At 42.6% G+C, this 121,926-nt stretch overlaps 4 protein-coding genes across 9 annotated transcripts in view; 3 read left to right on the top strand and 1 right to left on the bottom strand.

Annotated features, from left to right (window-relative positions):
• The first annotated feature begins 271 nt into the window (after nucleotides 1-271).
• Nucleotides 272-10,662, top strand: LOC103362051 (formin-like protein 3). 4 transcript variants are annotated; one of them, XM_008288306.1, is made up of 17 exons: nucleotides 272-353; nucleotides 590-700; nucleotides 817-966; nucleotides 1,575-1,676; nucleotides 1,883-2,252; nucleotides 2,531-2,623; nucleotides 2,744-2,868; nucleotides 3,305-3,507; nucleotides 3,588-3,891; nucleotides 3,978-4,058; nucleotides 4,155-4,284; nucleotides 4,400-4,560; nucleotides 4,728-4,829; nucleotides 6,101-6,193; nucleotides 6,319-6,442; nucleotides 7,919-7,962; nucleotides 9,174-10,662. In XM_008288306.1, exons 1-16 carry the CDS (start codon nucleotides 312-314, stop codon nucleotides 7,954-7,956), a joined length of 2,229 nt encoding a protein of 742 aa, XP_008286528.1. In that variant the 5' UTR covers nucleotides 272-311; the 3' UTR covers nucleotides 7,957-7,962; nucleotides 9,174-10,662. The 4 variants fall into 4 exon arrangements, with proteins under 4 accessions (XP_008286528.1, XP_008286526.1, XP_008286527.1 ...); XM_008288304.1 differs by lacking the exon at nucleotides 7,919-7,962 and adding an exon at nucleotides 7,291-7,403; XM_008288305.1 differs by lacking the exon at nucleotides 7,919-7,962 and adding an exon at nucleotides 7,291-7,412.
• Nucleotides 10,663-10,888: 226 nt separating this feature from the next.
• Nucleotides 10,889-101,993, bottom strand: LOC103362052 (low-density lipoprotein receptor-related protein 1-like). Its single transcript, XM_008288307.1, has 89 exons — nucleotides 101,357-101,993; nucleotides 89,208-89,348; nucleotides 76,624-76,761; nucleotides 65,555-65,674; nucleotides 65,111-65,239; nucleotides 64,613-64,873; nucleotides 57,978-58,140; nucleotides 57,286-57,508; nucleotides 56,210-56,399; nucleotides 55,940-56,083; nucleotides 55,551-55,787; nucleotides 55,165-55,345; nucleotides 54,562-54,784; nucleotides 54,257-54,446; nucleotides 54,031-54,153; nucleotides 53,581-53,721; nucleotides 53,089-53,214; nucleotides 52,116-52,232; nucleotides 51,931-52,011; nucleotides 51,675-51,842; nucleotides 50,325-50,507; nucleotides 49,238-49,435; nucleotides 48,829-49,074; nucleotides 48,294-48,491; nucleotides 46,956-47,160; nucleotides 46,606-46,770; nucleotides 46,099-46,343; nucleotides 45,193-45,324; nucleotides 43,912-44,139; nucleotides 43,616-43,790; nucleotides 43,221-43,315; nucleotides 42,919-43,068; nucleotides 42,604-42,744; nucleotides 42,314-42,442; nucleotides 42,097-42,228; nucleotides 41,882-42,016; nucleotides 41,634-41,763; nucleotides 41,356-41,482; nucleotides 40,648-40,799; nucleotides 40,432-40,556; nucleotides 39,880-40,254; nucleotides 35,352-35,541; nucleotides 34,959-35,163; nucleotides 34,672-34,864; nucleotides 33,273-33,398; nucleotides 33,049-33,177; nucleotides 32,606-32,725; nucleotides 32,209-32,322; nucleotides 31,886-32,035; nucleotides 31,675-31,797; nucleotides 31,397-31,513; nucleotides 31,153-31,281; nucleotides 30,914-31,042; nucleotides 30,635-30,775; nucleotides 30,296-30,483; nucleotides 29,122-29,305; nucleotides 28,940-29,025; nucleotides 28,730-28,849; nucleotides 28,413-28,600; nucleotides 28,076-28,281; nucleotides 25,907-26,095; nucleotides 24,658-24,806; nucleotides 24,311-24,404; nucleotides 24,015-24,131; nucleotides 23,715-23,834; nucleotides 23,513-23,635; nucleotides 23,292-23,417; nucleotides 23,066-23,182; nucleotides 22,251-22,357; nucleotides 22,027-22,159; nucleotides 21,675-21,797; nucleotides 21,452-21,574; nucleotides 21,208-21,345; nucleotides 20,970-21,107; nucleotides 20,711-20,830; nucleotides 20,309-20,592; nucleotides 20,030-20,208; nucleotides 19,837-19,943; nucleotides 19,529-19,648; nucleotides 19,249-19,425; nucleotides 19,010-19,150; nucleotides 18,728-18,901; nucleotides 16,832-16,993; nucleotides 16,358-16,529; nucleotides 15,657-15,758; nucleotides 15,485-15,558; nucleotides 15,305-15,398; nucleotides 14,254-14,398; nucleotides 10,889-12,832 (listed from the first exon to the last, which is right to left on the bottom strand). Exons 1-89 carry the CDS (start codon nucleotides 101,427-101,429, stop codon nucleotides 12,695-12,697), a joined length of 13,659 nt encoding a protein of 4,552 aa, XP_008286529.1. The 5' UTR covers nucleotides 101,430-101,993; the 3' UTR covers nucleotides 10,889-12,694.
• LOC103362054 (galanin receptor type 1) lies at nucleotides 37,787-38,779 on the top strand. Its single transcript, XM_008288308.1, has one exon. The coding sequence runs from the start codon at nucleotides 37,787-37,789 to the stop codon at nucleotides 38,777-38,779; it is 993 nt and encodes a 330-aa protein (XP_008286530.1).
• A 7,052-nt stretch (nucleotides 101,994-109,045) lies between the features above and the next one.
• Nucleotides 109,046-121,926, top strand: part of LOC103362050 (RNA-binding motif, single-stranded-interacting protein 2-like) — a 19,337-nt gene continuing 6,456 nt past the window's right edge. The window contains exons 1-4 of one of the 3 annotated variants that reach the window (XM_008288301.1): nucleotides 109,046-109,438; nucleotides 116,452-116,651; nucleotides 120,387-120,445; nucleotides 121,574-121,665. In XM_008288301.1, the coding sequence (XP_008286523.1) occupies nucleotides 109,367-109,438; nucleotides 116,452-116,651; nucleotides 120,387-120,445; nucleotides 121,574-121,665 (423 nt within the window). In that variant the 5' untranslated portion in view covers nucleotides 109,046-109,366. Of the gene's footprint in view, nucleotides 109,439-110,927; nucleotides 110,992-116,451; nucleotides 116,652-120,386; nucleotides 120,446-121,573; nucleotides 121,666-121,926 lie in introns of those variants that run through there. The other 2 variants (XM_008288300.1, XM_008288302.1) reach the window with 2 other exon arrangements.

Below are 121,926 nucleotides of genomic sequence, written 5' to 3'. Positions count from 1 at the left end.
ACATGGCAATTTTGGTGAGTTTTCGAGTATGTTTAGGGCCTCAAAAACGCGTGTCTTTGGCACGAATAATAATAATAATCCGAGCAGCTCCAATAGGGTCTTCGCACCCTTTTGGGTGCTCGGACCCTAAATATCACTTCCTGACCTTTCTTTTAAATTCTGTCAGTGTTTCAAATGTTTATGTGCACATTTCACCTAAAATGGTCACACAACATTTTTCTATACTTTTGTAAGCTGCTGCCGTAGATGACAAGAAAAACCTCTGTATTGTATTTTAGGTTTGCAAAGAAAAGCATCGCTTTGAGAGACTGATGGATCACTTCCGCAGTGAGGAGGGAAACATTGACTTCATGGTGAGAAAGCTTCGTGTTGTGTGTAGATGTGTAAAAGTGTCTCCATCTGTCCATGTAAATAAATATATTTGCCCTATTCTCACCATCTTAACACAATGTCTACAGTCCAACACCATGTGTGAATGCAAAGACCCATGGATTGAATGTCTTTAGACAAATAATGTATACAGCTATGATATATGTAAGTGGATCCAAGGTATAAATGGGGCCTCAATCTATTTGTATTTGTGCTCCAGGTTGCTTGCATGCAGTTCATCAACATTGTAGTCCACTCAGTTGAGGACATGAACTTCAGAGTCCATCTGCAGTATGAATTCACCAAGCTGGGCCTGGATGACTACCTGGAAGTAAGAAAACAACATCCTGGTTAAAGTCGCTCAAATATTTCCAAGTGGAGACTACTCATACAGTCCAGTGTGTGCGTACTGTGTCACTGATGCTCAGTCATTCTCCCTGTTGTCAGAAATCCAAACATACAGAGAGTGACAAGCTGTCAGTGCAGATCCAGGCCTACCTGGATAACGTATTTGATGTGGGTGGCCTGCTGGAAGATGCAGAGACCAAGAATGCAGCGCTGGAGAAGGTGGATGAACTGGAGGAGCACCTGTCACATGTAAGTGCACCACCCAGTCTGGACCACCAACGCTGCTCTCTGCGCCCGTTTATGAGATTGTTGTGGTTCACTAGCTATGTACTTAACTTGGCTGTTTCTACGTGGTAATTAGAAATCTTCAGCCGTGTTTGCATTTCACAAGTGTTTCAGGATAATAATTGGGTGGGGGATGCTGGAAAATGCTGTGTGTGAAACAAGCTTATTATTGTTCGTGTTGGCTCGTTCTCTTTGGGCAGTTGCCTTTGTGTCCCACGCTGCTTTGCAAAGACCTTCTTCACATGGAAAGGTCGTAGGCAGCCCTGACATCATTCTAGGAATTTCATAACAAACTCTGCTCTCAGGGGTCAGGAATGATGGGGGAGGATGAGGGTGAGGATTCTCGGTAAATTCCAGTGCAACATGTGTAATGTTGTCAAAATCAAAACCAAAAGCTGTGTCATGATTTTGCTGCATCATGCTGCTGGGTATATCTTATTTCCTATTGATGATGCAGTGCATAGGAGTCAGCGGGAGGGAGGGGAACTGGGAAAGATGCCCGCTGTGCATCAGTTCTTGAATTCACCTCCCCTTATCTCTCTGTTGGTCTCTCCGTCTTCTATCTTTCCCAGGTGACGGAGAAGCTGCTGGAGGTTGAGAATGAAACGATGATGAAAGTAGCTGATCTGGAGAAGCTGCTCCTTCAGAAAGATAAGGACCTGCAAGCAGTCCGGGTAAGCTGCAGCTACAATGATGTAATATTACTCGCCTTTCTCACATCAGAGAGGCTTCACTCACTCTGAGTGTTAGCAAAGATCACTTTCAGATGCTTGTGCATAAATTGCTGTGATAGCAATTTAGGTCACAGGGAAACAGGATGTTTCTTTAGCTTGCGGAGTCATTGTGTTGTGCTCTTTATCGCCCCCTGGTGACTGCTCAGGAGACATACGAGTCAACCAACACCCAGGTCAACACCCTGAGGAGGATGATCAAGGAGAAGGACGCGGCATTCCAGAGACACTTCAACATCGAGAGGCGGCTGCTGGAGCTGGAACAGCAAGGCACCATCCGTCTGCACAAGAAACCTGACGGAGACATTGCCATTGAGCCACTGGCTGTCGGCGGTGCGGGTGGTGTTGGGAGCGGCGGTCTTGGGATCCCTTTGGGGGACATTGGGCAGCTGTCTTTGGGTTCAACAGCTGGGCTGACAGAACCAGGAGGTCCAGACACCAGTTTACCACCAGCCAGTGAAGCTCCTCCTCCTCCTCCGCCGCCTCCACCGCCTCCCCCTCCTCTGCCCTCTGCCTCAGGTAATAGACGATGACTCAGAGTGATTATGTCTGATGACACATATGTGTGAAAGTTCACTTGTTCTGCTATAGACCCTCAGAGTAGGTCTATTTTCTCTGTATGTTCGTGCCAAGCCAGGTGCTAGGTCACATCAGTGCTCTTCTAACCCAGACAGGAAAGGGAAGCGCAAAGCTTGTTTCCTTTGAGTGCATGTGTGCAGAAAAACCGCACTGGCTGTTAGAGTATTTTTCAGTTCGCTATATTAACTCACTTATATTGTTGTCTTCATAAATCGCAGGTCCAACTGTACCAGTCCCACCACCACCGCCACCTCTTGCTCCTCCTCTGCCAGATGCTTCACCCTCCGTTATCTTGAGTTTGGGTCTGTCAGGTGAGACCTCACACAAAGTGATAGCCATGTTCACACATGAGCGTTTTTGCTTTCAGTTCTGCAGAAGGCAGGAGAGCATTTTGTAAGCAATTTTTTTTTTTTTATTTTTTTTGCCTACAGCTATCAGAATCAAGAAGCCCATCAAGACTAAGTTCCGCTTGCCTGTATTTAACTGGACTGCATTGAAGCCCAATCAGATCAATGGCACAGTCTTCAATGAAATTGACGATGAACGTGTGCTGGAGGTAAATCAAACAGATAGAACTTACTCTGTAGGTAGCTTTGATGAAGACCTTGGTTTCAAATGTCTGTTTGTACAAAAAAATGCACGACAAATTAGCAACAATTCAAGTAAAATCCAACATTCATGCTTATCCACATTATTTACTAAGCGTTTAGTATGTTAAAGTCGAGGTAAACTGCTTCACCAGGACTGTGATCATGGGGTCAGGAATAATGTAGATTTGCTAGGGAATATAAAGTAGCATACAGGCAAATCACATTTTTATGTAATACAGTAATAGATATCAAAACATAACCAACAGCACAAACTAGTATGTCAAAGCACAAGCCTGCTTTTCATAGTAACAAGCTGCTTGATTAAAAAAAAAAAAAAAAAAGTGTTTTTAAAGCCCTCAATATAAGTTAATAAAGTGTAACTAAAGTGTGATTTATTTGTAGGAGCTGGATTTGGAGAGGTTTGAGGAGCTGTTTAAGACCAGAGCTCAGGGTCCAGTTGTGGATCTGTCCTGCACAAAGAGCAAAGTCACTCAGAAGGCGGTAAACAAAGTCACACTTCTGGATGCCAACCGCTCCAAGAACTTAGCCATCACACTGAGGAAGGCTAACAAGACCACCGAGGAGATCTGCAAAGCGATAGAGAAGTATGCACCATTCATGCACTGAAACAAAATGCCTTTAGAGTCCGTAGAACGAGTTACTAATCTAAGTTCTCTTGACTCAGGTTTGATCTCAAGGCCTTGCCTGTGGACTTTGTGGAGTGCCTGATGCGTTTCCTGCCCACGGAGGGGGAGGTGAAGCTGCTGCGTCAGTACGAGCGTGAGCGACGTCCGCTGGACCAGTTGGCCGAGGAGGATCGCTTTATGTTGTTTTTCAGCAAGATCGAGAGGCTCACGCAGAGAATGAACATCATCACCTTTGTTGGCAACTTTGCCGACAACGTCAACATGCTCACGCCGCAGCTCAATGCCATCATCGCTGCTTCCGGCTCAGTCAAATCCTCACCAAAGCTGAAAAAAATGCTCGAGGTTAAGAAGGGTTCATTTGTTATCGTAACAGCAGCATTTCGTCATTATTTTGTGGATATTCATTCGTTCTTCTGCTTTACTTGTAGATCATCTTGGCCTTGGGCAACTACATGAACAGCAGCAAACGAGGCTGCGTTTATGGCTTCAAGTTACAAAGTCTTGACCTGGTGAGCGTTAAATCTGTTTGTTTTTTGCAATACTAATCAACACAAAAACTGTGTTGTGTTTTGCTGATAATACTATTCACATTTTTTGTTCCGCAGCTGCTAGACACTAAATCTACAGACAGAAAAATGACATTGCTCCACTACATAGCTCTCATTGTGAAGGAGAAGTACCCTGAACTGGCAAACTTTCACAATGAATTGCACTTTGTGGATAAAGCTGCAGCAGGTAGGTTTGCACCAAACTGTCATTCTTTCAGTAACCACATGAAGACAGTGTGTTCTGTACAAATTTTTTAAAAGTCTACAAACAAGACTCTATTCTCTTCTGACTGCGTGAACAGTATCTCTGGAAAATGTGCTGCTGGATGTGCGAGAGCTGGGCAAAGGCATGGACCTCATCCGGAGAGAGTGCAGTCTCCACGACCACTCTGTCCTGAAAGGCTTCGTCCATTCGAGTGACGCACAGCTGGACAAGCTGCAGAAAGACGCCAAAGCAGCAGAGGTATCCAACACTGTCCTCACCTCCTAAACCTCAGCATCCACGCATAAAAGCAGACACGAGGCAAACCTCTGTCACACACTCCTCTGACCTCTGGTACACAACACATCATGATTCAACAGTGCTGACAAACACTGCTTCCACTCTGGCACTGTCCTCCACAATTCTAGGAAGCCTTCGGCAGTGTGGTCAACTACTTCGGAGAGAGCGTCAAGACGACTCCACCCTCCGTGTTCTTCCCCGTGTTTGTGCGCTTCATCAAGGCCTACAAGGTGAGGACAGAGGCTGCGTCTATCTCCTGGCTTTCTCTGCCGGTCGTTGGGGAAGTTCCCTGGTTTGTTGTCAGCTTCGCTCAGAGGAGTCGAGCAGGGCAGAGCTTTGGCTGCTTCTGTGCCACAGGACGTGGCGTGTAGTCCGAGGCCAAATAACAGGAAAGGCCAGCTGGGTCTGACTTTAGAGCTGCAGCTGTGGTGTTTAGACTGGTTCTTCCCCCCCCTCTCCTCTTCTTCCCCTCCTTCCCTCCTCCCCTTTACCTCCGGACAGCCTCGCCCTGCCCCGCCACACAGCACACTTCCTGAGATTGTTCTCCGTCTAGATTTATGGGATCTGCTCAAGGAAACGTGCGACACAAGGATCTCTGGATGCATGTGTCTGTCTGAGTGTATGACTCAAAGGAATACTTTGACATACACTTGTTGCAGCTCGGAGCGGCGTTAAATTAGTTTGTTCAGTTTTTCAGTCTTTAATTGCCAGATATAGAAGCCTAAATTTAACTCCAGCGAGAGCTATGGCCACAATAACAGACACACCAGCAACGAGTAGAAATAAAACCACAAAGCCAAACAAACTACCCAAAACGAGAATTGTAAACCTCAATGCAAAAAAAAAACAGGAGAAAATAAGATTGGAACAAATATATCCTATCCCCTGCAGAGCTTCGTGGCTGTGAGTTAAATGCAGTAATTATAGTGTGATTCTAAAGAAACAGCAACCTAAAATAATTAATTGGTAGCTGTAAAATCACTACTTTTCTGACATTACATATAATACAGATCTAATTTGTGTTCTTGCTGAGAACTATACAATTTTTAACCACTCCATCCAGCAGCTTAGCTTTGGTTTGAAGAAAAAAGAGCTTCAGAGGTTGTGCTAGGCAGAGATTTTGTTCACTTTGGTCAGAGCCAGGCTCGCTGTTTCCCTCTATTTCCAGTATGTATTCTAAGCTGAGCTAAAAGAATGTTGGCTGTAGCTACATATTTAAGATACAAACATGAAATCGATATCTAACTTTCTGAAATGTCGAATTATTCCTGCAAAGTGTGTGCATTTAAAAGCTTTACAGGCCAGGCAGAAGGACAAAGAATACATTTGTAATGACTGCTTATGTTTATCAAAGCATGCCTTTCCTGTTTATGTTCAACTTTTGACCTGTTTTCTCTGAGCTTTAAAGGGCCACACAAGTGTGTTGACTTGGATTTATTTGAGCTGCAGTTTCTTGTCAAAAACCGGTTACCTTTTTTTCCTCTCTCTCTCTCCTCAACAGGATGCAGTGGAAGAAAACGCACAGAGGAAAAAGCAAGAGGAAGCAATGAGAGAAAAGTTACTGGCTCAGGAGGCTAAACAGCATGACCCCAAGGTACAGTCCAAGTGCATGCAACTGAGCTGAATGAATGATCACATGTTTATTCAGTGCTAAATAAAGCTTTGTGGTGTGCCAGAAAAGCACAGCGAACAGTACAAATATCCTCTCTGCTGCTTCAGGTCCAGGCTCAAAAGAAGAGGCAGCAGCAGCACGAGCTGATCGCAGAGCTACGGAGGCGGCAAGCCAAAGACCACCGGCCTGTGTACGAGGGCAAGGATGGTACTATTGAGGACATCATCACAGGTGGGCCAGACAGAACCATAAAAACGCCCCACGTGGGTGCCAGCAGCACCAGTGTTCCCAGGCTGAGGATGACTGTGGTCATTCACTGCTCAGCTCCTTTGAAGTGCACCTTGTGCTACGTGGTTCAGACACCGGCACATCTGGAGCACAGCACATAGCAGCACGGCAGTCGCTGGTTAATCCACGACGTACTGTTTAGTCAGTTCTGAAATTTGCAAAGCTGTTGAGCCTCAATGTGCAGAATATCAGACGAGCAGTTTGATCCCAAGAATACAAGAAATTAAGAATCCTAATTTAAAGCCACTATGTGGGATTTTTTAAATTTGATAATTGTACTGTTTAAGTTATTTTGTTTGCGTGCAGAAAAATCAGACAATTCTAGTGAAAACTGACTGGAACTATGCACATGTCTTTTTTAAATCTAACTTGAGGGGTCATCAAAGTAAAGCATTTTAAAATCCTTCATAAACGGCTTTAATGGAAAAAAAAGCGGTATCTACAGCCTCAGCAAAGCACATAAGCTAATTGATGTTTTTTGTTATTAATCATGTAAATAATATAAATGTTGCATCAGGATACTTCTCAGTAATGTTAATAATGCTTCTGTGTCACTACTATCAGAGCCGTAACAGTGTTTTACACAAGTGACGCCTTTCAAGACACGCTCACTGTGTCCTAATCCTATTAAAACCCTGAGGGCTTGCTTCCATAGATGTGTGCTGCATACAGCAGGTCCATCGCAGGCTCCTGAATAAAACATAATCCAATGCAGCCCCCTCCCCCTCAACACACACAAGGGCAGTGTCTCAGGTGTGACGTGTTTTCTCTTCCTCCCCCTCCTCCCCCAGTACTGAAGAGCGTGCCCTTCACAGCCCGCACTGCTAAACGCGGCTCACGGTTCTTCTGTGAAGCCAACCTCTGCGACGACGCCAACTGCTAGCCCTTCCCCCCTAATGCCAAGGTTGTCCAGGTGTCTCTCGAACGCCTCTTGACCTCACTGTGCATGCAGCATGACCCCCTGTCACCCAAACCCCAACGCATCCCGACCACAACTAACCTGGGCCGTCCACTGGTTGTTTGTGTTCTACTTGAGAAGACTCCTATCAGGCGTCTGTTGATAGGAGTCAGCCAAACCTCTTTGCCTGGCACAGGTCTCCATGGAAATACAGTTGTACAGAGTGCCGACATGTTTTTTTTTTGTGTGTGTAAAAAAAAAAAAAACATGTCGAAAGGCTCACAGTACAATCGTGATTCCGATTTGACATGCACAGAACATTATGCATGATACAAAAAGGCTGTGCATTACTCAGATTATTCTGAATCCAACAACCTTAACAAAAAGAGGTTTGGCTCATTTTACTGATTTTTTATTGATAGTGCCTTGTTCCATGAGACTAACTTGTTTGGTGTTGGTTTTTCCGGCTAACATGTGACTCTTCTTTCCTCAACCACCACTCTTTATTCTACCCCCTCCAGCTGAAAAGAAGATTAATGACAGTATTTCCCACTCCTAAGAGAGGGTAAGGAAGGTAGCCTGGCTGAAACTTGGCCCGCTTGGCCCTCCAGCTCCTGTGTGCTGCTACAGTGATGTCAGCTGCTTCAGCTAGTGCTTCAGATGCAAAGAAAGAAAGAAAAATAAAGCTTCACAACACTGAGAATTGCTTTACCTCGCAAGAGAAAATTCAATTTAAGCCTAGTGTGGTAAAAAAAAAAAAAAAGCCCCAACTTTAAAACAGCAATTGAATCAGTTATTTCAATCCGTGCTTCAGAGAGGAAGCTCATGTGGTGTTTTCAGGACGTAATTATTCAGTTTTAATGCATAACTGTAATACCCTTAAAGATCATCATCCTCACCCCTTCTCATTAAGTGTTGCATGTTGTCTAGCGTTTATTTACATCTCACCTGTCAAAAACGTCCGCCATGTTTGTGTCTGCTAACTGTCATCCGCGGTGTGCTCAACAGCTATTTGGTCAACAGGCTCTAGGAAAACAACAGTACACCAATACACAGTCTGTATCTACAACTGATGCACAGATTTTCTTCTACTCTCACCAGCATATCTTATTCCACAAACCGAAGAGCTTGTTGACCATTGTACTGTAACTACGATGGCTACTGTTTTGTGTTTTTTTAACTGCTGCATTACGAGTGGCACAGAGTTGCCATAAGTGCATTCCCAAAGTCTTGAATTTCACCGTTTCGTGCATCTGAAATACGAGGCTTTGGGAATGTGTCATTCAGTGTTAAGTGCTGCATTGTTTATGCCTTTATATGCTAATTTTGTAGTTCTAATACACAGTTAACAAAGTTTAACTGCACAAGTGATTGCAGATTTTCTGTAATTGTTCGAGGGAACACTACTACACAGCTGCCATTTTATTAGGTACACCTAACTAAAACAGTTTATTACAACAGTCCCGCATGAAGCTTCCAATGTTTTGTGCTTTGCTGTTTTACTGAACTGCATCATATAAAAGAGGTGTTCCTGTTATTTAGTTCACCCTCATTGATACAAATGGGATGGACGAAATAATATAAACACACCGGTTTATTAGGTGTAGCTAATAAGGTGGGAACTGAGTGTACCCGTCTGCTTTTGTTGCTTAAAAATACTCTTGCAAAAGAAAAGTTACAGTAAGTAGAAGTAAGTTTGCAGATTGACGTCTCGGTCCTCTAACATGTGTGTCCCCCTCCCCTGTCTCTCACCCCTCTCTCCATGCCTGCTCACAGATCTCCGAAACCAGCCTTTCCTGCGAGCTGACGCGTTGATCCGGAGCGGTTGGAAGAGACCCTAAACCACTTATTCGTCACTTATACCCCCCCCTCCTCCTCCTCCTCTCTCCCATCCCCGTTATAACCCTCCTCCCTGTGTCCCAATGGTCCATCTCAACCCTGAGGCTGCAGATCACAAAGACTGAAAAGGGAGGACAGGACAGAGCCCTTGTTTTAGCTGGGTAATTTATTTATTTATGGAGGCCCCTTTACAGCCACTTTAAGTGAGCAGGCATCATTATAGAAGCACAATGGGCTGCTGCTCCTCTGTCACTGCAGGCATAAGACTTTCCCTGCTCTGCTGGCACTGAGAGAGTCGGAGGATGACCGCAACACAGGTGAGTCGAGGACTGGTGGACCACAAACGGAGGAAAAAACTGTGTGTTCACTAGCAGGAATCTGCCAGCACGTGGATCTTCATGTGGATGTTCCCGAAACCCACTAATTTCCTCAGATTGCAGCTCTGGACTTAAACTTGGAGGCAGCCGAGACAAGTTGCCAAACTGTGCTGCTGGGATGTTTGCCTCGAAGACACTTGCAAAACCTTCCTCCAAATAACAGAGAAGCTTCTATGATATAACAGCTTGTGGACTGTTTCAAAGCGTTGTCAAGTCCTCGCAACACATACAATCAAGCCTTAATGTTGACAGTTGCGTATTTCGATTGTATCCTGGAGGAAAAGACCATCACTTTTACTGGTTCTTCTGGACGGAGCTAGCCAAACCAAAACTTTCTCAAATGTCTCATGTTTTGCTTTAAGAAGTGCCTTTTGTGTAAACAGTGTTATTTTCTCACGAGTCAGCCATAATTTGTTTGTCTTTCATTTGTTAAAGATTGTATTTTTTACTGCCTTGTACTATTGCTAATGTTTGCCTTATAATACGGACAATATGCAAGTTGAAAGTTCAGGCTTTAAAGGCGCAAAGCCACTAGAGGGTAGATTTATTTTTTACCTCTCTAGCACATCCGTGGCTTTAAACTGAGCTTACATGAGAGCCCTTAGCGCCTTGTCCAAGTAATGATTAAATACTGAATGTTAGCGCGCCTCGACAACACTCCCCGTCACGCCCACAGTGACATTCGGGAAGTGACAAAATGTATGAAGATTTCACATGGACTGCTGATGAAGGGTGATGTTGGGTTAACCTGCTATAAATGTGTTAATAGATGAAGGATGAAGGGCGTTTAAGCTTTTAAAATCTGTTTTAATACAGGTGATGCGTTTCTTCCTAACAGCTCACAAGACATTGGCACAAAGGGAGCGATACATCTTTACACTACTTAATTTGACTCAGCATTGTATGAGACACTATTCTTTAAATGGACATTTATATTGTTGTACATTCAAATCAAGAAATTGTACTTTTTAGGAGAAATTACCCTTGGGTATTGTCAATTGACTGAAAGATGACACTTCTCGTTTAATAAATATGATGAATTACTACAAGAGCAAAGATTGTCATTATAAATCAGTGGTATGAAAGCAAAGGCTGATGTTTTTTGGGTTTTTTTTGGGGATGAAGCAACATTCAAACAAGCAATTTCTACATGTTTGTGTTTTATTTCTTAGTTCTTTAAGGATAACTGACGCTAATTTCTGATGTATTCCAGCATGAAATAATGACTTTCTTTTCCTCTCCGTCTCTCCAAATGACAGACAGGGCCATCGTACATTTCTACTATAAAAATCCATTTAATTTCTTATATCAAAAAGAAATAGAATCATAACAAAACAATCAGAACCACAAATATGTGGGGGTATTTTTTTTTTTTTGCCACCGAAAGAAACTCTCCAACTGAAACATGATTGTTCTAATTTACATGGAAATTTAACAGAGCAGGACGTTTAAAAAATAAAAATAAAATAAAAAAAAGGGATAAAAATGTGATGAATACTGTTAACAAGTGAGAGGAAAAGCCAGAGTTTCCTTGCAGAGTGACACAGAGGGTATGACTGATGAGCTCAGTTTAAAAAGCAGCACAGTGAGACACACAGAAAGCAACGATTTAAGGACTAAAAACCAGGCTGACAGACAGATGGTTAGTGTTAGCAGCAAAGCAAAGGAATTTAAAAAAAAAAGAAAAAAGAAAAAGGAATGCTTATCAGGAAGCTGATCAGTCTCCTTCCTGGGAATGCACTTAACAATGAGCATTAACCTAAATTACATGTCCATGTAATTACATACAGTAAAATAAAAAAAAGAAAGAAAGAAAGAAAGTAAAAAGTTCAATCTCCCACAGAAGTATGTACCATCAAACGGTCTCCCTGGCCTTTCCTGAAAGTACGTTTACAATCAAAAGACAAGGAACAAGAGCTAAATGCAACCATTCTCAGCTAATTACTGGTTGCAGACTGGTATTCAGTGATAACCGGAAATTCACAGAAGCTTGCCTTCACTCTCCCCACCCCCCGAAAAAAAGAACTTTCTAGAGCAGTTTCAGAGCAAAATCCAGCTCCTGTCCAGAGTGTCCTGCAGGAGGCTAAACCAAGGCCACGGAAATCCATCCCAGACTTTTTCATCCTGGAATGTGGACTTAATTACAATCATCTTCATCCAGCGCACTCACACACTGCCATTGACTCATTCATTGCTGACACAAAGTATGTCAATTATACAATGATTTAAAAAACTGTTAAAAAGTACAGACTGCTATTTGTTACTGATGTTTGTATTCCTGGGTATATTTTCAAGACACTTTGTTAATAGGTTCATATATATGGAAATATATATATATATAACTTTAGTCTGTGCAAGGAGATAAAAGACAATCACTTGAATGTAGTTCTTTGCGACAACATGACAGACACTGTCTGCGATGCTGGTCCTCCATGTGTACATGTGCAGTTAAACATCACCTCATTCCTCCCTCAGCCTCGGTCTCTCGTCAGACCTCCAACACCAAACATACATATACACATAATGCGAAAGACTGAGCTGAACCAGCATCCAGGAAGCATTCATAGTGAGCACTGACACTTCTCCTCTCTTTCATGAAACAACAAAGACTTGGCAACATTTTTCTAGGATGGAACAATATTCTTTTCTCTTTTTTTTTTCCCCCCTATACAATTCATACAAAAATAAAAAATTAAAATTGTTCCACTGCCATTTGTATCTCTCTATCTTTTACATTTGCACAGAGGTAGTGGCTATATGTGTGAGAGAGGAGGGAGACTTGTGAGGAGGTGAGCAAAATTAAAAAGAACTGAAAAAAAAAATGTCTATAAAATGTTTCATTTATCCGTCACCAGAGGATTTTTTTTTCTTTTTTTTGTCAAAGAACAAAATATAATACTGCAATCACTTAAAAAAGTAGTCCTTCATTTTATACATTTTATACAGTGTTCTCGCTTTTTTTTTTTTTGTTGCTTTTCTTTTTTAGTTGGTAAAGGCATAAGATGAGAGAGAGCTCGTTGGCTCAGCACTGGGTTTGGGCAAGGCAGGGCAATGTTGGCAGAGTTCAATCCATGCCGAGCTCTACGCCAGCGGGTCACTCATGTCCTCATCGCCCTGGGAGAGAAGCTCCTTCTTTTCATCAGTGCTGGCCAGAGAGTTGCGGCTGTTGTGGGCGCCCATGTACAGGGTGGCATACACTGGGTTGGTGAAGTTGGTGGGCTGCAGAGCAAAGAAGATTACATGGTGGCTCAGGGCATGAGAAAGGCAGAGAGTCTATAAATGTGAGACAAACATGTACTGCAGTTTGTACGTTTAAAGAAAAAAAAGAAAAATACGGTGAGTTCATTTCTCTCTTACCACTAGAACCCTTTCAGATAGTTTTGATTTGTTGCATTTCGTGCTTGTGTGCGGTACTTGTTTGTTTTAGCAAATGCAATCATTTTCAAATAATGAATAACAAACACTGCGCAGAAATGACATTTTTTTAAAAGCTGGAAACATACTTGCTAATTAACGTATGACACACATAAAGCAAAGAAAATACAGCAGTGACTCGATAATCCGACCCTTAACAATCCAAAAACCTTGCTATCCGAAAGGTTTTAAGGAAAAACGAATGGAACCCATTACAAATAGCCTACACATGCCGACAGCCTTGGATTCCGACTCCGACATGACATTTTATGTCACAAATAAGGATCACAGCGTGTTATCTGACTTAACAATCTGACGGATTGGCTACGTTCAGACTGCAGGACTTAATGCTCACCTGAGATTTTTTTTGTGAAATCCGATGTTTTTGCGAGTTCGTTCACATTTCCAATTAAACTTGCATGTGATCTACTGTGTGAACATCCTACGACCCAAAAGTGTCCCGCATGCGCAGCAGAGGACTCAACGACATTAGACACAGCGAGCGTGCTCAGTGTTTACAGAAGTAAATACGGATGGTAACGGTGGAGCGTATCTGCCACTCCCCTGCCACCACCGCCACCAATGGTGGAAACAGAACTGTGACCACTAACTAAATTGACATCAGCAGCCAAGTACTGCCTGTGCGTTCCGGCCACTTCCACCCCACCGGAGCGCTCCCCTGGGGTGGAAGTGGCCCTCCAACCGCACAGAATATTTGGATATTCTTTTTATTTATTTTTAAAATGTATTTATTTTTCTAAATTTGGGCATTTCTGTTCAGTATTTATTTCCTACACGTTACATAGTTATTTGGCACCCGACTGGGGAAATGGCGCCACCAGCTGTTTAGCTTAACAAACAAACTAATATTTCTAATCTTACTTTCATGATTTTGCTCATGGAACTTTAGTTAATAATCTCCACTACATTTAGATCGCTGGCTCAGGTTTGGGGTCTGAAGGTTATGCTACCATCTAAACACAAAGTGAGTTCAAAATATAGTTTCTTTCCAACAAAAATGTTCTGGTTACTCTGGATGATAAAAACGGTTTTTATTTGAGCAAAAATAAATGCTATTCTACCTCTGGTACCACAAACTGAAGTCACAAATACAGACTTGTTAAACTGTAAATATTTGCATGGTTAGAACACACTATTCAAAGATATGTTTTATTATGATTTGGATGACTCGTCCCTTTAAACAAGAGCGCTTTAAGCTGTGTTACCTTGTCTGGGTCCAAAGCAAAGTCTGAATCCAGGAGCTCCCCGGCGTCATCATCAGGGTCTCCCTCATAGATCTTATAGGCAGGGTTCCCAATCTCAACATTCATGGCTCCATTTGTCATCCGGTGGTGCTGGAAGCCCTTGGCACTGCAGAAAGACAAATGTATAATAAAGTGGTTAACCATCTAAGCAATAGATTAAGGCTCCTGTTTAAAAAAAATTTAAAAAAAGGCGATGCTCTATTTTTAGGAGAACCTCTAAAGTAAATTAAACAAGTCTCAGTGGCTAGAAAAGTCTCATAATTTGGCACAAACCGGGTACTGACTCAGCACCAGCTACACACAGTTCACACAACCAAGACAACACGTATTAGAGGTTGTCAAATGGGCTTTTTTTCTTGTGTTAAAAGGCCATTTGATCAAACCCATCGAATATACTGCAGCATGTCTATCAAGGAGAATGCTGGATTTTCACATTGCAAATATTCGGCTGTTTGCAAGCATATAAACATTGTTCATAGATGCACAGTTTTACATTTTACTCTGCAAGCACATAGCGGAAGCCTAACATTTACACATGTAAACAAGGAAAGGTATATGGAGACGCAAGAAGGATGTAACAGTTCGATTGTTTGTGCATCAGCGCCAAAGCTGATTCAGATGAGAGTCGGTACATCCCTGTGTTGCTGAGTGGGAAACCCCATGATGGGAGGCAAACGGGAGATGGCAGGCAAGGACAAACGGACAGAATTCTGCACTGACCAACAGAATGGACAAATGGACTGACGAAAATAAAAGCATAGCCAGTCTGTGTATTAGGAAAGGGAAGGGAGAGGATTCGTGGGTCAACAGGTGAATTATGTAACCCTATCAAGTTACCGCGAGCACTGAGAACGAGATTTGCCCGGGCATAGAGACCTGGGAGACAGGAAATAGATGTTATCAAAAGGTAAGAGAGAAAGAGAAGCTAGATAGCACAGATGTGTGGACCAGATGAAAAATGGAGTTTGAACTTTTGATTTTTTAAAAAAAAAACCATAAAACCACCACTCACCCGCGCATTCTCCGCTTGTACCACAAGATGGCACCAACCACCAGCAGTGCCAGCAACAGCAGCAGAAGGACCGGGATGACGACGGAGGCAGTACCTGCGAGCGAGCAAGCAAATAAGGTGAGCAAACAGGACCAAAGTGCATGTTTTGTTATCAGTACTCTTATGTCGGGAACGTCTTACTTCCGCTAGAAGTAGAAGAATCGACAGAAGCAGCTGCGACTTCGCATCTGTATCCCGTCCATCCAGCAGGACACCTAGAAACAGCCAGAGTTGTAACTGTGAGAGTCCGACAGACAGGAAAAGTTCATTCATGTGCGCGTGATTTGTTGGGGTTGTGGGGGTCATATCTTACTTGCACTGAGGCAGCAGCGTGCGAGTGTCAACTGAACATTGTCCATTTGCACAGTAGTCCAAACAGGAGAAGCAGCTGGGTTGGGTCTGACCGTTTGGACAGCTACATGCAGACAGACACCCAGACAGACACACAAACAAACACACGCAGATAAAAAAAAAAAAAGGAAATCTATTAAAAGTGCTCTCAGACACATATTATAGGAGCACAGTAATGCCCATGTTTTTCAATACAGATTTGGATGTCTATATACAGTCGTCCTCAGATGTATTCATACCCTTCCATTAAAGAAAAGGCAAAATTCACAATAGTCACTCAAATAACTAGAAACTTAAAAAAGTAATGATAAATAAAAATTTGTTAAATAATAATCTAGTGAAACAAGACGTTGCTTTTGAATTGTGGTTGAAAAGAATAATTTAAAAAACAATAAAAACAAAACTGTCCCGCACAAATTAGAGGACTTTGCTGATGAGCAGTGGGCCCAAAATCAAAATACCTGTCAACTTACTCAGTGATTTTTCCTTCTTTAATGGGAGGGCATGAGGACAACTGTACTTTCTGACATGAACTTTTAAGGAGCACGATGCCCAAAGAATGCCGTGCGACCTTCCTCACGTGGTATGAAGCGATCCAAAATAAAAGTTAACAAATATTTACAAGTCCAAGTCTCAGAGTCCACATTCCACGGCATGCTTTACCTGCAGGAAACCTCCCCTGACGATGACGTCAAGCACTTGCCGGTTCCACAGAACAGACACTTGTTCCGCTCACACTGGTACCCAATGTACTGAGTGGAGCACTGGCAAAGTTTCGTGCCGTTGGAGGTTTGTAAGCAGGTACCGTCGTTCTGGCAATAGCCTTCGCATTTACCTGCAGACAGGAGGAGAAGAACAGTCATTCTCTCTTTCTTAGGTGGTAGCAGTGGGCGGAAATCTTTTCCACAAAGCAACTGTAGATTAGAGCTTTTAGACTCAATAACTGCTGTTTATTGACGAGGTAAAAACTGACATTTTTTTGTGAATTTAAAGGTTTGCTTACAAAACACACATCTTTGTTTTTTTGAGGCTACATAATCAAAGAGGCCTGAAATTTGCAAAGATAGTTTTACTATCCATTCACAAGTCGAACTTCTTAAAGACAATATAAAAACATCTCAGAGTGTTATCACTTACTGTATTGGCACTGGTCTCCCAGGAACTCTGACGGGCAGCTACAGGTTGGCTGGTTGCCCATATTGACTGAGCAGTTGCCTTCATTGAAGCAGTAGTCCTGACAAGTGTGGAGGTTGCAGTTGGGCCCTGTGAAGCCTTTAGGGCATCTGCAAGTGGGTGAACCTAAAAAAAATGTAAAAAAACAAATGCAAAATATAAAACAAGAGTTAAAAGAAGACAAAGGAACACATACACTTGATCTGTTCCTAATTGTCTTTATTGCAACTACAAATGCAGACCAGTCTTACACGCGACAGAACAAATGAAGGAGCAGAGCAAGCAGCAGTTGGGAACATGTGGAAATCATCTGCTTCATGCCTTCTTCGCTGCAGCCTTTTTGGCCTGTGATTGCAGACTAATGAATGTGCCAGAAAGTTTCCCAGACATCAAAGAATGGGAGAAAATGTCAACAATTCTAACAATTTTCAGAACAAATGAAACATGTTTTCTCAGCTGTGATCAGAGGCTTAAATTACTTGCAAGAGAAATATTATCCTTTCAAGTGAAATTTGACATCACAAGTTTATTTCACTTAACACTCAAGAGCGCAGTGGAGGCACTCTGCGTCCAAATTCACATCACTTCTTCTTTGTAAAATGACTCAAACTACTTATTGCAGCATATAAATGAAACTGCACGACTTCACTTAAAAATACTTTTAAAGCACATTTCGTCAAAGTTGCAACCTGCATGCTGCGCTGCTCTTCATCCATGTCCACACCCACTATTCTGGCTTGAGTCACTCATAAACTTGTCATTGCATAGACATGTTAATTTCATATCTTGAGAAAGAACACAACAGGAGCTTTGTAATTACACATATTTATATATACTGAGAAGATCACAGTGTTAAGTCAGATCAAATGTCTGCAAAGTAACATCTTTGATAAATTCTTCACCCATTTCTACACTCCTGCTTCTCAGTTGTATCAGCCTGATGGTTTCATAGCGTACCACGTATTAAAATAACCGGCAGAACTCACGCTTCCTGATGTTTCTCTGGGCATTACAGTTTTGAGATTATTTCTGCATTGTCTCTAGTGTAGGGCTGACATTGCAAAATAATGGATTTGCTTTTCATTCCTATGATTCAAAGTTGTGATAAAAAGACTTGTGAGCAAGAAGGCAGTGGTGATTCTAGATTCTGGGTGGGGTGGAGGCAAAGTGGCCATTCTGGGCCCCTTGTCTGGGGTTTGGAAGGGAAACATTTGCCAGGTTAATCACCTCTCCAGACTACGGTGATCTCCATTAGACACTAAGCATGTATTTTCCCCCAATTTCTAAGATCCCACCGTCATAGTTTTGATCTTTCTATAATCCAAGCGCTTTTGCACAGTTACAGACATCTCTACTTTGAGCAGTTTATGGTGAGAAACATGTAAAAACACAACAGTTTCATAATTTTGATTATTTCTTCTACATATAAACACTAAAACAAAAAACTAATAAGGAAAAAAAGGTTTGTACTCTTAGTTTAGCTTGTTAGTCAAATTCCATTTGCTACGCAGCCATCAAAACAAAGTGCAATGAGGCTTATGGGAATGTGATTAGTTTAGCATATATTTGGTCATAAACCAAAGAACTGGACAAATGTTGGCTCAAAGAAGGCACTAAAGGCAATGACAAGAAACCAAGTTATGACAGTCTGTGCCAAATTTTATGGTGTCCCATTTGATTATTACTTCCCAGAAAGGAACAAAGGTAAACCCAGATGGTAGAATTCATCCTCTGGGGACCATGAATGTGATTGTTTACGTCAATCCATTCAAGAGCTGTTGAGATATTTGGACCCAAGTAGACCAACAGGTAGATCAACATTCTCATACCTCGCTAACCTTGACAAAGGATGACCCTTACCGGTGTGAGAAGCAGTGCAGGTGCCACCATTCTTGCAGTAATCCCTACACTGGTTGATCTCACATCTCTCTCCGGTGTAGCTGGGCTGGCAGCGACACTTGGCCACCTGACGGGCGTTGAGGAAGCAGCTCCCGCCGTTTTGACACTGAATATTGCAGGGCCCCGAGGGGGGAGCTGTGGATGGAGACAATACGTTGAATGTAAAACAGGCCAGATCTTGACTCGCTAGAGTGGAACTGCAGAGTTCTGTATATATACACAGGTGCGCTTTATCAGACTCACAGAACGGCGATTGCGTGGGGTTCGGTCTCTCGACACATGTGCCGTTGTCAGCGACGTAGTTGTTTGGGCAGGTGCACACCGGTCCGCTGGGGCTGAGCAGACACAGCCACTCGCACTTTTTCCTGTCACATGGGTTAGTCACTGGTGCAGAGAAAAACAAGACATCCAGTGAGAAAATTTACACAAAAACAAAATGTTGAAACTGCAAACTATGTGAAGAAAAATCCTCTGACACTCACTCTCTGGCTGCTTGTAACGGTGGTACAGGACTATGTCGGTAGCGTGGTTGATGCCCGTAGTGAGATTCTCCATGTGGCCTTTGCCAAACTTGTTGACTCGGAAGACAAAGTTATTTATATATGTGACTCCATATATGTAGTCCTCGAAGATATCTATGCTGAATGGATGGAGCAGGTCTAGAAATGAGACAGAAAGGAAAATTTACAGGCACCATGTTAATGTCAGATTTCTAAAATTAAACGTATGAAACTGTATCGTACGCTGTAGAAGGAACTCAACTGTTTTTGATGCCAGAGACGGCAATGACAGGATCAGAGCCATCCAGACGAACGCTGCCAATGACTGACAGTTTGGCATCTGCCCAGTAGAGGCGCTCGTTGAAGTAGTCCACAGCCAAACCTGCAGAGGCACAATGAAGACATGACTGTCTACATGGAACAAAAGGTTTTCCTGGGCAGTTTTCAGAGTCTAATGATGTTTAACTGTGATTGTGAAGCAAGGACTCCCTGAGAAACAACATCATGTTTTCCTTTCCATGGAAAACTTAGAGGTAAAATAACATTATACAGTGTTGATTTAGTACTGACCCGTGGGCCACTGGATGTTCTCATGGACCAGAGTTTGTCTAAGAGTGCCGTCCATGGCAGCTGTTTCGATTTTCGGATGGTTTCCCCAGTCTGCCCAGTACATGGTGCTGTATGGAAGAGTTAGAGCGCACAGTTACAAAACATATGACAACAGAAAAAGCCTTGATAGAAATGACATAATCTTTTCTCTTACCCTCTCTGTGGATCCACTACAATCGCATAAGGCTCGTCTATCATGCCAGAGATGAGGGTCTTGCAATGCTGGCCCGACATCTGAGCCACTTCGATTACGTCTCGACCAGAGTCAGTCCAGTACAGGTTGCCGGCCACCCAGTCCACAGCTATACCACGTGGCATCTTCAGCTCTTTGATCTGCATGCGAGCAGAAAGGTCTTTAGGGACTGTTCGTGTACCTGTGCGTGCAATGTATTGGTATTAGCTTGTGTTTCTATACATATCTGACGAGGCGCACCTGCAGGTTGGTGATCCTGCCTTCGCTTTGGCGTCGGTTTCGGTGGGAGTTAGAGGAAGACGAGGATGTGGACGGTTCTGGAAGTTCATAAGAGGAGATGCGGCCCGTGTGCCAGTTGGTCCAGAAGATGCGGTTGGTCTTCACATGCAGGTCCATGGCGTCGATACGCACACTGGCGTCCCCTTGGAAGGTCTGCTCGTAGCGCCAGTTGGGCATGCCGGGGTCCAGGCTGCGGATTTCGTTGTCGTCGGCGATGTAGAGAATCTGCTGACTGCTGTTGTGGCCTGGAAGGACAAGAGCAAGGGTCACAATGATGGAATTAATATGAATACATTAAAAGAGGGTTGAAACACAAACTAAAGGATAAGCAGCATGTAAAATAGATGGAGTTCTGGGGCTTACTGTCAGCCTTGCAGGTGTCATTGATCCTGGTGAAGTACTTGTGGCAGCTGCATTTGTAGGAGCCTTTGGTGTTGTTGCATACGTGGGAACACACTCCGAACTGTAGACACTCATTCTTATCTGAGGAACGGAGAGCCAAAGGAAAATCGTATTAAATAGACGAATATTACAGCCCAGCTCGTTGCCTCCAAAGTGTAAAACATCTGCTGTATCTTAAACATTTGGCGTGAGATATTATCTGTGTTTGGTGCATGTGTACCTCCACAGGTGTGGTGTCCGGTTTTCTGGAAGCCTGGTTTGCAGGAGCAGAAGGAATCTGTGCCATTGGTGACACAGTGAGCTTCATCGCCATCGCCACACTGAGTCCTGTTACTCCGACAGTCGTTTAGCTTTGTGTCTGAAAACAAACACACAGGTGAGTCGGTGAATTTAAAGAGGAAACATTTCAGAATTCAGACCTGCGGGGAATTATACTACGGAAAGAAGTGGAGGAGCACCTGTCTTGCAGTTGATCTCGTCAGAGCCGTAGTCCTCGCAATCATTGAAGAAGTTACAGCGCAGAGTGGAGCTGATGCATCGACCATTGTTACACAAGAACTCATCCTTCTCACATGTGGGAACAGATGGAGTAGTTTCTGTCGACAGATAAACACGTCAGCTTCTCTTTCATCCAAGTTAAAGAAGGAGGAGATTTCACCCGTTAAATAACGGGACTCATAACTGAACAACTCCTCAACTTACGGCAGTTGAGTTCATCAGACTTGTCGCCGCAGTGATTGACTCCGTCGCACCTCTTTGACATTTGCAGACACACGCGGTCATTTTGGCAGCGGAACGCTCTGGTGGGCGGACACTGGAACTTCCCTGACAGCCGAACAGAGAGAGAGAGAGAGAAATACATCAGGACAAAAGCTGAAGACTGACAGACATTCAACATGTGTGAAACTCACAAGCCTGCACTTACTGCAGTCTTCCGGGTTCTCGTCGGAGTTGTCCCCGCAGTCGTCCTCTCCGTCACACTTCCAGGCGAGAGGTTTACACAGAGTGTTGTTACACTGGAACTCATCCAGAGGGCAGTGACGCCCAGCTGAGAGAAAAAGGAAGAAACCGAGGTTTTTACGACTGGTGTGTGTTTGTGTAGAATCTGACAGACAATATTGATTTCGTAAAATTTGAATCACACGTGTCAATAAATTTTATTTTATTTAATCATTATTATCTTACACAGAAGCAGGCACATTGAAAACAAATATTTGAATAAAGGCAGGTGACAATAAAATTCAAAGCAGCGTATACACCCACAAAACTACACCTACCAGCACCACCACAGTTCTCCTCATCGCTGCCGTCCATGCAGTCTGGGTCGGCGTCGCATCGCCAGCGGATCGGAATGCAGTGTCCGTTCTTACACTGGAACTGGTCGTTGTCACACTTCAGATCACAGCCATGCTAAAGAAACAAACCAAGAATTAGCTTTCATGTGCTTACAAAGTCAAAGTCCGAGAAACCCCTATAACAGCCAAACGTTGCGTCTCCGCACCTCATCGGATCCATCAGCGCAGTCGTGATCTCCGTCGCACTTCCATCTCCCGGCGATGCAGCGGCCATTCGTGCAGGCGAACTCGCTCTCCGAACACTGTCGAGGCACTGCAGAGGAGGAAAAACAAGGTTTGAGACACAACTGGCACAGAAAAAAAGGCGGTTGTAGCCTTCAGCATAAAGCACAAGACAAGAGTGGAACACTTACAGGGATGACATTGCAGGGGATGATGTGAGAGAATGAAAGGAGCTCAATACCACTCAGTGTTGTTTTCACATATTTTCAAGATAACTGATTTGACTAGAGTGTTTTATATACCTTCCCCTGGTGATATTTGTGGTAATATATAAAATTAGCAATCATTTTTCAGTGGCATCTAGCAGCGAGAAGGATTCAGTACCACCATGTTACCAAATAAACCTACGTAGAGCTCAGCTTGCAGACTCTCACAGGTTGGTGAAGATCACAGTGGGACATGAAAATGAAGACGGAGTGAAGCAAAAAACCACAGCAGAGAGGTGACACTAAATCTGGGATTGGTTCACCTATGAAGGTGAAATAACTTACCTCTGGCTCATGCCAACAGGACAGTATGAAATGAAACAAATATCAGATGAAGTGAGATGCATCACAGTGAATGGTTAATGAATTAGCACTGAACAAGCGTCTTCGCGCGCACAGTTCAAAAGTTAAAAAGGTGTAAAGTGAGTACCAGCGGAAAGGCATGAGTGTAAATGACAGTGGACAAGGTGAGCTAACTGATGCTGACAGTATGTAGAATGGAGGCATTGCTTCCAAGCAAAAGTGACACTCACTGCACTTGTCTTCATCCGAGTTGTCTCCGCAGTCGTTGTCATAGTCACACTGCCAGCGGCCCGGTACGCAGCGGTTGTTTTTACATCTGAACTGGTACGGCTCACACGTCCTCTCAGCTGTACAAATCACACGAAACCTTATCGTTGAGGAATTCTAAACTGAAGGAACCAAAATCCTGACCCTGAAATATGTCTGTCTACTTTCAAAATGAGAGGATATTCTTACCACACTCCTCTTTTGGTTCGTCTGACGCGTCGCCGCAGTCGTCCTCGCCGTCACACTTCCAGCGAGCGGGGATGCAGCGCCCAGAGTCTTTGCATCGGAACTCATCCACACCGCACGTCATCTGGGCTGGAAAAGGGAAACGTATGGGGTCACTTGCACTGACAGCCAATTAGGATGACTCAGAATAAGTAATATGCAAATTAAAAAAAGGGGACTCTTACTGCAGTTGGCGGGTTCGTCTGATCCGTCCACGCAGTCATTGTCTCGGTCGCACACCCAGACGCGAGGGATGCAGCGTTTGGTGATGGCACACTGGAACTGGGTGGGTGCACACGTGACCTCAGCTGGGGGAGAGGAACACTGATTTATAATTACTGTGTGGTGGAAGCAGAGTAAAAGGCAAAAAAAAGAGGGGATACTCACGGCAGTCCTTCTCATCCTCTCCTTCTCCGCAGTTGTCCTGGCCGTTGCAGCGGAAGATACCAGGGATGCAGCGGCTTGGGTGGGAACATTTGAACTGGCTGGGCAGGCAAACGTGAATATCTGTAGTGCAGACGATCACAAAACAGATTTGACGTTTATCAGTCAGGAAACACTGAAACCATGTGATGCTGATATATAAGAAAAACAGGCAATTGGGTTATTTTTTTATATTTGTTACTTGGTAAATGTGCAGCATAGTTTTTTGATGCATTAATCACTGTATATAATAAAAGAACTTACCGCAGTTGGCCTCGTCTGAGTTGTCCTGGCAGTCATTGTCTCCATCGCAGATGTATGCAGGGTTGGTGCAGATTCCCGTACCGCACTGAAACTGCCCCGGCCTGCATTTGAACTCAGCTGTCAAGGAAGAATTAGTTTCACTTTGTCAAGATCGTACTCAGACAATATTTAAACATTTCAGCTCATCCCTTTAGAATCATTCCTTTCACATCTAAATAAATTCCTGTACATGCAGGTACCACGTTAGAGGAATGTGGCACTTCATCGTAGCTAAATAATCTTTCTCAAACACTTACGACAGTCTGCTGGCTCGTCTGACCGGTCACCACAATCGTCCTCGGTGTCACATTTCCACCAGAAAGGAATGCACTTGTCATTCTTGCACACAAACTACAACAGAGGAGAGAAATTAATCAAAGTGATGAGAGGGCAGCAGAGCTTCGTTGCCTCAACGCTGCTGACAGAGACAGAAGCTAACTGGTAACTGTAGCGCTGGGCAGCTCGCCAGCTGTCAATAGACAATCACAGGACATGAGTGGTTTATCAAACAAGCCGCAGCGAGCCATTTAGATATGAAAAGCCACTTATCATCTGGAGTCATTCAGTCAGATTTCTATTAATGATGATTACACAGCCTCCCTACCTGACTGGCTGTGCAGTTGGACATGCAAGTACGCTGATCGCTGGCCAGGTAGAAGTTGGTGGGACAGGCACACTTGTAGCCTCCTCCAGGTGAGAGGAGGCAGAGGTTACTGCAGCCGCCGTTGTTCGTCTGACATGGGTGGTTGAGTACTGTGGAAGAGGCAGGAAGAGGAAGAATGTTTTCATCTCCTGATTGAGGCTTTGTTTTTTTTAAACACAAAACTGAGGTTTGATGATAACTAGATTAACACTCGGTTTGAAAGACATGCTGCATCTAAAAACTTCCCACAATTTATCAGAGCCAGAAAGTGTAAAAGTAGAGAATTTTCCAAGGTCCTTAACCTACTAATCTGTAATGTTCCCTTCAATTGGGAAATGTTGCTATTTCATTAAAATTGCTTCATACTCCATAACCCATTTAAAACTTGGCCAGAATGAAGTGTTTGCTCTGACTAGATTCTGTCAAAGGAAAAAAAATTGAAATCCGCGGTGCAACTGGGAAATTATTAGTAACTCAGCTTTTACCGATAGTGACAGAAGAAAAATTCTGAGACTTTTCCGCAGAACTGTGCTGAATTGCTTAAACAGAGCAGATTGGAGACGTTTATATAAACATTAGAAAGGTTGGTTGTAAAATGTCACCAGTAAATAATCACATGGGCACTTGGAAAAATGTTGGTCATGTTTATATTGCTTTGAAGATTTTTTTGTAAAATAAGCGTTTAAAGAAATTCCCCTTTTTTGTTTCTTTTATGATTTATGGCATTCTAACCTTTTCATGCTACACAAACAATATTTTCAAGTTATCTCTACTTGTAGCAATGGTTATACTGTGTCCATAGAAGTGAAGGAATTTATATTGCAGTAAAAAAAAAAACAACAACAACAACAACAACAAAAAAAGAGCCCACAGTGAGTGAAAATGTGACAGGAGGCAAAGGAATCCAGAAACTGCCTGGGGCTTAAAGGGTTAAAGTAGGGCAAATTACAGCTATACATGTATTTGAATTTGTGTGTCTTTGCTTTGTAATATTTTCATTAAAAACAACAACAACACAAACTCAACTGAGGCCAAAAGAAAAGTTCAACAACAAACAGGAACAGTTGGTAAGATGGCAGCGTGTGAAGAATAACGTGTGATGATGTGCACCAAGACTGAACGCTACTGTGTTTTGTTTTTTTTTGTTTGTTTTTTTATCAGTGAAACTTCAAAACCTTTAGCTGTTAATATGATCACGTTCATTTCTCACCCTCTGGCTGGCGGTAGGGATGGTAAATGTGAATGTCCATGGGTCGATGCAGGGTGCTGATCAGGGTGGACTTGTTGGTACCCAGAGTCTTATGAGCTCTGTTGATGGACTTTGTCTCCCAGTCGGTCCAGTAGATGTACTCCTCAAACAGCGTCATGGCGAAGATGTGAGGGATGTCCTGGCTGAGAACTGTGAGAGCACAAACAATAAATCAGCCTCGCCTTACCTCTGAGAAAACACAGTCAAGCTGAAGCTCTACCACCACAGTCCTGAGTATATTTCTTTCTGACTTTCAGCTAATCAGTTAAACTTTTTCTGACTGTTTTTAGGTTTAAAAAAAAAATCTAAGCAGTCAACAGTGAAGTGAAGCAAAAGTGCACAAACAACATAAAACTGTCAAATCAAATTCATTTTATGTATTTGCATATTTATATATTTGTATATATTTGTCTTATTATCTTGTTTTATTTTTTATTAATACTTACTGTATTTTATTCTTTTCTTTCTTTAGTTATTTTACTTTATTTTATTTTATTTTTTAATTTCTATTAATCGTGCAAATTCCTAGGGCGACACCAACAGCCGAAACCAAATATGTTGTGTACGTACTTGGCCATTAAAGCTGATTCTGATTCTGATTTAAGGATCAAATAAACTTTTTTCCATTAAAATTGCAAATTTAAAACTTCTGTGATATTCCAGAAATTCAATGAACATATTCCATTATTCTAACAGTAACAGATTATATATTCTTGCTGCTGAGACGTTGCTGTTTAGCAAAGAGAAACTCCTGCACTGTTAATGTAAAACTGAGGCAGGGTGGGGTGCACGGCTACAGTGGCTCCACTATATCTGTGTGTTACGTAATGGCTTCTACACCTCATTAGGTTTTACACTTTAAATTGCACTTTTTTTTTCTTCTGCCCCCATACACTTATCATTGCATGTGCTTGCTCTGTGTTTGAGCTTGGTGTGTTACAGAGACACACCGCGGCAATCCAAATACGTCACACGAGAGCAGGCGTGGCACAAGTTTAGAAACACCTCGCCTTGGAGTGATGAGTTTCAGCATTGATTTTAACAATATGATTTAAAAAACAACAATCTAAATATCCTCATGTGATAGTAACGTCACAGTTTCTTGTCGAACTGAGACTCCTATTAGTCAGATTAGCTCGAATCGCCCTTTGGTTCATCCTTATCTGAATATAAATAGACCTAGTTTTACTCTGCAAATGCAAACAAGGCCACACTGGTGCTTTATGATGTGTGTGTGTGTATCCAAGGATGGGTGAATAGCTCACGAAGCGCACTACAAGTAGAAGCCAATACAAGGTTATGTGACATTATATTCTGAATTGCTTTGTCATTTTGTAAAAGAAAAATGTAGTTTTCCTTCAGTATGCTTCCATCAGCCTGGTTTTCTTGTATTAAAGTGCATGATTAAAACTTATGTATGCAGTTTTTTCAAAAGTGTACATCGTAGGTTGCAAGCTAACCCACACATCCACAATTTCACATTATGTACATTCTTTATTGAAGGAATAATGGGACGCCGTAGCCGCCTATATGTGTTGAGCAGAGCTTAGCAAATGTGGGGGGGAAAAAAATTCAATACAGATGCCCAGTGCGCTCCAGAATTCCTGCGTGCCGGGTTGGCTGACAATATCAACTATTGTGGCAAGTGTGCGAAACAACTGAGCGCTATTCAGACGTCATACATGCTAGAGGCCTCACTTATTGGAACAATCTGCCCTATTCAAGGTTTTTGTCCTCCGGGCTAGCGGTGCAGAGCTCCCAGCCCAGTGGACAACCATCAAACCAGGCTGCTTATGCTTGGTGACTCCCAAACAAGTATGTGTTTGTATGTATGACTAGAGGTAAATCACTTAGATGACAAGACAGTCAAGCCTGTCAATAGACATTTAATCGCAGGAAAACCTGATCGATGTTTTACTACCACTGTGGTAAAGAGTTTCACTCATTAAATGGACAGATAAAAACGTTTCCTGTCTGTTTTTACTGAATCACACATACATATCTTACATTTTTAGAGACCAATAAATACGCTGCAACATGTAGCTGAAGTCCCACATTGTGAGTCAGACGTCAAGGCGAGATCTATCAGTCAAGTTTAGTGTGAAAAACATATGCCGACTGGTTGGATACCTGTGTGTCTGCTGGTGCCATCCAGGCTGGCAAACTCGATATAGTCCTCCCTGGCATCGGCCCAGTATATCCGGTCATTGATGAAGTCCAGGGTGAGTCCGTTGGGCCAGGTGATCTTATCTTCTACGATGACGCTTCTGTTGGTGCCGTCCATCCCAATTCTTCCAATGTGGGGGTTGTCACCCCAGTCAGACCAGTAGAGGTACCTAACCAGCAGAAGATAAGGAATTTCAAAATGACAATTCTCCATTTAAATTTTTAATGGAGTCGACTCAGTTTTAAAAGTTAAAGCAATCTGTACAAATAAGCTTCATTTGAGTTGAACTACGCGTCTCACCCGTAGCGTACGTCCACAGCCACAGCACGTGGTTCCCTTAAGCCGCTGTTGACCAGCACAGTCCGGTAGGCCCCGTTGAGTTTTGACACCTCGATGGTGTCGCGGCCTTTGTCACACCAGTACAGGTTTCCACCAACCCAGTCCACCGCCAAACCATCTGGATTACTGAGGGAGGTTCTGTGCAAAACCTGTCAAGTTTATCAGTCAAAAAATAAGAAGATTCTGAAGTTTACAACCAGAAACTCACGCCATTCACACAACAAGCGGTGAATATCTCTACTAAAAACATAGCTTGATGGTCATATTTCCTCACTGACCTCCATGTTGCTGCCGTTCATGCGCATGCGTCGGATCATGCTGCCCTGAGTGGTCACATCTGTCCAGTAGATCATCTGCTCTGCATAGTGGAAGTCCAACGCCACTGCATTATTGAGCCCCTGAAGAAACACGAGGTATAAGAAGGCATATAGAGGAAAAACAACAAGAACATTAAATGCTTTGCTCAAACTGAGAACCACATGTCACACCTGCTTTATAAGAGTGTAGTTGGAACCATCCAGGTTGAGTTTTCGCAGGTAGTACCGATTGGCGAAGATCAAGTAGGGCTCCTCTTCTGCACACAAATACCAGACAGAAAACACATGCTTCAGGACTGAGTCAGTTATGAGCAAGTCGTGAAATGTAAAACATACACGTGTGTGTGCCTTACCCGATGTGGATTTGCAGATGGTGGGGTCATTGGGGCTGAGCTCAAAGCCGTCTACGCAGAGACAGTGGAAGCTGCCGTGTGTGTTGATGCAGCGCTGAGAACAGGGGTAGGTGGCTGTACACTCGTCTATATCCACACACGTCTTCCCGTCGCGCTTCAGCTGGAAACCAGGGTGACACCTGCACTGAGGGGGCCAAGAGCACAGGAAATGTGTCAACATTTCATAGCCTCCGGATTGTGGCAGGTCTCACTTTTAGTCTGGACCACTTCCAACAACCCGCAACCGTCTGTCAAAAAACCTCTCAGTCATCCTGGGAGACGCGTTTCACCTTCAACCAAAAAGCTTAATTTCGGCTCCATTTTTATGTAAATTGGCACTACTATCTCAAAACTGACATGAAATCCAGTTGCTGCTGTCAAGTAAGCTGCACAAATAGCTAGAAATCTCATTTACAAAGTTGTCTCACAACAGAGAGCGTGGAGCAAAACATAAGCCGACAACCAATATGTTTGTAGAAATAAGTGGCACGAACATCATCTTAGCATAAGGCACGGTTAAAACATGTATTCATTACCAGTCAAAATCAGCTTGAAATGTCACTTTTCATAAGCACGTCTGTGCTCTGGAAGAACACCAACGCACACTCTCACACTTTCAAATACTCCTTTGCCAACATGTGGGAATTTGCTGTCTACTAATCTAGTACAGGCACAGAGGAAGTCACACTGCTGGAAAAACCTGTGATGGTGAAGTAAGTATGATTAAATGCTGGGCAAACACTGAACTGATAACTACTCAGTATGACACTTTGGAAATCCCCACCAGAATAAAACGGTGCACAAAGTTTGTGTTGCCATTATCAGATGCAGCTCTGACCACATCAGAGTTCACAAAGAGTTCAAGCTGTTCTAAGACAAGCTCCCTACTTTCAGAGCCAAAACATGTTTTTGTCTTACATAACTACAAGCCCAAAGTGAGTGGCTCCTAAACCGGTCCTTTTTATTAACTCATCATTAATCATACTTTCTCATCCAACTAAAATCTGTCAGTCCATTAAGTAATTTGATTAGTTTTTGCTGACTTTTGGCAGGAAACAATTAAAAAGTTAAAGCGAGTGACAAAGTTAAAAAGTGGCTAAAAAAAAAAGTTTAAATAACCAATTAGACGGCTTACCTTGAAGCCAATCTTGAGGTCATCGCAGAGCTGAGAGCAGCCACTCAGCTTACTGTTGAGACACTCGTTGATGAAGCAGTTGAGTTCATCAGAGCCATCGCCGCAGTCGTCATTGCGATCACACAGCAGAGTTTCATTTAAGCACTTCCCGTTACGGCACATGAAAGCTGAATCATTACACGTCCTCTCTGAAATCACATTCACACATCATGTTGCATTAGAAACGCTGTGCGGCTACGCCTTTATGAACGAGAAGTTTCAAACTTGACTTGTGTTTTATTATGTTGGTAAGTTGTGGAGAGGGAGAAGAAAAAAAGGAAAGATCATTATAATCTCCACCTGAGTCTGTGCAGCGAGGGTTCTTGGGAGCTTCGTCGGAGCGATCCTGACAGTCAAACTCTCCGTCACACTCCCACTTCTTCTGATTGAGGCAGCGGCCATTTGCGCAGCGGAACTCATCCGGACCACATGTTGGGTATTCTGCAAAAGAGCGAGAGCAGAGTCAGTTATTAACCTCAACCGCAGTTTGTGGTTAAAAAAAAAATCTCATTCAATTCAAACTGTCAGCAAAAAATGTCTAACTTTCTCTTCTGGGACGCAAAGTTGCGAAACACTCACCGCATTCTGGGGATTCATCCGACCCATCTGAGCAGTCGATGTCATGATCGCACACAAAGTGTTTGGGGATGCACTGTCTGTTCTGGCACATGAACTCGTTCTCCATGTCACATGTGTTGTTGGTGTACACTGGAAGCAGAAAGACACTTTTGTGATTGTTGTTTCTGGGTAATTTACATCAATCACAACACAAAGACAACAGTTTGTCCATTCAGTTATTTTCTAACTGTCTCACTCACAGCAGCCAGCCTTGACACTCTCATCAGCTCCATCAGGACAGTCCTTATCTCCGTCACACTTCCAGCGTTGAGGCACACACATGTGGGAGCCCGGACACTGGAAAGCCTCGGGACTGCACGTCTTGGACTCTGCGGCAACATCACGCGAAAGTTACATGATGATACAACATCTGGAAATGTCATTCTTGCAGCCAAATGTCTGCACCAGACATGGGAGCGAAGAAGTACACAATACGTCACTTACTGCATTTCTGATCCTCGTCAGAACCGTCACCACAGTCATCAGAGCCGTCGCACACCCAGTGGCTGGAAATGCAGCGGTGGTTCCCACATTCAAACTGGGTGGATGTACAAAATTTGTCTGCAACAGATGGCAGAGGGCATTTTGGAGTCATTATTTAATTTACCCTAACTGTAAGCTTTTCCATCTGCAGTGGGAAGCCTAAAGAAAAACAGTCTGGCTTTTCTGGTATGTTCTGTGTTTTCAAGGGGGTATTAAGTACAACTTTGTAGAAGACTGACCACAGTGTGTCTCATCGGCTCCGTTCTCACAGTCATTCTCCTTATCGCAGGTCCAGCTCATGGGAATGCAGCGGCCGCTGGGACAAGCAAAGAAGTTGACTGGACATTTTAGCTTCCTTTTATCTGCAAAACAACAGAAAAATACCAAAAGTTAAACCTCTGATGGGAGGAGAAAAGGCAAAAGTATGTTAGGGAAAGCAAAGCATTCTACCTGGACAGTTTCTCTCATCAGAAAAGTCTCCACAATCATTGTTGCCGTCACACACCCACGAGGACAGATAACACAGAGTGGTTTTCTCACAGCTCTGGAAGGACGCTCCCTTCACTCCGAGGCGGAAGAAACGGGAGCAATCAGTGGGTTCTGGGAAAAATAAAAGAACCTTTAAAGCTAACTTATTCAAGAAGAAATCTAGAAATTAAGCTCATGAAATTTCATTCTCTCTCTCTCTCTCAAATGTCCTTTTTCCTAATGCTTTCACCGGTAAATGAGCAGAGACAGGAAACACTGTTGAAAATGAAGGACAGACTACATACGGCAGTTCATTTCATCACTCGCATCCTCACAGTTGACCACCTGGTCACAGCGGCTGTAGTTGGTGATACAGCTTCCATCTTTGCACTGAAACTCTCCCACTTTGCACAGCGTCACTGCAAAGACGAACAGGAGTTTTTTTGAAATCAAAAGTCAATTTTATAATTCCTTTGTCATGTACCAGTCAAAGAGGATTTCGCTGGCAACAAAACCACTCAATAGCTCCTCTGTGGCAGAACTAATCCAGGTAAGGTGTCATTAAAATGTGCAATGTGATCAGCAGAAACATTGGAGTGTGGTGTGGGGAAAAAAAAAAAGGTTATAATGCCCCAAAATCTGAAAACAAGTAAACTTTAAATAGGTGTTTTTCTTCAGCATAGCTTAGACATATATACTTACTGTTGCAGGGCAGCTCATCTGAATGGTCGCCACAGTCGTCCGTGCCGTCACACCAGAACTGGTGGCCAATACAGCGGCCATTCATGCAACGTCTATAACCTTTCTTACAAATTCGATTGGCTGTGGAGGAAAAATTAATATTGGTTGAGGTGGAGTGTTCTTTTGTGCACATTTTAAATATGTACCTATAACTTCATTTTACAAATGAAATGAATAACTTGTAATTATATTTAGAATTAAACAGATTACTTTTACTCTCTGTTTCTTATCTCAGTCCAAAATACTAAGATTCGATCCTCTCGTGATCCAATATCACATATTTGTATTCGTGCACTTATTCTAAATTGCTGTTAAAATGACCCCTAGCTATTTTTTTGCAATGTAAGATATAAATAACAGCTCTTTATTCACCATCTAACCATCCTAAAAAAATAAAAACTCACCACAGTAGGACTGTTTCTCATCAGACTTGTCCTTGCAGTGAGCCATCCCGTCACACGTCAGGCTGTAGTTGATGCAGTCGCCGTTTCCACATTCAAAGTCATCGACACTTCCGCACGACACGTTCAGCGCTGGTGAGGTAGAAGCATTTGAAATCAGACAAATTCAAGCTTTTTATTCCCGAGAAGGCTTTTTAAAGCTTAGTCTTTTGCTTTCTTTCTCTTACAGGAGCATGTATTGTCCTCAAGAAGTTGTCGGTCTCCACGGCAGCTGCAGTTGACCCGTCCGTCGGATGTGGGCAGACACAGGTCCTGGCAACCTCCGTTGTTTGTTCGGCAAGGAGAAAACTCACCTGAGGAGGACGCAACACGGGAGATTAGTCAGGGAAGTATTTTTAAGTGATTATTTAAGGATATATTTCTCTCTAGGTTTCAAATGATTGGCCAACAGCCCAGCACGATGCACTATATCTACTGATATGAGTCACCATACAAAGAAAGTATCATAAAAACTGAACATTTTGCATCAGCTGTGTAGCTCGGTCATATTTAAAGTCTGTGGAAGACACAAGATAACAGTGAAGGTAGGAGCTGCGTGAGATTTATACACAGGTACTGTGCCAGCTTTGGATATTTAGCAGGTATAATAACTATTTTAGTTTAACCTGTTGATGAAAACAACATTACCGTAAATTCTGGACTATAAGTCGCTACTTTATTCACACACTTTGAACACTGCGGCTTAAACAATGATGCGACTAATTTATGGATTTTTACGATTTTTAGGAATTTGCCTCAAGACGAAAGTGACATTGAGAGCAACAACAATGAAAGAGAGACCAAGGAAGTGTGTGACGAAGTAATTCTGAGGCTGTTCAATTCCGACACTGAAGAAGATGAGACACCGGATGGAAATTAGCCTTGTGCTAAATCCACCGTATGTACTGCAGCCTGAGATTGTACGTGCATTAATTTAATACGCACTGTCCCTTCTAAATAAACAAATGACTTTACTGGTTCTAGGGGCGCAGAAGTAAGATGAAGATAATGATCATTGACTTTTCCTGGTAGGCTACTGTATTTTTTAGTTTTTTTAACCAACTGTGTTACAGGCACTGTTTGGAAACGTACGTATTTGCGTATGTTACCGGTACGTATTTAACTAAAAGTTGAAAAAAAAAAAAGATCTTTCTGTGTAACATCTTTCTGTGTAAATACCTCATGCTACAACGTGGACACCTGCGGCTTATAGACAAGGGTGGCCAATATACATACAATTTTTTTTTTCTTTCTTTTTAAAATGAGTGGGTCCGGCTTATATTCAGGTGTGCTCAATAGTCCAGAAATTACGGTATGTGGTCATAAATGAAATATTGGGCAAACTAAAAGTTTGGCCTGATTGCATAAAGGGAAAAACCTGCAAAAATGTTTCATGCTTTTTCAGTCTTGAACCAAAGTGGTGGACCAACAGACCAACCATGGCAGAACCATGTCACTGGCACATCTCAAAAATACCCCAACAGTCTTTTAGGAGCAAGTCTTTATAACACTAATTTCCATTTGTTGGCACTGTGTAAGTAAGAGTTGTCCTCTGCAAACTAATTGACTGCAGTGGATGATACTCACAGCTGTTAGTGTCGTTAGCCACAGCAATAATTCCCATTGGCTGCTGAGGGATGTCAGCACGCAGCACTTTCATGTCTCCTCCAGTGTACTTGTCTGCTCTGAGGACGGCCCTCCTCACCCAGTCTGTCCAGAAGATGTAATCTCCATAAACAGCAAGGCCAAACGGATGGACAGGCTCATTCTTCAACAAGACCTGAAGCAAAAAACAAACATTAAATATAAGTTCATGCCTCGACGGTGCTTCTTCTTTACAACCAAAGCAAAAATGATTTAAAAGCCAGCCTTACATAACGGCTGCTTCCATCATATTCGCAGCGTTCGATCTTGTCCAGAGTGGCGTCGGAGAAGTAGAGTTTCTCGGCGCGGTGATCTATAGCCAGGCCATTGGGAGTTTTAATGTCACTGCCGATGATCACGAGCACATTGGCTCCATTCAGAGAGGCCCTCATGATGCTGGGAGACTGCTCATTCCAGTTGGTCCAGAACATGAGACTGTGGTGGGAACAAACAGAGGACAAGCGCTGTGATGTGCAGTGGCGGCTCCCAAAAATGTCTCAGTATAGACGTTATGGTTGACTGAGCTAAAATAAAACTGTTGTTCAAGCGAAAGAAAAAGAAATTGAATTGGAACTGGGCCATAATTTAGCAAAGAACACCAAGATTCGATATTAATGACTCACTCCTGACACTCGTCCAGCACAAAGGCTCTGGGGTGGTCCTCTCCAGACATAGTGACTACAGTGTTGCGGTTATAGGCCACGGAGCGGCTCTGATCCACCGTGTGGCGAGTGATGGTGGAGGTTGTGTAACTGGTCCAATAGAGAGTGTCCCATCCACGGTGGTACGCCAGGCCTTCGACTGACCCAACATCTGTGAAACAGAGAGGAAGGAGGTTGGTAAATATTTTGGAAACACAATGACAGTTTTTGTTGCTGTCAAGCCAAAGCTTTAAGAAGTAAAAAATTCTTTATATTTCACTATACAAATAACATCTCCCAGGGGTGCTAGTAGGAGCTTTAAAGAGGAGCTTCACTGAGAATTCAACAAATCATTAATCATTGTCGTAGCTGTCCCCATGGTTAACTCTGTGAGGTCGTACTAAAGAGGCAGCCTTAAATGCTTTTAAGGTTTCCATATCTGCACACATCAGCTCACAACAGGCGCAACGCCACGAGGAAGAAGAGGAGAAGGAGAGGCAAGTGAAAAGGAAGAGAGTAAAATAGAAGCGATACCACAGGTTTGAGTGTGTGCCACGGCTGAAGTTCCTGGACAGAGTTTAAAGAGTGTGTATCATCCTGTCATTTCATGGCCAGCTGCCTGCACATACAAATACAGCTCCTTGTGGAGATGCTCATTCATGGTCTGGACTTCTTGTTCTGGGAAGAAAACTGCGACTGGAACAGCTTGAGTCATTTCAGGGGCACAGACCAGGGTGAAGAATTTAACCCGTGGATGGCAAAGATAAAGCAGATTCCTCCAATATGCACTTTTTCGTTTTGTCCTTTGACCCCCACAGTTAGAGCACATACAGTTGTAGAAACAGTGCTTTGCCGTGGTGCCCACATGACGCACAGCATAATGGAAAAAGGACACAGCCTTCTGGGCTCCAAGGTGTTCATCCATCTCTCCTTAGTTACACAAGCAACCGCATTTATGACCACTTACAGCCAACAATAAAAACCTGAACACAACTGTTTGCTCTTAGCTGAAAGTCTATAATTGCTTTGTAATAGATGTTTCAGATGAATGTCAAAGTGCCATAATCAACCTTAATGCAAGACAGTATTAATGCTGAAAACCTTATTAACAAAGCAAAAAGCAATACAAAGACCAGATCAGGGCCAAATCCAGAGTCACACAAACATATAACACTTGTGTTTTTTTTTCAACCTCAGTCAGGTCGTATAAAACCAAAAAGAGAAAAGGGTGTGTTTGAGCAGCTAATTGTTTGGATTAAGGGATGATCACACACTAAACAGGGATGAATTAAGTGGGTTCAAGCCAATATTATGTAATGAGAAACAGCACCGTATCCCCTCCCATTGGCTAAATCAGCTCAGCCCCTGGTTACTGTGCAAACAGAGAAAAAAAAAACTGTAAGGAAGACTATTACAACTCAGAACAGAGCCTTTCTGACAATCCTAGGAGTAGTATAGCAGCCCATGTGACAACGAGAGAATTACTAAGCTTTTGTTACTCTTTATTTTGATCACTGCTCATTTTTCCTTCACCGATTTAATGTTACGGACAGCAACTTTTCTATAGGTTACAATTCTCTGAAGAGCTTCTAAATGGACAAGATGCCTCCTGTCGCGGCGAGCACTTAGCATCAAGTAGCCCTGACTGCCTTTGAAGAGGATTGCCTGTTAGCAACCGCTGGGATGAATTTGTCCGCTGTTGCCTGGTTTCAAGAATCAATACCGCCATAGAGCATCTGCTGCACTGACATCTCTCCGTTTTTGACCCGAACCGCTCCTCCTTGGATTTACAAGGACATGTTGATACAGCGAAGGAAAAGCCAGTGTGCAAAGACTGTTTTTTTCATCTCATATTTCCATATTTTTTTCCTGAATAAAACTGGATAGCAGCTTTATGTTTGGAAAGAAATTTTCAGAAAAGGAGAGTGCCACATTCAACCCTCTTTTAGTAGTTCACCTTTCTTCAAACAGCTGGAAAACAGTAAGAGTCGCAGTGTGAAAGACACACATTTAAGAGGGATTCAAGCACCAAAAGCAGCAGACTAAACTACCTGACAAGTCTGGGTATTAGGAAATGCAATTTACAGCTCCACAAACAAAAGACAAATAAACCACAATGTACTTTTTAAGCTCCATCTTGCTGTGAAGGTTACAAATGTCAATAATGAACCAGATAACCATTGAGATAATAAGTGCTTAACTAATTGCTATTAAAGTACCAGCCGTCTTAATGGAGTGTAATCATGCCGGTAATGCAGTTTAAGACATGAACTGGAGCCAGCAGGTGAATCACACAGATACTGCATTAGTTCTGATGCTGAACATTAACAGGACATTAGATTAATTGCTCAGCAGACTTTTATCGCGACTGCGTGGAGACTTCAGAGCAGTAAATAAACAACAGTGGCCTTGACGAAATGAACAGCACAGAAAACCCACTGATTAAAACCTTGGTGCCCATTCTGGACGGGCTGATTCTGGTGACCGGCCTCATGGGTCAGACTCTGGTCATCACCATCCTTACCGGCAGGAGGAAAAAAGAAAGTCAACCCCCGCACGGTACGGACACACTGCTGCTGGCTCTGAGCGCTGCTGACCTGCTGCTGCTGCTCTGCCTGCCCTTCCACACCTCGGCCATCACGCTGGGCTTCTGGCCTTTCGGCGACTTCATGTGCAAAGCCATCAGCTTCCTGGGCGTGGCCTGCTCGGCTGCCTCCGTGTTCACTCTGGCGGCTTTGGCTGTGACACGTTACCTCACGGTGGTGCATCCCACCTGGACGTACCGGTCGAGGATGCGCAGGCACGTTAAGCTGATGGTAACTCTCCTCTGGGTCCCTGCCTTTGCTCTGGCAGCACCACAGTTTGCCTTCCGTACAATCAGCACGTCCAGCGCAGTGTACTGCTTTGCCTTCCTCTCCGACTTCAGCCAGCTTCTCTACAGCATTGTTCTCTTCCTCTTCGGCTTTGCTCTCCCGCTAGGCATAATTGTAGGGATGTATGCGAAGATCTACTGCTTTCTTCAACGTGCACAGCAGCTGGGGAACGCGCCCCGGCTTGAACGCTACCAGACCCAAGTCACTCACACTACAGCGCTCTTAGTCCTGGTCTTCACTCTGCTGTGGCTGCCCTCCTACGCTCTCATGTTCTCCTTCATTGGAGGTTCTATATCCACGTCACGTGGCTACAAAACTGTTGCCATCCTGGCCAGATTGTTGGCATCCTCAGTGGCAGTGGTGAACCCTGTACTGTACGTCTTCATGTCTCAGAAGTTTAGACGAGACTTGGTAGAGCTCGGCAGAGAGCGATGGGCATGGTGCAAAAGCTGTCTGACTGGTTGCCCTCATGTGATGGGCAGAGACGTCGTGAGGCCCTTTGAGCTGGACACAACCTCAGAGAGAAGCCAAAACTGACTCTTTGACCCGAGGGAAACACTGCTACCTCATTAATAACTTAGTTTGGGAACTAGATTGATAAATAGATGGACAGAAATGGAAGTATCATGCAATATTACACATAAAATACTAAAAGTGATGTTAAGTGCAATAAACTGAATTCCACTGTGAATAATTTCATTGCAGTTTGTAAAAAAAAATATGGTTTTTCCACATTCATTTTTCATCCACTTATGACAGAATTTATTCCATTGGGAAATGTTGTAACAAAATGAGTCATGGAGGTTTTAATTACAATTTGTTTGGAATGATTATATTGGACAGGAGAATGTTGTAAAACAGTGATGCAACACGATAATATAATTATGTTCTGATTATGCCAGCAGCTGATATATGATCATTTTTGATTTAGTGCTGGGTCTTATCTGCATGAACACACTCTCCTAACCTCTGCTGGATTACCTCCAAATGAAAAAAAAAATGGAAATAAAAAAACTAATGTGGAAAAACAAGCTATTATTTTGTACAGTCTGTTAAAAATCCTGATCTCAATGCAACATCAACAAACACACAAACCCCATGCACTCTGCTTGTTTTTCTGTCATGACTATCAAAAGAATTAATGTTTGAATATTGTTTGCTAAGAACAGCTTTGGTCCAGGGCTTTTATATGTGATGTTTTTCTGGATGGAGTTCAACAACCTACTCTTGAATTATTTAAAGAGATTTAAAAGACACTTCAGCGTCGAAACAAGCGAAAAGCAAGCATGTGTGTCTGTGTGCTCGAGTGTGCAAGTGAGTTTTCTTCAAGTGGCAGCTCTAAGTGATGTCAATCTTCACTAGTTGAAAAGCTGCAGCTGTGTGTTCATTACAGCGGATCCTCTCGGGTGCTTGTGTTGTCAAAATGTGTGATGATGTCTGTTGACAGTGTCAGGGGGGACGAGGGACAACATTCAATTATTAATGGAGAGGATACAAGAACGGGACAACGGGGCAACACAGCTGAAATATATGCACACGGAGCAGGGAGAGGTTTAGATGCAGCGATGGTTGCAGTGACACGAAGCAAACCTATGTGTCTGTTTTGAGGTTAAACAATTAAATGTAACCACACTTACTGTCCACTACAATCTTGCGGTCCGTGCCGTCATCGTTGATCTGCTGGATGTTGCCGAAATGAATGTCACTGAAGAAGATGCGGTTGGCTCCCTTCCCTCCACCGCCGTGGTAGTCGAAGCTGAGGGCAATGACGTTTTTCATGTGGTCGGGGTCCTCGAATGGTTTTATCGGCGCATTGAGGTTCGTCTCATCAGACAGGTGAATGCTTTTCAGTATTGTACGTTCCGAGTACAGCAGGTATCCGTCGTAGTCTCGGCAGCTGCGGTTGTCCTCTGCCAGCATGCCATGAGCACACGCACAGGTGCGCTCGCTGTTGCCGCGGAAAAGACACAGCTGCTCGCAGCCGCCGTTCTTGTCTTTGCAGACGTTTGTTCCTGCGGAGAGTGTGATACGTTCATGAAATGTGCTGTTAGCTGAACAATGAAGCGTGTTAAGCAGCATTTCTTCTGGAGGGTGTTGATTTAGTTGGGTGGTAAAAGTTTTTTTTTTATCATATCTGTTTTTTTTGTGGGTAAGATTGAGCTGTATGTGTGTTCTGTGTGAGTTCCTACCTTGCTGTCTGGCCCTGTTGAAGACCTTGATGTCTTTCAGCTGCACGCCAATGCCCGTCCTCAGCTGCACAGCATCTGTAGCATTGTCTTTGCTGCCTCTCTTAATGGAGCCGTTAGCATGGGTCCTAAACAAAAGACAATAATACCACAAGTCAACACCGAGATATAATATGAAACCTTTCATGTTGAGTCATGCAGAGCAGTGGGAAAGCTGACCTATCACTCCAATAGATGTATTCCTCAAATACAGACACGGCAAACATGTCCATGTTGTTGTTGGCCAGCACCAGCTCCCTGTTCTCTCCGGTCTCCAGGTTGATGCGTTCAATCTTGTCTGTCCTGGCATCACACCAGTACAGCAGACCCTCCTGCAGAGGCAAAGCACAAAGAAAACAATGTTGATAATTTCCAAATGTAAATAAAATCAAAATGATTTTAGGTTACCTTGTTAAATCATAGACATCACAGAAATAATTCTAATGTAGACTTTGGCTCCTTCACTTAAGCATGTGATGCTTTAATAGACAATATGTAATACTGGGTGATTTTACACAACCAACACTGGCAATAATTAACATCTGTGGCAGCTTTAAAGCTAAATTATCACAGCTTTTAAAAATATTATTAGGCTACATGGTAGAAAAACCAAATGTCTTCAAATGGCATTGCGGTCACATGAAGCAGAGTTCATTATACATAAACATCTACATTAAATTTATGAGGTCACAGAACATGTAATGGCCAACTACTATGATTTAATCAGTAAAAAATAAGTAATTATTGTTGCACAGAAGACCAGAGGTCCAGTCTCTGGAAAAATCGCAGTGTAATTATTCAAACTAGACGTGGGAAACACCCTCTATTAATAAAGACAAGTGTGTTTAGGGGATTGTTAAGTGCAATGATTTTAGCTGTGGTCCGCACCTCGTAGTCGATGGAGATTCCATTTGGCCAGCTGATGCTCGCATTGACCATGACCAACCTCTGGGAGCCATCCAACCGAGAGCGCTCAATCCGAGGATACTGACCCCACTCTGTCCAGAACAAATAACTGCACACAAAGACACAGGAGATGATGTAAAAGTGCGGTCAGGGGGATTTAGAAATATAGCAGTAGGGCTGAAACTAATGTACAGTGCAAGTACCTTAAGGCAGCAGTATTACCCAGAGAGCAAAATTAAACTGTTGGCAGGCAGCCTTACCCTTTCACTGGGTGGACGGTTATGGCTCTGGGTTTGTCCAGGCCCTGAGAAATGACCACATAGCGGAAGGAGCCATTCAGCCTCGCCACCTCAATCACATCAAAGCCCTGGTCAGTCCAGTAAATATTTCCTATAAAAGAACAAGGATATAAATCAGTTCCTGTCCTTTATCTGAGCTTGTGTAATATAAAATAAACATAAATGTCGGATAAGTTTAAAATATGATTTCAGTTTCGTAATGACTAGACCTGCTATCCAGTCAACAGTGATGCCCTCCACCCTGCCAATGCCATTGGTTACCACATCTTCCCTCCATGTCTGGTCTCTTTTAGCCCTGCTGATGGTGCTCAGGCCCATGTCCACCCAGTAGATGGTGTCATTCTCTGAAGAGGAGATAATAACAGGTTTAAAATGTGACTCAGACCGGGCCATGGATTTACTGACGTCCTTCAGTGGAACTCACCAGCGTGGAAGTCGATGCCGACGGCCAGGGAGGTGCCAGACACCGGCACCAAGGCATCAGATTTGTCTGCCGGGTCGAGCGGGATTCCTCTGATTCCCTCATGAACAGAGTACAGCAGGAAAGAGCCCATACCTACCCAGAGAGAGAGTACAGTAAGTTTTTGTTTTTTAGGCCACAATGCATTTCTATCATATGTGTGGTTGTAGCTGTGAAGCACCTTCACAGGACTGCTGCCCTGTCTTAAGGCTGTATCCAGCAGTGCACATGCAGGCTCTGGTTGTCGGTGAGGTGGGCAGGCACAGCTGTGAGCAGTCACCATTGTTGTTGCTGCACAGGTTGACACGTGCTGAAGGAATAAGGAGGAGATCAGTGAGAATCAATGAGATTTTTCTTCTCTATGTGTAATCTAAATTATCTTTTCAACTCTTCAAGTCAAGTATAATTACTTTTTTGGCTCGGTACAAAACCCACAAACAGCAGTAATCTTTTGAAGTGATATTTTATTACCTTTCTGCACATCCTCATCATAGATCCTCATGTGCATCATAGGAGAGGTGTTGTTTCGCAAAACTTTCCAGTTCCCTCCATCCTCCTTGTCACATGTTCCTATCTGGTCAGTTCCCTGATCTGCCCACCACAGTTTGTCTCCTGCAGCAACGGACATTGATTCATATCTTTGTATGTTTTGCTATTAAGTGATTTTGAGATATTGATCTCATTAGAATATATGCACAAATGTTATGTAACGATCAACAATTAAATTTGTAACAATACAGCAAACAAAAAATGACAAATTTGAAGTATTATCGTTTTTTGTCTTACCCATAATAGCCAGTGCAGTGGCCTTGGTAAGTTTGCCTTTAACCCCTTCCAGGATCTCCAGATTAGATCCATCCAGCTGACACCGGTTGATGGTGCTGTTGCCTGAGCTGACCCAGTACAGCTGTTCTTTTTCATAGTCAATAGAGAGGCCTGTATGGAAAGAATAACAATAATAATATTACACATATATATCTGAGTTACTAATATGCTTAGTGAGCGTTTATACTCTGTAGTGTTAAATAGAGACTATTTCACAGGCTTTTTTTTTTTTTTTTTTGAAGTAGGAACACACATCTGCTCACCTACTGGTCCTTTCTGATTGGTGAAAAGTGTGGTGCGGTTGCTACCATCCATGTTAGCCATGCTTATGTTGTCTCCATCAGTCCAGTAAAGCTTCCTGCGGAGGGGGATGAATAATGTGAGATGTAGAGCAGGAGTGAAATCTGTTTTCCGGAGAAGCTCCACCGACAACACAGCACAACATACATCAGGAGCATCGCATGACAAGAAAAGCGGTCAAGGATTAAGAAGACGCACTCGGAGCTTGGAAAAAAGGGGAAAGCCATCCAATCAGAAAGTCAGAGGAGGGTTATTCGAGTACTATTTGGTGATGTGGAAAACAGAAAAAGAGAACGAGAGAGAGCTAGTCCAGATCTTTAACTGAATGCAGGCCTGACTAACTGGAGGTAACACTCACCCCAGTAGAGGATGCACCACCAGACAGTGGGGTTTGTCTAAACCCTGGATGACAGCATTCTTGAAAGATCCATCCAGCCTGGCCACATTGATCTGCTTCTTATTGGCATCATAGCTGGTCCAGAAGAGGTTCCTGGACACCCAGTCTACTGCCAGTCCGTGGGCATTAGGAAGGTCTGGAGAACCACAACCAAACGGGTTAGTTATCAAACTCTGTTGCTATTAATTCCCAAAACACCTATTCAAATTTTCAGACAGATACTTAAAATCAAATCATTTGACTGAGGATGCTCTTACCAGCAGACACAACAGTCTCCACCCCCGTGCCATTGATGAAAGCTCTCTTGATGGTCTGCGTTCGCACATCCGACCAGTAGATTCGATGCTCGACGGCGTCGTAATCCACCACCGTCACGTTGTCGATGTCCGGCACAGTGAAGGAGATGATGTAGTTGTAGTAGGGGTTGTCGATGTCAACACCTCGGATCTCGATCTGACGAGCATAAAGAAGGAATTTGCGGGACTCTGGAAAAGAAAAAACACACAGAGTAAGAAACATCACTTCTATCACATCTTCTGTGACGCATTCCCCACACAGGAGCAGAAGGCTAAAAAGAATTAGGAGGACTAAAACATAAGTTAGGCTGCTTTTCTTAGGTTCTTTTTTTCAATTCCAATATTCGCAAAAAAATAATTGAAAGGGGATTTAGAATGATCGGAGGTAGGCAAAAAGGCCTTTTCAGGTAGAGAGACTCTTTTCTCAAGCTGACGTTTATGCCCTTGATATTTTTATAAGTAGACTGTGATTAAAAGTGTAATTAGGCTTGTTTTTTGTTATACTTGCCACTCAATTAAAGGGAACCAGCTGGATCCCAGGAGAAACATGATTGTCAAATTGACCATTCAGTTACATGTAGTACCTCCGGGGAGTGTAGAGACAAATGACTCCCCCTTATTTAGGAATTTATACAAATAGTACAAACTAGGAGCTGAGTTTATCTGGTGAATGTGAAAGTTCAGTGAAAACTCATTTCTTCTTAGTTCAGAAAGCACTCTGCTCCGTGGTAATGGGGAATTCATCAGAGCTGCTAACCCAATTATCTTCACATCTACACTGCAGAGATAAGGATTGTCTTGCTGAATGCTAAAAATTTAGACAGACACTCAGAAGGAGAGCCTGTGCACACATGCACACAAATCCCCACAGCTAAACTCTCAAAAACTATCATGAAACCCACTCATGAAATCACACTTCATCTTTTGTGACAGTCTTTTATATGAAATCAAATAGAAAAGAAAATGAAGAAGGTAATGGGACACAAACAGAAGAGATGTAATCAGATTTCCTGTCATGAGAGACGCCCTGGTCGGCGGTAGAGCGCACCGGAGCAATTTTTCTCAGTTCAGGAAGTCAAAACAGTCGTAAGTAAAGATTTCTGCAAACAAAGAATCCGTCCCTTTCTCCCGGATGACATAAATTATATATGACAGCATTGTCTGTTCATTCTCCATCAGAGTGTTTTTAAGAGAAAAAACCTGTGGGTGCATGTTGTCGTAAGCAACAATATATATCCTTACCTTTGCAGGTGCGTTTGTCAGGCTGCAGCTTCATGAGGTGAGGACAGGCACAGGAGAAGGTCTGGTTAAAGTTAATGAGACACAGATGGGAGCAAGGGCCTTTACCATCCCTGGGTTCACATGGGTTGGGAGCTAAAAGGATGAAAAAGTTCATAAAGATATGAGAAGGAAGAGAGAGACACAAAAAAAGAGGAGATGTGTCACAGAGGGAGGAGGCTCACAATATGCAGACAAATATAACACCGCTATACATTGCAGTAATAGACAAAACATCTCAGTAATTACAGTTCTCCATCAATGGGCCCCTCAAGGAGCATGAGAGTGTAGAAAAAGACTTTATCTACCGGATCTGTCAGCACAGCTTCTTGCCTCATCACTGTCATGGAGATTGGTTGCAGCTGTCAATCAACAGTTCAGTGAAATCTCTCTTTTCCTGTCACCAATTACAAGACCCTGTGCCTCTCGGCTGCCCACACACCCTTGGGATCCCATAGCCACTGGCTACTAAACATCAAGGTGACAGTTTGACGTGACAAAACACTGCCAAACAGTAGCGACAACCCCTCCGCCATCTCGTCAATCATTTTCTGTCTACGAGATAAACATATGACATTTAAGTTGCAGATGGAGGGTTTTACCCACTCGGCCCGTGGGAAATGCCAAACGCTGAGGTGACTTTCTGATCAACAAGGCAGCGGGAGGTGTCCAAAAATGCTGTCGGTGTGAGACAACACAGCTCTTAAAGGTCAACTGTCTTTGGCGGATAGCAGCCATGGATAACATGGTGAGAGATGAACTGTGAGCTTCTTTGGAGTTAAAGCCAAAACCTGAGATGTGGTCATTCCTCTCTCTGAGCACGTGTTTCTCAATGAATGTTTATGCATGCGCATGTGATGTACAACGTACCCTGAGGTTGTCTGGACGGGTGATAGACCTGCAAGTCAAAGGGCTGAGTGTTGGTGCGCTGGACTACAGTGACGTTGTGCCCTGTCCATTTGTTGGCTTTGGCCAGAGTGTTCGTCCTCCAGTCGGTCCAGTAGACCTCGCCTCCGTACATGGTGACAGCAAAGGGGTGGGACAAATACTCATGACCCCGCAACACTTCAATCAGCCCAGAGCCATCGTACATCGCAGAGTAGATAGCATCCGACCTTGAGAAGCATTAAGGCAGAGATGTATACTTTACATAACAGGTTTAACATATCAGATTAAGTGCATGCTTTCATGGTGCTATATGACTGTGCTTTGTCTGTAGTTTTACATAAGCAAGGAACATCTGCATGCTTATTAAAAAAAATGTATAGTGGCAGGAAAAGAGAATACAGCTGAGCAAGTGGGTGATGCAATGAGGGAGTGGGTGGATGCAAATACAAAGAGAGCGCTCTGTATATTCAGTCTGGTGGCGAATTGTACCTGGCATCAATCCACACAATACGTCTTTCCATGTAGTCCACAGTGAGTCCGTTGGGCCAGCCGCCACTGCCCGTCTCCCTGTGGATGGTTCGTCTGCCTTCCCCACTCATAGACGCCGCTTCAATCCTGGGCAGACTAGCATCCCAGTCTGTCCAAAACAGAATACTGCCAACAGAAAATTATCAATGTGAGGAGGGATTTCACAGATGTTTACAGTATCATCACGAGAGCGGTTTCATTGAAAATACACGAGGAGGAATATATATGTCAAAAGGGGATCAGAAATTCTAGTAATTTCCAATAATCTGAAGTGATTATGGCTTTAGAATCCATACATCTGTGATTCTTACCCATCGCGAGGGTCTAGGGCGATGGCTCGGGGATGCTCCACTTCCCCAGCCAGCAGGGTGGTTCTCATGGTCCCATCCAGTTTGGCCACCTCAATCTGGTCCAGATTGCTCTCCACCCAGTAGATGTTTCCTGCTATCCAGTCCACAGCCAGCCCTTCCGGAGTCGCCAGCCCATACTGGATCACCACCTCAAAACTGGTCAGGGCTGAAAGGGACACAGAGAAATAGGGGCTTAACACTAGGATGGTGTTTTGTTCATTATTATGCATTTGTTAACTGAGCAGCGGCCTGAAAAGGGGACTAAGATTAATATTTTTAGCATTTTTATCAGTTGAAAAGGGGTTTGATTCATGCTGCTTTCACTAAGGAGGGCAAATCTCCAGCGAGAGCAAATCGTTCATTGTAAAAACGAATAAAAAAATAATTGTTACAGTGTTGAATTTGATACACTTATGGAAGCTGTCAGTTAATTTCAAGCACTCCTGCAGTGGCTGTGACTTTAACTGGCACCGTTTCCCCCGACCTCACTAAGAAAACAACCAGCCAGCACCAGATCTTTCTCTTTTTATCATTTCCCAGAAACAACTGGCTCTCATGCAAACTAAACCAAAATGTGTGATCATCTGTGGCTCAGGGTGATGAGACGACTTCTTCAAAAGGCCTCCCCACAGTAATTAGAGGGAGAGGAATAGCTCCTCTTCACAGTTTGCTTACAGGAATGCTGGAGTTATGGCTGCCTCTCTGTGTGTATGTGTGGGTGTGAGTTTTTTTTTTTTATTAAGCTGTCGGCACTATCCTGTGTAAACCAACAACTTTGGAGACGCTGAAGTGGCCTCTGTAACGAGTAGCGGGAGCTGATCTATGAGCTGGTCACAGTGTCCTTGTTTAGGAGCCCCTTATTTAATGGAGAACATGGAGGGCTGGGAACTGGAACTGCAGTGTGTTGTTCCTCCTACGCTACATCAGTGTTCTGGCTGCAGTCACGCACAGCGAGTACTGAGACAAATGGGAAGAGACAAAGCCTTCCGTGTGCCCCCTAAGTGCTGCGCTGGGAACACAACTTTGATTGGCAAGGAGACCTGGGGTTTTGGAGCAGGAAAGGCTGACCGTGACCTGGGAGATTTATTCAGGGTCACAGACCATCACTGCTGACCACAGACTCTTTTTTTAAAAAACTTTTGGTCCAGAGAAATTATAGTTTATTTGCTCAGTGGCCGCTAACTCTTGAAAACAGCTCCGTCTAAAGCATGATATTCTTAAGTTATCATTGTTTTACTTGATTTTAGTTATACTAAAAAAAAAGATGATGTGGAAAAATGAACTTTAGGTGGCAATTACCGCCATTGTCCGACAGTTTCCCCCGGTAGATCTTGTCCTCCACAACATCAGTCCAGTACAGCGTGCTCTGGTTGAGGTGGAAGTCCAAGGCAATGGTGTTCCTCAGGCCTGGTACCAGCACACTGAACTCGCCCTTGTGGAGGTCAATCCTCCTGATCTCATGGCGATTGGAGAAGATAACGAAAGGCTTGAAGGGATCTGAAGAAGAGAAAAAAAAAAAATGTTCCCAGAAAAGTGTTAGCGTCTCGGTACAGTAAATCTCATCTCAAAGACCAGATTCACAAAACCCCGTGTTGGTTTTGGATCAAATCCTGCCACAGCTGTCTACATCTCGCACATCTGTCGCTTCAAATGAAGAAAAAAAAAAAAAAGAATAACTGAGGGTCTTGCTTGCTCATTTTATGGAAATGTTGCATCATGATGCACTGAATTGAATATAAATGAAGTCGTAGAATCCGTATTGTGGAGCTTCTTCATACTTTCATCTTAATCTGAATAATCTCTTTATGCCAAAAATTCCTTTTTTTTCCCTCACCAGTGCTTTTGCAGCTCTCCATGTCGGACTCCAGCTCCCAGCCCTCGTAACAGGAGCACTTGACGCTGGATTTCTCCTGTTCACACTTCTGGCTACACTTGAGGTGCTTGGCGCAGAAGCTCTGGATCTGGCAGGTTTTGTTGTCGGCTCCCAGCTCCATGCCCAGCGGACAGGAGCACATGAAGCCCTCCCCAGGAATGATGCTGCAGTTGTGACTGCAACCCCCATTGTCCAATGAACACAAGTCTGCAGGCGAGAAAACAGATAGAGAAGGACTGGAATTTAATCAAAACAAGACGAGGTGTGTTGAATATCAAACTACAAGATACAGGAGAAGGGAATCAGTTAGTGAACACATTTTTCATGTTGTATTTTATGTGTGAAAAGGCTTTTTAAGAATGTTTTTTACCACAAAGTTTCTCATCGGAGCCATCCGGACAATCGTCAGTGCCATCGCACAGCTTCTCAGCAGGCAGACAGATGGAGTCGTTGGTAGCACACATGTGGTGAGACAACTTGCACACCAACGCCTCGCAGTTGTCCTCATCCGAGTTGTCCTCGCAGTCACTGTCGCCATCACACACCCATGCTTTGCTAATGCAGCGAGCTGACAAGACCAGAAAGTATACATTTTCAGTGTCTGTTAATTTAAGACTTTTATGTTACAGACCTCTCCCATGCAAAGATGTTTTTTGGTCGATGTTACTTCTCTTTTTAATGTACAGAATAATGTATGTTCACATTTTGAAACTACAATGCAGTTTTCCCAATTCTGCTGAAAGTGTGACGTTTCTGTGAGCGGCTAAAATCTGCATACATATGGGCATGATTTCTGATATGACAACTGGTTCAGTGATTTACGAGACATCCTGTACTCAGCAGTTGCACTTTTGAAATTTAAAAAAGTTTGCATAATCATAAATTCTGCATTTTTCAATTAGGTTGGAGGCATAGATGTCATTTTTAGAATTTCTCACTGGGTAACATATATATATTCTATATATCTTTGAAAATGCCTGGAGGAGGTCTTCAGTACATTCCAACACATTTGTTTTAAAACACGTTTTAGAGCTTGGTCACGCCACCTAACTCTGGACCAAAAAGAAACCTCTTTCATTTCCAAAAAAAAAGCAAAGTCAAGTCAACTTTTGTTGAACTGGCCTGCAAATTAAAGTCATTCACAAATGGTCTTGACAGCAGTGACCTTTGAGGCAATGGAGTCCAAAACGAAGGAAGCTCGTAGCATTCAATATTATATAATCCTGCTTGCCAAATGCTAAGCAATAGCAGTACTCGCATAATAGCCACAAAGAGCAGTCAAGCAGGAACCACATAAATTTTCCAGGGCCATTTTCTGGGGTGACCGGCCACTTTATCTGTACTCATTTGTTGGAGGATAAAAACTTACCTCTACCGTAACAAAATTTCATCTTTGGCTAATACAGTCATAAAAGTTTATCATCCTTAACCTCTGGTGCTTGAGACAGAATCCTTACCAGAGTCCCTGCAGCTGAACTTGACTGTCGGGTCGCACATGTGAGTGACGCCCTCGCAGTTGTTCTCATCGCTCAGATCCATACAGTCGGTGTCGCCGTCACAGCGCCAGCGCATGGGAATGCACAGGCCGTCCATCCGACACTGGAACTCATCTACATGGCAGCCGCCTGGAGGACGTGTAGCTGAAGGGAGAAAAGACAAAGTGTTGCAGTTTAACCAACCAAAAAGATGGAGCGTGCAGTTTAGCCGATGTCAGAGAAGCAATAAAATAAAAGTCAGCAACTGAAAAATAACTAAACTGAAATCACAGCCACCACATGCCCTTGGCCAAAAACTGTGAAGACAAAGAATAGGTCATTATAGTCATTAATTATTGTGGAGGTATGCTGGGACGCTGGGTGAACAACCTGACAGTGAGCCAAGTCAAACAACAATGACACACACAGCTCGCTGACTGATGTCACAGGCAGATTAAAGGCACCACTGAGGAGGTGGCACAATGACATCCCCTCACGGCAAAGGTCAGCGTTTGGCACAGCTGAAACAGGAACTGGAAACAGGGGATCTTTCAATGCAGGACTACAATATAGAGGAGGGGCAGGCGATTATATTGCTTTTTTATTTCAGCTAATAACTTCCAGACGGCAGGCCAAGAGTGCCCACAAACACACACAGTCAGACACACACAACAGAGCACACATTGCTCATTAGAGCAGCAGGTCACGCTGGGCCCCGTTTTTTGCATGCTGAGACTTGACAGCAGTTGGCTGCGTTTGTGCATGTATCAAACAGTACATAGAGCATCAGCGCGCACAGAGTGTACAGGAGCGTATGTTTCCAAGCAGACCAACTGCTGAAGAAAGTGCTGTGATGCCGTTTCAGTCAGTTAAACTGAACGTTCGGAAGCAGCCCGATGCGGCCACGAGCTGCTCGGAACTCTGAACATGTACGTTCATATCGCTGCCACAGAGCCAAAACATCTGTGCCGTTCTCAAAAGAGCATGAAACAGTTTAATTGTTATCTAACCACAAAACGTAATCACATCCTGAGCAGAGCAACAGAGAGGATTTGCGGTAAATGATAAGTGGAAGCTAGAGGGCATGCAGGGGCATGTAGAGCGGAGGAAACGGTACTGGGAGGAGGACGTCTTTGTGACATTGTGACAACCGCTTTACAACTGCAAATAGCAACTTGTAAACACAGTGAAATGCAATACATGATGTGGTGAGAGCTTGACTCAGGTACAGGACAAGGGCAACATTCATTTACGAACACTTGGGGACACAGCGCTGTGACAGAGCAATTTAAAGCAGTGCTATTTCAGTTTGTACACTGTGCCGTTTCTTACCCTGGTTGGTACAGTTGGCATGAGTCTCATCGCTGTAGTCTCCACAGTCATTGTCTCCGTCACAGGTCCAGTATTCTGGGATGCAGCGGCCGCTGTTACATTTAAACTGGACGCTGGAGCAGGAATGGCTGCAGCCTGCTTCGTCACTGTTATCCCCACAGTCGTTGTCTGTAGGCACACAGACAAGATTTTATGGTCACTTATTGGATTGTTCTAATGTACAGTTTCATAGAAGGTGAAGGAAGGTGATGCTCACCGTTGTCACAGCGCCAATTTATATTGATGCAGCGGCCGTTGGCGCAGGTGAACTGGGTTAGAGGGAAACAGGTTGGGTAGGCTGGGGCAGAGGGACAAGAGGGATAAGAAAAAAAATCGATATTTAAAATGATCCTTGTGATGTAAAAGCAAAAGCAACGATACAAAAACGCAACAAAGACTCACCACAGGAGTCTGGTTCATCTGAGCGATCTCCACAGTCGTCATCCAGGTCGCAAGTCCAGGAGATGGGGATGCAACGCCCGCTGGCACAGGGGTACTGGTTCGGCGGGCATGTGCGAGCTGGCAAGGAAACACGTTATAAAAGAGTTATAAAAAGTCGTCTTTTCTTTCGCAATATCCCTGACTCAACATTCAAGCTTGCAACAAGTCGTAATTTTTAAAGACCTAGAACATTGTTAAAGGCCTAATTTCCATCCGTCTATTGCCTCAGAAGGTACTTAAAAACTCTGAGAGAGCTGTTATTAAAGAAACGAATGCACAAACATGACGACTAATGTTGTGATTCAGCCCATTATTATTGATTCTGTAGATCAATGCAACCTCCTGGGCTGCTTGTAAAATCATGCTGGCATGTGCTGATCCCATTGCATCGACAGCAGACGCGACTTTGTCTGCCGGCAAAAAGCTGCATAGGTTCTTTTTTTCTTCACTTCTACGTGCACGCTCCCACTCACACCATTTTAAACTAGTCATCCTCTAAATGCTGTACTATTCTCTATCGATCTTAAACCTTAAATGTTATTAAAGTGATTTATTGATCCCTTGAATACACTTTTATAGTTCTACGTTTTAGGATTCATAGTCACGTATTTGGAGAAACTTCCCTCATTGCAAATAACAACTAAAATTAAATTATATTGAATATTCATTAATTAAATCTGCAGCCAGTCTACCAGATTTCACAGATGTTTTGAAATAATCCTGAATAATCTAAATGGATTGTCAAACAGTACCCACAGGAACTAAACAACTGTTGGCAACAGAAACATTGTTTTTGATATTATGTAGATGCAACACAACTTCACAAAGTATTACAATCAGCCCCAGAGGTAACAAAGTTAAATCTCCTATCTTACACATCCAAAAGATGAATGAAAAATTAAAATGCTCTCAGAGAACTCCAGCTCTAATATACCAGAGCAGGTGGTGTTGGATTCATCCTCATCATTGCCGCAGTCATTGTCGCCATCACAAAGCCATCGCAGGGGGATACAGCGGTTGTTCTGGCATTTGAATCGATCGGCTGGACAGGTGTGCTGGTCTAAGGGAAAAAATGGAAAAGCATTCTTCAAAAATTGCTCAAAGTTTTTTTATTCCACTGAGTACAATGCTCCACCGGCGCTGTTTGATATTCTATTTAGTCTGATAAATAATCCTGTAACCCTTTAAGTATGTCTCTGTAAATCAAGAAACAGCCAAAACAAATATGAGTCCTTTCTTCTTGTTATCGTCTGACGAGGACAAAGTTGGCCAGTAAAATTACAGCCACATTACACGGCATGGAAAGAGACAAATCTTGGAAACTTTAGTTTGCGCTCTGTCGGTTTGTGTTAGCTAAGACCCTTAAACACAATTTTGTTTATCCGTGTGTTTCTGCGTAACCATGACAATGACGTGGCACACTTACGGCAGAGCTCAGGGGCCTCATCGCTGTTGTCCAGACAATCGTTGTCCCCGTCACATTTCCAGCGCTCTTGGATGCAGCGGTTGTTCTTGCAGGCAAACTCCCCGGGCTGGCACTGGGGCGGGGGCACGTAGGAGGGGTTGGCTAGAGATGAGATCAGGGGTAGGAGCGGAAACAGATGGGCCATTGAGACAGGAGCCAAGCACCAAAACAAAACAAAGCTTTTTGGTGCCTAAGTCAGTCTTTTGTCTCTCTTAAAGTTACAAAAATGTTGGTGGAAGGTTCTTCAAAACTTCGCCCCAGATTTGGAAAAAAGAGAGCATTTAGTACCGCTAGCGAATGGAAAGTACAGCCTAGGATTGTCTAGCTCAACTCCTGCTGAGTAATGAATTTTCCACAGGCCTCCACATTGATTTTTGGTGAAACCTATCCACTGCTAAAGCAGTTAAGTACCTTTGCATGTGACGTTATCGACATCGAGGATTTGATCATCAGCACAGCCGCAGGACCTGCCATCAGGAATAACGAGGCACAGACTGCTGCAGCCGCCGTTGTTCACTCGACATGCATTGGAACCTTCGCAAAAAGACAAAGCGAGCGGAGAGGCAGATTACAGTCACCATCTCATACTGATTAGCACGTAATGAGACAAAAATGAATGAATAGAAAGGGGATTTACCTTGTTGCTGGTGTGCATCGTACACTCTGATCTCAAATATGGGTGGCCTCTCATTCCGGAGTAAAGTGACCGTCTTAGTGACCTGGTCCAGTTTGTAGATGCTGCCACCACGGTATTCATTCCAAAACAGAAATTGTTTATAATGGCACAAGCCGAAGGCGTGGTTGAGCTCCTGCCCTTCGTACACAACCTGTTCAAAGTAAGGAAGCAAAGATGGATCGTTGTTTCCAGCTCTAGTCAGCTGTATTTTCTTTATCAACTGTCAACACACTGTAAATACGGTAAATGCACAGAGCATCACCAACCTTTCGTTCAGTGGTGTTAAGGTAAACCAACTCAATACGGTCGTAGTAAGCGTCCACCCAGTACAGGATGCCCTGGGGAATATCCAGGCTCAAGCCGTTGGGCCACAGCACTGTCTTGCTGGTCAGGAACACTTGGTGATGTGAACCGTCCATCCAAGCCTTCTTGATCTTTCCTCTGTTGCTCTCCGTGGGATCCTCTTCCCAGTCGGTCCAGTACATCCATCTGGGCAACAAGAAGAGTTATCACCGCATTTAAAATGTGAGGAATGCGAGATAAGACATTTTTGGGAGAGCTGGAGCCGTCACAAATGTAGCTTTGAGCTGTGATACTCTTTGATGGAACATCCCACAACACAACAAAGGAAGGAGGTATCCAAAAATCCCTTGAAAGCCCGCCAGCTCCCACACATACTAATGTGACCAGCAGCTATATAAATAAAAGAAAAAGCTATAGTGCATCCTGCCTACATAGCTGCAAGTCACACACCCTCAGGCCATCCTCTCCCACTGCTGAATACTGCTGCACACAAACATTATAACTGGGACATTTATGAGGAAAGAATACCCATTAATTTAACAACACCCTTCCCTCCAGTGTCTCACCCATGCTGGGGGTCCACAACAATGGCTCGAGGGTGGCTCATCTTTCCCTCAATGAGAGTCTTGCGGGTCTGTGAAGCCTTCTCCAGCCTGGCAACGCTGATAGTCTTCTTAGGCCCATCATCTGTCCAGTAGAGATTACCTCCCATCCAGTCTACCGCTATCCCCTCTACTGTGTGGATACCTGTGATATGCAAAAGAAGCCACTGTGAAAAAGGAACTATTCGCTCTCCAATCCAGGATGAATGTCAAGGGAATAAAATGAAATTGATACAGAACAACTCGATACAGTTATTTCCCACCCTTAAATTCTTTGCAGGAGCCTGAATTCGGTGATAAAGTCGGAATAGTTTCCAGAATCCTGTGCAAAGCTATCATTTCATTCTCACCTTCCTTCAGTATGGTGTCTCTCTCTGTGCCGTCTATCTTCTGTCGCCCAATAATGTAGCTGGTGGCATCAGCAAAGTAGATGAATTCGCTGGCGGCGTGGAAATCCAGAGCTCGGGGGTTCATTAGGTTCTCAATGGGAATCATGTACTCATCAGGCACTTTAGCGTTCATGTCCATGCCCCTGATGATTCCGGGGCGACCCTTACCGTACACCAAGAACAACTCGTGATCGGGTTCTGCGGTGGATGACGGGAAAAAAAACATTGTCAGTGGATAGAAGTCCTTACTTCTCACCGCAATTTTGCCGCCACTATTATCTTAATCATCGATCTTCAATTCAGCAACAAACAGGAGTTTGTTCATCTCTGTTCATGCTTTTGAAACTTACTCTTGCAGGACTTGCCGTCACTGCCGAGGCTGAATCCAGAGCGACAGCGGCAGGTCCGGGTCTTGTGGCTGTTGCTCAAGAGACAAATGTCAGAGCAGCCTCCGGCCTTTCCAAACTGATCCAGAGCGCATGCATGGCTGCGCACTGCACAAAGAGGAGCACAAAAACAGCATGTAATGAAACATATCAAATGAACATGACTTGAGGCAACTATAGACGAGGATCAGATGATATTTTAGGGGTCAAAACTAAAAGCTATTTGCTGTGCACCTTGAGGTTGGCGTCTCTGGTGGTACACGTGCAGTGCGGCTCCCCGGTCTAACCGAGTCACCACCTGGAAGTCGGAGCTGTTGAAGCGGTTCACTCGAATCACACTGGTCTTGGGGTTGAGGTTGCCTTCATCTGAGTTTGTAGCATAGAGATAGTTCTCAAACACAGTCAGTCCATACAGGTGCTCAATCTGAAATACATTAAAGAAGACGTACAGATAGCACAGAAAAAAATTAAAATGTTGTCTTGTTGGACAATAAAAATGCTGATATTAGTAAAACAACACACAGCGCATGAGTAACGGTTCGTGTGCTATCGTTTCCGCACACATTTCTTATCTTGAACACTGGCTGGCAAATCCTGCATAATGAAACTTTTCTAACAAATAAATTATCAGGACACAACAGATTATGGTGCCAAAAATGTGAAGAAATCTCTGAAAGACAGACAGAAAAACAACAGACACAGACAGGGAGATAAAAAGAGAGTGTTTGTGTAAACTTGGCACAGGGCAGCATAATGGCTCCTTCTCCCCATCTGTTGTAAAACAGAGAGAGGTTTTACTTTTATAAGAGTCCGTTCTGTTTAGCTCTCCTCTACTGTCAAAGAGATGTATGGCTTGGGATCATATTACCTACTTCCACCTCTCACACACACACACACACACACACCGGCACCACCACTGTCCCCCCACCACAGCAGTCCTGATTTCATTAAGATCATTACTCCAATATAAGTCTGAGCCAAGCTTCACTAGGGCCAGACTAATATGTTTAGAGAAGCACTAGCCAGGAAAATCACACACTCTTTAAGTAATATCAATCAGGGCAATAAAAAGGACTTCTCCCCAAGAGAGGCATGCTCTCTTTGCCTAGATACACTGGAGACAAGTGGAAAACAGCGCTGCTTCTAAAGATGATGAGACTAAATCAGTGATAATACATATTTGAAAAACAGATGGTTTTTTGCTATCAGTGGGAAAAGTAGGGGCCCTGGGATATTGCTGTTTGGTAAAGTTCGACATCTGAAGACGTCTCTATTCTTGAGCGTGTGATTAGGTGCAGTTGGTTTATTACCAGCAGACCCTGGATGATGGTGTGTCGGTTCTTGCCCTCATAGTCGACCACTTCGATGTAGTCCAGGTAGGCGTCAGCCCAGTACACTAGTCGGTTCACCAGGTCCAGAGTGATGCCATGGGGGAACACGATCTTACTGTCCACCAGCTTAGTGCGGTTCTGACCGTCCATGTCACAGCGCTCCACCCGCGGCGTGGACCCATAGTCGGTGAAGAACACTTTACTGTAGCAGACAAACAGAAGGGAGAGGATGGAAAGAAGCAGATGAAGATGCGAGACAGAGAAGGAAATATAATTAACTAGATGAACGTCTATAACTTCAGAAAGTGCACGACTGTACTTTGACCTCAAGTGGGAATTTAGCTTGGCATTACACAACTGCCAACAATCTGTTAGCCATTGATTGACAATTATTCCCAAGACATCAAAAAAATAGAGAATTGATACTTTGAAAAAAAGGAAGTCCACCAGATACCAGCTTGCAAGTAACCGGAACCTGAAACAGCGACCATGCAAGTGTTTATGTGGCACATAAACGTCTAGGTTTCTGTCTGGAGGAAGTGCTTTGATTTTTGGCTGCCTGCTTGTTCAGCATGTTGTCTGATCATAAGACCACATTTTCCTCTCAAGCGTTGCTAAAAAAAAGCACTGAGGGCAATGTTAGGTCAAGACGGCCGAAGGAAGATACAGACCCCATCGCTGGGTCCAAAGCGATGCCTTTAGGGTTGTACAGCTCTTGGTCCAGCAGGGTAACACAAGTCTGGCCGTTCTTGTTGCAGACAAACACCCGGTCATCCACATCATCCACGAAGTAGAAGTTTCCAGTCAGCCAGTCTATAGCCATCTGCTCCACATCTGACCGATGCACAAGACAGAAGAACAAAGGAGAGCTCAAAACAAAACCATTTAAAAACAGGGCATCAAGAAAATACAGTCATATAACACTCGTCAAATACCAGGATCATTTTCAAAACCACTCATTTTCTGATGCCATGATCCTTTCCTCAAGCGTGCCCACTCTCTTGACACACAAAATAATAGCACTGAATTAATATGCCTCTGGAATCCTCCAGGCTGTCCATTATCAGCGCTGCAAATGTGTTTTAGTTAGACATTAAGAGCATGAGGAAGGGAAAGAAACACAACAAGTTACGGCCCTGCACTTTGTAAACTGAACTCCTGTCAGTAGAATTGAGCGGAACGTCCTAGCATTGAGACTAAAGACTTTGCTTATGGATGAGTTTGCAGACAAACTCTTGCACAACACTTAAGTAGACATGACTCACTTAATGTAAATACCAAAGAAGGTTGTTATCAGAAAGTCATTTTAAGCAAAGTTTTATGAGTACAAAGGGACTGTAAGCATGACACAGCCGAGATCAGTTGTGAAATGTAGCTGGCTGGCTTACGAAAAGGGCATTTCTACTCCAGGACCTCTCCCAAGAAACCAATAACCTTTTTGAGTCATTCAGGAACCTTGGCTGTGCTTTCAGTAGAAGAACTAAAGACTAAAACTTCACTAGTTGGTCAGATACAAACATGGCAGCAGGTACAACGTGTCTAAAACTTCACTACTAAAGTAAAAAAAAAGTGGTAGTATCATATCAGGGCAAGGGGTGAGCATATCCTGCAATGTAAAGTTGTGCTATCAATGGTCATGCAAGTTTTGTTTACAAAAAAAAGTAGGATAAATGTAACTAAATGTTTAGATTTCCACCATGTAAACCCATGTCTAGGTTCTGCCGCTGAACACAGCTTTGAGCCATCAGGGCAATCTGGAGACCTCTAAAGGGTGTCCTGTGGTGTCTGGGGATCTGCTTGGTTGTGTGGGTTGGGATGGGGTCTCCATGGATTAGGTAAGTTCTGGTGTATCCCATAAGTACAAGACTGGGATCTCATGAGTTTGGAGGCAAGAAACATACACGAGTGCCAGGACCAAAGGTTTCCCAGCAGAACATGGCAATGTAATTGAAAGATCAATGTCATTCTCTTCAGCTGTCAGTGGTTTTAATGTTGTGGCTGATTGGAGAATACAACAACATACAGACAGGCGATTAAATAAAAGAAAAAATACAACATAAAATGTCTTTTTGTGGTCTTCGGTCACCACAAATTGCCGGAAAAAGATTCTCAAAACTATTAGGGATCTAATAGAGGGTTAGAAACCTTTTTTTTTCTCTAAAGCTTGCTGATGGTGGTGCAGAGTATATCTGTCGGACTGGTTCAAAATCTCTGATGCAGCTGAGTTGAAACTTGTTAACCACAAAGACGATAACAAATGATTCACATTCTGATTCATAAATTGCACATTTTTGATATTTGATTTCACTTTGCTTTTTTATTCATGATTTGTATTTATTCTGTCGTCTGTCTGTACATCCCCGGCAGCAACTGCAAACAAACAAGCAAACAAAGGAAGGAAAGAAGACATAAAGATCTGGCTTTTTAGGGATCAACCCTAATGTCACTCAAAGTGGCCGAACACTGTTGTAACAACTCTCACAAAGGAACTTGAAATTTTGTAGCCCCAGTACTTGTAACCCCCGATCTAGAAAGAGGAAGCTTTGCAGATGGAGACTTTTTATTTCTGATGGGAGGGAGGCGGGCTTGTTTTAACAGCTGCCAAAGCATGTCCTTTCAAAGCAGACCAATGTACACACACACACACACACATATCACATAGGCTCGCTACTCAGACACACACTATCAAAGTGACCACACTTGTCTCTCCAGTTAATCTAAAGGACAACTTTGATGTTGGGGTGCATTGGGAGGATATAAACACCACTGACAGTGAGCTGGCAGTCAGCCTGTCCCAAAAACTTTGACCATTCATAAAGAAATGCCTCCAACAATGCCACTGAGAGAAAGAGCTGAGGCCAGTTCCACAACACAGCACAGACACATCTGGGCCCAATACAGAACCCCTCCACTCCACCTACCAAATGTACCCAGAGCTTCAAAAACGCAAGCCCTATATGGAGCTTTGAGTATACTTAATGCTACATTGTAAGCACAGTTGAGGAGAAAAATGGGAAAGCATGGAGGACAGAGTTCTGGCAGTGGTTGAGGAAAAGAGACAGTGACGGTGGAAAGGTTCTGGTTCGCCTCCAAGCTGGAAATAATTTATTGACAGTCAGCAAAAAGGTAGTGGCTGTCTTACATCTAAAAAGGGAGGCAACTCTAAATACAAGAGCTAATAAAACAATCACAGTCGAAAAATTAGGGAGGAAGTGAAAACCAGAGCAGGATGTTTCATAAACATCAAAACCAAGATTCGGACTAAAGGAAAACTTTCTCATGGAGTTAAGGGGGATAGTGATATTCCCGTTGGTATCAGCTCTAAAACCCTACTCCTCTAAAGAAATCCAGATGGAAGCCTGGCTGCATGAAGCACTGAATCAGATGCATATACAGAGTAGAGAGACAGTTGTGCAACCCAGTGACTACTGCGTTGTGTAACCACCTACAACTAGTAGAACCCCTTATCCAAGAGAGCCAGCCAGTCTGTTGACGTCTTCACTCATGCAGCTTCTGGTAAGTGGAAAGTTTGCTGGGAAACTGAATGAACCCACCCCTTTCTTCTCATCTAACCACCCTGCCCTCACAAACCCTTTTCTCTTCCTGCCTGTAACACCTACCGGCTCACACGACTCTGAGCGAAACGTTTCACAAACTGTGGGTGTCTTATTGGCAACGGCAAACACGCTTTCCACTCAAGAAGCATAGGTATTTACATACAGGGCCGCAACCTGTTTGGTTCTTCAAACTTGCCACACAGCGGCAATTACGCTCAGAAGGAGATTAAACAGAATTTGTACTTTAATGTTATTTCCTCTATTTGCTTGTCAGCGCAAGTATTTACATGTTAGTGAAAAGCAGAAAAGAATCGTCATCATCCGGCTTCTATAATCCTCTCTGTACCGAGAAGATCCTATTAATCTGCGCAAAAACCTCTTTGACCTCTTAAGAGCACAGTTTTGGAGTTTTAGCGATTATGATTTTCCATAGGGATGTGACATATGACCTCTATTTAAGAGGCAGTAATTCCTAACAGCTATGCCCCTGTACTGCAACAGGTGAAAAAGATGTTATTGGCTCAATAGGAAGGTCTTATGGCAGGAGTGCTGTGACAAAAACTAGAGAATAGTTGTGCTATTTGGATGCAGGCGCAGCTTAGAAAATGATGCATCATAGGGGGAAAGCTTGTTTTAACTATGCAAATTAACATCTGGGGGGAAAAAAGGAAATTAAACTCAGATTTTTTTGCAGTGAAACAGGAAGCTTTAGAGGATTTTTCCCCCCTTTAACACTATAAGATATGATAAAATGTTATTTACAAAGAGTCTTTATGCACTGATGTATTCAGAGGGGAAAGAAAAAAAAAAGCTCAGACACTAAGAGGAGAGAGAGGAAGGAAAACTGAACGATGGACAGACAGACACGGGGAGACGTGCTGATCCCTGCTGCGGAGTTCCGCTCAGAGGGTGGAGAGGATGGGACGGGGAGGCTCAGCTCTCCTTTTATCTTCCCAGTCAGGGAATCACACATGCAGACAGAGCAGGCCACATCTGGAACCCTCGTCTACTTATCTGCTCTGCTCTCTCAGGCTCCCAGAGGCTATAAATCACGCTGTTTGTGTGAACCCTGCTCCAAACCCTGCACCTATCCCCAGGTCTGCCCAGGCTTACTTTTACTGGCGCACCTGAGCCCTGCATGTAATAGAACAACAACAGAACAGACGTAAAGACAACGGTGGCAACAATTTCCTGATCATAATTTGCGTTGAATGCTCAAGCTGAGACAAACTCTCACCTACAAAATTAAGGAAAAGTTTATTCTCTCTTATCTCAAGATGCTAGTTGTAATAAAACTAGGTTAGAGCAGCATCAAAAGAAAAAAAAATGGGGCAATAAAAAAAAAAGCAACTATGCAAATGGAACAGCATAGAGAGAGAAACGTGCAGAAATGAGCTAAAAGAAAATCTCAATTCATAAAAGGTAATATGTAACTAAGTAATGGGTGCATGAGTCAAAGGTATTTGGGTTGATGTGCGTCTGTGTGGGTCTGAGCCTAAGCTATGAGCGCGTTAAAGTGACCTGACTGGACAGGACCAGAGAGGAATGTAGAGGCTGTTCAGGCTGACATAACCCAACCGAGGAATGTAAATACCATCTGCATGACCACTCACATACACACACACACCTCCAAGGTACAGCAAATCACTACCTTCTCCCTCTCATTTGATCATCCTCCTCCCCCCTCCGCCTTCTGTCTTTCTCTCAGGGTCTGTCTTGCCTCCCACCTCTCACCCCAATTTACCCCTCAGACCACTTAAAAGAGCAACCCTGTCTCCGAGAAATTACACTCCAATACAGCTTAAATTGCTTTCCCCCAATTATGCTCGGGCGCATTGTAATCGCTCGCTGCATTATGTTCACAGGCAACTTTTTCTTTTAAGGAAATGCCACATTTATGAGCTGCATCTGAGTTGGCAGAAGATGGTTGGGGGGGGGTGATGGCAGGAATACAAAGCAGAACTGCAACAACAGAGACTGGGGTTTGCGTCCACAATTCTGTCTGTGGTGAGGTTTACGCAACAAAAGCATTTCGGTTAAGGTTAGAAGGAGACTTGTTCTGCAATAAACCGGCCTGCAATCTTTTCTTCACCAGATCTAAAGGCTGCCGGTTCCCAGACCCAACCATCAACAGTTTAATAATACTCACTACAAGGAGATATTGTCATGCAAGGCTGGATATTTTTGGTAAAAACATTTATATAGAGCATATCAGTACTAAATTAAATATCAGTCTTTCCAAATTACATAGAGCTGTGATTCAGATACATTATCACAAAACACATTTTCTCTTGTAGTTTAGTTGTGTAGAACTGTAATTTCTAGAAGACAGGGCTGAACAGAGCACTAAATTGAAAATCCACAGCCGCAGGTCAACGCAATAAAGAAAAGGTGGGACTCTCAAGAGTCAATCAATCGACTAGAAAGACCCCATTTTAGGACACTGAGGTCTCAGAGCTTCCCAGCCTCAGCTCTCAGCAGCGACACCGGCTTCATTTGAAGTGGATATGAGCCGAGGCACTTCTAATCATATCACAGGTTTCACGTCCCACTTTTCAGGGTCTACACACCCGGCTTCTCCTCTTGTTTTCCCCATGTCTGCTGTTCCACGCCTGGGGCCAATTCTCAAGGGAAAGCTTCCCAGCACGCATGAACGTACGCACACGCGCACAAAACCCACGCCCTTGCTTTTTATGTTTTGTCTACATTTCTGCCCCCATTCTTAGAGAGTAACGGCTGTGTCAGCCAGGCGAATAAAAACAAACCCTGTCAGGCTTGTAATCAGAGATAAATCATGTCAGCATTATATGACTAAGACTCTCGCGGGTAAGTAATCACATGCTGTGTATGTTGGTCTGTGTGTGTGTCTGTCTGAGTGTTGCCCAAGAGATGGTGTGTTGGGACAACGTTCATGGGAGACGCTACCTCCACAGGCCAGACTTGTCATCATTTATCAACACACACAAACATGTGCTATCTATCCACCACACATTCTAGGACAAAATGTACAGTACTTTAGAGGACTTTAGAAAAAAAAAAGGCAGAGAGGATTTGTTTTTTGCTGGGAAAACCTAAAGCCAAATGCCACTGTATCAGAAACCAATGACATGGAGAGGAGGGAGATGACACATCCGATTAAGCTCACATGCATCAAACAAAAGCAGTGGAAAAACACATTTCCAGGCTTGTGAATAGCCAAGCGCAGTCAGTACATAAATCAAGCTCCACAGCAGGTTACTGTTTGCCTGTCAAGTAATGTGCAAACTTACGCCTGAAGGCATATTGGTAGCCTTGTATGTATTATATCGCTGTAATTTAGCTACACACGTACAGCTTCTATAGGATGATTTAGTGGTGTGTCAGGCTGCCCCTGTTCTTAAAAGACGAACCTTTTGAAAAATAAAGCTGGACTCAGCATTTCTACTTGCCACTTTATGCTGGTATGAGCAGCTTTTGGAGACAAGGCTGCGATGCTTCACGTCTTACATTAGCAAATACAGAATTGACCATTTGACTCCTGAGGCAAGATATGTAAATTTCACAAACAGTGAGCTGACAGCTCGAACTGATTACCCCAGTGCCACTTGAGTGCTCTTATGCAAGGCATTCATTTCTCTTTCACTAGCAGTCCACAGCAAAAGCGTCACATGTCAGATGAAAACGCTATTTCTAGAAACAAACGCTTATTCGTTTCCGTCACAGTCCGATAAAGATTTTCTCGCGTTTTCATCAAAGAAACTGCTACTCACGGTGCAAGCTGAGAGAGATGTCGATGATGCGGATGTTACTGGCAGGCTTCAGGTCTTGGATGCTGGCACACTTGAGCTGGGTGGCAGCAGGCGTATCGCCCACATCTATCCAGCAGACAGTCTCTTCGGCGTAGATGAAGTCCATAGCCATCGTCTGCTTGGTGGAGATGGAAGGGAGCCGCGACGTCGAGCCGCTCAGGGAGGTGCATCGGATATCGTGGAGGTTGGCGATCAACAGAACGGGCAGACGGTCCACCGGCTCTGGGTCGAGTGAACGGAGTGGAGCGGCGGGGAGAAACGAGCGAGACGAGATATGAGGAGGAGGTGAGGAAAGGTCAAAGGTGATGCATTCACTGCACGTCTGTGGAATACCTCTCTCCAGTAAACAAGCTTGTAAAACACAATGCTGCCACACCATGCAGATGGAACCATGGCCAACAGAACAAAAAAACCCAAAACAAATCAACTCTTGGTCTGTTTTTGTGTATCTTTTCTCACCATTTTTGGCTTTGCAGGAGCGGTTGTCTGGCTGCAGCAGGTAGCCCTCCACACAGCTGCAAGTGTAGCTGCCGTCGGTGTTTGTGCACGTCTGACTGCATGTCCCGTACACGCTGCACTCATTGAAATCTAGCGGGACGTTCAAAAAAATGCATTAACAAACACAGCCAGTAATAAAATACGTGAAGTACGTACGTGCTGTACCTACTCTGTACTGTAATCGCTTAACATATAAATAACAAAAACATATCAGATAACAAAAAGCAAATTTACTGCCAAACCCTGTGACATACATTTATCATCTCTCTCAAGGCGACCTGTTTGATATGAATTTCTAATCTTCTGCCCCACACAGATTACAATCAGCAAACAGAAAGTAATCAGATGATTAGTTTCTGTTCTACTTTGGCCAAACAAGAATACATTTGCCAAATCGCCACCCACCTTTACATGTCTTTCCATCTGCAGCGACCTCGTAACCATGTCTACAGTAGCACCGAGGCCCATCGTGAGTCACCGCACAGTGAAACTGGCACCCATGGGAGGCACAGTCATGCGCTTGTTCTGAATCAGAGGAAAAACACAGAGAGTTAAATACTGCAGATACATGACTACTAACACGGATAGTGGGGGATGATCCCAGTGCAATCTTTACAAAGCCATACCAACATTATCCATCCTATCTGCTGTCCCAGTGGAGATCAGATAGGATTGTGTGTGTCTGCATGTGTGTGCGACGGTCAGGGTCACGCACGTGCACGCATGTGTGTTCATATGTGCAAACAGAGTGATTTGAGTGTGCACACATTAGAGGGCCTCTTCTTTCCCACCCCCAGAGGGAACTCAAGGACACATCCTTTTGGCAGGAAATGAAAGAGGGGGGAATCCAACACATCCTCTCATCTTGCCCTTTATTGGGTGTGCACGGAGACGTGTGTGTGTCTAGTCAAGGAGAAAAACGGAGCCGAGTGTGTGTCACAGACTGATATGATAATGTGTCAGCTAGCGGCAGTCATCTCACACTACAAAAAAAATTATATTTCAGAAAGCTATAGAGCGTTTCAAAACTGTGTGACTTATACTGATTACTTACATGTGTGCATCCACCATAAACAAGCCTGTGACCCTCACTGTATGGGTTCTAACCCCGGGTTTAATGAAATGCATATGCAGCATATAGAGAGCAACTCGTGGAGGAACCTGCAGTATGTGAAGGCAGAGGGACAGACATAATCTACATCATGATCAGCTTTCACATACTCAGTATCATGTTTGTCACTTCACATCTCATACATGTAGATTTACAGCCACATGACAAGTTTATACTCTCTTGCTGCAGGCCCGCAGCCTCTTGTCTACTATTTAAAGCTCCAGGGCCCACGTTCGATGTGCATGTAGTAGAAAGTTCACTACTTCAGGTGAGCAGCAGGTTCCCTGTTTTTCCGAAACTGTTGCAAAATTGAACCGAAGCTGTTATCAGAGCGACAAATCCTCACACACACACTCGTGAAAGGGCAGATTTAGTGACAGTTAGCTGGTTCATGATCAACACCATTTATGGAGAATCCTAAATGTGGAAAAATGTTCAAATGCAAATGTCTCCCTTCCTTAAACTGTTGATGACAGAATGTTGATATAATAATGACTTCAGATGACAACATGCAAGTTATTGAGAAATTGATGCAATTATCACAGTTTAACTGCCTATACTTGTATATATGGAAATAAAACCACCAAATATTTGCAAAATACTAATTTTTAAATTAATTAAATTAATTAAATTAATTAAATTTTTCAACTCAGAGATTCTAACTGTTAAAGCATTTCAAAAAGATTTAGAAATGGTCATTTTTATAGCAAGAAGATGTTCATTGATTAAAAGTCCTTTTTTTTTGTCACTTAAAAGAGTTCTCAGCACACAATCATTTGATCAGTAATGCAGCCAAATGATGGCATGTCATGGTTTTAATCTGATAGTCCTTAAAAAAAAAAAAAAGAGCCAGTTTGAGATGAATTCAAGAGAGTACATCTGAAACTGCTTTCAAAACTGAAATGAGTTGCATGAGAATTAACATGATTATTTCAGCCTGATGTCAACATACTAGTTAAGGCACTTTTATCTCCAGGACTGTGATGATGGTTCACGTCTTACTAGATTACACTTCCATGGTAACTCGTGCTGAACACCTAACCTGCTGAGATAACGGATCAACACGTACAGAGACAACCGCTCTACCACCTGAGCCACAGCCGCCCTCGGAATTCAGAAGAAACAGAGAAACCACCTGCTGACCAATAAGTTCTCTTGAAAAACAGCGTCACCGTTCCTGGAAACTTCAACCGAAATTGATGAGATAGTGAAAGGGGAAGGTAAAAGTTTTTAAAGCTGCACGCAATTTCAATGCTTTGTAAGCCTATCTAGTGTGATACATACCTAGAGCAGAAACTGATTGAAACCCTAAAGCCTTATATCCTGATTGTTGACCTCATAAGATTTGCAATAAGCCCATTCACCAAATTTGGTTTTGTTTATTTGATTTTTTTATTCTTCAAATATGCTTTTTAGTGAGTAGCAAGAACTAATTACTTCTGCAATTTTGTGATACCATCTTGTGATGCATGATGATGAATAATTGACTCTTTAATAAGAAACCGACATTAAAGCAATTTATACACAATGGGACAGTGGTATTAAGAATCCTAATGAATGCGCTTTCACACAGTCTGCAGTTTTGTTTGCATCTTTCCTGTCTGACTTTGGCTGCAGCAGTGGTGTTGCTTTTAGTCTGTGGTGTATTTTAAAAGTCCTCACATTGGTTTATGATTATAGTTTGTTCTTCGTGTGAGGAATATGCATTTCTAGACCTGTCCACTGGTCATCTGGTGCCAACGCTGCCCCTTGTATGCGAGAGCACACATAGCCAGGTTTAAAACCTTTGTTTGACTTACTGAGTTTATAAGCAGCTTCGTGTTACTGCTTAGCCTGACTGCAGTTGTTAGTTTGAGTGAGGACATACAGCGAAAAGACATCCTGGGTATGCCGAACTTGCTTCACGCTGCCACCGAAGCAACTCTAAATTGCCTAATGCAAATCTAAAGAGCTAAACTTTACTTAAAACCAGACTGAATCTGTTTAGAAACACTCTCATTTAATCATTTAACAAGGGCGGTCTCACATACAACAAAAACGAAAAGAAGAAAGAAAAAAAAAAAAGAAGCTTCTGCAGTGAAATTTGTCCAAGAAACAACGGTGATCGGTCATGGACACACCATGTGTACAGTAGCTAGTGGTAGTTCTGCAGTGAAGAGCGGAAACTGGACTAGTGAAGGGCCCTTATTATATAAAGCCTGTGGCACTCTGGGCCATAATGACTCTTTTGTTGTGGCCCCAGTGAAAGGAAGAGTCCCCCAGCAAACATTGTGGCCCATATCGAATCCATTCACCAAGCCTCACACAGTGAGAGACCACAGGCAGCTAGAGAGCTGAAATACCAACAATGTGCATCTCTGTCCAGGGTCATTTTGCTCCATTTTGTACCTGAAGTGTCTAACTATGGGAGGGCGATACATGCAAATATCACAGAGTGAGTTAATTCCATTTTAACGCATTTTACAAACAAAACATCCTATAGTTTGACATAGTTTGTTAGTATTTAAGTTTTATGTATAATCCTTTTCCTTAAATAAAATCTATTACAATGACAAAAAAAAAATCTATGTCAATGTTCAGGGTTTATACTTTTGACAGACTTTGGTTTAAATACTTGGACTTTGATTAAAACTTGAATTGTTATGACAAAAAATGCATCAAAAATGCACCTAGAAGGAAAGAGAAAGAAAATATTGCTTGGGGCCAACTTTGATTCACTTTTTGACTTATTCTTAAGAAACAATATGATGTTTCTCTGTAAAAGTGAAAAAAAAAAAGATTCTCAATGTGAAGCCGTCTGCTTGATCTACTCTCAGAGAGCTTTTGCAGCTGTGTGATAACGAGTCGAAAAGATGCACAGAGAAGACTTGGAGGTATAAACTGAAGAGAAGCGTAGAAAACAGCAGAAGAATGGAGAGAAACAGACACAAGAAAGAGGAGGTGTGAGAGGAAGGCAGAGAAAGAGAAGGTGGAGACGAGTACATAAAAGGCTTAAGGATATGAGGTTAGAAAGCTTCAACTGCAGGCAAACAAGCAACAGCGGCATGTCAGGCGTTTGAACGAGGGTTAATGAACGAAGCAAACAAATCACACAGTGACACGCTGGAGGGTTTCAGGCCTAAACAAGCATGCCAAAGCCATTGATCCTGTTACTGCATGGATGGCAACCCTCAGTTTCACTCATCTATAGTACTTTAAAGGGAAGCAGAGAGTAAACGTATAAAGCATGAAGCTGTTTGCCAATTACCGTAGGCCCTTACCAAACACGCTCAAATGATTGGATTACGTCGCAGGTGCCGGCTGTTCTTTCCCTGAGCTTGGAAAATCCAGTTTTATTCACTGTGCACCTGCAACCTGGAATAACCTGCAGAGCAATCGAAACCTTGACTCATCTTTATCCTCGGGGAATCTTAGGTTTTTAACTTTGTTTGATTTTACCTACAGCCGTTCTTGTTGTAGTGGATTCAATCAATAATCATTTTAAATGCTCTAGAAACTCTTAATGGTTTTATTATTAAACTGTTGTCTTCTATCCATGTGTTCCAAGTTTAAAAATATGTTTGAGTGGATGAATGGGAAGGACTATTAGACTGAGTTTAGTCAAATTTTTTAAACTACATGTAGTGACTTGTTGTCACAATGCTTGTGGGGACACCTGAGTACACATCACTGACTCAGCAGTAGACTGGAAATATGAAGTATGTATGGAAATGACACCACAAGTTTCAGCTGCGTCACTCTGAGGTTGCAACGAAGCCCTGCTGATATGAGATGGAATCTTCACCTTACTGAAGAAAAGGTCACCACTAAAAAGACAGACGACTAAGGGAATAGCCAACACATACACAAACAAACAAAATACACATAAAAATAGCAAATGGGGTGATCAGCATGAACACAGTTGGAATATTAGTGGAGGTTCTTGGCCTTTACTGCATTATCAGTGTATAAAAGCTGATATTTTCCTCCAACATCCAGTCATGGGGCTGACAGACAGGGTGACGTAGGTTGAATAAGACCAGGTGGCATCATGATCACAAACATGCAACAAAACTGTCACAACCGAGCGATTTCTTAAACCTTGCTGCTTAAAAACATCATCTCTTCTGTGCTTGCAAATTTATCTGTATTCAAATCTAACATAAAATAAATCAAAGCCCATCAGTCCGCTACATTCCAGCATCCACAACTGAAAGCAACAATTCAACGAAACTGTATAAACAGGCTTTTCCAGTGTGTGACATTTTCAAAAAGAGGCTATTCGCAGGACATTCCTACCTTTGTGCTCTCACCGTCTGGAGACAAGTTTACACATGCCTTTGCACAATATGCGCCGCTGACAGGAGCCTACTGTTTTCCTGCACGGTGCCATCAAATTACCTCATTTCTACTTCAAGTATGTATTCCCAACGTAATTGAAGTATGTTTTTGAATTTGCCTGCATGAGCCGCCACTCCTCGTATTGCTCTGATCGGGTTGTTTCTATGGTAACCACTTTTTTTTTTTTTCCTCCCAATTTCACACAGTTTATCTGGGTCTATATTGGATTTTTTTTATTATTATTTTTAATATGGATATGCAAAACTTTCATGTAATTAACTTGTGTTCTAGCACTGCATATCATAGTATGAAGAATTTGGATTTTAAAATATTTTCTATCAACTGTAACTTTGAGACTCTTATTAAAGTTTAGGAAGTGGCCGAGCTCAATTAAACACAAATTAAGGCAGCATCGAAGACAATTCAGCTGCTCCACATTGTGAAGCCACTTTGTGATTGTTGGGTTTCACTGTGCATTTTGTCACATATATTGCATTAGTTGGTGGTAAAAGCTGGCATTAATATTATAAAAATAAAAATTAAAAAAAACTATCAATGTTGGGCTGCAAGAAAATGCTCCAGGTGTGTGAATGTGCATTGAAGAGAGGTGGGCAGGAAGGCGAAACAATCCGAAGCACAAAGACTATTTCTCGGCCGTTGTTTGCAGCCTTCACAATCAAAGGGGGCAAAGTAACCATCTACAAACACACACAGGGCAGCAGCTTGAGTAATGAGCAAACAGTAGCTAGCTTATTCCCAAACAGCAGCAGCATGCTGCCCAGATGCCTAAATCTAACCTTACACAAATACTCAAACACAAAAGTACAAATAGTCTCACAAAGTACACACATGATGGCCCAAAACATTACCAAACGCACACATGACAGAATACCTTTCTGGGAAAAAATAAAAATAAAAATCAATACTCAGACTTTCTTTAATCTGCAGCCAATAATGAGTTGAGAAACAGTTTACAGCACTGCAGTGTGTCTACATACAGTGACGGGCAAAGCAATAAAACAGGTCTTATCGTGCAAGACAACTCTTGCAACCGCAGCCAATAAAACTCATTTAGGTCAAGACCCAGTCATGAATAAAGATAATAATGTGGTGTTTCCGCAGGCAGCCTCGAGTAGCCGATGACCGATTCTCACTCCGAACTTAGCGAAGGACAATGAAAGCCTGTGAATAAACAATAGCATTGGGCCACTACAATAATCCGGGGTCCCTTTGAGGCATCAAGGAAAAGAGAGAAGCTCTCAGGAGTACTGCCATGACCCCATTTCTCTTCCCTATCAATCAGTCTCTTCTGAAGGAGGCAAGTCTAAGGCCTTGTCTCTTCAGTGAAGTCTCATCACCCACAAAATGACAAAGAAAGAACAAACACAGGCCGGCGGATCAATGAAAAGGCTCAACCTTCACCCATGTGACCAAAAAATATCAGAACTTCTAAAACAGTCTAGAAAGGCGACTCAGGCCTCTTGAATTTAAAACTTATGACTCCAGAATCACTCTTTTGGATGCTGAATTTATACATTTTCAATGCTCTTGACCAATGTCCACTTGCTGTAATAAATCGTGGTTAGTGTTTATTGCTCCTATCATTTGCAGTCAACAATGAGAGAAGACGCCTTTAAGTCTCGAGTTTTTATCCTTAATGCAATATTCATAGCTATATAAAAGCAATAAAGCTCACTTTCAGGAAAATTGATCTTTTGCTGTATTTAATACCAAAGATAAAAATCAAAAATGGGTTTGACCATAAATGATTTGATTTAAAGTGGCATCAGTTACTGAAAGCATATAACTGTTTTTTTTTTTTTTTTCCCCTTCTGACTGGTGCATGAAAATGGGTGACAACATCATATGTTAACTTTGATTTAAATTGATCTAATATTGGGTGAAACTGGATAATAATGTAGGATTACATTTTGAGGGCCTTTACCATCAGAATATACATATCTGAATACAGTATACAAGAAAAGTGAGTACACCTCTGTGCAATATAAATTTAGCATGAGCTGGTGGGCACAGTGGCTTCTGGACGGGCAGGCCTCGGGAGCAATCCAAGACCTCGCTTCAACAAGACCCAGGGAAAGGAAAGGCGCCAGCTGATCCAAGAGGAGGTCCGAGCAGGGGTGGAGGAAGCCCGCTGCAGTAGGATAGTGGGGATGTGGCAGCAGGGGGCGTGGACCAGATGGGAGCAGAACGGAGGATATTGTGGACAGAGCTGTGGAAGTCTGAGCCACTCCGGATCAAATTCCTAATCCAGTCCGTCTACGATGTTCTCCCTAGCCCAGCCAACCTTTTCCGCTGGGACCTAACAGACAGTCAACGGTGCCCACTCTGCCAGAAAGGGGGATCACTGGAGCACATCTTGAGCTGCTGTCCAACAGCACTGGGAGATGGGCGCCACCGCTGGCGCCATGACCAAGTGCTGAAGGTCATCGCAGAGGTCATGAGCACAGGGATCATCAACAGCAGACACCAGCAACCAGCAAGGCAGAACATCGCCTCTGTAAAAGGTGGGGAGAAGCTGTACCAGCATGAACCAACCCGAGGGGCTGCTCGCAACAGCATGGGACCGGCAGATGAAGGTCAACCAAGAGAGACAGCTCAAATTCCCAGAAAACATTGCAGTGATCACACTCAGGCCAGACATCATCCTGGTGTCTGAAACATCAAGGCAAGTGGTCCTGCTGGAATTGACTGTTCCCTGGGAAGACCGAATGGAGGAGGCCTTCGAGAGGAAGAGGGCCAAGTATGAGGAGCTGGCAGGCGAAAGCCAAAGCAAGGGCTGGAGGACCCGGTGCAACCCCACTGAGGTGGGGTGCAGAGGATTTGTTGGCCAGTCCCTCATCAGGGCCATCAGGATGCTCGGGGTAAAGGGACTGCACACTAGGAAGGCCATCAGGAACATCGCAGATGCTGCTGAAAAGGCGTCAAGATGGCTGTGGATCAAGCAGGGTGATCCGTGGTCGACACAAGTTACTCAGACACAAGTCGGGACCTGATCAACTCTGGCTGGGTCGCCTGGGAGAGGGTGTATGATGTTGTGAGTCCCGAAATACTCAATGACCCCAGGATACATCACTGAAGATGCGTCTGAGAGTTGCACATGTAGTGTATGTTAAGAATGATTTAAATCGTATTTCTTTAAACAGTACGTATGTCCGCCTTTTGATGACAGACTCCATACTTTGCAGCAAATTTCTCAAGAGATGGTCTCCAGAGCTCTTTACTGCTGCGTTGCTCCACCTTTCTATTTAAAAATCAAAAAGGTCTTTCATGGGATTCAAGTCAAGTTTCATCCTTGTCCAGGTCATAGTTTTCACTTTGTTCTTCTTCAGAAACTCTTGTGTGATTTTGGCATTGTGCTTTGGATTGTTATCATGCTGAAATAGTCTTCATCTGTCAAAGCTTCTTGAGAATCTGAGTCATCCTGTTTTGGTATATCCACAGACAGTGATGTGATGGTGCATCTATAAATGTCATCTCCCCAAACACCTTTTGCACTCGTGCATCCCTACATTATCGCGCTCCGACCCCTGTGCTTCACTGTTGGGACTACGCATTCACTGTGGTAGTTGTGGCCAGGTTCACACCAAATATGGTGGACCAGGTCTGAGCCAATCAAAATTATCTTGGTTTCATCTAACCAAAGAATGTGCTCCCAAGATTATATCGATCTTCCTGTAAAAAAGAAAGTTCTTGCTCATCCTTGTTACATCTCACAATCAGATTCTTGCAAATTCTGTGGTGATTCTTTTCCATGGCGCCAAGATGCAGACATGCAGATAAACACAACCTATAATTCCAAAACTGAGAAGGGTTCTGGTGTTCATTTAATGACTGAGTTCATGCAAATAGGCTAATTGGAAAACACTGCTCGACTCAGTTGTATTTCAATGACCACAGGTGTGTCTGTGATTGCGGGTGTACCTACTATACATGCCTTGAGTTTCTACTTTGAGGCCTGTATTTTCAATATTGTCTTTTTGATTTTTTGTTAAAGGAAACATTCTATTTGTCAGCTTGGAAATAATGCAATTATTGATAATCAATGCTAAATTGAGTCATTTGTCATCTAAACTATATTGGAGAGAGATGCAATCTTCTGCTTTTTGCTGTATGTTCGAATCTAATTTACTTTTGCACAGAGTCAAGTGTCAAAGTGTCACATTAAGTGCTATACCTGAACCTGGTCACCATATCAGCAAGATCAACCTCACCACCCATTATCATACCTTTACACAAAGTATGCTACCTTATTCCAAGTCTTGCCACACACTATGAAAAGACAGAGGAGATTTATTTCAGCCAGATAAAATTCCAGCCTGACCTACCTTGCTACACTCCCCTTTCTAACCAGTCTTGTCAACAACTCTGGCAGAATTACTTTGACACACTGACTGACAAAGTGTGCTTTCAGACATCAGCGCGCAGGTATACTTGCACAACCCGGCAGTTTGTACAAGCAAACACTAGGATGCTTGTGAAAGCCTTACCCTGAAAAGAGGTGGGCTCACAAATAGCAACGCCAAAAGTTCTGGACACACTGCCAGTGTGTTTGTATGCGGGGGTAATGGGTGTGTTTGGGTGTATTTGCAAGAATGTGACCGTGTGAGTGCATGTTTGTGTGCACGTGTGAGTGCAGTGCATGCGTTAGAACGGCACATGAGCACGTATGTGCTGGTGTGCGTCCACCGCTGCTTTGCGGAAAACAGCTGGACTTGTGTCCTCTGAGACGGGCAGTGCATGTTGTGACTGCATGACATCATCCCAGTGTTGCATAAAAGGCTTGTCTTGCAGCGATGACCAGTGTGTGGGATCCTAACACTTTCACCCACTCTGCGTAACTTCATCAGCCCAACAGCACTCCTGCTCTTCTGGTCTAAACTAATCGCACTTGAAGTTGTGACTAATTCACTACAACTTTTTAAACCGTATGACTCAATTCTAGGTAGGTGATTTATAGATTATTTATATGGGGCAGTCTGATAAGAGCATTCTTTTGCACGGATGTACTGCACCCAGGAAAGGTAGAGACTTTACAATTCAAGTTTACGTGCAGCCATAATAGGAATTGAACAATAAAGCTATAAACTAAAATAAAATAGGTAAATGGATACACAGATGTCAAACCCACAACAAATTAAAGGCGCAAATATCTATGACTCAAAGTTACCTCGCAAATAAACAGTACAAGCTTGGGTTAATATTTTAAAATTAGTAAAAGTGATAAGCTGAATCAAGATTACAGCCATTGTTTGAGAACTTGGCAGATACACTCCCAATCCACCTTTGGCTCACTGAGACTTTAGTGTTGATAGTAAATATCTGATTAAAAGTATTCCTGGAAATGAATAGTAAAAAAAACAAACAAACCCAAAGCTGTGTACACTCAGGTACAAAGTAGAGCAAAATGTTACTTAAAAAACATATGCGTTCCAATATGAATCACTGCAGATATAAACCAGGCTAAATCTCAGACAGCTATATCTGAGGACTGCCTTGCTGAATACTCAGGCAATCCTCTGAAGGCAGTCAGTGTTTGCTCCTTTGTCAGCGGCAACAAAGACGTACACTATGGACTCAATATGTCCCATCACTCGTTCTTCTGTTGTCTCTAATTAATAGCGGAGGATTTGATGGAATTCGTCTTCGGCAGCATCTGGGCTGAATGCTCATTATTCCTGCAGGGATTGGGGAGGAAACAGCCTCGTGGCTGAGCTGATTGATAAATTAATGACTTTCTTCCCCCAGAAAGAGAAATTCCATTGTAATTGCGCAACCCAGAAGCAGGCCGACACATTAAAGGGCGTAATGAAGGAGATTATTTGATAGAGATTATAGTTGGGGATGGGGAGACAAGGAGATGGCCGTTTTCTTTACAACAGAAGCTCGCTGGTCAATTTTGACACACAACAAAGGGCAACACTCCCTGTGTGACAGCGATGATAGAGAAAATGATGGTGACATGTGTGTGTATTGCAGGAAACACAAGCTGGAAAGCGTGAGTGTGTTTTTGTGTGTTTATTACCTCTGCAGTGAGGTCCTTCATCCCAGCCGTCAGAGCAATCAGGGACTCCATCACACAATTTACTCATATGGATGCACACATCCAGGTCCAGGCACCCATGTTCATTGACAGGACACTGGTTCACCCTGTTCTGTGAACCTGGAAAACAAGGATCACATGTCTAAGAACACACAAAAGTATAGAGCAATATATGAAACAAACTCCATCAAATAACTTACATACAGTAGTAAGATGAAAATGTTAAATCGTTAGCCTCATAGCATAATTGCCTAAGTCATTTTTTGGTCAAATTGAGATATTTGCCTAACTTTACTCTCCTATCACTTCTGCATCATCCTGTCTTTCTACCTATGTCATTGGCCAATCACATCTGGTTGAAAGTACTGTTAAAAAATCAATAATAAATACCAATGTGATTTCTAAAAATTGTCTTTTTTCTCATTTCCCAAAAACATGAAAATATGACTTAGGCAAGTATGCTATGAGGCTAACGAAATGCAACATTGATGTGAGCCTCTTATATCAAAAATGGCACGCATAATAAATTCAGAGTTTTATATTTGAATGTAATTTGGCTTGATAAAGCTACTGAAAACAGAACCTACAAGGGTACATTTTCCAGTTGAGACTGTGGCAACAGGTGAAACTAAATCCTCAGCAGTGGGCCATTTAGTCTATAAATACAATCACACGTGGGAAGACCGCAGCGAAGATCAAAAGAAGGAAATATCCTTAAGAGAACAACAAATAAATAACTATATTTTTCATTCTAATCTTATTATAACCTTTATTTGATCAAGTAGTCTCTTTGAGAACACAATCTCTCTTTTGCAAAGAGAGATCTGACCAGAAGAAGAAATAAAACAGAGATAACCCAACATGACACAGTCTCTCATACTGCTCTATGGAGATGCTGGCTTGGTCATTTTTCACATCTTTTTAACTTTTTTTGTTTTTTTTAGTTCAATGCAAAACCTGTATGTTGCTAGATGAAACATTTCCAGAGTAATTGGCTCTCAAAGGTGGGTCACCTAATGTTATCAGAAGGCAAACAGAAAAATCTGAATATATGAATACAATTTTTAAAACATGCCTTAAACTCTTTTAAATGCCCTCTTTCATATATATTCTTCCTCTCTGTCATATCCAATTTGGTTCTTATAGTCAACTTAAGTAAATCAAGATCCTCATGTGTATCGAGTAGACGTGGACTAATAATAACATTATGTATATGTCAGCTGATAAATAACAGGAAACTACAGTCCATAGGGACCAACTAGACCAACATTACATCATTTTTCAAATCAGAGAGCCCTGACAAGTTGATTTTCCTTCTTCCAGAATTTCGCCGGTTCAAAAATCCCAACAAAGCGTCGATCTCAAGAGTGATCCACATCAAAAGAGTCATATAGGTGCAGCAGCTCCAAGTAAACGTTATCCAGATGGAGGGCCTTAGCTTAAAGAAACACTTTGAGATAAGAATCACATCAATAGAAAGTCAAACACTACTTTTTTTTTTCTCTTAATGGGGAATGGACCCAAGGTTAATTTGCTGCCACTCTTCAGCGGCCATAACCACAACAGACAACAGGTTCAACCCCAAGCTGAAATGTAGAACTGTAGTCGACTGCTGTGAGATAAAGGGCTCTGTGGTAACATTTGTCAGCGACATGGAGCCGAATATGATGTACGATTACCATATGTGCACACATGTAGTTGCCGTGTATACCTTCAACGTGTCCAACATGTCAAAAAGAACATTGTGAAATATGGTCTGCAGATGTGATCGGTTGGCAGATACTGAAGAAAAAGTGTCACAAAATTACAAAAAGTAAACACTGATAATGAAATACTGCATCTGAAGGGGTGCAGAGGGCAAAGGACATTATGTCCTCTGGTCCAGAAAAAGCACAGATTTTTTTTTTTTCTCTTTTTTTTTCCACCAGTGTCAGACCAGAACATACAGTAGATGCAGTCTCTTCCCCTCACTCTCTCCCACTCTTCTCTCTATCTCTCCTCACAGCCCACACTGCAGAGCAAACAGTTTGCCTTGGCTGTTTTTCTTCTTCCTCCTCCTCCTCCTCCTCCTCCACCTCTCTCTCTCTCTCTTTCTTTCTTTCTTTCTTTCTTTCTTTTCTTTCTAACATCTGCTGACCCATTTTAGAAAAACACTCGAAGCAGAGAAAATAAAGTTCACCTCCTTCACAGGAAACGATCTGTAGAGTTCTGCGGGTTATGTGTGGTGCTGGGAGAGGCTTTGAGAGGATGGTATCTGAATATGTGCAGCCTGAGCTGCAAAACCTGCTTCAGATGTCTCCTTCAGAACCTCGCATACACAAAAGTCTCCAGTCTCTGAATATTAAGCAGCTGTTGCAGCCAAAATGCAGTTCGTTTGACCCTCAGTTCTGCTTTTATCCATGCGGAGTTTATTCTTATCTGTATTGAGGGTTTGAGTATAGAGGGTGTCATGCTGTATTTTTACAGACTATAAAGCCTGCCAAGAAAATTTGGGGCAATGAAAATGTAACTGAATTGACTTGGCATGATACACACTGTACTATATCGTTGTGGTTTGCATATCAAGTTGAGATGTGGTGACTTAGTAGGTCTTAGAGGAAAGTGAGAATACTCCTCTCGCCATGTCTAACACAAAAATGCCGGCATTCATGTGTAAGAAACACCATTCGACGAATCAAAAAATGTGAACATTCATAAAAACACGAGGCAGCGAGAACATTTTGCCTGCATGTCGGCCTTCCCCGAGGAAAACCACAAGCATTCCCTGTGAGTCCTCTCTATCCATGCAAGAGATTAGTAACCACACACAGAACATAAAACCTAACTCAGTTAAAACAAGTGCCTTAAAGTGACATGAGCTTCCATAATGATCCCACCACAGCTGCCTGTGTGGAAAATGTGCCACGTTCGAACAGAGAATTAGCCTCTAATGCACGTGGCTTAGGGAGAAGAAGAGTTGCTCTCCCATCTGGGGGGTTCTAGCATATTAGCAGCCCTCCTACAGCCTCGGTCCTCTAAGCCAAGCCTGATTTACATTCAATAAACTGCCAACATGGGGATTTTAACATAAACTGCAGTACCAGGAATAAACTGCCATGTACTCTGGAATTGAAACCCCTGCCAAGGATTTAGCATGTGTCAACAGTTTTCAGTGTTCAGAGTATAAAAGGCAAGTCAGACTGAAAGTCATCTGAATCATATCCACTGCAGAAATGTTTGTCTTTGCAACTATGCACCTTGTGAGCATACATCAGAAACTGTTGAGGAGCGAGCAGACAAGACAGATAAACTGACATGTGTGTCCTGTGAAACCAAACCAGGAACCAGGTCGCACTCTTCAGCCACTGAGAGACCTTTATCTCTACTTTCCATCACACCCACAACGAGCTCTTCTCCTGCACACGTCCCTACCTTTCCACTGTCCAGGCAGCGAGCTGAATAAGTTTTTTTGGAAACACACTAACAACTGCCAAGCAATACACAACAGTCAGAAAGAATTGTTTGAGTTCCACAACACAGTAATACCTTGGCAGGAGCTGAATAGGGAGCAGCAGCAGAAAACTAAATAGAAAGGACAATATGGAGGATTAAATAACTTTGCAGGAGGGACAATGGAGACGAACCCTGTACTCTCTGCTCCAGTTTGGGAAGTTGTTGGCAGCGTATTAGAAAAAGATCCCCTTATATTGGCAGCAGACGTTATCTGCGTCATCATCGGCGAAAGCAGAGTTTTACTGTACAAAGCTGAGGGGAAAGAACTTTTTCTGTCTCTTTCCAGAATCACATATTACATGAATTCAACTCCACATTATATTTTAATACGGTTCTGTAGCTGCTCCTCAGACCATTTCAGGACTCTTTTTTTTTTAGGTGTTGTAGTTAAAATATGTCTCTTTTGTGGGATTGCTCTAACATTATTTTAACAACTTTGCTGTAATTAGAGTCGACACAAGGTGGTGTCTTGCATCAAACCCCTCTACTCCTTTGTTTTTGCAAGTTTGCAGTGGTTCAACCTTCTTTCCTGCCTTTCCAAAAACACCTAGCCTTCATCAGTTTGTGTCTTTTAAAAATACTCTCCAAGCTTGAATGCCTCAATGTAAATAACATCCCAACAGGAACTTGGACAGATTCCATTCTGGTTTGGACTCACTCATAGCATCGTTCACTGTTCTGTTCAAAATAAATCTTAAAACAAGTTTCCCAGCCAGACTTATAGTTAGTGGCTTTTCAAACAGATTATGTGAACTGGTTCTCTCAGATGGTTTCAATTTACTCTCCAATTAATATCTCAAACAGAAAGGTCATTCCCCCAAGTGCTGATCAGTTTGGTTTTTTTATGTTTTTTTGCACCTTTCATTGCCAAACTGGGGATTTATGTGGTGTCAGTGAGGGAACAGTATGTAAACTAGTTCATCACGTCTCTAGTGCCTTTTCTGAACTGAAAGATGAAACGCAGAAGATCCGTGATGCTGCAGGCAGAACAAACTATAAATTGCAGGAGCAAATGTGAAAAAAAAATCCCAGAAGATATTGACTGTATAGATTCTATAGCTGCCGTATCCTCATCCACAGTCTCTCAACCTAAATGCCGAGGAGAGGAAGAACTGCTTCATTTACATGATTGGATGTCACAACGTAATTGCGGCTTTTGAGCCATTTGCTGTTTTGATTTAAATATATTTTCTGCTTTCACCCTCTTTTTTTTTGCTGCAATTGTCCTGCTTGCTGTCAGTCCTTTGTTCCTACTATTTCATCTTCTTATGATCAGTTGGAACTGTAATAAGCATCCTCAGGCACATATATTCTCACCGATAAGAAGCAACACGAGAGACTGAAATTATCTTCTTTTTTTTTGTAGGGAAGTCTTCAGTTAGTGTAAAACATAATAAACTAACAGATTCATATATAAATATGTTAGATATAAAAACAATACCCACCAATATATGAATATTGGAATTGTTTTACGCTTTAATGATCCGTATCAGCCCTTAAAATCTCGCATCATTTGGACTCTAGTTGTGTAAATAAACACATCGCCTAACTTAGAGCCACTGACACATGCCTTAGGAATATTTAATTTTTAAATTTTTGTCCTCATTCAAGAAGTCTGACATTGCAAAGCACATAGCAAGGAGCTGGTCTTTGCTGTGTTTAAGCATTTGCCAACAGTATGAAAGACATCTTTTTCTTTTTAAACAGAGGAACATTTCCAACATGTAATATGGTAATAAATTTAGTGGACTGGACAGTCATCCATGCTTTTATTGTCATCACACTTAATACAGCAAATTCCAACCCACTTGCCTTTAGTCAGTGCCAGGATTTGTGCGAGACCCAAAGATAAGATCTTTTGGTCTCACAGTGAGGCCAGAGTGGGGATAATTATATTATTGCACTAAACTATGTGATCTGCTAACAGTTATATTAGCATATCCTTGCTGTGTCCTTTGGGATCTTAATTGTGAAAACTTTTTTTTCCAATCTGCCGCATGATCTCTCCCTCTCCCTCTCTCTCTCTCTCTCTCTCTCTCTCTCTCTCAGCCTCTATAAATCACAAACACAAAAAATGAGCGCTTGGGCTCATCATGATTAAAACATCATAAACTATGAGTCATATTACAGAACTCACGTTGAGCTTTATTAAAACTCTCATTGCAGCATGCAGCCTTTGGAGAGAAATATGACTTTGTGCAAAGACAATATTACACATCTCCCCTGGGTGCAGTGTAGATTTTTAGGTAATGCATCACTACCTGTGTCACCTTCAAACAGTGTGCAGTTATTCTTTGCATACGGCGAGTTCCATTAAGCTTGTCTGACGGGCACTAGACATCGGAGTTGAAAGACGGTCCCTCCTAATGCCTGCTTCCCTCCAACACCTCAAGCCCTGCATCCAACCCTCCCCCACCCCTCAGTCTCTGTAGTTATGCAATGACCTTAAATTTAGATCCCCTGTCGATCTTTTGTCCTGAGCATAAAAGCCTGCGTTTCTTCCTGCTCTTTGGGTTCCATGGCAGCCCCTGACTGACTCCCATAAAGTCTGCTGTCAGCTCGAATTAATATGTTGTGCAGGGTGACAGGCAGGCCTGCCCACCGACTGACTCTGCCCCACTCTGGAATCACACTTTACAACAGCATGCACAACATGCACGTGGTTATGCTCAACCCTGCTGAGGGAGCTACAGCACACACTGGTAGAAGCCTGTTGTGCTGATTAACAGCAAAAAACCTTTACAATAATAAGAAAATATCATACAACAAATACAAATTGCCACAATTGGATTATGCTGTGAATAACACAGTGTGGTTTACCATCTCTAATCTCTTTATTCAAAGTGATACTCCACCCAGCGCATGTTTTTTGAGTGTCAAACTCATGTAAGCTCAAAAATGACTGAAGTTTTTACTGTGAATAACGTATCAAAACACATTTTTAAAACTTCTGTATACACGGATGCAATCAGTGTTTTCCGAGTAGTCATTACTCTGCCATAATTGTAATAAACACATTGCTTACATGTCACAATATCATCCAAGAAACCGTGCAGAAAGGCTGAGATTAATTTGAACCACTGTGTTTTTCACATACCGAGTACAGGATTCAACAGCAGTGAGATTTAAAATTATGGTCACAAATAGTTTGGAAAAATTCTTTAGACATTTTTAAGTTGTCTTTTTTTTTTTATTATTTCCTGCCGCAGAAACTTGAAACCAGGAAAACCATGATAATCAACTGACCTTAATTTGATCCAATTAGATCCAGTGTTGTAAAAAGCTGTAAACATTTTACAGCCACTTTCAAGCTTGGGTGGAGCATTACTTAAAGCTGAATTCTCTCAGTAAAACAACAGTACAAAGCTACTAAATCTGCATACCTGCTTGTTCAAACATTTGAGTCTATTAAATGTGTTGCTAATACAGCATGCCGCTTAGCTTCAAACACATCAGGCGGTCACTGTTGAAAACATTTGCCCAAAGCATGCCAGCAAACCAAGTCACCTCTGCAGACGAGAGGAAAGACTGGAGATGAGATATGAGCAACAGAGATGACTTGAGTCTAGTTTTTTTCCGCTTGACGCACGGGATGACAAAGGGACATAGGAAATAAAGAAAGATGGAGAGACGGAGACAGGGTGTGGAGGAGACAGCAGAGAAAGGGAAGTGGTGCCTGCGTGGCGTGAGAAAGCCCTCTGTTCGTGGTCTGTTGATAGGCTGGTGAAGCTGAGGAGGGCTCAGGGCCACAGACCAGAGGGATTTACAGGGCTTTGCTCCTTCCTCTGTGGAAGCAGTGTGTTAACCACTGCCACTGCAGACCCTCTTGCCCCTGCCTGGTGCCCCCCTGCAACTACAGCTACATGACAGACGATAGGCCAGCTTCACTGTAAAAGGCCGCTTCTATAGAAAGTGGATCAGAGCCTTACAAAGCCATTTCCATTTTCCTCCTCAGCCTAAATGCTAATCTGCTCATTTCCCCCCCCCCTCTGATACAAAGGGCTTTTTCTGTAGAATCATTCCTTCTCCCGATTGCTCCGTGCCTCCATCCCAGCCCACCACCACCACCACCACCTCAGCAGTCGGCTCTTGCTCGGTCGTCCTGGAGAGGCTGCTGAGGCATGACAGTCAGATGGGCAGGGCAAAGGACCAAGCTGGCGAGTGTCCAGAGGGGGGCTCAAGGGCAAGAGATGGACAGATAACCTTGTTGTGTGGTCCACGGACGCCCGCAGCTGCACGGAGATGATAACTCAATCTTCCCGTCAGACCTCCAAAACTGGCTCAGCCCCCCGGGTCACGGCATGCACCAACATGGGCCTGGAGTGTGTGTGGGCCAAGCGACACGGCACGGCTGCATGTTTAGAGGTACTTACAGTATCATGCAACCGTTGCTACAGCAAACAACTACTTCAAGAAGTTTCCAGTGCGTTGGAGCAAATTGTCCAGTCATCGAATAATATGTTTAGAGAAAGGAACGTTTCACGATAAGGAGCGTTTGTCTGATTTCGTGGGTCCAGATTTGGTTATAGTTACATGAAATATCTTTAGCCTCTTCAGGCAAGGGTCCCTTGCTTTCATTATGAAGCTGCATTCCAAGGGATATCCCCTCAAAATTACTTTCTAGCATCAACAAAGGAAACAAATCAACATGTGTATGCGTCTATAAACGTTACCTCTACAAGCCAATGGTGACAACTTTAATGACATCTTGACAGTGAGCACAGAGCCCAGCTGGTTATTTGCAACTGTTAACTACTTTGAGTAGTCAGCTCATTTTCTCTCCCTGAATGCACTGCATGGGGAAGCGTATTTGCATGACTGAGATGCATTTCACCCCCTGCTTTGTAGTCATCCACTGGACATTTTCATGCTAAATCAGCGGTTAAATGTCTAACAGGGAATTAGGTGCAGACAATTGTTGCATAAGGAGTTTTTTTTTTTTTTTTTTTCCTGATGCTGAAAGGGATTCCTTCATGGCAAGCGCTTCTTGTGATGGAGAAAGTGCTTACATGCTAGGCTTATTCAAACATCTGTTCCCGTTCGCTGGCTCAACCACAATGAATGTGGTTCACGCAAGAATCATAATTGCACACAGACTCGACATAGAGACAGAAGGAGTCAGTGTTTTTCTTTTTTTTTCTTTTTTTTTTTTTTTACAGCAACTGCTTCAAGAGAGCTGTGAAATGAAATCAAAGTTACACCGCAGCACTTTTTATTTTAACAACAGCATCCCGAGAAAACTGTAGGCAGGATGGCTTGAAAACTGAGGCTGTGGTTGTCAAAAGTTAAAAGCACTAAAAAGATTTCACTTGAGGACTGCACTAAAAAAATCCTCCCCAAAAGTTTTTTTGCCAGTTATTGTTGTAAAATGTCAGGACATCATTACAGCTCTTTCCCTATCGCTCCAAAAACTGAAAAATAAAAACCTGCTGATGTGATACTGATCTAAAGCAGAAAGAATAGTGACGAGTGTCAGAGAATCTTGTTAGCGCTATGAATCTCAATGGATGTGCTTCTGTTTTTGGTACTAACCTGCTACGGATGAACCGTTCCAGTGTAGGAGACAACCTTTTATATCGAGTAGTGCTCACAAACATACTGAACACTGCCTACATGTACACAAAACAACCAACAATCCACATCTCATCCGTTCTACGTGGACACGGTCTGCTTACCTTCTGCAACAAAAGCCTTGCATAAATATTATGAACAACTCGTCTCTCTCACCACTTTATCTCCGCCAGATAGAGATAATTCTGACAACCTACAACAACTACCTACCTAAAAAAAAAAAAAAAGCAGCAGTCCTGCACCATTGTTGAGATGCACCGAGCATAAACTCCCGTCCTGGGGGCACATGTCAGCCACTTCCTGAGCCCTAAGCCTGTATGTAATTGAGGTGAAATGACTTGTCTGAAACCAATTGAAGCCGAGCAGCGATGGGGAGCCAGTGCAGTCCCTGGGAGAGGATGACAGGGTCACACCTGGAGACAGAAGTCTGTACAGGCAGCCTGCTGATGGCTATCTGTGCACTGGGGGCTACGAGAGGGAGATGCACGCTGGGGGTCTGAGGACTATGACGGCCTTACAGCTGGCAATCTGTCCGCTGGTCTGTTTATGACGACAACTCATGCAAATCCACGAACACGTGCATTTGTACTTGAACTGCCCCATAATTCTGCTGCAGTGAAACAAGCCCACAGAACATGGATGTTAAAACAACACATTTACCCCATGAAATCAGCTTCAACCACATCATATCATCGCCTCATGAGATGCAACGCTACAACCCTGCGACTGTGACAGAAGTCTGTCTTTAGCTCCTCAACATAATTACAACCTAGATGACGGTTTGGAAACGACAGGCAATTAGACCTCCAGACAGTATGATACTGAAGAGTACACTTACTTGCAGTATGGATACTAGAGGTGCACATCAAAGATGGAGACAAAAGGCACACATTTACAACACCCAGCACTCTGACAGCGAGCAAATTCATGATCATCGTAAACAAAACAGGTGGCATTCGTGGTACAAGGGGGAAAGAAAACTGGTGCTTCAACCAAATTAGCTACAGTTATGTGGTTTTCATGATAACACTTGAGCCTTAGGATGAGTGGAATAATACAAGCAGATTCTTTTGTTGCGCTCGCTTTTCAAACCATGTAGAAAGCTGTTTAAGAGCCAAAGCTCCATATTGGCTGCGAGCACTGCCTGCAGTGACACAGTCTATGATTTACAGGACAGCCAGACTGTGGGGCAATCCCACAACAGGACAAGAGTACAGCCAAGAAGGAGGGGGGGGTGGGCCAGGGCAAGAGCAAGAAAGGAGTGGAAGGAAGAAGGAAAGAGGAAAAATGTCTTTGTCTTGCAATATCTCTTCAAGCATATCTTTGCAAACTGGGTCTGTAGTTAGCAATTAACTTAAACTCTATATAATGTGGTAATTATAGCAGTGTGCCTCACTCTATTTCACATCAACATTAACACACAAAATTAGACTGTGGTTTGGGGGCATGTTGGAACAAAAGTCGAGAGAGCAGGGAATTTCTTGGAATTCTCTGACTGTCATAAACATAGCTTTTAAAGTGAAAGTTCAACTTCTTTTGTAAACTTTGCAGCTGATAAAACAAACAAAAAAAAAACAGTGAATGAACAGATGATACCTTGAACTTTGAAAATAAAAAAAACTGCATCAGCACAAAACCTTTGCAGCTGATCCAGATTTCAGTCCTCTTTTAAGACAGATCAAAGCCTGCCTTTATATCTACTATTTCCACAAAGGCTCAGCTGCGAGCAGCCTTGTTTACAGCTCGCTGGTCAGATTGCTTCTCATGATGCTGTCCAGTAGGGGAGTAAGCAGGCCGATGACCTGCAAACTGTTTCACCCCATGAATGGAAACGCCGGGACACAGAGAAAAAGACTTTTCCATTCCTCTGAGTCAGAGGAGGATTTTAAATAACCTCCAGAGTCACACTCCTCCAAGCTCTCCTGTCTCCATCTCTGCTGGCTCAGGCCCATTCACTCTGTAGCTTTATCTGCAGCCCTCCAGTCTAAACACTACTCAAGTTTAATGGATGGATCAACTAAACGACTGTGGATAAAATCACAGTCTGGCTGCCTTTCATTGTGATACTTAAAAAGCGCCTTGCCTCTGACTGTGCTTGTTAGACTGCAAACACATGGCGCTGTGCAGAGAGAAAGTGCATTAATTGCAGTAAGAGATATTTATTGTGACTGAATCAAAAAAAAAAAAAAACTAACGTGAATGGAGAAGCGCCTTAGCTAAAGGTAAAAGGACCGAGCAGAGAGCCCGTGGAAAGTGGGTAATTGAGCAGAACATATCTTGATGTTCTGGTGAAACACTGCTCTCCATCTCTCCCTGCTGAAGATGAATCACACCATTGTCTGTGTCACCAAATTACATAAGTGCTTCGGAAAACTCACTCAGTTCAACCGCTTTGCAGAAAAAAGGGAAGAAACTGAATGGCCGCGGCTTGCTTGAATAAATTAGTCGGAGCACACTTACAAAAAGTTTCTCAAGTTCTGTGATTTCTTGCGATTGCTGTTATTTACAAAATAAATTGATGAGTTTTTTTCCTTCTAAAATAACCCAATAATTTTAGCGATTGGAAGACAGAGTAAAGATGTTAGTTTACTATTTTCTGTTCAGCCTCACCAATATTTTCCAGGTCTGATCTGGTAAATGTTTATCATCGAATCATTTCAATAATTTTTTATCGAATACAGAAAAGGAAGGGAGATTGCTCTACCAAGTAACTCAACTTTCTCCATTTTAACGCTTACATTTCGCATTTTATGCGTCAGCGACCGCAACCATTCAAGATGCATCTCAGCTAGCTCGCATTTTTTCGGTCCCTGGTGCTATGTGTTAATACTTAATTGTGTTTTACCCACAATAACAAGCCCCTTAACGCTGGGTGTCAGCTGCTTGTCTCTGCGTGCTAGACTATAGTGAGAATACTTGTGGCATGACAGATGTAAGGTGTGGCACATGCAGACAGTAAAATCACCATTAGTGCCTGCATATAAACAGAGGGAAGGCTTTTACCAGGCAGAGTTTATAGGATAGGGAGGCTGACAGATGCGAGTAGTTGGGACAAGACTCTCTGCGACTGCACAGTTCCAGCAAGAGTCCAGACAAGAGCAGACACATCCCTGAACACGCAGACTAAACACGGCCGCATAATAAGAGCCGTAATTCAGCCGAGCAGCGTCCCCCGTAAGAAAGGGCACAACCTGCCTCCTCACTCAGGCCCAAATTAAACCGTCTGAACATCGTGCTGTTGTCTCTCCAAGCCGTTGAGAGGTAGTAATTTAATTCTGATGCCTTATAACATCATGTGCAGGAAGAACACTGCTGATGACATTGTGTGTATAAAACAAAAAAAAGCTCAATATTTTTGAAAAGGGTCATCATTTGCAAAATAGCTAAATATGTCAAGACAAAAACAAAGAGTGAAACTAGTAGTAATTCTCTTCTCCAGCTTGGAGAGAGCTGAAGACACGCTGGGAGACAGATTTAGTAGCTTTTCATGAAGGCATACTTACAGATATCTGGTGATTCGTCTGAGCCTTCTGGACAGTCCCTCTCCCCATCACAGCGCCAACCTTTGGAGATGCAGGTCACCTCGTCCTTACATACAAACTGCTTAGAGCTGCAAGTCTTGGGCTGGTCATCAAGTTTGGGAGCTGGAAAAAAAAAAAGCAGGGAAAAGTTGATGCGTCATCACAAAAAAGCAACTGCGGCTGGAAATGCTTTCAAATCACAAATACATTCTGGGGAAGAAAAAAAAAAAAAAAAAGGCCTCACACCACCAGTCTGAGAAATTCCAGCATGAAAGCAAACATTTTATTAAATTTGTTGTGTTTCTCTTTCTCAGCAGTTTTCAAAAAGCATTCTCCTCTGTGCGGAATCTAAATAGGAAATTTCCAACTTCAAGCTGCATAGATTTTGTAGCTCAGAGGGGCAAAGCAACATGGAAGGGTCAACCCAAGTTTACAATGATGTTTTTGTATCAAAAGACCCACAGGCGCACTCTATACAGGAAAAAAAAAAAAAACTCCTCTACAAGTTTATAACCAACAGTGGTGCCTTGTAGTTCTGGGTTTGTTTGTTGTTTCCCTTCTTACAGACATCTAATTTCTTTCTGCTTTTTTTTTTTTTTATTACTCTTAAGGTGTTTTTCAAGTCTCACCACAGAGGCTCTTTCATGTGTCACAGCTGAGACATAACTGGGCATTCAATCACCATCTGACCCATGGGAAACTGCAGAGCATGGTAGTTCTGGGCAGCCAGTCAGCACAGATTGTTGAGGTGTACCACAGGCGAGCAGCACCACAGCAACGCTCGAGACCCGTCAGCGGTCTGACACTGCTGACATGCTTTAACTTGGAGAAAAAACCTGTTCAAATGGAGCTCTACCTTTCACGGCGCCGCATCGGCCTGTCAACACCGAATTTGTCGTTTATTTAAAAAAAATTGATCTTAGGGTCATTTTACCCAAATTACAGAAAAGGAAACACTTACTTCAAGTGGTATCTAGCAATAAAGATAGTTTTAGTTTCATTTCCTTGTTGTTTTTTTCCCTGAGATTTCAGCCTCTACCACAATTCAGCTGGGAGGCAAAATGAATTACCCTGCTCGCTGCATTGAAGACCTATTACTTTATCAGGGACTATGTTTTCAGTAGAAAGCAGATTGAATGAAAACTGGTCAGATTTCTTTTTTAAAAAATGTAAAGATTAGGTTTAAAAGCTTCATGCACCAGAAGTAGAGATCTACACATCACACCAGGGCGTTAGTTTTTTTGGAATTTAGTTGAACTGGTCCTCTAAATGGAACAAACTGTAAAAAAAAAAAAAAATTCATCATTTATTAAAGACAGAATTCTTCACAAAAATAGCCTAATTAAAATCCAACCAGAAATCAAGCTAAAATGGAAAAAGCTGAAATTCTATGGCAACATTTTTTTTCTTCAGCATACAGAGGAATGAAAATAGGTTGCCAGATATATACAAGGGAAATGCTTTCTTTTATGTGAATCGTCAAAAATGTCGCACACAATGAAAAACAGACCACAATGGCCAATTTCAGCGAGCAGGCTGTTGTTGTTACTGTACTGTTGTGCAGCATTGCTCCGGGAAGGACAGCACCAAAGGTCTCATTGTGATTCTCTGCAGAGACTGAGCCCTCGCTCGCCCTGGATGACTTGCCTCCCTATGTACTTGGCAGGCAGGGAGGTGTTTGGGGTGGGTGGTGGTGGGGTGCACCGCAAGAGGGCTGGGATGTGACTGAAATCACAAGAGAGCATGAGGCTAGTGTATCATTGCAATCACGTTCCCTTTGACTGTCAGACTAAGGGGTTTAGACCCTGGTCTTTTTTTCATGTGACAGCAAATTGTATGTGTAAGTAACACAATAAGACGTGTGAGTGTCATGTTTTTGTGGATACAATTAGAAGCTAAAGGGTTGCTGGGATCAAATCACAATATTGTCATTATATGAACAACACTGCAATACTCGAGGGGATTGAGAATAAGACGGAGCGCTGGCTTTTAAAATGCATGGCTGAAGCCCCAGTCCTCTGTTTACACACTGGCAGGCGCAAGACTTAGATAAAAAAAATTAAGTGATGCAAGAGGATAAGATTTGAACTCAAGCTTTGAGAAATCATACCCAGGAGTCTAATAAATGTCATAAAATGTGACAGGATATAAAATTTGAGAGTGAGAAACAGAGCTGTACAGGCATAGACGAGACCACTGACTCAGTTAAGACAACATGCACACACCCAACCCCTCGGTGAAGGAATGAGAGGGAGGCTAACTGGCCTGAGGCCAACTTGTTAGTTTTGCCTCCTTTCAGTTTACCAATGTCCTGGTACATTTGGGCTGCTGGTAAATACACAGGATTTCCCCGTCCTTATATGTTGCCATTTAATCTGCCTCAACAACCTACAAGCAAAGCAGCAGCCATACTGACTGGGCCCTGAGCTGCAATGACTGAAAGCATTGAAAGCTCTGCTATGTGAAGGCATTCCCTTAGACTCTCTGGTCGCTGTGTGAACCAGCTGGGCTGAACCAGTTGTTCCCTATGAGTGGGCATAAAACTGGAAATAAAACATTGTGGGTTCTAATTTTATCATCGCTTTACACACCAGCATGAAATGACCGCAGAGGGGAGAACCTCTAAGCCTAATTGGAGGTTGTGGCTGAGGAGGGGTTGGAGACTGGGGGAAAGACTGGCAGCCCTCCCCTTCAGCAGTCCTCTTTCAAAGCCCACTGAAATATCTCAAACAGAGATGTGAATTGTTAATTCAGTCTGCAAAGTCACTGTTTTTCCAAAGTTACTGCCAAAATGCTGACAATTTTTGGGGGGTCCGAATCAGGCTGGGATGTTAAAGCCTTCGTGTCCTTTTTACCTACAAAAGCGAGTAACAAAGGCCTTTATTTAGTCTCCTGGGATTGGACCGGCAGCAAACACCAATCCCATTGAATCAAGGTACGTACTCTGCTTACATAGACTCGTATAAGCCCAGTGTGCTCGCCTCTAAAAGAGTTCTCGCCCGATAATGCAATTCCAAGTGAAGCATTTCCTGCCACAGCTGAATGGCAACTTGATCACACTGCTGTGACTAAATGGTAGGAAATCCCAAAGCAGTGAAATATCCTAATCACATAACAAGAGGATTATCATTTTTTCAACAAAAAAAAAATATATTAACTTCCCCTTCTGTTGCTTACAAAAAGGTCAGACATGAAGAACACATCCCTTTCACATTAAGATAACCTGACAAAAACAACCATCCTGTGGGTCTCTATTAGAGCAAAAATGCACCTAATTAGAAAGGAAACCTGAGAAAATTTTCGCAGCCTTAGTTGAAACCCTCAAGAGTTTTGAGTTTCACACCACTGCTCGGTCACAGCAACTTTGAAAGCACTGGAAAATCTATTTCTAAACAGAAACTGCACCATGTACAAAACTCTTTATTTGGCTGTCTTTTTTTAAGTACGTTCTAAAAACAGCCGTCTTCCGCAAGAACCAAAATGTGTGTCTCTGTCACCCTGATGCAGTTACAATCTGTTGCTCTGGAAGTGCGTATCATTTAAAATATCTTTACGGGAGAGCGATATGGTAGAAGCATTAAAATATGAATGCTGAAAGAGTCATTGAGATGACGATAAGCCCAAAAATGGAAGCCACTGCGAAAATGTCTTGAGTGTTTGTCCAGAAATGGGATTAGTGCTTCTACTCAAATTAATTCTTTTTTTTTTTTTCCCCCAATGGATTCCAAGCTCTTACTCGGAGAAGTAGAAATTCAAGGACACTGAATGGGGAGGTTTGTGCCAAATTTAGAAATCAGACTGGGATTCTACTTACTTGCCTCATTATAATGTCAAATCAAGAAATAATTGTGAAGTCATGAGCTGAGCCAATGAGACCTAACTCTACATGGAATGAGTAGCATAATGCAGAGACATGGGATTTACTTTTTTTTTTTCAAATTGCTATAATTCAACAAGTACACTTACCCTTTTTTGGTGCTCTGAGGGGAGAATAATGGGCTAAGCATGATTGCCTAAGAGAAGCTAAACTGACTTACAAGCTCCTCCGTGGTGTTGTCATTAAAAGCTTTACTGAACAAATGTTTAAATCCCGAGTTGACATACACATAATGCCATAAATCACCGAGTTACTTCCTGGTATGTGGATGCCCAGGCTCCAGTTGGCTGACTTAGTCTGACTTTGAGGATACTGCCAGTTGTATGGAGCACACACTGTATTTCCTTATGCAGGGCCACTGGAGCTCTGCACTGTTTAAACAGAGCACACTGAATTTCCCCCAAGCACCGCGCAATGGCAAAAAGCATTAAACACGAGCGAACGAGCAAACGCGTAAACGTACACAGAGCCCGACTCTTATAGAAACTTCCCTCCTGAAATAAAAGGAACAAAACCGTCCGTTCATGTGCGAGAAGGAATTTAAGTGTCATTTTGTTTTTTGTTTTCTTTATGTAACCTAAAAATTCAAAGCGATCTCAAAGGTCAAAAGGAACATTGTGGGGATGGAACAGGATGAGGTGGTGAGTAAATAGTGTTGTGGCACCAATTCAGCAGCCAAAATGATGGAGGCCTCCAGACACCATCACCAGCTGGGACGCAACAGTGACCCACTTTCTCCCCCCCACCCACCCCTCCACCCCCCAGATCTGTCTGCCTCAATATGGCCATCCGTGCTCTACAGATCAACTCCAGATCCATGCAGCACATTCCAGCACCTTCTAATTGGTTTCATGTGTATAGCTTTGCCTGAAAAAGACAATCTGTTACAGACGAACATTTGAAAGAAACCAAACAGCTTTTGAATCTAAGGGAAGGAGACTTGTTGCTTGGTTTCTCTCTGCTGCCAGATTGTCAGTGAGTGCATACAAAGTGTGAGAGATGCTTCTATTTGGCTTGTAATATGCATTGCAAGTTTGGTTTAGTAAAAAAAAAACACCATACCACCATCACAATGACTGTCCTCTACAGACACACACACACTCAAATGTTCGCCAAACAATTTGATATATGAAATTTACTTTTGTCTCACAAGCACGAGCCTCTAACACCGAGCACATATTCATCCCAACCCAATGCCCTTGTGGATAATTTTGAGGCTGAGCAATAGAGCATGGATTCTATTAAATGCTGTTAAAAGATAACAGTACAAATGGGAAAGTGAAATGACTTGAATGAATAAATAAATGGGATTCTGGCTCTCTGTAGTCTTGCTGGGTGCAATGACAGTGACATGAGAAAGTAGGAATGAAACCTGGACTGTTTCTCATCATCCATCACTTCTGCCCTTTCTGGTCCAGGGTTGAGGAACGCAGGTCTTCCAGAGTGTTTCAGGGAAGGAAAAAAAAAAGCAACTCGACTACAGTGCGTAATTAGAACCCTGAGGTAAAGTTTGAAGCCATTTTTCTGTACTCAGTTTCACAGGATTTCAAAGCTAGAATCCGAGCATTTTTAAGTAACAATTAAAACCAAACATGGACCGTGGGGAAGAGAATGAGGGCAGAGAGAAGTTGTTATTCGAAATCTGTGCTCTGTATTAATTATTCAGATGGTTTTTTTTTTAGTGTAACAGGGTAGAATGTACAGGACAAGAAAAGTGTAATAAACACGATCTAATGTAAGATCCTAATTTAGCAACTGCTGTAGCCTTTAAAGCAACTTCTTCAATGGCCACACTGTGCAGTGCCCATCCAGTGGAAACAACCACTTAGCTTTGTGCAAGCCAAGTCACAGCCAGGCATCGCGGCACTTAACCCAGGCTCACAGTGCTCATATAATATCCATAGGCTATTCACTTTCTAAACCGCAGTAGCTATTTTCAAAGAGGCTGAACGTGCATAAACAGGAGAGGACTGAGTTTGAGGGAGTACCTACTCTAGTAGCCTGAAAGCCTTGTTTTTGTGTCACTGCACAACAAAAGGGTGCAGCTTTGACCTCGGAGGTAACCTGATGAGGCTCTGCAGGACGTCGCAGGCCAAAGCAGTAAAATGCAGCGCAGTAAAAAGACATACACTGAGTGAGTGTGATTGATGGGCATGACGGATAAAATGTAAAATAGGCTCACGATGCCGCCGAAGGAGAGGTCCTCCACACTCACCCTGTAGTCTCTGCATAGCACGGCTCTGTTTGAGGAAAAGTCAACCCAGATTCAGCTGTTATGAAAACAGAACACGGGAGCCGCAAAATGAAGGCCGCACCACATAAATTGAGGCATTCACTGCGACTCAGATGATTGTAAGTGTTGGGCTTGCCTCTGTCCTTTGAAGCTACCAGGAAAAGGTAGGACTGGGGAACAAATTCACCATGTTCCTAAACAAGAGTATTTACTTCAGCTGAAGGATGATTGTTTGTGTGATTTAATGTGCGTGGATCGCTATGAATCCCTCATTAGACTCACTCTAAAAGGAGGCAGGAGGGAGGAATGTTACTGGCTCAATAATTGCTAGGAATGACTCATAAACAATACACAAATGAGTTGTCATCCACTTCACATCTTAACAGATGACCTCTTTGTTCGGTGGTGAGATCATGAAACCTGACTGTGAAACAAAAGATCGCAACTTGTCATGGCTTCGCTTTGGACCATCTGAAAAATCAGCTGATGCTGCAGTGCCAGTACGGGAGACTTTACTCATCTAATGAACACTTTGTACTGGTAAATTAAAGTGTACAGAGTATGATTGTCCTACAAATAAGAGAACAGGTCTGCTTTTTTTCCATTTACTTTGCTTTTACATAAAATCTGTGGACACTGACAAGCACAAAATAAAGTCCTTCAGTCTTGATTGTTTTCTTGGTAAGCACAGAGTACATCCAACTGGTTATGAGCCATTGTATTTTAAGAAAAGGCCTTAACCTCCTTTGAAAAAGGTACAATTGAGAATGTAACCGAAACCTCCTTTGCTGCTTTCTTGACACCATTCCTTCAAACTGTCTTAGAAAGCCTTCTCATAACCTGTCAAGTTTTGGTGACATTGTGCAACTCCTCACTCTCACCTGGCCTCATTCCTCTTCATTTTATAACAGTAGTAATACAGCATCTCCTTTACAGATCCATACCAAGTTATTCTTGATCGTTCCCGGCCTATCTCTAAACTGCCATTCCTTGCAAAGTTCTGGCAAAATATCGTTTTTCTAAATAGTAACGGTGTCTTTGAGAAATTTCAGTCAGGTTCTAGGGTCAGTCACGACATAGAAATTGCACTCGTTAGGATTTTAAATAATGTTCGAATAGCAGCCGTTTTACTCCTGTTCAATCTGTCTGTGGATTTTGACACTGTTGATCATAGCATTTTCATTAAATGTCTAAAAAAAATGGGTAGGCATTTTAGGTTTAGTTTTAGGTTGATCTATTCTTTTGGAAACTCAGAATTATCCATTAGCTCCTGAACAGCTAAAATATGGAGTTCCACAAGGTTCCACTCTAGGGCCACTATCATTTCCTATTTATCTGCTACCATTTGATTATATCATTAAAAACACAGAATTACATTTCCCCCCCTATGTTGGGTCCCCGTGCTTCTAACATTGCTAACCATCTTTGATCACCACATTAATTTATTCAGATATACGGATGAAAAAAAAAAGTCAAAAATCTCGTTATTTACATCTTCCAAGAACTTGAAAACAGTAATTCATGCATTCATTCCATTGTAGCTATATTACTACAATGAATTCTTCACTTGCATCACACAAAAAAAACCTCAATAAACTTAAGCCAACTCAAATTGCTGTCGCCAGACTCATAACCAGGTCTAACATAAGAATCTCTTCACTAGGTTCCATTCTGTCAAAGAAAAGTCTAATGATCATTTTTAAGGCTTGTACAGGGTTAGCTGTAGAATATATGGCTGACCTTTTGGCCTCCTACAAGCCCAAATGCAATCTGAGATCCTCCAGTAGGTCACGCTCACCCATTCCTCGCTCAAACTTTAAGTTGACCGGCTGTTTATTTTCGAATGATCTCACTTTTAAAAACTCACATAAACCCCTATTTTTTTTTTAGGTTCTAAGCAAATTCAGAAGTGCCATAATTATCTAGACAAACACATTTTTGTGAGCAATACAAGAGTTTACTGAACTCCTGATCTAAACAATTTCAAAACTTTGATTACGCAGAATTTCATCATTTCTCTTGACATTCCTTAGCGTTTTTTTTCAAATGTTACTATGCCTCAGATGCAAGTATTGTTGACACCGACTTGTGTCAATATCTTTGCCACGAACACAATAAAAGTTTGTTACACGTGCACTTACAATCCAATGAGACCAAGCGCCGTGACTTTGATTAAAGTAAACAGCTTTCACACACTGCAGCAGTCCATGAAATTGAAATCTTATCTCCATATATCTGATCCTCTCCTCTGACCAGGTGTGAAAGCAGCCAAGAGTCCCTGAGATCAATCGATTCTCCAGTCGAGCACGAAGCTAGCGATGCCGTCGACATCTGAGCGCACATGTGCGTGATCTGGCGAAGCCGACAAGACCGGCACACAAAGATCCGCAGCTGAAAGTCTCCAAAAGCCGACAAACTGGGTGGCCAACTCCAAGAATCAAGTGTTGAGTTCGCCATCAAATAAAACAGAAGCACCAAAACCCAGTATTCTCACAGCTGTGCCAGATGTAAACTTCTAAATCTTTGCAACATTTGAAGAGTTCTTTCTTTATTACTAAAATGTGTTATGTTCATGTTCTGCATGTTCAAAAAAAAAAAAAGATCTAATTTCTAAGAGGCGTCATCATATTAACATTGGAAAGGAACGGAAACTAAAAAGCCTAAAGGGCCTGATTTAATCAAAAACCCAGTGAATCTTACAGAGCGGAATTAACACAAACCCACACACTCTATTTGGTTAAAGCCAATCCATTCCTTTTGGGGTCTTAGGAGCTAAACAGGATAAACAGTGATGTAGCTTGCAGAAAACACCAATTACAGTACACCCCTGCTATTCACAGTCAACAAACACTGCGGTCTCACGCCTTCAGTATGTGGGCAACAACACTGAAGACATTTATGTTAATCTGGTTTTACCTTCTAGTCACAGTTGATTGCAATGCAGCGCAGGAAGTGGAGGAATAAAAAGGGGATCTTTCCGCCGACTACATTCAAGAGCGCCGCTGTCTGCTATCATCATTTCACGAATATTTTCACTCGGTTCAGAGGAACAAAATGCAAAACACCTGCACATAAGCTTTATATAAAATATCACACACAAGCCCAAGAATGTATCAAGACCGGACACCTGGTTGTATTTCACTGCAAATACTTCTTTTAATCATATGGGGGTTTTTTTTTTAGCGTGCGTGTGAAGATTGTGAATGGCAGAAAAATCATTTTGGGGATAATCTGTGCCACCTGATAAGTTTTGCAGTCAACAGACAGCCTCAGGTGTAGAGTTACAATAACCATTCCCCAGTGACCTCCACTTGGAGAGGCTGAAGAGAGCAATCAGAGTTCTATTATCTGTTGAATTTGTATGAAGGATGCAGAATTTTTCCAGCAGATGTTTCCAGTGACAGTTCTGAGGAAAAGGTCCCATTAAAAGGGTCAGGCAAACAGAATGTAGACTCCTCAGGAATTCAACCTTTTTAGCCTCTGACCCACATTTAAACATTTCACTAACGGGATTCTTCTCCCTCTGAAGGTTGTGGCGATCGTATACGCACGCTCAGAATGCTTTCTAACTGTATGGAAAGATCCAGAGCGCATCACATTGTACCGTTTAGCTCTGCGGCATGTGGTATGTGTGCAATTCAAAACCAGAAAAAGATTGTTTTCTAAGCCAACTGTTGGAATCACGCTGCTGAAATGATTTGATTCCCCATTACCCTGACTGCAATGTCAACTAGAGCTTGAACGATAAGTCGGTTGTTTAATCAACTGCTCATCAATTAATTAGCAACACTTTTAATCAATCAGGGTTGCAACTTAGAATCAGTTTTACTATCATTTATTTTGCCAAATCTTTCCTCCATTAATCACTTGCCCTATAAATTCCCAGAAAATTGTTTTAAAAAATCAAATTGCAATCTTCCCAATGTCCAACTGTTGCCTTAAAATTACTTTTTTTTTATTACAAAAACCAAATAACACTCCATTTACTTCAATAAGCACCATAATGTGACAGAAAAAACTTCAAATCTTCACAATGAAGAAGCCGAAACTTTTGAATTTCGTAACATCTTTGATCACAAAGGCTGCAGATGAGTCGTCTGATGACTCACTCATCGTGTCATCTGTCGTCTCAATTGTTAGTTTATTTTAATAAAAAGCAAAACGTTTCATTTTCCAACTTGTCAAACGTTGAAATTTGCTGCTTTTTTTTCCTCTCACTGTTAGTGTAAACTGAACCGATCCAGGTTTTGGGTCGATACATGGAACAATATATGAATATGTCACTTTGGATTCTATAAATCGTGGAATTCCTTTTTTTTTTCCATTATTACTAAGATAATTGGTGATCCAAATAACAAATCATACATCAGAAGCTAGCTTCAATTCAAAGGTCTGTTCATATTCTCTCATGGATTCAAAAGCACTGGAAGCCTCCAAGTATTGTGCTGGACTACATTTTGGCAGTCCTGAAAGAGGAAGTGCCAAAATAATAAACTCTAATCAGCGCTGAAGATCAATATCAAAGGGCTCTGTCCATTAATTAACTTATTTTTTGGTATCGACTCCTACCCCCCGCCTTTGGTCCCCCTATGTAAGGCTGGTAAATCAACTGTAACTAATGACATAACTCACATACATCCCATCCCCGACTCCCTGTGATGTAACTATGTGTCAACTCCATGCTATCCAAGACTTGACTCTTGGTGAAGTTTTTTTTTTTTTTGCTTCACCCTCCCTCACCCCCAGCTCTTCAGCCACCCTCCACCCACCCTTTCAGTTACGTCTAAGTTGGATTAATGGTCTCCCTGTGTCCAGATGTTACATACTGATGGAGGAGGAGGAGGGAGGGAGGAGCCTGACTTCTCCTGTATGTAACCTCAGCTATGGCTCTCCCTCCAACAAACTCTAATGAAACTTATATAAGATCTTTTAACACACATGTTTTCTTTTTATGTATATATTGTAGGGGACAAACATGAAGATTTTTACTTTACTCTTTGGAAGTGAAATAAACAGATTGATATTTTAAATCCAGTGCAGTCAGGTCACAGCTGGACTTGGCATCAGTGCTAGTGCATGACTTTTTATGCATTTATGTGCACGTTATAAAAAAAACATAAAAAGTGATTGTAAGAGGATGCATATGCAGGAAAAAGAAAAAAAAAAGTAAAGAAATGTGTAATTTTCCACCTTCCCTATAATAAAAAAAATCAACAGGTCTGCAATGCACTGTCACAAAAGCAATGGTGCGTTTGATGCCTCATTATTACTAGCAGGGATTTTGTGGGAGAAATCAAGGAAGCTCCGTGCAGCACTTCACTGTGAGACAGGAGCTACCTGGCTGTCACCAATAAACTGTGATTCCCAGGCAGTTTACTGCACGTCGGGACAAGCCGCGCCATTAAGAGCCAGCAGAGACACAACTGTTGTTTTCATCTGCGCCAAGTAACTGAAAACAAACATGAGAGCTGATCCGAAGCAACCACAGGTCTGATCTGAAAGTCAAGATTGTGTTTTTTTTTTGTGAATTGGAAGCAGCAGCAGCTTGAATGGTGGCTATCAGCTGTACACAGAATACACATGAGGAGGAGTTGTTGTTTTTTTTTTGTGGATGGATTGGTGGGGTGGGGGGGATTTTTGTCGCAGTCAAATCAGATATGATGCAGTTTTTTGTTTCAATAGGTCGCTCATGCATGTGTTGCCTTTTACCTGCTTGAATAGCCCACCAGTGAATAAGCTCACTGTGCAGCTAGGGAGGCCCACACTGGAGCTACACAACGCAGACACATTTCTTTTTTCTTTTTTTTTAGGCCAAAAACAATAATATTTCTCCGATTAAAAAACCAACATGATCGGTGCGTGCCTGTGAGGGAGCGATCACGAAGAACAGCCTGTTTTTGCGGCTCCAACTCTGGGCCTGATGCATTTGCAGAAGGGAGAAGGGAGGGAGGGGGGTAAAAGTGGCTCATGCTTTCTACGAGTATCACAATGCAAGATAACACAACAACAGGCTTCTCTTACCTACGGTTGCACCGTTAGGAGATGTGATCCCCGAGCAGAGTATAAATCCCAAGTAGAGCAACCTCATCGCCATCTCCGGAGCGATGCCCCCCCGACGGCACTGAAAGCAATAGATGAAAAGTTGGCTGGATTTCTGGAACCAAACAGCCCGATCGAGCACCTCATCCGAACCCTTCTCCTAGTGGGTCCGGTGTGCGATTGTCCGTTTCAGCTGCAACCCTTCAGCCGCTTCAAACACTGGGGGTTGAGGGGGTGGGGGGGCTTCTTGCAAATCAAAGGGGCTACAGCCCGGTGAGGCTATAGGCGATGCAGCAGCACAGTCATGTATATTTCTAATTGATTATCGGCATCCAAAACATGATGCACAACAGTGGTAACCTCTGCGTGTCGGTGGGCTCCGTGTCTCAGCACACCATGCCACCCGGGATCGTCCAGAAGAAGAAGCCCCCTCTCTGCAGACGCCGGCTCCCGCTCAGCTCATTCCGGTGGAAAAGAAGAAGAAAAATGAAAAAGGTGAACGCGTTTTTCTTGCCGTCGGAGCGCCCGTGTCTCCCTGTGCTTGTGGCTGCATGAGTGGATGGTCAATCGCTCAAGCACCCAGCGCCGTGGACGAGCCCGTGACGTAACGCCCGACTCCCTCAAATATGGGATAACTAAGCGACGGGCCGGTCTGCGCATGCTCCAACACACCTCCTTTTCTCCTATTTCACGGGCTTTTTCATGAACCGTGGAGGTGGGAGAGAGAGAGAGAGAGAGAGGTGGAGCTGCAACTGGGGCTCTGGGATCAGCCATGTTGGCTCAATATTTCTATTTTTTATATGTTTTTTTTCCCCCACAAAACAAAAGAAATATGATAACATTTCAAGCAGCTAATTGAACCTTACACCTGCTTTTAAGTATGTTTCCCATCATTTACAATTAGGCTATTTGCTACTTTACATATTTGGAATAAATAATTGGAAATTATAGCAAAATAAACTGTTCCTATAAGCACAAACTGTGTTGTCTTAATATGCAATCTCATATTTGCATCTAGTTTACATCTAAAATCTAAACGCATGAGATCAGACTGTGCAATGGTCAGTGTATGCCTCCAACTTCTACATTCCTCACTAAATCCTGCCCCCTAGTGGTGCACAAACATGAGCAATAAACATGATTCTTATGTTTTTTTTGATGAGCTTGTGCAATAGTTCATGTATGTGTTTTTATTAAAATGCTTTTAAATGCTTGAATTGAACTGAAATAATAAAAATGTTTTTGTTAAAACTGAGTTCAGTGAAAGGCCCTATCTACACAACTACCCACATCTATTAAAATAAAAAATGACCATTTTAGTCAGAAATGAGGCCAAAGCTATTTCCAGTAATCTCAGGGGGGTTTTAAAGATCTGTGAGTGACATCTAATGTGGAGTTAATTGGAAAATAAAGTAGCACTTAAAAGAGTATATAGGTGACCTATGACATTTTAACTGGTTTGGCCTTTTTTTTTAGAGAAAACTAAAGATTTATATTATTGCTATATCCTACACAGTGCAAACATAATAACATATCCACGAATGGATTTGTATAAACAGCATGTATCTGTGAAATTGATCTGTAAAGTTGTGAATAGATCATTTTAGTCTCATAAACCATCTAAACCTGCAGGGGGCACTGATTACTTACAATACAGAGAGATGTACATGCTGTATCTCATTTATTAACATAAGAAAAAGATTCAAGCAATTTGATGCAATATTTGGTAAATTTGACAAAATGCAGCTTCTCTGTAACCTCTGAGAAAAGAGCAATTTAGTCAGAAAGCGAACATTAGAGGATATTTTTTGTTTCCACAACTGATTTGTGGCTGAAATGTTCATAAATTAGCTTTTCTGCAGGTGTATATTATCACGCAGCATGTGTTTCTGTTGGTTTTTAATCATAGGTACTAAAACAACAGGTGTGTATTTCCCGCTGCGCAAACTGACGGTAATTTTTGTTGCCTCTAGTGTTAAGAATAAGCATTCCTTTCAGGAGTTTTCAGCTTACAGATGTTTACCCAGAGCCTGAATCACAGGGGAGAATGTGAAGTATGTGGAGAATCTGTGAAAAACATGCCTGAAGTGTCTGGATATCTGTTAAATCCAAGCATATTTCACTCCACGAAACCCAATATAAACACAAGGAAAGTTAGGGGAGAAATAGTATAGTAGTATTTTAAGTTTTTCTTTTTTTGCAGCTAAAATTGCATTCCCTGTATTTTAATCATGTTCCTTTTCAAGTTCACTGGAAAACTTGTGTGATGCCTGCAAATGTAGCTCACTTTTTGTGTTTACTTACCGTCTCTCCTGGATGTCAACACTGTGAACCAACATAACTGCTGGTGTCACCTCAACCTGAGAATGCCCCCTTTGTGGGAGGAGGGTCGAGCATTGTTATCCAGGAGAGACAGACACCAGCATGCTGTGTGGGAGACAGCTTGAAAGAGTGCCAGCGTAAACACTCCCAGACCACATGTTCTCCCAGGGCAGAGGAGGCTGGCCTCTCTCCAGGCACATCTGCACACAATCCCTCAGCTCTTAGCGAGCCAGCCAAGGAGACAGAACGGGGGTAAAGGAGGGAGAGGAGAGGGGGAAGAGAAGCGTTCCCAGACAGGGAGAACCTGCTTTTTCTTTGACAGTACTGTAGTGTCAATGATGAAAGTGATGACATCTGACTAGAAAAAAAAAGAAACAATGGAATCCAGCATGCACAGGGAGGATGACGGAAACCAACTCCCTGTATGCAAAGTTAGTAAGAAATTCTGTGTGTAAAGGCTCACCGCCTTTTTTGCAGCATTACATCTGCATCTCACCAATATATTTACATGCTGGGCTCTGCTTGGCTACAATCATTGTCCGATCTGCCCATATCCTTGAGAGAAGATGGATTGCTACGTAAGCGAAGCTGCTGACTCTCACACAACCACAATCTGCATCTGTAGCTACACAGCATGCATGTCGCATTCACTTTGGTGCATTTATGCCTTTGAAAATAACCATTCCAGCTCCTACTATGCCTAAATGTATATATAAATGCACTCCCATCTGTCTCTGACATCTCTCTGAAACAGCTTTTCCTGGTTGCTGCCCTTTGGTTTCCTAGTAAAGTGTGGTTTTGTGCATGTTTTCACAGAGAGGTAATTACTGAGCAAGCTATGCTGACAACACCTGAGGAATGCAGAGCATGCACCAGCAGCCTGTGTTCTCATAACCCCCCATCTCTCACTTCTCCCCCTTTCTGCAACCCTCCCCCATTGAGCCCACCAGCAAGAACCCCAGTCCAACACAGGGTTCAAGATGACATTTTCACAGGAGTCTTAGGTCAGTAGATGTTGCAGATGTAGTTTTATGAAGAATTAAGGTTGTTTTTACCAGGAAACATACTTCAACACTAACCTATTCCAACTGCTTGATCAACAAAATTCTATTAAATGTAATCATTTTTTTTCCCTGTCAGCAGAGGAAACTCTATCCCCAAACCCCCCAGCTTCCAGCAGGCCCCACTATTCCCGTTACTGGTGAACTCACAGTGTGTGTTGGCTGGCTCGGGCACTCTGCTCAGTGAGTCACTCCCCAAACTGTCCTTGAGCTCACTGGAACTCACAGCCCATCTGGCTGAACACTTGCACACACATATCAAAACATTGCATAGATTTAAACAGGGGGCGTGAGCAATGCAGGGCGACCTAATTGCGGTCTGAAAAAGGTCCAAAAGCGTCAATATCTGGTTGGAGAGAATGATGAGTACGTGGAAGATGTTACTTTTATGCAAATGCAACGGATGCATCAAGTTTTGACATCATGTGCATGCATGCGTTTGGGAGGAAGCAACAGAGAGGGAGAGAGGGAGAGATTATGAATTCAGCTGAGCCTCTCCCGTCTGTCTGACTAGACCGTCATGATGAAATCTGGATGAAATCCCTTGTGCATGTAGATCAACATAAGTATACGGGCTCTGTCCTCTGGATTCTGTAGTTGTGGATGCATTATGCAAATACCATAACGGGAAAGAACGCACTATATGACTGAGTGAACAATTGCATATGTTTTCTACACACTTGAGGGCTAATCAGTCAGGGTACAGCAGACACAGCACAAGAGGAAGGGGATTTAGTTACCAAGCAACTTCTGTTGATACAAACATCTTTCTGTTCATATGTTGAGTTAACAGCTATGAAAAGCGGGGTAGCTGATAAAAATCACAAAGGGATGTTTAAAAAAGTTTGTTCTTACTTAGACTGTTATTGTCGAGTTATTTTTTATTTGAATCAGATCCAGAAACATGGAAGGAGTTTGAGCTCCAGTTGTATCACAAATAAGTAAAATACAATGACGTTAAAAAAAAAAGCAGGTACATTTTCAGGAAAGTATTCCTTTAAGGTTTTTACTGACAAATCCTCAACTAACTTACATTACTCCTACTTTTACTTTCACGATTGGCTTCCTGTTGTCATAGAGGTTACCACAGCAAGAGGTCATTTTCTGATTGCAATGACAGATATTAACCTAAGTGTGATCTGAGGGATTGCTCTGTGACCACAGAGAACTCATTTGACGTGTGTAAAAGGTTAAACTTTTTTCACTATTATATCTATTTTATTCTTTGAATTCAATAATATTGTCTTTAACTTATTTAGCATTTAATTTATTTATTGTTTCGTACAAAACAACTTATTGTGGGGCTGCAAGGTGGCTCAGTGGTTAGTACCGTCGCCTCGCAGCAAGATGGTCGCTGGTGAGGACACCCGGGATCTTTCTGCGTGGAGTTTGCATGTTCTCCCCGTGCAGCGTGGGTTCTCTCCGGGTTCTCCGGCTTCCTCCCACACAGTCCAAAAACATGTTGAGGTTAATTGGTGATTCTAAATTGTCCGTAGCTGTGAATGTGAGTGTGCTTGGTTGTCTGTCTCTAAGTGTAGCCCTGTGATAGACTGGTGACCTGTCCAGGGTGTCCCCTGCCTTCACCCTGAGTCAGCTGGGATAGACTCCAGCCCTCCGCAACCCTATTGAGGATTAAGCAGTGTATAGATCATGGATGGATGGACAACATATTTCAGCGATTGTGTTTCTTTTCCCTGACAGCATTCATATAACCTGGACAAACATTAACCTTTGTGAAGACACACATCACACAAGGTCAATTTTAATTTCACTTTGGAGCTAAACTTGAGTGAATGAATGAAGGCTGTCGCAACCAAAAGACTTGGAACTATACTGAACAAATATATATATATAAACACAGCATGCAATGGTCTTCTTTTCTGATTTTAAACGGGATTAAATTTGGCCAGTTGTGCACCAAATGTTTTTTGAGCTGCTCAACTGGTGACAAATTCTCATCCGTTGAGTTCAATCAAGGACAATGATCAGATAACCTGACCAGTACACAGACACTCTTTTGACCAGTGTCTATAAAAGTCTGCGTTTAAATTCAGCTTAATTCAAATGACATGATGTCCCAGATGTCAAGAGAAAGACGAGAACCAGCTGTTCCAGACAGCTCTGCATGAATGTGATCCAGTCCTCTTAAATGTCCACCAACTTCACCGAGCCCTTCAGGAATAGTGACGAAACATTCCACAGGCAGCATCAACAACCTCATTAACTCTATGCAATAAACATGCAAATGGCTGACATGCTGTGTTGTGATTTCTTTTCTATGATCTACTGCCTATTGCTGTTTCCAGTATAGTGCAATCTTGGTTGTTTCATAATGTCTTTTCTGTTGTAGAGATGCCATGTGTTGGACCAACCGTATGTTAAAAAGAATGGACATAGCTTTGTTCAGTGTACATAAAACAGTCAGTCTTTGCAACTGTAAGGTTTTCAAAAAGAAAGAAAAAATAATTCACTTTTTTTATGGAAAAATCAATCAAGCATGGATAATTAAATACATAATAGTCACAATATACCTTCTACATCTAGGACATACTGGTCTTTCAACAAAAATGAACAGAACGTTGCAGATACGTTTTAAACATCTGCTGCATCGGATGTTATGCCTTTACTTGCAGGCGACTTCATGAAGGATTTTAGAAAGGAAAACGTTTTTTTTTTAAGTTCTTCAAAATCTATTTTTGGAACAGAAAAAGTTATACCAGGTCACAGTGAGTCACTTCCCACTCAGGAAATATTAGGAAAGGTTAATTCCTGCTCTTCTTCTGATGCCTTTTGACTTGATGTTCATTTAGTTTGACACTGGTTGCTAGAAAACACTGGCTGAAATGCTGCAAAGACTGGAATCTATATTTTTAAAGCCCACTTTAGTCAGACCTTGCAGCGCGCATACAGTTCTATCCATTACAGATCTGTGGCACTAAATATGAAAACGGTGGACTTTTTTTTTTTTCCAATGTTAATCTGCGTACTTGGTTGTTTCATGGTGTTCATTCTGTTGTAGAGAAGCTGTGTGTTGGACCAACAAATGCTTGTCCCCCTGCCTAAAAGGAATGGATATATTGTTGTTCAGTATATATAAAAACAAAATCATTTTTAATTATCCAGTATGGAACAGTCAATGAAGCTTGGATGACTCAAAACAAAAATTAACAAAATATTGCAGATACGTTTTACTGCACATATCCTGAATTTACTTGCACGCTGCTTCATGGCGGATTTTAAAATTCTTGAGTATTTATTTTTGGTACATTAAAAGTTATTCCAGGTCACAGTGAGTCACTCCATTCTGTTGTAGCACAACCTTGTGCTGGAACAACAAATGCTTATTCCCCTATGTTAACAATATTTGACATATTTTTGTGCACTTTATATTTAAAAAACCAGCTTTTAAACTGCAGTGATGGCGCTTTAAGTTGAAACTTCACAGAACAATCAGTCAAGCTTGGATGATGCAATACACAATAGTTTATTGAAATCTCTATTTCACTATTTATAGTCGTCCTCAAATGTATTCAGACCCTTCCATTAAAGAAAAGGCAAAATTCACAATCGTCATTGAAATAACTAGAAACTGCAAAAAGTAATAATAAACAAAATTTTGCTAAATTATAATTTAGTGAAATAAGACGTTGCTGTTGAATTGTGGTTGAAAAGAATAATTAAAAAAACAAACAAAACTGTCCCAGACAAATTAGAGCACTTTGCTGATGAGCAGTGGGTCAGAATACCTGTCAACAGGTGCAGAAGTCTGATTGAGAGTTACAGAAAACACTTGATTAGAGTGATTGGCTCAAAGGGTTGTTCAACAATATATTAGTTTAGGGGTCCTATCATGCTTATTTTCTTTGTTGTTGTTGTTGTTTTTCCCAATATTTCTGTTCAACCACAATTCAAAAGCAATGTCATGATTGTCATCAAATGTACAGTTTATTATTACTTTTGTCAATTTCAACTTAATTCAGTGACATCTGGGGTTTTTTGTTGTTGTTGTTGTTGTTGTTTTTTCTTATTTAATGGGAGGGTATGAATACATTTCAGGACTCATTAACACTGTGCTGCCTTGACAAAAATGAACAAAAAGTTGAACATCTATTACAACAGGCATCATAATTTACTCGCAGGTTGCTTCATGGAGGATTCCGGGATGGAAAACAGTTTTGAATAATCTATTTTTGGTACATGAAAAGTCACACCAGGTCACAGTGAATCACTCAGGAAATAGTTGGAAAAGGTCTATTCCTCTTTCTTCTTGATGCTCATTTAGTTTGACACTGGCTGGAATGTTGGATGAATCTATTTTCTTGTTTAAAGCTCACTTTGCAGACTTTGCAGTGCAGATCATCAGTCACACATCTGGATGACTGGCAACCTGCACACTTGTCAGGTGTTGAGGTAAGTTAGAACGTGTTGCCGTCGACATGACACGGTGAGATGCAGCCAGATAGGAGCTGTGTGAGCGTACAGGATCGGAGCAGAGAGACTTCCAGCCTCCACCGCTGCTCCCCGCTCAGTCTCCGAGGCTGACGTCAGCTGGCTGCTCGGCTCTCCGCTCCTCCGGACACAGCGCCGCGGAAGGGAAGGGAAAAAAAAAATGCTGCTCTCCGTGCCGCCAAGGACAGGAATCAACCCGTACAACGGCTACACAGGCAAACACAACAAGAAGGTAAATAACCACACTTTCTATCTCTTTTCTTTTTTCCCCCTCTGATTCAGTGGTTTCTTTAACGCGCCGTGTCGTTTGGAGCTCTCCGCCGGTTCGGAGCCTGTTTTAAGCTGCAGTGTCCTTGAAAGTGGATCACAGGCGACGTTTGGTTTTTTAAAGAAACTCAGCTGTTGCAACCTTTTTTTTTTTAGTTTGTTGTTTCTTTGCTCTAAACTACAACCAGGGGGGGCCTTGTTGCCAGCGGATTACAGTTTGCTTTCGTTTGTTCCGACACGGTCGCTGCTCTCTTCCTCCACCGAGCCTGCACGCACCAACAGCTCGCACATTTTCGCTGTGGGAGCGCGTAATGCTCCGAATAAGCCCCCAAAAGCTCACTAGATGTCGACTTTTTAACATGATTTCTCAGGGGGGTTTAATCAGTGTTTTCAATGAATCAACTACAAGTTACCAAAGTTTTTTTTTTGTTTTTTTTTTCCTCTTTTACGCGTACCAATATGCCCCACCCCTTCAGTCTTACTAATGATTACAGAGAGGGTTTGCATGGCACTGTATGGAAGAGGAAAGTTACAGAGCTCATGCATGCAGTTGAAATAATTGGAGGGCAAAATGACACAAAGCTGTACTTCCTATGGAGCTTCTGTGTGATCCAATATTGATTAGTGAAATGAATAATTCATGGGGTGACATTGTGATCTACTTTTTTTTTTTCTTTCCCCCTCCCTGTGCAGACTATTTAGATGTTCCTCCAGGCACATAATGGTCATGGGATTGTTTGAGCATTTTAAGCAAGTTGTTTGGTTTTCATCCCCCAAAATGGGTCAATCAATGTGTTTAAAATACATATAATGTTGACATCTGGCTAAAACAGCTGAAATCCAACACAATCCCTCCTTCCCCGTGTCATTCCCGTCCCCCTCTTGCCCTCACGACTGGAAGGAATTCAGATTGCTCAGATTAATGACCTGGAATTCCTGGAATCCTGGATTCAGACAATGTGCTCACTTCAAGAAGGGAGCTCTACAAAACTTCAACTTTTTTTTTTACTTGAAAGAAGACATGCACCTTTTATTTTTCTTTAACATTTCACATTGTTGGCACGCTAGAGTCACACAGAGGGGAGACTTGTAAACCCAAGCGTCAAGAGGTAACCCCTGGTCTGTGTCATTTACTACGAGGAAAAAGGGCGGAGAAAAGAAAAGGATTAAGAGACATCCCCCCCTCTCCCCTCCTCTCCTTTTCCTCTGCTTTAGATTAACTCCCCGTCTTTTTTCATTCTCCCTTGTGTGTTTCACATACCTTAATTTCTGTTGAGGGCAGACTGTTTCTTAAGTATTGAGATGAAGCTGGATTGAGTCAGGAGATACAACAGCGAGGAGATCTCACCTCTGAGCCACGGGACATCAAGGCTTTTCATCACTTTTTCTTATTTGGGTCTTCCCACCTTTTACAGTTTTTCTTGCCTTCTTTTTGCCCGCAGCTGCAGACATTTAATATAAAGAGATTAGACTATGATCTTTTCCACTGTGCCTTTTAAGGTTTCTTTAACCAAGCAGGTAGGACTCCATATTTAAGATATTTCTCTCGACTATAGAATATAGAATATTACCACATATTTGTAAAACATCTAACTGTTGCATGGCATAAAGGTTGACTGCTTTGTTTATGACTCTGACAGTTTACTTGTGCATTATTGTAATGCTACTTTATGGTAATTTCATGCATCATTATATTTGTAATGGTGTGCAAAATATTTTACTTTGGAACAACTTCGTAGAAATCAGAAAAGCCAACTAAACGGGATGATATCAGATTTGCAAGGTTTTTCCAACATACTGCGCTAAAAATGTATAGTGCCAGAGAGTTGCAGCATTCAAGCATCCATCAGGCTCTTCTCCCTGCAACTACATAAGAGTTTAAGCCATACATCCTGCCCCATGCAGCACTCATTGTTCTTTCTCGGATGAAAAAGTCCTTGAGTCACCTGCACTCCCTACAGGCATCACCTATGCTCCTTCCAACTGTAATCACCTCATCAGTCTTAAGCTGCTGCCCGGAGCACACTTCCGCTCTCTGCACCATGCCGTACACCACTTGATGTAGTTATCCTTCTTGCATAACTACAGCATGAACAAAAAGAGCTGATTTATCTCTCTGCAGCTATAACTGATAGCAGTGGATATGCGAGGACTGCATACATTTCCAGGTTCTCTGTCCAGAGAGGCTGAAAGCGGCAGTTGTGTAAAGGCAGAAAGGATGAATTTGTTATCAAGGTTTGAAGAAGAAAAAAAAAGTTTGTGCACCAGGTATAAATTAGTGTGTGATGTACATTTCTTGGATGTCATAGAGCGGATTCCCACAGAACTGCGATGTCTCAGGTTCAATTTAATGAACTCTAATCTTGAATCCAACACATGTCCCCCAACATCCCAACAGAGGAGAAACACAAACGTTTGTGCGTTGCAGAGGAATGTAAAGAATGCTCCGAGATGTTATGGATGTTAGGAGTTGTGTAAACAGATACTGATGCAAGGGGCTGTGGACTGAAGAGTAGGAAGGAAATCCTGCCAGGAGGTCAGATTTGGAGCACAAATTAATTCAGTGAACATGCAGTCTTTTTGTGATTATTTGTGATCCCCAGCCATGTACATTTAAGACCTTGTCTTTCTTCTGCATGCACATTATCTTGTATTTGCACCAATACATTGGACATTACCTTACATGGGTGCCTAAACACCTGGAGCTGGCGCGAGGGCAGATGGGGAGGGGGGCATTGAGCTTCCACACTGCCATCCTTTTCTCAGAAGAAGCCTAGCAGAGCGGTCTTAATGAGACACTACCTTCTGACTGGAGAGCACATGAGAGGGATTAGCACTTTCCGCTAACAAGCTCAGATCCCAATTAGACAGGCCTCACTAGCCAGGCCCGGGCCCAGACTCGGTCTCCCGTCAGTTCCTATCTCCCCGAGCCGCTGCAGGTGCATCCCTCCTGATAGTCAGCGCGGGCCGCCTACGGTGAAGGCAAGGGGAAAGCGCAGGAAGAGGCCGCGATTGTGGAGAAACAAACAGCGTACTATTGATGTTAAAGACGAGAAAGAGATTAGAGAAGCTGACTTCGATGAATGGGCTCAGTGAGTCAGTGTGATTTTCTCAGCTTGACTAAAAAGACAGCCTTCTGAGGGTTGATTCCACATCAGTTTGGGAAGCGTAAGGCAACTGGGTGGTGAGGATACAAAAAAAGCTTGCAAAATAATCACTGGCGTCGCTACTCGTGTCAGTAGTGGGAATGATGTTGCTGTTATACACGTTATACAATGAATCTGTAATAAAAGATAACAGGTCAGAATACACTTTCAGCCGTAAGGCAGAATGGATTTTTTACGACGGAAAACTAGTTTCATTTTTCACATATAATTATTGTCACGCCTGCCTTGCTTGCATCAATAATAATGTGTAATATTGTATCAGCTTGACTAAAGATCTAGGTTTACAATTCATTCTGTCTTGTGCAGAGGAAACACAAATAAACCACATACCTTGTTATCATGGATGCAATATAATCACTCTGTAAAAACTCCATCCATCCATTATCTATACACCGCTTAATCCTCACTTCACTAGGGTCGTGGAGAGCTGGAGTCTATCCCAGCCGACTTAGGGTGAAGATGGGTGACACCCTGGACAGGTCACCAGTCCATCACAGGGCCACACTTAGAGACAGACAACCAAGCACACTCACATTCACACCTACGGACAATTTAGAATCACCAATTAACCTCAACATGTTTTTGGACTGTGTGGGAGGAAGCCGGAGAACCTGGAGAGAACCCACGCTGCACGGGGAGAACATGCAAACTCCACACAGAAAGATCCCGATGCCTGCATTTCGTAAAATAAACAAAAATATAATGTAGTTGCTTTGTTTCCATACCTTGTTGCGTTTTGTTTTTTTTTTTTGAAACATTTTTTTTAACGAAGGAAGTGTTGAACTTCTTTGTTGACTGATGTGATGTGTGATCAATCAAAACGCGTATCGTTGGAGGTGATTGGAGTGCAAATGATTGGTTGATCTTTTCTATCTTTGGTCCTGCCCGGACATAGTTTGACTGTTTTTGAGCCCAGCTTTGCATCTCACATTTGCGGTCTTTGATAAAAGCCCTAAAAGATCATCTCTATGTATCAAAAAATGGTTACTTAGAAGTAGTTTATTATTATTATTATTATTATTTTAACACGAAAACAATTCTATTCCTTCCACCTCTACACTACTTGCTTTAGCTCACCTACGACACTGCTAAACAGCTTTAAAACTACTCTTTGCTACACAATTTCAAGTTGTGTTGTTTGAGTAATTCAGTCATACACGTTTGAACCGGAAACCAATTCTGAATACGACCAGCGATTTGGAGATCCTGCCCTGCAACCTGACAGGATTGGTTCCTTTGGTTTGTTATGTCTGAAACCTTAGAATTCCAAATCTGTATATTTGAGACTGTCATCAGTACGCTGCAGCGTCACAGTTTAAATGCTCAGCCATGGCGTAGGACGCTTTTTCAGTTCACGACAAGTCTTCCAGCATATAGAAAGCACCCATAAGGATAGGTTAACTTGATTTTCACCTCAAGAGGGTCTTAAAGCTTTCAAGTCAGATTTATCACCCTTCTAACCACAGATTAAAGCTTGCATTTAAACCACCTAGCATTTGTAAACTGTTAGTTGGTTCACAGCAAACAGAAATGGACAGGTCATAATTAGCTTGATTCCAGCTCTCTTTATCCCTCTTTGTTAATAAGCTGATGGCCCTGTGATGACCTTGTGGTGTCCAACAAAGCATTAGGGGTGGATGGATTGATCTGCAGACTCACGATGACACCGGTTTTTTTTTGTAGTATGACACTGGTGTTGGTAGAATCTTTTTTTTTTTTTGTAAATCATACATCAATCGCTAGATCACAACCTGGACAGATGAAGACTCTTCTTAGTGCTGTAGTATTGACATCTCTGCTGCTGCATTCGCTATAACAGACATTTGTCATTTCTTCTAAACTGTCTTGTGTTTCAACGTGCCTGTGGTTATGCTGGGCAATTGTTCGGAAAATTGTTCAGTGGTAATACACATATATTCAGAAGTAGCAAATAAACATTACATTCTCTTCATAAGTCATGACATTTCTCTATATTCCATTAGCTGCCCTGTTGGTTACTTGGCAATGGATTAAGACCAAATTTTGTGGAATTGCTTGCCAGTAAAAGCAATCCCATTGTTCCCTGTGACCTGACCTTGTGAACCCAACAAATCAAACGGTTCCTCCTCCGGCACTGAGAGGGAGGCAGGACTAAGGTCAAACGCTGCTGACATTTTGCCTCCATACCAATTTGATTTGGTCTGTAATGACTGAGCTTAGTCTCTGCGTCCAGTTCCTCTCATACGACAAAAGCAGTACACACTGGCAAACCCAAACCCGCTGATCGTGACAACTGTGACAAGGATATGTGTCATTAATACTTACATTAAGTATATGGTCTCTTAATAATTCAGTTCATTAACATCTATAAAAAAAAAAAAGCAATATCCAGCCATGCAGCTAATTAAGGTTTTGAGATTTCTCCCAAGACAATAGCGCTGGATGGAATTTTCTTTGTCCTGATCAAGACACTGAAAAATTCAATTATAGAAAGGCCAATTTAAAAGTTTCTCTCCAGAAACAATTTCCTGTTTACTTTGGATAAGCCACAGACCTCACCGTGAACAGTTTTGACTAGAATTATGAAATCGCTTCATCTTCAACCCATAACATTCAAGCCTCCCTTGCATTAGTGTGGAGTTCAGCCATGTGATTTCCATCCAGGTTTACGATTTCATAATTTGTTTTTGCATTTATAAAAATCCCTCACTTCACAAGACAGGCAAAGCGTAGTACACCTCGTTTTACATTTTGCATGTCGGCAAAAACTAGCATTTCTCTGAAGTGCTTTTCTGTTCAAAAGCCCGTCTGTTTGAACGTCATATTTAAATATATAATGGCAAAGCTTATGTTTCAATATTTACAGTGAAAGCAACAGGTGCGGTATATTGTGTGCATCAGATATACAGTGCAGAGTATCAGTGTTCACAAATGGATGTATAATATGTTTACGGACAACAACATTACACTAGATAGGGCAAAGTCAATATTGCCACAAAACAGTTTAAAAATTCTTGCAAACAAGGAAATATATTCTGAAATATGTGTATTTCTCCCCAGTGACATCGAGACCTGTTGTATTGTCGCCTTAATGAAAGAGTCAATCACAGCTATACTTATAGCGTTGTGAAATATGTCATCGCTGATGAAAGACACCGCTGAATGTTGCACTTGAAGACTGGATCACCATTTATTTGATCCTCTGCCCAGGCGGCATACTGTACATTAGAGAAGCTGAATTGCTTCTCGCTGCTTGGGGAGACCACTGCTGTTGATAAATTTAGCTATAAATGTTTGACGTATCTGTGTAACCTTGTAGCGTGTGATTTTTAAGATTTTCACACTGCTGAAGGGCACATTCAGAGCCTGTGGTGTCTACGTATCACAGTCATATGCAAAAATATGTTCTGTAGTGTGACATTTATGATGAATATGTGCATGTTTTTGCACATTCTGCTCACTGTGCATGCTACAATCTCACATTGTTCTGTCTCGTGTTTCTCTTTGTATGTATAGTAGGGTTAGGGTTAGTTGTCTTTTGTAAATGTCTGTATTAAATCACTCAGTTGCCTTTTACACATGAAAAATGTTAAACTTCATATCCATCGTTTATGTCGTCCATCTCATCTCATCCCACCTGACCTTTCAAGTGAGATTAAGCATCACCTGGCTGCTGATATCCTGGCTCTAGCTCTCTGATTGGATTGCTGTGTCATATCCAGCTAGCTCCCACATCAGCGTACATATCCAATTTCATGTACCTTCAAGAGTATTTGCCTTGTGTAAGACTACACCATTTCAAATCTGACCGTGCCCTGCGTTTGTTCCGCAGCAGACATATGTGTCCCCCTCCAACCATCAGATGGCTCCACCAAGCCCCAACAGCAACAACAACAGCAACACCACCACCATCAGCAACGGCAGCAGCGGCGGCAGCAGCAGTGGGGGAGAGCAGCTGAGCAAAACCAACCTTTACATCCGTGGCCTCCATCCAGGAACCACAGACCAGGATCTGGTCAAACTCTGTCAGCCGTAAGTCACCCAAAAAACCAATTGCTTCAACGTCTGCTCGAGCACCCAATAAATCTCAATCTGCTGCCAGCGTGAGCCCAGTTAGAGGAGCCGAGCAGATTACAATAGAACAGGGTGATGTGTGATGACTTGCTGGCTGAAATTCCGAATGGTTTGCAAACCTACAAGAGCAAATACTGTGGAGGGATTGCTTGCTTACACTCTCATTGCATATGTACGCTAAAGCTCACCTTATTAGGTATTTCTGTACCATAGAAGATAGCCAGATGTTCATTTGCAAATTTGTAGGACTCATCATGTAATGGCTTTATGGAAAAACTAAAAGCTTTCAGTTTGGCACAGCTAAGCACAGACTTTCCAGGAACTAGGTACAGCATGTTTAGTCTCTCCTTCTCATGCTAATTCCTCTTGTGTGTCTCTTCTTGCTCAAACATTGAACCCTTATGAGTTATTGTTCCTCTGTGCTTTAGCCTTTTTCATAATACAGTTTGACGGCAATGACGCTCCAACGAAATTTGAAGTTATGCGTAAATACCGCTCGATGCTGCTCATCAGCGTGAGTGTGAGCCTTTGAAAGCTCCGTTGCGGTGAGCATGTAGTCAGACATCAAACACCAGCATCATCCAATCCATCTGATATGTTTGTTAGGCCCTTCACTGGAAGACATCAAAACACGTAGGGCTGAGATGAATGATCTGCTTTTACTTAATTGAATTCTGGAGCCTGGTGATGAGAACCAGAAGAGCAAGGAGGAGAGGAGTGAGAGAAAAGGAGGGAAAAAGGGGGCTTGAGAGATTGAATAAGGGAGAGAGAGAGGGAGGGAGAGAGGGAGGGAGGGAGGGTGAGGCCTGCTATTTTACAGCTGTCTGGAAGATATGGCTCACATGAGGCTGCCCAACCCTACAGGAAACGGCGAGCCCAGGGGAAAGGGAAAGACAAACAAGGGCAATGGCATGGGGGAGCGGGGGGAGGATGGAGAGAGTCAAGAGGGGGAGGAGTGAATGGAGTTCAGGGTTTGTGTGTCAGGTGGTGTTCTGTGGGGGTAGTTCTCATATTTCTGCTTTTACAGAGCAGATAAAATCCCTGCATGAAATTTGCCTTTTCGCAGAGCACATTAAGGCCAATGTAATTGTCAGTTAAACTGGACTCAGAGAGGATATTGTGTCCGATAATAGCTAATAGGAAACAAGCTTGCAAGATGAAGATGCAAAGCCGCGGGAAGACAACTTTGACTTACTCAAGTTTTAACAGTAAAAGTGCGCTTACTATCAAGACATGGCACTCCCAGAGCTCCCCTCCCCCACACCCGAGAGTTATTGTAAGCAAGCTCTGAGATGTACGGAGTGAGGGATGAGAGAGGAGGGGATGGGGGGTTGGTTCTCCATCTCTGGCCCCTGCAGTTGTCTCCCTGGGTGCCTTGCTGCCGCTCCGGTTCTTGCCCTGGTCCGTCTCTGGTGGTTGGCCATGGATGGACATTGGGCTGGACTTTCTCACACATGGCTGAGTCTCCAGCCCCTCTTTTCACTCTGCATCACGAAGACCGAGACCTCTGAGCACAATTCAGTGACTCTGCCGCGTAAGCAAGCAAGTGTGCAGCAAGCAGAGCTCAGTACTTAAGTACCAGTTATCATGTGAAGTAATAGGCTGCTTGTAATTGCCGCCTGTCCACAGTAATAGTTCAAGCAAATATAAGAAGGCAATGCTGGCGTATGTACGGAGACCAGTTGGTAGCATCTTATGGCTAAGAATGAGAAACGCACCATGAAATAGTAATGTTACATAGGAGGTCAAATGCATTATACAAAAGACCTCCAGCTAACCAACACTGGATGGGGGTTGGAGAAAATTTAGATAGAGTAAGTGTTGCGGAGGCTACAACATGATGAACACATTTGGTCGGGATCGTTGCTTCTTGGTCTTCCTTTATTGTGCACAAGAGAAATCACTGTACAGGAGAACTGCAGATTAAGGTCTGAAGCTTGGTCATGATGTGCATTCTCACGTAGGCATAGACAGGATAATCCTAACGTAGCATGAGGGTGTGTGACTAGAGATATCTGTCTGAAATGAACAAAGACCGATGTTAGATCCTAGAAAATGGAAGAAGAGGAGAGCAAAGTCGAGGCACAAAACATCCTGCAGCTGCCAGTTATCAGAAATACCTTACTGCCAAGCAGGGAAGCAGAGGTCACAGCACCTTCACTGTGGGGAACCTTGTGGCCTAAGAATGACCTCTTGAGCTAAAACACTGGGTTACACAAAGACACCATAGGCATATGCATACATTTTGCAAATCAAGTTACTATCAGGTTATATCAAGACAATAAATGTCCATTACAGTAAATGAATGTGTCTCTGTTAGTTTTAGCCATGGTTCAATAATAGGATTTTGGCTACAATCCTAACATGCTTTTCAGTCGGGTATAAAGACAAGCTAATGACTGGAGAATGAAGCTGAACAAGATCTCGGATGCTGTAAGCAGCCTTTGATTAAAAATCCGTTTTAAATTGGTTCTTAAAGCCCTCTGTAGACTGGCATAATTAAACAGCAAGCTGGAGTACACTTCATAATGTGAACTTAAGTGGATAATAGTATTTTAGTATCAATTATTTAGGTCCTCTTGCATCATTTTGCATTAAGATAAGTGTGTAGTCAATACTTCAGCATTTCTACATATATTTTGTGTATAGAGTGTATACAGGAACCATATACTACTGCATAGTAGTACAACATACTGTTGTAATGTCCAAATCAACAGAATGCGTCAATATTCCAGTTAAATTATCAGTTAAATATTGTCACAGATAACCTTAAGCTGTTTTTTAAAAAATGCATAGAAATAATTAACAGACCTTATCTAAAGGGAAATTCAACTTAGAAGAACCTATTTCATTTTCAGTTTGGAGCAGTAGAACAGATGGACAAATCTGGCAGGTCATCTCTCAACCCTTATTAGCGAACTGTATTTTGAAAGTGACTTCTCCAGGCCAGATAAAAATGAGGCAGTGATGCAGTGTCACTGGATGTAAAGTGGATCTCACTGTGGAGGGCACTAAGACCCAGTGGAGGGCAGAAGGCTGCCTAGAGAGAAGCTGGTTAGTAGAATGAGAGTGTGGCTGGGAGCCAGCATTGGACAGGACAGCCAAGGAGAGGCATATCAGATTACACTGCATGCACATGCCTGGAGAGATGGGAACTGATAGATACTGCTGCACAGAAGCATTCGCCCAAGCCATGCATTATCCCATGCATCTGCAGTATCTACGCAGCTGTAGATAATGCAGGATTTTTCGTATTGATAGTGCATTGTGAAGCAACCTGAAAATGCAGCAGAGACAATAATTCTTACCAAATTGTCACATCATGTTTCCCCCTGAGGTATGATCCCTATTGACATGTGTGTGTGCTGCAATGAAAAAGATATGGGAAATCTATAGTTCTTTCTAGCATGCAGAAAACAAAGGACATTACTCTAATTTCATTTAATATACCCCCCCTCCTCCCCCTTTTAAAGATTTCCCTATACATATAATTTATTATCAGATGGCATAATTGTATTCAGTGTCACTGCACTGAATGTGTCAGGTGAATGATAATTCAGTCATCATGCACCACCGTGTGTACTAAGTTTAGAGACAAACTGCATTGCCTCACCATGTAGTACTTAGAACAAGTACTTATTTTCAATATAGAGAGCCTTGAATGTAAACATCCCTTTTTATTCTTTTTTGCAGGTATGGGAAAATAGTGTCCACCAAGGCCATCTTGGACAAGACTACCAACAAATGCAAAGGTGAGACATGAAGGCATAAATAACCATTGAGCGGGCTGAGGCTGAAAGATCAGTTTATACAGAAAAACGTCAGGCTGTCATGTTTATGCTGAATTTTAAACAGGAGCTTAAATTGGAAAAATGCCTGTTGTATGAGAGCCAGCGTTACACACAGGCCATTTTCAGGTTCGGATTGGTAACACTAAAATTCCCAGGGTCACTGGAAGATATAATGGCTTATATAGGAAGATGGAGGTTTTTTTAGCCTTGGAGATTTTACATTCACATTTAGTTTAGAACATATAAGAGCATCGAGAGAAATAGGAAACATCCTCACATAAATATTATTTAAACTGTCCATTTATGTTACATGCCTTGTTGAAGAATGTTTTACCTTTTGATTATTTTCAGTTCAGTTTAACTTATATAGCACCTATTCACCACATATGTTACCTCAAGGCCCTTTAGATAGTATGATGAAAATGTTGGGGGGAAATAAGTACACAGAGATACCCAACGAATCTAGAGTTACCTTGAATTTCCTTTGTGCAAGTGTGAGTACTTTATTCCTATCAGGTGCCTCTTTTATGATCGTAATATATATATTGTTGTTAGTGCAAATCATGCAGCCGTGGATGAGTCAAGAAATATTTTTGAATGACTTTATTTTTTAATAAACTTTTGTTTCGACCTGAATGACAGATTGTAAATGGGGAAAAAATAATAAGTCATGGCTAGAGATGCACTCTATACATTATATTTTCTTGCATTGTGCCCAGTCAGCTCTAAAAGCCAATGTTCAGTAGATGAAGTATTCACTCAAATCTTATCTTGTCACTTGATGTTTTCACTGCGTATCAGCGACAAAGAGATGGCAAAGTTTGGCACTAGTTTTCTCATCTCTGCTGTAGTTGATTGCAGTTATTTGCTCTCAGTTGCCAAGTGTGTGAATTGTTTGACATAACATAGGCAGTTTTGTATCTTCATCTGTCCTCCACGGAGGTGAAACACATCCCAAACCTTGCAGTCTGTCTCCTCAGATTCAAACACTACTACTATAAGTGCTTCACGTGTTCAAACTTCGCCGCCTGTCCTGCGTTTCTCATTGTCATAGCTTGTATGTCTCAGCCTATGTTTTGGTCCCTGCAGGCTACGGCTTTGTTGACTTTGACAGTCCAGCCTCAGCTCAGAAGGCGGTGACGGCACTGAAGGCTGGTGGAGTTCAGGCTCAGATGGCCAAGGTAAGAACCGAACTTGAGGTGTCGGTGTTTGGTGGGTTTGCTTCCAAAAACTCGGCCTCAGCTCAATTTAGCACGGAATTTGACAGCGTCACGGCAAAAAGTTGAATAATGAATCTATTAATTCATTAAAAGGTGAGTCATTAACCTTGCAGCAAGAGAGGTTGCTGTCTCCGGCTCGTTCTCCTTCTCACCTTATCCCCGTGTTTTCTCAATCTGTTGTTATAAGGGTTTATGAATATAAGCCAATTAAGCCCTCAAATT

This window comes from Stegastes partitus, unplaced genomic scaffold (assembly GCF_000690725.1).
Source record: "Stegastes partitus isolate 25-593 unplaced genomic scaffold, Stegastes_partitus-1.0.2 Scaffold551, whole genome shotgun sequence".
NCBI classification, from domain to species: Eukaryota; Metazoa; Chordata; class Actinopteri; family Pomacentridae; genus Stegastes; species Stegastes partitus.
The sequence above is the reverse complement of the archived record's forward strand: the minus strand, read 5'-3'. Positions and strand labels throughout refer to the sequence as shown.

Excerpts from the sequence above, each read along its gene's own strand:
- LOC103362051 (XM_008288303.1), top strand. The coding sequence starts at position 312 with ATGGATCACTTCCGCAGTGAGGAGGGAAACATTGACTTCATG. Across the intron at positions 1,677-1,882 it reads AGGACCTGCAAGCAGTCCGG|GAGACATACGAGTCAACCAA; the intron begins GTAAGCTGCAGC and ends GTGACTGCTCAG. Across the intron at positions 4,830-6,100 it reads GCTTCATCAAGGCCTACAAG|GATGCAGTGGAAGAAAACGC; the intron begins GTGAGGACAGAG and ends TCTCCTCAACAG.
- LOC103362054 (XM_008288308.1), top strand. The coding sequence starts at position 37,787 with ATGAACAGCACAGAAAACCCACTGATTAAAACCTTGGTGCCCATTCTG.
- LOC103362052 (XM_008288307.1), bottom strand. The coding sequence starts at position 101,429 with ATGGCGATGAGGTTGCTCTACTTGGGATTTATACTCTGCTCGGGGATC. Across the intron at positions 56,400-57,285 it reads CCATCATCCAGGGTCTGCTG|ATTGAGCACCTGTATGGACT; the intron begins GTAATAAACCAA and ends AATGTATTTCAG. Across the intron at positions 42,017-42,096 it reads CGGCATCGACTTCCACGCTG|AGAATGACACCATCTACTGG; the intron begins GTGAGTTCCACT and ends TCTCCTCTTCAG.